The sequence below is a fragment of the Trachypithecus francoisi genome, unplaced genomic scaffold (genome assembly GCF_009764315.1).
Source record: "Trachypithecus francoisi isolate TF-2019V2 unplaced genomic scaffold, Tfra_2.0 Lachesis_group4, whole genome shotgun sequence".
NCBI lineage: Eukaryota > Metazoa > Chordata > Mammalia > Primates > Cercopithecidae > Trachypithecus > Trachypithecus francoisi.
The window spans coordinates 110382524-110522517 of record NW_022681469.1 but is presented as its reverse complement, the minus strand read 5'-3'; the positions used below and the strand labels follow the sequence as shown (position 1 = coordinate 110522517).

Here is a 139994-nt window from a genome sequence, read left to right as displayed (position 1 = left end):
AACCTGAGGGTGGTCTTGGAGACCCCTACCCTTGTAACTGGTGCAGAACTGACGACAGTTTGTGGATGACGGTTCCCTCTATCCCTGCAACGATGCTGACTATAAGTACATTAAAGTATTTGTCAGTAACTGGAAAACTATGTGCAAAATGTAGGAAGTGGATGCCTCTGGGCTGTAGGATCACGCACAGGAGTGTATTTTTGTGCTTTTTAATTTATTTTGTGCAAGACACTGTGATTACAAACAGTGGGAGCTCCCTCAACCAACCTCTGCTCCCACAACTCACATAATCTTGGTCAAAATGGGCTGGATGACTCAGTGAGCCCCAGGGGGGCGAGGAGGCTGCTCTCTGCTGTCATGGATTTCGTCACTGGAGATGTGACCGACCAGAAGACCCTCAGGTTTGCTCCAAACCTGTTGATGCCACCTGTGAGCCTTACTAGCGTCAGAGGCATTTGAACCAGAGCGACTCCATCTTGAACAGGGGCTGGGGGAAATGAGGCTGAGACCTGTGGGCTGTGCATCTCCGGGAAGTGAAGCATTCTTAGTCACAGGATGAGCAGGAGGTTGGCACGAGATATAGGTCACAAAGACCCTGCTGATAAAACAGAATATGGTAACGAAGCTGGCTGAAACCAAGATGGTGATGAAAGTGTCCTCTGAGGCCGGGTGCGGTGGCTCAAGCCTGTAATCCCAGCGCTTTGGGAGGCCGAGACGGGTGGATCACGAGATCAGGAGATCGAGACCATCCTGGCTAACACGGTGAAGCCCCGTCTCTACTAAAAACTACAAAAAACTAGCCGGGCGACGTGGCAGCGCCTGTAGTCCCAGCTACTCGGGAGGCTGAGGCAGGAGAACGGCGTGAACCCGGGAGGCGGAGCTTGCAGTGAGCTGAGATCCGGCCACAGCACTCCAGCCTGGGTGACAGAGCGAGACTCCATCTCAAAAAAAAAAAAAAAAGAAAGTGTCCTCTGGTCACCCTCACTCCTCATTATACACTAATTATAACGCATGAGCATGGCAGTGTCAGGAAGCTACCCTATGTGGTCTGAAAAGGGGAGCAACCCTCAGTTACAGGACTTACCCACCACTTTCCCAGCAAACTCATGAATGACCCACCCCTTGTTATCAAAAAATATCATCAAGAAATAATTGTAGGTGTATTTGGTCGAGCAGCCCACACCACTGCTTTGCCTATGGAGTAGCCATTCTTTCATTCCTTTACTTTCTTCATGAACTTGCTTTCGCTTTGTGGACTTGCCCCAAATTCTTTCTTGCCTGAGGTTTAAGAACCCTCTCTCGGGGTCTGGATCGGGACCCTGTTCCAGTAACACTATGAAACTTAATTCAACATTATGTAACCTTTGACACATCAATGCAAAATGAAAGTTGTTTCTACATAAACCTGGATAAATGATTTGGGAAACTGAGATCCAGGCAAGCTGAGGCTGCTTTAAAATTTGCTTTTGAATTAGGTGTAGACTAGATGACTCTTAAACGTTTGGAGAAATTCTGGTCTTCGATTGTTTTAAAATGTGCCCAACTTCTTGGTCCACTTTAAAAAATATGAAATTGAGTGGCTAGGAAGGAGAGTGAAGACTGGGGTTTATTCTAAAAAAGAAGAACTTCAATCAGCAGACCAATGCTAAATACAGCTTGTCCCTATATGGAAATATCTAGATTCATGAATGGAGCCAGAAGTGGCCAGATGGTGAGGACCAGAGGGAGGTCTGGAGGCCCGGGACTGGGGCGTTGGCTAGGAAGGGGTGGGAATATTCAAGAATGGAGCCAGAAGTGGCAGATGGTGACGACCAGAGGGAGGCTGGAGGCCGGGACTGGGGCGTTGGCTAGGAAGGGGTGGGAATATTCATGAATGGAGCCAGAAGTGGCCAGATGGTGACGACCAGAGGGAGGTCTGGAGGCCCGGGACTGGGGCGTTGGCTAGGAAGGGGTGGAAATATTCATGAATGGAGCCAGAAGTGGCCAGATGGTGATGACCAGAGGGAGGGTTGGAGGCCCGGGACTGGGGAGCTGGCTAGGAAGGGGTGGGAGGGCCTCTCTGGAGTCATGGAAGCCTCACGCATCTTGGCCAGGACGGTGGCTGCACAGCTTACATTGGTCACAACTCGTCAACATGTATGATTGAAAACTGAACATTACATTGAATTGGACTAAAAGGCAAGGCTTGAGGCAAAATTCATGTACGGAGGGAGTCTGGTTGAAGCTTGAGGATTGCCATCCGGAAACAATCAGCAGCTGTTACAGGTGGGTTTTTCAAGGGAAAGAAGAGCCGGTTCCCAGTTGCTGACCAAGAGTTTATGTTAAAATAACATAATCTGTCAACTGGCTCTGCATGGTTAAGCCACAGGGTGTGAGCTGCAGGGTCTGCAGGAGGTAACCTGAGGCAACAGCAAGCGGTTCCGGAGACCACAACGCAGCTCCCAGGCGGGGAGTGGGAAGTCACGGCCGCCCCAACTGAGCGCCTCTCTGGGCCCGATGGTTTAAAACGACTCGCATTCCTCAGCACAACTGATTTCCTCTTCTCAAGTGTATGAAAATTACACCTCAATAAGCTTACTTCAGAAATTAATGAGTAGATGCGTATAAGTTTTCAAGTTAAAAATATATGTAAACTATGTTTGCTCCCTTTTTAACCTATTTTCATCAGTTTAAAAAATTAACTCACAAACCATGTCGTCTTTGGAAAAGTGTTCTTCCATTTGTTACTGTCATAATGAAAGAAGAAATGTATTTTAAATAACATTTAAATTTAATTTTGTCATTATCCTCCGGGAAGCCCCAGCTCTGTATGAAAGGAAAACAACGTCCACTTTACAGTAAAAACTTGCTGATGGAAAAAGCAGATTCCGTAAAACGTTTTGAAGAGGTTATTTCTGAGCCAATAGCAGCCACCACAGCCTGGGAGAGAAGGTCCAAGGGATCCATTTTTTGAGACGGAGTCTCGCTCTGTCGTCCAGGCTGGAGTGCAGTGGCGCGATCTCGGCTCACTGCAACCGCTGCCTCCCGGGTTCAAGTCATTCTCCTGCCCCAGCCTCCCGAGTAGCTGGGACTACAGGCGCCTGCCACCACGCCCGGCTAATTTTTTGTATTTTTAGTAGAGACGGGGTTTCACCGTGTTAGCCAGGATGGTCTCGATCTCCTGACCTCGTGATCCGCCCGCCTCGGCCTCCCGAAGTGCTGGGATGAGGGGTGTGAGCTGCCGCACCCGGTCGCAGTTTGGTTTTAACATTTCAGGGAGGCAAGAGTGACAGGCAAAGACCTACAGCCGGGCTCAGAAGGTCGACCTTGGTTTGACCTGAAAGGGTGGGACATGTCAAAGAGGGGGCTTCCAGGATTCAGAGATTCTTTAATTTGCGTTTGGTTGGAGGAAGGTTCTGTCTAAAACTTGGATGCTGGGTAGCAAGACTGATGACCTGCAGGTGTGACTTAACGCTTGCCTGCATGAATCCTGTGTCTAATGTGGTGTCTTATTGCCACAAAGGGTCCGTCTGTCAGCCTCAAGATCTCTATGAACTTTAACGCTGGTCCGTGGCTGCATCTAAACTACAAAAGGGAAGGGGTGTAAGGAAGCCTGGCGGACCTCCCTTCCCATCAAGGCTGGGAACGCAGCTTTTTAGGCTTCTCTGGGACCTCTTTCGGTCGTTTAGGGGCTTAGGATTTTGTTTAGCTTACCAACTTTCCCTATTAGAAATTTAGCTGAAGTTAGGGTCACACAAATCTTCTGGCGCTTTCCCTAACTTACAGAAAATACCCCGCCCTTTAGAATCTAACAGGACAGAGAAAGCAGAGGCGAGGAGCCCACCCTCTCCAACTCCTGCTCTTATCGGGGCCCCAGGACCCCAGGGGAGGGGCCTGCCTGGGCCTGGAGAGGGCACCCAGCCTGTGCTCCCTGGAAGAGTGGGTTACTCCAGGCAGGCCCCTCCTGTTGGCATGGCGGTGGTTCAATTTCAGCCCTGCACCTGCACCTGCCTGGCTGCAGCCTGTCTGCAGGGTTTCTCTTTGTTCCCCCTTATCTTCCTCCCACCTTCTGTTCCCAAGCCTCCCAGGGGGGCTCCCAGGCCTCCCAAGGGGGAGGGGAGGCCCGATTTGCATTTCCTTTTCTGTGATAAAGCCTGCTAATGGGTGATTGCAGCTTTCTCTCACTGAGGACTGCCAGGGAGGAACTGGGGCAGGCTCCACGCAGCCAGAGGCAGGACTGTGTTTCCGTGGGTTTCCCTGGGAGCCCTCCAAGTTCCAGCGTGAGTGCTGTTGAGATTCTGGGCGTCCAGTGCACACACGGGAGACGGCCACTGCCTCCGCTCCAGCCCCAGCTGCGGTGCACAGGGCAAGGCTGTCTGGGTGAAGGCTGTCTGTGAGTGAGGCAGCGGGATGAGGTGCAGTTGGCTGCTGCTCTGGAGGCCAGGGTGGCCTTGGTGTCTGGGAGCCTCAGCCAGGACGCTGGCCGGCCAGGCCCTCATGGCCCTGGCTGATCTTGACTTACCGCAGCTAGTGTGAAGTCTCCCACGGGTCTTCCATCCTGCAGGGATTCGGGCATGACTGGGGGTCAGGGGAATCTGACGGACAGCCCTGTTGCATGAGTTGAGGCTGCAGCACTCCTGCAGGAGATTGAGAGCCCAGCCCTGTCCATAAGGAGGGGGAGTCTGACCACTCGCTGTGGCTGTGCCCCCTACTCAGCTGCAGCCTGGAGGGAGTGCACAGACCCTGGGAAGGCAGAAAGCCCTTCACAAACCCTGGCGCTACGGCCGCCTGGTGGGCTGACGGGCAGCCCTGTCCCCATCCCTCCGCGCCTCTAGGGCAAGGCCTGTGTGGGTCTCCTCTGCAGGTGCCCCACACCCTGCCATGCATGCCTGGCCGTCTCCTAGAGAAAGGCCAAGGCCCCCACCCGCCCCGTGCAGCTCATCGAGGCTCCTCCTGCCCTCCTTCTCTTTAGTGCTGAGCATGGGAGGCAGGCAGGGGTGCAAAGGTCTGAGCCTTTCGGAAGCACCCATCATTGTCTGCTTTTTAAGTCAACTCTGATTTTCACGTCCCTGGTGATTACTTCATTTTAAAACGTAACCTCCTGTTTTGGAGGGTGAACTAAAATTAGAACCCTGAATCTCCCCCCCACACCGACTGAACGGCCCCTTCTTGGTCAAGGAGACCCAGAGAAACCGGAAAAGCTGAGTTCCAGGCCCTGACAGGAAGGGGGGTCAGACATGCCTCGTCACACTCCCTCCCTTTCGGAGTTCAGACACAACTGACCAGCAGGAATGTTAAAACAGAGATCTTAAGATGGACAAAGCAGACTCTTGGTGGCGATAAGGTACCAAATTATAACAGGACCTGAGGCCACACAAGGCAGGGGTGACTCCCACCTGCAGGCTGACCAGGACCTGAGGCCGCACCTGTAGGCTACGGATCCTGCTAGACAACACCCTTATCTTAACCTAAAGTGCCAAGTTTCAGACAGAGCCTTGTTCCTCTCATCAACGGGAACTCAGTCTCTGGATCCATCTACATCCTGTAAGCACCCTTCAAGACGTCCCACCTCCACAGGCCAAGCCAGCCTGGACCTGCCATGCATGGCTGTATGTCTTTGCCTGTGACTCCTGCCTCCCTGAGACGTCAAAACCGAACTGCAATCCCATCTCCTCGGGCGCACGAAAACCAAACTGCAATCCCGTCTCCTCGGGCGCACGTTCTCAGGATTCGCTGGGACTGTCTGTCCGGCTGTGTCACTCATTGGCTCAGAAGAAACCTCTTCAAAATATTTTAGGGTTTGGTTTTTCCATCAATAGTGAAAAGACTTGGAATATGCAGGGAAGACTTGATGTATGTATTTCAGGTCATGGGCAGAATGCTTGTCACAGACGCACCCACTGCAAGTCTGCGCAGCTGCGTGGAAGGAGCTGGTGCCTGACGCTGGTTGTGACCCAACCCCGAAGGGCCACTCAGGCAGCACAGGCTGGTTATTGCGGCATCACACCACCGCCCCCAAAGCAAAAGGGATGTCTGCAGAACTGTGGTGCTTTTTGTCTCAGTATTCATCAGCCTGGAAATAGAAATGTGTTCCTGTCGGGGGGGGGGAGCCCTCCCCATTGGAAGTGGGTTTCTGGGGTTTGCTGTGGGAAGCAGAGCTTGCGTCCATGCTCACAGCAGCACCGGCCATGATCAGTCACTGAGGCCTGTGCTGGGGGTGGAGATGACAGTGGGGCCACATGTTCCTCAATCTGGACTAGAGGTTTGTCTGTGATGAGCAGACACTGGCCTGCCAAGAGCCAAGGGCGCTGTGTTTGCATGTGCAGCAGGGCTCCGGTACGGTGCTGGGGCAGACGCCAGCCAGGCGGGGCAGGCAGGCTCTGCGGCTTCCTGCATGGGTCAGAGTCCACGGCATGGGGCCTGGTCCCTGGGCAGGCCCGACAGACATCTGTGAACCAGGAATGGTCATTCCAGGAGGTCTGGCGCAAAGCAAAGGCACTGTAGATTTTGGCAGCTGCATTTGTTCCAGATAACACTTTTTCTTAGTACCTAAGGCCTCAGAATTTAAAATGAATGTTGTAAAGTTCGAAGCCAAAACAAAACGCAGACAGGCTGTGCCAGCAATTCCTGACTCTGCAGTCTGGGTCTAATTCAAATACTCATCTCCATGGCCAAAACCCTCCCACCGGAGCTAACCCTGTGGTCCAGTGCTCGGCACCATTCACACCTGCATTCGGGGACAGAAGCCACTCTGGGGACTAGGAAGAAAACATTTAAAGGAACTGAGCTGAAAATAAACAGAAATTGGGTGTATTTCACACCCACTAGCAACATGCCTTTGGAAAGCGAGAGGCTGGCAACAGCACGTTGGGAAGGACGCGGAGGGGCTGGAACTCCCGTTTCCCGCAGCTGGGAGTGCAAAACGGAACAGCCACTCCCCCGACTGTGCCCAGCGACCACGCTCCTGGGTGTTTCTCTAAGAGAAATAAAAATCGTGTCTGCAAAAGAATGTTTATCAGCCTTATTTACAATATCTCCGAACCCCAATTGCATCAAATGTCTAACGGCAGAAGGATGGACGAGAACTCGTGGCCCTTCATAGGACAGGCTAATTCTCAGCATGTGGGAGCGCTCGTGTGTGGAAGGAGGCCAGGCGTGTGACACGTGTGAGCGTAGCATGGGCAGGATGCATGTGTGGGCGGTGACTGCTTCAAGGACAAATCCTAGGGACTGGGTGGGTCCTTGGAGCAACAGGCCTGGGTGAGCCTTAGTGGAATCCGCTGTGGCCTGTAGAGGGGTCTCTGCCCTCACCACACCCAAGGAGACCAGGAGACCACACGGGTGCAGGTTTTCCTGAGTTCTCTAGTGCAGGACTTCAGATTGAAAAGAAACTCTCAGCCTGGCAGCCTCACAGTACTGAGGAGGCCACAGGCCCGGGAAGGGCCTCACCGTGGGGCCCCACGTGGCAGGCTCCTGGTGACCTGCGTCCCAGTACCTGGTCTGGTTTATTTTCCCAGACTCTGAAAGGTCCCTGTTGTCTGCAGGGGGGCCCAGTCCTGCCAGGGGAAACCCCCAAATCCGAAGGCAAAGGAACAGCCAGGAGAGGGAACCTGCTGTTCACGCTGCAGAAAGGCCCACGGTTATCCCGTCTTCACAAGATGCCTGACCACGGCTGCGTCACCTGAACTCTTTCCAAAGCACCCTCAGCACACGAGGGCACTTCTCCCTGTATTTCGGTATCAACCCACTTCCCCGACCCTGCCTCAGTCCGATTGCTTCTTTGTGAGCTTTGCTTAGAGAATCTCCTCCTGAAGTCTGTCGAGGAACCTGGAGTGCCCTGTGTTCACACTGTGTTCACACTGTGTTCACACTGTACATGCAGACACATGCAGCCCCTCGGCCGCCCAGGCAGGCCCAGCAAGTCGGAGGCCTGAGGGGAGAACCAGAGACACTCTTGCTGGCCAGAGTTGCCTGAGTGCTGTGGTCAGGCCACACACAGAGACCGGTGCTGCAGCCTCCGGAGGGGAGGCTTCAATCTTCACCCAAAGGAGCTGCGAAGTGGGACTCACCAGGGCGGGCCTGACCCGGCACAAAACTAGTGTCAAAGAAACGCAGAAACTCAAAAGAAACCTACAATGAACTAAAACCAAAATGGAGAACAAGTGGAAATATTAACTACTCGGTATGTAAAATTGGTTTTCACACTTTTTAATGTTTCACACATGGCACTGCCTATTACCCAGGCCCCTACTCGGCCCCTCCCTGGCCTGCTGTCTGCGTCATTCCCTCCCCTCAGCCTGCTTTTCCTCCGAAGCTCTAGCTAACACCTGAAATGACAGCATGGATTTGCTTATTGATTTATTGGGCTACCCCTCGTACATACCAGCTGTGAGAGGGCAGGGTCGAAGCCTGTCTTGTCACAGGGCCCCTGGCAGAGCTGAACAAGTCATACCCTACTTTGCTCACCAGCCGCCTGGAGGGGCACACGTTTCCCACCCCATTCACCCAGGGCAGGCCTTTCTCCGTTGTGTGCAGAGGTTCTGTGTGAGCTGGAGGCGGTCACGGGCCAGTCACACAGATGCTGGCTCATGGTGGGTGCTCATCCCTTCACATTCAGGAGAGACGGACTGCCCGTGAGACATTCTCGCAGGTGCTCTGGCACACACGCCATGGCTGGACCTGGCTGCAAGTGGCTCATCATGCTTCAAGGGATACAAATTGGATACACAAATAACTCTAATTCAAAATAAAGCCCGAGCGCAGGAAGTTTGGAATATCATCATATTTGTTTCTAGAGTTATTTTAGAAAAGCTCATATTGTGGGATTTGGAGGAAAAGTCATCATTATATTCTTCATAGACCGATTTGGGGGGCAAACTGGAGTCCTTTTGTAACACTGGTTTGGATAAGGGAATTTGAATTTGAAGAATAAGCAACAGTTCTGATTTTCGTTCCATTTAGCTACAGGAAAAGCATGGAAGTAGAAAGTCCCTTCTCCCAAACCCTGCATGATTCACACGGCAGAGTTCTGCAACTGTCGTACAAGGGAGATTTCACGATGATCTCAGTAACGGATCAGAGAATCAACGACTGACTTCACTGAGGCACGGTGATGAAAAGGTCAGGGTGGTCTGGTCTGGGTGAAGTCACAGCGAGAACCCTTGTCCAGGGCCATTCTCATTGGGGACAGCCCCTTCCCTGGATGGTTCCCATGTACTGCACTTTCCTGCCTTGGTTCTTGCTGAAGCCATTATTTCTTAATTCCCCAGGAGATATGCAGAGCAGACATCCCAAAGAAGCTAGAAAAATTGACGAGCAGGGAACAGATCAAATCCTCTCCATCAGAGGAAGGCAATTCACGAGGAAAGAAGGCAAGACCATGGGGTAATTTTTTTGAGACTTGACAATGTTTGCCAAGTAAATAAATCTGCCATTTAACACTACGATAAAAGCTGTCATCCCCAGGATATCAGTGACTACTTGAGGTTTGAGGACATGAAGACACAGTAAGATAAATATCCTTACTATCCAGAAAAGAAACGGAATCAGAAGACAGCCCTTCTTACTATCCAGAAAAGAAACGGAACCAGAAGACAGCCCTTCTTACTATCAAGAAAATAAATGGAACCGCAAGACAGCCCTTCTTACTTTTCTCCATCTTCATGGTGAAGAAGAATTTTTAAAAAGTTGCTTTTAAAGTATATTCATTAAAATCAAATTCTATTATAATACACACAAAATGTTTACATGAAACCGGCTGCAAAAGAATGATGAGGAACGCTACTGATCTGTCCATTCTGGGTGATAAGAACACACGTTCTTACTCTCGTTAAAAGAAAACTTCAGCTGAATTAAATGTAAAGGTGTTTAACTGAGCAATGAATGATTTGCAAATTGGGCAGCCCCCAGAATTACAGCAGATTCAGCGAGACTCCAGTGCAGCCACGTGGTGGAAGATTTATAGACAAAGAAAGGGAAATGAGGTACAGAAGCACCTGGATCAGTTACAGGTTGGTATTTGCCTCATTTAAACACAGTTTGAACATTCAGCAGTGTGTGAGTGATGGCTGCTGGGACTGGCCAAGACTCAGTGACAGTGACAGGCGTGTACTCCTAATTTAGGTTTTCAATCTTGTCTGCTTTTTTTTTTTTTTTGAGACGGAGTCTCGCTCTGTCGCCCAGGCTGGAGTGCGGTGACGCGATCTCAGCTCACTGCAAGCTCCGCCTCCCGGGTTCACGCCATTCTCCTGCCTCAGCCTCCCGAGTAGCTGGGACTACAGGCGCCTGCCACCTTGCCCGGCTAGTTTTTTGTATTTTTTTTTTAGTAGAGACGGGGTTTCATCGCGTTAGCCAGGATGGTCTTGATCTCCTGACCTCGTGATCCGCCGGTCTCAGCCTCCCAAAGTGCTGGGATTACAGGCTTGAGCCACCGCGCCCAGCTTATCTGCCTTTTAAGTTACCCTCAGTTTGTCCACAAGGACTCCAATACAGAAGTACAGAGTCCTTCTCGGGCCATATTTAGTTCGCTTTAGCAATTCCCCCTTTTTGGTCATTTTCTCAGGTTTGAGAGATTGACCATAACGTGAGTTACTGATGTCACTATCACCATTGGTCTTGAAACCCACTAGGAAGCAGTAGAACAGCGAGTTTTGCAAAGGTAGGAACAAGGACTGAGTTGAGGATATACCACCTTATGCTGGGGAGTCCTGTTTGCAAGAGAAAAACAAAACCTGGTCTGTTCTAGGACCCACGTGTTTCCTTAAAGTCTTAATTAAATTACGTCATATTTAGCACGAATGACACCATTTTGGTTTGGTTTGGTCTGTTGGGACCTAGTGCTCAGTCTGAAACAATGGCCTCCCACCATTTTGTTTAAAAAAATCCCCCTTTTGGCCAGGCGCGGTGGCTCAAGCCTGTAATCCCAGAACTTTGGGAGGTCGAGACGGGTGGATCACGAGGTCAGGAGATCGAGACCATCCTGGCTAACACGGTGAAACCCTGTCTCCACTAAAAAATACAAAAAAAAAAAAAAAACTAGCCAGGCGAGGTGGCGGGCGCCTGTAGTCCCAGCTACTCTGGAGGCTGAGGCAGGAGAATGGCGTAAACCCGGGAGGCGGAGCTTGCAGTGAGCTGAGATCCGGCCACTGCACTCCAGCCTGGGCGACAGAGCGAAACTCTGTCTCAAAAAAAAAAAAAAAAAATTACCCCTTTTGGTCAGGTTCTCACTTAGGCAAGAGAGTGACCAAAACTTAGGGCGTTAGTGCCACTCTCCGTTACTATCATTTTGGGTTTCCGGTCTCAGCATGTCACTCACAGGTTACGGTGTCCTGGTGGTCACACATTTCTTTCAGCTCCTGTCATTCCAGTGGAAGAGACACCATTTGACATTCTAAAGATGGCTTCACGCAAACATTTAAAACCTTTGAGAGAATCCAGTGCACCAGGGAGACCATTATTATGACTACTGAGAGGGCAACACCAAGGATTTGGAGGATGCTCCTTACCCAGGGTCCCCGTAAACCAAACCACCTCAACTCAAATAGACCAACGAATGAGCTAGATAAAGCTCATTCTTTGACTTAACTCAGTGGTCTCTTCGTTAATTCCCTACAACAGAATCTCTCTAATACCTGATGTTTTCTCCACAGGCCCTAAGTGCCAGCAGCTGCACAGATACGTTCCTGTTTAGCCAATTCTATTATTTAGCGTAACTTTCCCAAGAGAATTGAACATCTGTTGTGTAGCCGTTGCAGTAGGATCTGCTACAGAGCCTATCTTGAGGGATACGTTTCTAGTCATTGCCTTTTGTATTCCAAACCATAGACGAAGGACCTAGCAAATGATGCCCTTGTAGAAGAGGGAAGGCCTCCCGGCAATGTTCTCTTTAACCCATGGTGTGGGTTAAGAGGAGTGGACCAATGTTCTGTTTCTGAATGATTATGAGGCACCGTATGTACCATTTAAGTTTCTCACCTATGACACACTGGGCCTTCATCTTTTATCTATCAAGTTATAAGACTGTCCATGTATAAAGCTGGCTGCAAAATCCTTCACAAATAAAAGCATAACCCATAAGTGCACACAACAGACCCCCTTCTCACTTCTATTGTTCTCATGATAGTAAGAAGTCTTGATCCATGACCTTCAGAAACAGCTGCTCACATCAAGGATGCCATCTTCTTCTGGGGAGAAACTTCCCTGGTTAGCTTTACCTTAATGGTTTCGATGGATGTACAGTTCCAAGAGTGTGGAGTGACCCTGCTCAGTTGTGAGATTATGACCCCAAGTTTCAAGATCCTGAGGTTTTGCTGCAGTGTGGATGCCAAGGGCAGTTTTTCCCTGATGTTCTCAGAAGATCCCATCTTTGGGTTCAGCAAAGCGGCTGATTGTCCTCAGTGAACCATAAAAAGCTCTTTATGATGGGCGCAGTGGCTCACACCTGTAATCCCAGCACTTTGGGAGGCCGAGGCGGGTGGATCACGAGGTCAGGAGCTGGAGAGTAACCTGGCTAACACGGTGAAACCCCATCTCTACTAAAGTTACAAAAAAATTAGCTGGGCGTGGTGGCGGGCACCTGTAGTCCCAGCCACTCAGGAGGCTGAGGCAGGAGAATGGTGTGAAACTGGGAGGCAAAGCTTGCAGTGAGCTGAGATCGTGCCACTGCACTCCAGCCTGGGCAAGAGAGCGAGACTCTGTCTCAAAAAAAAAAAAAGCTCTTCACCTGGTGAAATACACTGAAGCATGGGAAAGCTTTTACACAACCAGAACACAGACACTGAAAATGACAACTGAATGAAATCTCTTTATAAATGTTTAAATGGCTCACCAGGTAGCCAAATGTACGTGAAGCTTTGATTGTCTTCCCAGGAATACGGGTTTGACAAACTAAACATTGGTTATAAACTATTTTAACAATTTATAAGTCACCACACCAATACATTTAATTTGGATCATTTTCTCTTTTCCGGGAGGAGTCATGGAATGCATAACTTTTAATAACAAAAGCTTTAAGGACCCAGGAAGGACAAGGCGGCCGTCCTGGTTCTCCATGAGTCCATGATTAACATCGGACTTATGTGCTCTTGGGTGCCAGTTGTTTCTCCAAATTGGGTGCGTACCATGGATAACGGATGGGTTACCACAGGTAATTTGACTTAGACCATGGAGTTCACTCAAATTGTATATCTAAACAACTTCAGTATTGGCTGATTTAGCATGCAAACCTGAAGTATTTACACGGTATTCAATTAATTTTTATTCTATTTGGGTTAGCAGTTGTATAAGCCAGTCTTTTCATTAAGTTTCAGCAATTCTCACCCAGTCCAAATGATGGGATTCTGAAGTTATTAGAAATCTGTATTTAACAGTGCTTTTCAGGGTCCTTCCCGTCCTTTCATGAATCTCCTAAAAGACACCATGTTCTAGGATTTTGTGTGCTTGTCAAGTTTTCAGAAACTACATCAGCATGAAACAATTAACTGCGGAAATCACTGTAAATACTCATAAAGACACAATTGACAAGAAAATTTGGTTATTTCTGTGGTTCACAATAACAACTTAATAACCATAATTATGACTGGTAGCATATACTCAAATTAGAATTTTAGAAATCCCATACAACTTTGAACATGTATTAATATCATTCATTAAAATATAAGCTGAAGAAAGTTAAACTTTTTTTTTCTTTTTGACACTATTCTGTTTCGAAAAGTGCAAAATGTTTCTTTAAAAGCAACTAAAAAAACACTGGAGTAAAGGACACTTCCTGTGCAGGGGATGGAAAATCTCAAAAAAAAAACGAGCACAGAAGGGCGTGGCCAGGAGGGAGAACGGGGCGACACGACGGCACCTGCCCGAAGGAGACCCGCAGGCCCAGCCCAGGAGACGTGGGGGGAGGAGCGCAGGGGGGCCCAGGAGACGCGGGGGAGGAGCGCAGGGCGGCCCAGGAGACGCGGGGGAGGAGCGCAGGGCGGCCCAGGAGACGCGGGGCAGGAGCGCAGGGCGGCCCGTGAGACGCGGGGGAGGAGCGCAGGGCTGCCCGTGAGACGCGGGGGAGGAGCGCAGGGCGGCCCGTGAGACGCGGGGGAGGACCGCAGGGCGGCCCTAGAGACCCGGCGGCCATTGCCCCGCCTGCGTCTGCACCTGCGCCGGCGCCACCTCCGCACCGCGCTTGCGCCGAGTCCGGCCGCCTCCACATTGCGCCTGCGCCGATGACAACCCGCCTCTGCAGGACGCCTACCCAACGCCCCAGTCAGCTTGTCTGCTCCGTGCACATGCAAGTCTCTCGCTGGTCGACCACGTGTTCCTGTCGGCTCACAGAGGCTCCCCCAGTGTCTTCCTCACACCCTCCGCTGTTCCTGGCGCTTACTCCGCGCGTGCGCAGGAGTCGCTCGCGCCTCTCCTCTTTGCGCCTGCGCAGAGGCCCCCTCCTGCCCCGTCCAGCCCCCCCGTTGGCGCCGTCTTGGGCCTCGCGCCGACACCCTTCTGTTGGCGCATGCGCAGGAGCCGCCCTGCGCGGGTGCGGGGCTGAGCGCTGGTGGGCTCAGGTTTAAAGGCGCGCGCGCCACGCACGCAGGCGCAAGGGCTCCTAGTGGTTTTATTTTTAGCGTAAGCTTTTCTCTTTAGCAAGTTAAGAAAAAAAAGCAAGTTGTGAAATAAATACTAACCGTCCTTATATGTACCCGAGAACGTCCGTCCTTTAGGTTTTCTCCCGGAGCGTGGGCGCCGCCGGTCATCTCGGGGCTCCCTGCCTGGCCTCGGCGGGGACGCGGGACTGGGGCCCCGGACCGGGCCTGACCGCCCTGGCCGGTCCCCACTGGCGGTCCTGACCGTCCTGAAGGCAGCGACCGGGCTGGACTCGGATTGTGCAGGGGGAGGGAGCAGGGCGGGGGCGCCCGGAGAGCGGCCTGGAGAGCGCGGGCACCCTGGCCCCTGCAGATGGGGACGCAGGCCCTGGGGGCCGTGGAGGGGAGAAAGGGGCAGGGACGCTGGGGCAGAGGCGGCTGAGTGAGTGTGAACTTGGTCCCCTTTGCTCCTCCCTGGGCCCTCGGGCTCCACGGGGCAGCCTCCCAGGCCCACGTGCACACTCCGTGACCCACAGTCCAGACACAGGCAGGCCGGGGACTAGGAGAGGCCAGGTGTGGGTGCATGGAGAGGCAAGGTGTTGGCCTGGGGGTGCTAAGTGGAGCCCCAAGGTGGCGGAGACAGCAGGGCAACAGCAAAACGAGTTATTCGGTCCAGGGTGGGGGCCCAGAATCCTCCCCAGGGATGGGATACAGAGAAGCCCTTGTCCAGGCTCTACTCACCCGCAAAGTGCTCCCGGGCTGCTGTGCTCCCACCAGCAGTCCTGGCCCCGGTGACACCCACGCCTGTCACCCGCTGGCTTTCTTGAGGTCTGAGGACTGTGGCTGAGGGTGCATGGGCGCTGGGATGGAGGGGGATGTCCTGTCCCAGTCTGCGCTTGTTAAAGAGGGCAAGGCCGCTTTTATTCAAGGGGGGCTGCTAAAGCGAGATGTTGGGTTAGGGGAGGCAGATCCAGCTCAACTCCAAATAGGAAAAGTGGGACTTGACAGCTCAGGCGTAGGGTCGGGGGTGGAGAGAAAATTACTAAGAGGAAGGATCAGAGGCAAGGCAGGTTCTGGCTGCATAGACGGGATTTTTGCTGAAGGCAGGCAACGTGGTCACAGACTGAGGGTGGGAGTTGAGGACTTTGATCAGGGACCAAGGGTAGGGGATTTTCACTAAACCAACTCAGCAGGATTCTTGCTAAATCGGCCTGAACCAGGCAAGGTCAGGGACTGGTCACAGGGAGGGCTCAGAGGAGCCTGACTTGAGTGTGTCAAAGGAGAGGGTCTTTGTCATCTTTTAAGAGGCGAGAGTGACGTATTAGTGCGAAACAGTGAAGGGATCATGTCCAGGCCAGCAGCCCCGAGTTTCAGATGAGAACAGACTGGGTCCAGGAGGGGCTGCAGGAATAGGGGGCACCTGGGCCTGCAGAAAGGTGGGAGCCCGGCACCCAGAGCAGGACCCCCTGGGCAGACTTCAGTGTGTCCTGCCCTGTGGGAGTGGCAAGGTCAGACCAAGCTGGATGTGAACCAGTCCCAGAACACCACCTAGAATTTGGATTGTAATTTGTTATAGATGATATTTAATTTGTTATAGATGATATTGCTTCTTGGTCTCTCTCCTTGTCTTCCTCCTCGCACCCCCCCCCCCACCACCCCGGCCCAAGATGGAGTCTGGCTCTGTCACCCAGGCTGGAGTACCTTGGCGCGATCTTGGCTCACTGCAACCTCCACCTCCCGGGTTCAAACAATTCTCCTGCCTCAGCCTCCCAAATAGCTAGGATTGCAGGTGTGTGCCACCACACCCAGCTAATTTTTGTATTTTTGATAGAGACGGGGTTTCATCATGTTTGCCAGGCCAGTCTCAAACTCCTGACTTCGTGATCTGCCCACCTCGGCCTCCCAAAATGCTGGGATTACAGGCGTGAGCCGCTGCGCCCAGCCTCTACAGCATGGCTATTGTGGCTACATCAGTCCCGGCTAATAGAGATTTTAGTGCACTCAGATTCTGTTGGCTAATAAGAGTCAATTATAATTCTGGGGTATTTAACGATGTTGTTACGCAGTTTTCATTGTTGTCGATGGAGAATGAAATCGGGTGCATGTGACAGTAACGTGACCTGTTTATGCTCCCTCACTTAAACAGAGTTAAGTAACATGGCCCTGGGCAGGAAGACCCGGTCACTGGGGCTCCTTCCCCACTTTTGTCCGCAAGCTCCTTACTCGATTCTGGGGAGCGGAAAGGCTTTCAGCGGTCAAGGGGAATAACAACAGCCAGAAATGAGATACCTCCCAGAGCCCTTTGGTGTTGCCCTTTTCGGATCCATCAGCCACGGCGTCCACCCCAGGTAGCTGGGTCCTGAGTTCCCCATCTCAGGACACCGTTCGACCTGGTTTGTCTGAATTATTATTATCATTGATCATTGAGACAGAGTCTCAGTCCATTGCCAAGACTGGAGTGCAGTGGTGTGATCATGGCTCACTCGACCTCCCAGGCTCAGGCGATCCTCCCACCTCAGCCTCCTGCGTAGCTGGGACCACAGGCAGGCGCCACCATGCCTGGCTAAATTTTTTGTGTTTTTTGTAGAGACCAGGTTTCACTGTGTTGTCCAGGTTGGTCTTAAACTGCTGCCTCAGCCTCCCAGGGTGCTGGGATTACAGGCATGAGCCACCAAGCTCAGCAATCTGAATTATTTATGCAGAACTTTTTTTCTCTACCTGGAAGACCTGTTTATAGGCACGTTTCTTTGGGGGCAACTCTTTCCCATTGTCACAGATTTTCTTTTTCCAAGCCATTCCCAGGGGGATTCCTGGGAAGCACGTGGAAGAGGCGTGAGGAAGTGACCTTCACCCTGAGACAGGTCCTGGCGCGCCCTCTGGTCCCGCTACTCAAGTGAGGTGAGGGGAAACTGGTGTGTTTTCAGATGAAGTTTCCTTGGGAAATAGTTTCTATTTCATATTTTATCAATAATCCTTTGGCTAATGTTTTAAACCAATATTTATAAGACTGCCCAAGAGCTTTGGAATAAACAGATTTCCACAGAGAAAAGCTGTTTTAAAGTGTTACGTTGTAAGAGGGGCTTGGCAAACAAGAAGGGATGGAGGAAAGACCACCAAGTGAGAGGCACAGGTGTCAGGACAAGCAGTCGGAAAACGAGGCAGAGGTGAGCGGGGACCAGCAGCACAGGGGCACTGACACGCCAGGGACTCGGGCTCTGCTGGCCTCCTCCCTTGCAGCCAGCAGTGGCAGTGGTGGGAGTAGGCCTGGCTTGTCTGTGGTAGTAGGCCTGGCTTGTCTGTGGTTGCCTTTGTTGCTTTAGATGAATGTACTCTAGGCCATTTCTTGTTGCATTGTTTCTGACAGTGGCCGATGGTCACTACCCTGTAATACCAGGAGGTTCCAACCCCACCCTTCCCTCCGCACTCCCTCTTTCATCTCCCAGATCCTGTCAGAGGATTGCTTTTATAGCTGATGAAGTATGCATTTAGCCCTGTGACCATAACTGAATTTCCCCTGGTGCACGTCTGTGTGAAGGGTGTGCACCAGGGCTGAGCCGTCTGCTGGGATGTACCTCCCTGAGGCCCAGGACCATGACCCCTGAGTCACTCAAAGAAATCGTTCCCAGCCTTAAGGTCAGATGTGCTTTTTCCTTGTACTCCATTATTTCTTTAAAATCTTGCCACATTTAAATTTATTTGTATTTAAACTAAGATCTTTCATTTCTTAAACTTCTAATTGCTGTTCTTTTATTCTTTTTGGTAGAAGTTTGTCTGGCCTCTGTAACTGAATGGGAAGCTTAAAATAACAAACATTCATCTCTCACATTTCTGGTGACTGGGAAGTCCAAGACCAAGGTGCCATCTGGGGAGGGCCCATGCCTCACAGCGCCCTCCAGCTTGGGCCCCATTTATAAGGGCACTCATCCCATCGTGAGGACTCGACTTACTCACCTCAGAAAGCCCCCACCCCCTAAGACCATCACCTTGTGGGTGAGGATTTCAACACAGGAATTTGGGGGCTGCAAACATTCACACCGTGGCAAAGCATGAGGTGCCTTCCCCCACACGCTCGGGCTGATCCGGCGTCTCACGCTAGCAGCTACGTGGAATTGTTATTTTTTCTGAAGAACTCTGTCTGGGACCCCTCTGATGTCTTGGAGCACCTGAACGGGCCGTTTACTGTGCGCGCTGTGAGGCTGTCCTCTGGGGAGTTCTGCTGTTCTCTGGGCTCTGTCTGTGTCGGTGTCCCAGCGGGAACGCAGGGCACATTGGCATCATCCCCAGAGGGCTTCGTAAGGGGACTGTTTGCAGAGACATAGGCAGAGCGCTGGAAAACTACCAGAAAAGTGCAGTGTTCTGGGCCTAATAATAGCAGAGCTCTTCTCACCCTGGTCTGAAGGGATGAGGGAGGAGCAGTTAATGGATTCTGGAAGTCAGGTGGCACAAAGTCACCTCGAAAGATGCCGTGACCTTCACCGAGGGCCAGAGAGAGACTAAGACGAACCCATAGGAGAATAAGACCTGGACCTCATCCTCCTGCCTCCTGCCAGTCCCTCCCAGGGATCGCCTATGACAAAGCAGGACTGGAAGCCAGAGGCCATGGAAGCCCACGGATGAAGTCCACAGGCCAGCCTCCCCGAGAGCAGCCTGGACGGTTCACAGGAGACATCTCCTTTCTTAGGCGTCCCAGGCCACCTGCTCCTGTTCAGCCCTGCCAAGGTGGAAGCTGGGAGTGGGTCACGGTGGGTGCATTGATGCTGCAGACGTCAGCAAGTGCTGCAAACCAGAGCTGGCCTTTAACTCAGAGTGGTGGAGAAGACATTAATGATGCAGATGAGACTTGAAAGTGTTGAAGTCATTACACTGTGAGAGCGAAAAAATTAAGGAAATCTTCTGGCATTTAAAAACAATGACTTAATTCAGCAGAGAAGTTGCTGACAAACGAGTTCACACTGACTGCTTTGTTGTTCTGGTTTGTCTTATTAATGCAAATGAGAACATTCACCAACATTTGAGTAGGGCCTGCCCTCCCTGGTCAAATACGGCTATAGGCTCCCTGCCGATACAAGTTTGCCAGACATGAACAGACGTTTTCTGCAAGAATCAATTGGTCATATACAATTTACAAAAATGAGTACCGTATACTACATTTGTAAACTGTATGCTGCAGATGCTGCATATATATAAATCAATATATATAATAATAAACATATAATATACTTATCCGTGTATACACATGCACGTGTTTTTGTTCCTGAGATCCAGCTGTGAAATGTTTACCAGCACATGCTTCTTTTTACCCACTAGGTAAAATCTTCACTGATTACATCAAATTCTTGCAGTTTGTGTATCGCGATTATACAGATACTATTGCAGTATTACTGCACTTATACAGATACCGCAGTTTCAAATATTGGCCATCATGTTCAGCTGCTTTCTAAGGAGGTTTACTTACTTCATGGTACACCTGGTTTGTGTAGTTGGATTCTAGTTAACTCTTAGGCTAATTGTGGGAAATCACTGATTTATTCGACAGATGCTCCCGTGGTCTTCCCTGACCACGTCCTGGCCGAGGACGCTGCCCTCAGGAGCTCTGAGAAGTCCTGTGAGGAGCACATCAGTATTTTCAAATACTTCTAGAAAGGCCAGAGGGACTGACCCAGAATTACCAATTTAAGCTTGACCCTAAGATAACCACGCCATTTTATGTTTGCAGATGTAAAACCAATGCAAGAGGTTGATGACTCCAGATCCCTCATACGAGCCAATACAAAGTAGTTTCATGTTTTATTTCATTTTAAAAAGTGTACCATTAACCCAAAGCCTGCCTGTAAAACCGGTTTGTTTCTGAAGCCTTAGCGGAAAGCTCACCTGCCTTTGGTGAGACGTTCCTCACACGTGGCTGCCCTGGCTGGGAGCTCTGAGCTCTGGGAGCCACTGGAACTGCTAATCCCACCAGTGCTGTCTGATTCCCTTTGCTCTGATGGAAGTCCTTTGCCGGTGTATCAAGTGGCATTTTCTGGGCTTGGGAGTCAGTAATTCCCAGTGATCAAATGTCTCTGCTCTGCAAATGCCTTTCTTTGTGATACGAAGCTGTCAGTCATGGAGACCGACGTTTTCATAAGTCAGTGAATTTTCTTTCCCCGAGTCATTTTAGAGAGTGAATCTGAACTCTCCAGTCCATCCTAAGAAGACATTAATTGGAGCAGGCGTGGAACCTTCAGCTCTCCCGTCACCTGCCGGGTTAGTTGGCTTAACCTGGGAATTCACCAGTGGCCGTTGAAATGGGAAGAACAGGAGGCTGCAGTGTGAGGCTGATTTGCTGTCTTTGTTACGTGAGAAAATGACAGCAAAGCGTGTCTAGGCTTCTCACGGCTGAGCACACGAAGACTAAGCCCTCTTTCCACCGTAGCCAGTGAGGGGAGGACCCCAGTTCCCAGGCCCCCTCAGGCGGTGGCTCCCGCTCACCGCCAGCTGGAGTTTCTAGGGCTTGCCCTGGTGCAGAGCTGCTGCCTCAGGTGTGAGGGTGACTGCCCAGCCCCCGTGCCACAGGCCGTCCTCTCGCCCGGGCCTCAGGGCCAGTTGGTAGGTCCCAGGCTTCCAGCTGCAGGGGCATGGGGACGCTGGGCCCTGTGTCCGCAGAGGCCCTCCTGGCTCCTGTTGGAGGTCTCTCCTGTCAGGACAGGTTCCGTGGTGTTGGAGGGACTCAGCCTGTTTCTCTGCCATCCCCCTTTGACGGCCCAGAAACTTCAGTGACTGAGAGTAAAATACGGTCGATGTCACAGTTTCTTTCTCCTCAGCATTCTCTGGGGGCTGGTCCTCAACCGTGGCCGCCGGCCCCGGTCTGTCATCATCCTGATAATTTTCCAGAACTCCACCTGCAGCCGCCATCGGGGCGGCCCTGGCCCGTCTGTACCCTCTGCCCTGCCCTTGTCCCAGACCTGCTCCGCTCCACACTGCGCTCCGCCAGACCTGAGAGGTTTCTGCAGCAGGAGCTGGACAGTGTGGAACAGGCTTCCGGCCTGCACCTCGGTGGGGCGCTTTTCTTCATGGGACGTGTGGGGTTGTCTGGGCTGGAGGACACGGATTTGGGGCACTCCTGAAGGTGGCAGAAGGTTGGCCCTACACAGGACCCAGTGGTCACCTCTGCAAATGCCTGGGCTGGGCTGTTCCCTGCCTCAGAGGCCTCCCTGCACCAGAGCAGAGGTGGAGAAATCAGCCTGGAGAGCCTCATGGCGCAGGAGGGTTTTGCCGAAGCTGCCTCTGAATAGAGCCCCTGCAAACCCAGGAGCTGTTTTACGGGAGTGGATTTGGCTTGCAGGGTCCTGGAACACCTGGAGACATCAGAGGGGGAGACCGCAGATGAAGACCTCCCGGAAGGTAGGGCAACCAAGCCGTCCCACAAGCCAAGGGGCCGTGGCCAGCCTCCTTTCGGGACACAGTCAGGCCTGGAGGGAGGGAGGGGACAGGGGGCCTTTCTGATTCTTCCTTTTCCTTTTCCCTTGGAATGAGAAAACAGCCTCTACGGGCTCCCATTCACGTCCATCAGCAGCTGAAGGAGCTCTTCGCCTCTTCCCCACTGACTCTGCACCCTCCACAGGGACGCAATGAAAGAAAGAAACATTACCGGAGACATTACCAAGACCTGTCACTTGCTGCCCTTTCTCAAGCCATAAACACAACAGAAGATTCATCGTTAGATTATGACGAGCAATGGACCAGCTTATGCATTTCAGTGAAAGCGAGGCTATCACCGAGATCGCCGGCTTGATGCTTTCTAAGCCAACTGCTTAATTGTTGTGGCACGAATGGTCTGGAAAGATTGCCTGGCCTCTTCCAGTAAATGTTAGCCCAAGAGCATGGATTTTCTGGGCAGTGCTTCGTTTCTTTTTCCTTCATGTATGTGGCCAGGGCTCAGGGCCTGTGGACCTGCCTTCTGTGCAGGGCGTCTTGTCTTTGGGGGCCATGGCTGCTTCTGCAGGAGCCATGGCAGGTGCCAGCCTGGGGCTGAGGTCTCCCCACGTGGAGCTCAGGGCCCCAGAGGCCAATGGCACATCCCTCCGAGGGCCTGGAAATGGAAGGCCCGGCTGGGTTTACAGCACACCTGGGCCGGGCTGTAGTGGCCCATGGTCACAGCCTGTCCACACCGAGTAACGCTCCGGAGAACAGGCAGAGGCTTAGGCTCAGGCAGACACGAATTCATGTCCGACGGGCAGAGCACCTGCTGGGTGACCATGGCAGGCTGCCTCCTTTTTATCTGCAAAGCTGGGGCGAGGATGCCCACCTCCAATGGCTCCTGTGAGGCACCTGTGAGACCCTGCACGGGAAGAGCCTCTTGCAAACCCGGCCAGATGGCAGCTGCACCATCCCTCTGCCAGGTGTCCCTGGAGATGCCTGCCTACCCGGCTCTGTTTCTGTTCACATCTCAGTGTGACAAGCAGCCTGGAAGGGCCATGCTCGAAAGGCTTGGGCCAGGAGCTCTTACGTGGCGAGCACAGACTGCAGCTTCCCAGACACCAGCAGGGGAGGGACAGATGTGGTGCCATGCTATGCGATTGACTTGTCTGCAACTGATAACGATGGGAATAATATTCCACTTCAGTTCACAGGGTTGGGGGCAACAGTGACAAGCCAGGGAATGTTGAGAGACCAAAGACACCTGTTGTGGATTTACTGGACCATGAGAGCTGCCTCTTGGGCATGCGGGGCCGACGTCGTCAGCCACTCTCTCCTGAAACAGCGGCCTGGAGACCGGCAGCCACGGTGAACCCCGGGACATCATAGAGGGAGCTGACGTGGGCCGTGAGACGCTGCACTGTGGGAGCTGCTGTGTAATCACTGCACTCGGCAGTGGTGTGCGGCGTATTCTCTGTGATTACGTTCAGCTGCCTCAACAGAAACCCAAATCTCGGTGGGTAAAGCGAGATGGAGCGCGTCTTCTTCCATGCACGGGAAGCATGGCGGCTGGCACTTGCAGCCAGCGTGAAGCTCACAGGGCTCCAGGGCCAGGAGCTCTTCCGCTTCTGGGCTGCACATCCCTGCTCACAGCTTCCATGCTCCCTGCCAGCGTGGCCGCTGGAGCTTCAGCCTTCTTGTCACCTCGCATGCGGGGAGGCTCCCAGGAGCTCGGGGTCGGTATTCCCGCGTGCATGTCACGGACCCTAACGCGCTTACCCACGTGCACCGAGCAAAGCTGGAGCGGGTGGAGAAGGGCCTGGCAGTGCAGAGGCCCCAGGATTTACAGACAGGGCAGCTGTGGCCACGGCAGGGAGATGCAGTGCTGGCGGGAGGTAGTTGATGGCTGTTGCCTTTTGCCACTTCTGAGCCCAGCCACGAAATTGGTCCATATCTCTTAGAAAATTCTGTGACACTGCGGATTCATTGACATTCCCGGTCATAACGGCTTCCCTTCTCCCACTAGACCACCTTCCCTCGCCAGGCCCCTTTTGGTAACGTAAATACAGCTGCTGTGTGTATCGGATCCAGCAGGCGTGAATCCAGTTAAACCTGCATTGTTTGTTTCACTTTTCTTCAGAAAGAGCCTATGAAATAGGAGTTTTGGTGTGAAGGTTTTAATCATCAGTGCCGTTCCCTTCCAGCAGACCTTTCGGTCTCAGCAGCAGCCCTTCTTTCTGGGGCGGGAACTGAGCAGGTCTCTTGGGTGCCCCGCCTCGTTCCAGATGAGTCCGTCCCCGGGAGAAAGGCACATGATGTGAAGCAAAGCTGCACAAACCTGCGGGAATCCGAGTGAGGGAAGTGGAGGTAGACGAACCGTGCGGCCTGAGGCAGCAGCTACAGAATGAAGTCAGTTAGTTCCCGTCCAAGCACCAGCGTGGGCCACACGTTTGCCGGTAGCTTCTAGAGACCAGCGCAACATGGCGACTGAGGTCTGTGATGTCCCAGAGTGAACATGACACAGTGTAGAGGACACTTGGGCCTCAGCCCCCTGCCACCAAAGAAGAGGACCTTGAGGAAGGCATGGGTGCCACCGGTCCACGGCACACACCTCCCTTCTACAAACACTGACCCTCAGGGGGCTGGGCAGGGCTCAAACACCGGTTCCAACACTGACCCTCCTGGGCCCAGCAGGTCCTGAACACCGACCCTAACACTGACCCTCCCGGGCCCGGCGGGTCACAAACACCGATCCTAACACTGATCCTCCTGGGCCTGGCGGGTCCCGAACACCAATCCTAACACTGACCCTCTTGGGCCCGGCGGGTCCCGAACACCGACTCCAACACTGACCCTCAAGGGCTGAGTGGGGCTCAGACACTGAGGCTGACACACTGCCCTGTGCACACCTGCCTGGAGCCAGTGGAGAGACCCAGGGAGGGACAGCGTCTTCTCCAGCATCTCCCCAGCTCCTCTGTGGTCAGTGGAGAGTCCATGGGAATAGTCGAAGCTTTGATCCTTGGCAAGACACCTTTTTTTTTTTTTTTTTGAGACGGAGTCTCGCTCTGTTGCCCAGGCTGGAGTGCAGTGGCGCGATCTCGGCTCACTGCAAGCTCCGCCTCCCAGGTTCACGCCATTCTCCTGCCTCAGCCTCCCGAGTAGCTGAGACTACAGGCGCCGCCACCTCGCCTGGCTAGTTTTTTGTATTTTTAGTAGAGACGGGGTTTCACTGTGTTAGCCAGGATGGTCTTGATCTCCTGACCTCGTGATCCACCCGCCTCGGCCTCCCAAAGTGCTGGGATTACAGGCGTGAGCCACGGGCCCCGGCCAGCAAGAATCCTGAGTGCAGATGTTAAACCCAGCGGCCAGATGCAGCCAGCCTCACACAGTGGATTTGGCTTCAGTAAGATGTGGGCTGCCTCAGAACTACCAGGAACATTCAATAAAAATGGAGGTTCCTGGAACCTGCCCTAACCTATTGAACAGTATACTTGCTGGTGGGGGCCCCGCAGTCTGCATTTGTCAAGCTGGCATCACGAGTCCCACGCTGGTTCGAGCCTGAGTCACACATATGATCAGGAATTAGGATCACTGGGGCTCACAAGGCCGCATCTGCTCCTGGCTGGGTGTGCTCGGTCACTTTGCCCGTCTACGCCTGGAACTTCCCTGGTGTAAACTGGAATGATGACTCCTTTACATGGCATAGAACTAAAGATTCTTTGGGTTCCAGGTAATAAAAACCAACGCCAGACGAAATCAGACAAAATGACATTTAAAACATAAGAAAGACCGGATTGCAGCTGACGGTGGATCTAGAGATCCACACAGTTCACTGGGCCCCCACCCCGCCCATCGCTCAGAAGTCTCCCCTCTGTCTGGCTTCACTCAGAGGCAGCTCCTCTGCTCGGGGCAGCAGGGCGGCCGCCGTCAGCTCGGCTCCTCTGCCCTCAGAGCTGATGGTCCTGGGTAAACAGCGCTCTCTCTGTTCCTCAGACTTGACTTCACAGCCTTCCAGAGGTGGCTCCAAGGCCGGGCGGTGTGCTCGCCCAGGGCAGTCACACCTCTGAGGGACCAGGCGCTCTGAGGAGGTGCCCCAGGTCACACGGTGAGGGGCACATCCCCGGGCTTCAGACCAACGCAGCCACGTCCTCTGCACAAGATGAGTTCGAGGAGTTTGTGCACATGGGAACGCAGCCGGCGTTTCTGAGAACGGGGGCTTCTCAGGGCCCCTCCCTCTAGGCCCTCCAGGCCCCAGGGACAGGTCCTGGTGTCACATTCATAGAACTGTGCGGCCCTGGCTACTTCCAGGACCCAGAGACCTGGACAGGTGCTGGAGCAGAAGCATTCCCATCCACACCTGGTTCCACCAGCTCCTCAGGGACTTCCGTCCCAGCGGGGGCGGGCGGTGGACACCTGAGCCGTGAGGCAGGGACGTCCCACGAGGTGGTGCGTGGCCCCTCCCTGCAGCCCACGGGCGACTGCGCGGGAAGCGGCTGGAGAGCGGCCACCGGGCGACGTGTTTTCTGTGAAATAGAACTAAAAGGCTCCTGGTCTCTGTTTACCAGGTAGATAAAGAAATCATAGTCATCAAAAGTAGCAAAGTGCTCATTAAACTTGACACAAAGTGTATATTTAGGTGTCTGACTGTTTTCTGATGGAAGCATTTTCAAGGGCTTTTCACTCAGCTAGTGTTTTGCTTGACTTCTTGTGTGAGAACGGAACGTGACATGAAGGAAGGTCCAGAGGTGAACGTCCCCTGCGGAGGCCGGAGAAGCACTCCGTGGGCGTGCGGAGCTGTGCGGCGGTGGCCCAGCTCTCCGCTACCCCTGCAGGAAGGTCCCGACGCCATCCCAAGAAGCGGCACCCGTGGGCCACCACGCTTGCTTAGAGCCTGGACTGAGGCTGCCTGGGCAGGGCCCCTCACCCGGCCCGAGTTAGGGGTGCCGCTGCCACCCCGCCGTGGACCTGCTCCAGGTTGCTGAGCCCTTGTTCATTTGCATCCATCTCGGTGTTTAGGAAGGCAGGTTTCTCAGAACCTCGGAAAAGTAACTTCATAGTGATCGGGCCATCCCCAGAGTAACACGTTCCAACAGTCACCAGCGTGGACTTCTCATGAAGCCTGGGACCATCTGCGAGGACTCCTGGGGGTGTGTGTCTGTGTGTGTGTCTGTGTGTGTGTGTGTGTCTGTGTGTCCTCTGAGCAGACACCACTGTGAATGGAGACTCAGGGGTTTCTTGGCGAACGTGTGTCCTCCCCGATGCGGCTGAGGATTCTTTCTGGACTCAAATGCAAGTGCCGGGGACCCGAGTCTCCGGGGAGAGCTGGGTGCAGGCGTGGTTCTTTGATCAGTCGGTTGAATAACTAGTTCTTAATTATCTGTCTGAATATAATCATCAGCTTGAATGTAGGTTTCTTTGGAGGAAACTGTGCTTCCCCATCCTGGTAAGCGGCGATGATGGGTTTCTGGGCGTGAGGTTAATTTGTGGAGGAATTCTCACCTCCTGGAGCCTGGCAGACGGCAGTCATGTGGCACATTGGCCAATTACCAGAAAAGCTTCCTGTGCCCAGACGGAATCTGCTTCCAGGAGCTGGGGGAGAAGAGGCTGGACATGGCTTCTGGTCACTGCCAGCGCCTTCTGTGTCCTCTGACCCACCCTCCTATGGGAGGGAAGGTCCTCGCTGGGGAAGACGACCGTGTGGGCTCATCTCCAGCCACTGTGGTGACTGTTGTCGTCCCCTTCACCCCAGAGGCCAGCAGGGCATAATAAAAACCAAAGCCAGACTGAATCAGACAAAATGGCATTTAAAACATAATAAAGGGCTGGGCGCAGTGGCTCAAGCCTGTAATCCCAGCACTTTGGGAGGCCGAGACGGGTGGATCACGAGGTCAGGAGATCGAGACCATCCTGGCTAACCCAGTGAAACCCCGTCTCTACTAAAAAAAAATACAAAAAACTAGCCAGGCGAGGTGGTGGACGCCTGTAGTCCCAGCTACTCGGGAGGCTGAGGCAGGAGAATGGCGTAAACCTGGGAGGCGGAGCTTGCAGTGAGCTGAGATCCGGCCACTGCACTCCAGCCGGGCAACAGAGCGAGACTCCATCTCAAAAAAAAAAAAAAAAAAATAATAATAATAATAAAGACTGGATTGCCACTGACAGTGGATCTAGAGATCCACACAGTTCACTGGGCCCTCCACCCCGTCTTTCCCCCGTGACGGATGCCAGCAGGGTTTGTCCCCAGGACCCTGCAGGAGATGCCCTTGTCATCATCCTGGGAGTGTGATGTGGTCTCTGCTAAGCAAAGATCCTTCCCTGCAGCAGATGGATCCCAGCTCAGAGGACACGGACGGCAGTTTTCCAACTGTCGTGCTCAGAACAAACTTTCACATCCAAAAAATGTTGCAGACATCCTAGAAAGGATAAAGCAAACCCACAGGCCCTCGGGCCCCCGTACGCCCCTGTGCTGCCTTGGCACAGAAATATTGACAGCAGAGTTCCCGTGTCATCCTGCAACACAGCAGCCGTTTTTGATAACAGTTCTCCAAAGTCTCTCTTCTTGAAAGCGGAGCAAGTCACACCCCGGTCTCCCAATCACAGCGGCCACCAGTTTCCCACAGTCTGCTTGGTTCGGAGGTGCTGTCTTCAGAGCTGGCTGTGGCCACAAACTCCTCACAGCTTGCACCTCCATCAGTCTCAGCACATGCCACACGGGAGGGGTTCCACCACGTCTCTGAGCTTAGGGTGGCCACTGGTGCCCAGGGAGGGGAAGCCCGTGGCAGGTGTGGGGCGGTTTGCTGAGTGACTCTAACCAGCCCTTATGGAAGGAGCATCACCTCGCCATCGGGCTTGTCCTTGCCATCCTGGGGCCACACGTGTGACTCCAAGGTCCCTCTGGCAAACCTCCTTTCCCTTTGGGGCTGGTGGAGGACTCTAGGTGGCCAGTCTGGAGACCAGGGCCCTGCTGTGTGGTCAGCAGACCACTGAGGGGTCAGTGCTCTGCTGTGGCCGCCAGGACTCCTCTTCCTCTCAAGACAGCAGGGTCTGGGGACCACCCAAAGCTCTGCATGGACAAGCAGCACGGGATCACAGAATTCCACGCTTCCTGCTAAATCGGGGTCTCCTTTTCATCCGTCACATCCCCCTTCCCTACTGCACCATCAACATCAGTGCCTCGTCCCCGCAGCCACCAAGGGCAGCTCAGCTCGAGCGCTAGGACTGGCCACCCCTCTTCCTGGACTGTGGTGGTGGAGAGAGGCCCAAGTCCCAGGCGACCACGAGGACGGTGCCTGTCCAGCCACACAAAGCAAGGTCCCCACAGGAGAAGCGAGCCTCCCCCACTCTAGATGCCTCGCGTGCGGCCGTACACCCCACCCGGCCGACCTGCACGTGCCTCCCCCACTCTTGATGCCTTGCGTGCGGCCGTACACCCCACCCAGGTGACCTGCACATGGGAGCTGTTCATTTGTTTTTCAGCTCAGCAGCTGCACAACCTGGGGGTGGTTCCCGAGCTGCTGGCTGGAAGCTGAGGTCGGACTCAGACAGGCAGGAGGCACGCAGGCCCTGGAGTGACGCGCCACCGTGGCTCAGGGCAGAGAACGCTGGTCTGAGGAGGGAACGTCTAAACCGAGGCTTGGAGGGTGGGTGGTTGGGGGCGAGGGAGGAGTGTGCCCCAGCCTCCTCTCTGACCTCAACGTGCCCGTTTCCGTGTTGGCAGGTGTCGAGGCAGTGGGTGCTGCCAGGCGGTTCCACGGCCTCGGCCCCCAGTGAGCACAAGAGAGTCTCTCGCTCGTGGTTCTGAGTGTCGGGTGGGGGTCCAGGCTGCGGCTCGGGTCGGGTCTGCTCTGCGTACCCCTCACTCTGCTGAGCTCCAGGCATGTTCTTCCTGAAGCCGATTCCCTGGAACACATGGCAGGGCCTGCGGACATCCACCAGCGCCCACATGGCCAAAGCCCACCTTAGGGGGGCGGAGAAAAACGTCCCTTCCGTGGCCTTCAGGGGAGCAGAGCTGGCCATCACGGGCAGGGCTCACGTCTGCCCGATCTCTGCCAACGAGTCTCCTCTCAGTGCAGGCCCTGACCACGTGCACAGAGCCACAGCAGTACTCATGGGCACAGACCCTGTGTGGGCACTCCCTTTCCCCCGATTGGTCTCTAAGATTAAATCCAGGTGCCTTGAGCCCCTCCCCATGTTCCCCTCAAACCCCTATTCCTCCCCACAGAGACATGTGGCTCCAACTCCACACTGTGCACCTGCTGTTTAGGGTGTGTGCTGACTGGATGCTGTTTCTCCTTCCCTCTCCACCTGCCAATGTTCTGCTGACCCTCAGGCCCGTTTGAAGACCAGCACAGCCCATGCGGGCAGGGCACGGGGCCCCCTCCTGAGTGGCTGGCCTGTCCGGGAGAGGAAGTTCCACCCCACACCCACCCCCCGCCACAGGACGTGCCCAGAAGGCGGGGGGACTGGCCACCGTGGGGGCTCCCGTGTCCAGGCCGGGGCTCCTCAGCATAATGTCTGCTGATAGCAGCCCCAGCGCACCACTGCCTCGGAGGACACGGCTTCTCCAAACCTGGGAAGAAGGCAGCCTCGCCCTGGGGAGGGAACAGGCGGAGGCGGGCGCCAGGACCAGCCAGGACTTCCTCCCAAATATTTAGAAACTTGATTGCAATGGAAAGATAGCATCACTGAATTAAATACATCGTTTATTATGGAGCTAGGATTTGGCTCGCCCGGCAGTTTAACACAATGTCACTCACAGCCTGTGGCACCGCGGGACGGGGAGGTGTCTACGCAATGTTTACTTAAGAACATACCTTCCTTTAAAATAACTAACGTTTTACTTAGATAAACGTATTTACACGGGAGACTTTCTGCCACAGGTTCGATGTTTTGTGATCATTTCTCTTCGTATACATTGAAAGTTAATTATTGTCAGAAAAAGTTATCTGAAACCTGCAACGAAGCCCCTAAAATGGGCAGGGTTGGGGGGCAGTTCCTGAGGCCTATGCTGGGGGGGACTTAGTTCAAAGGTTCCAGGCTCAGAGACGTCCCCCGTTACCTGGATTTTAGCCCAAGGCAGACGCAGTGATCTCTGTCCAGGGAGACAGATAATCCGCAGATTGAAGGCCGGTCGGACACTAACCAGCCCATAACCCAGAGGTCTTGTCTCCGCCTTTCTTGTCAGACTGCGTGTCAGCAGCTCGCTTGTGAAGTGCGCTCGGCAGCCAGTCGCAGCCTCTGCCATCACGTCGCCCCACGTTTGTCAATGGATTAAATGAAATCTTCGACATGTGCCCATTTTCCCTTTGCTGGAGAATCGCGATTTTACCCCTTTGTTAGCAACCGTAAACGGTTCTGAGTACATACAGGTAGCAGCTAAAGATCCCCCTGTGGGCTAAAGGCTGGGCCGTCCTGTTAGGGCTGTGATGAGGGCAGGTGGCTGGTTTGTGGAGGAACTTCCCCTCCTTCCCTTCCCCCTTCCTTCTTTCCTTCCTTCTCTTCTTCCCCCTTCCCTCCCTCCTTCCTTCCTTCTTTCCTTCCTTGTCTTTTTCCTTCTCTCCCTCCCTCCTTCCCTCCCTCCCTGCTTCCCTTCCTCTCTCCTTCCCTCCCTCTCTTTCTCCTTCCTTCCCTCTCTCCCTCCTTCCCTCCCTCCCTGCTTCCCCCCTTCCCTCCCTTCCTCTTTCCCTCCCTCTCCCTCCTTTCTTCCCTCCCTCTTTCCTTATTTCCATCCTCCCTCCTTCTCTCCCTCCTTCCCTCCCTCCCTGCTTCCCTCCTTCCCTGCTTCCCTCCTTCTTCCTTCCCTCCCTTCTTCCTTCCTTCTCTCTGTCCCTCCTTCCTTCCCTCCCTCTCTCCCTCCTTTCTTTCTTCCCTTCCTCCCATTTCTCTGTCCCTCCCTTCTTCTCTCCTTCCTTGTGTATTGCATCCTCACATGTGAGAGTCTCACCCCAGCCTCAGGGGACACAGCAGGACGCAGGCAGTGGGTGTGGGGCCACCGGGTGCCCGGAGAGGTCTGCTCAGAGGAAGTAGCTGTGAGTGGTTGGGGAGTGAAAGGCCTTTAATGAGTGGAGACGGGGAAGGAGCAAATGCTTGTGTGTTTCCCAAGGAAACGGTGGGAGGAAGGCCCAGGAGTGGCCGGAGGCACAGGGACAGCTGGGGACAGGGCACGCGTGGCCAGACAAGGAGGTCTGCTAGGGAGTCAGCGCCCTCACTCTCTGCACAGACCTCGTGCTGGGGCTCGACGGAGACCGAGAGTCTGACCTTCTGGTGGGGGGTGTCTGAAAGCCCTGTAGGGCCCTGATACCTGTGGTTTGGTGTTGACAACACCTGCTTTTCCCTGGGGGATCTGCGGGCCTCCCTGTGTGGGGCATGTGGCAGGGCCCTGTGGCTCCGGCAAAGGCCTGGCCACCATGGGGGCTGTGGGGTGGGTTCAGTGTGCCCATGTCCATGCCAGGCCACCGCTGGCCCCCGGCTCATGACAGGATGACGAGTCCTCCACACAGGTGGGGTGCTGGGCTCACGACAGGATGGCAAGTGCTCCACACAGGTGGGGTGCCCTAGTTCTGTTCAGATCCACGTCCGAATGTGGCGTCTGAATCAAGTCCCTGCATCAACCTCACAATGGAGATATCTGTGTAGACACAGCCCCTTGCTCCCAGCCCTACCAGGGACCCGAAAGGAGCCGTGTTCCTCACGGCTATAAAATTAACCCTCCAGCTGGCTGCTTACCCCACAGTGTCTCTGGTGAGCCCACAAGGCCCAGCCCCTCCCAGCCATCTGGGCCCCGACCCCGGAGCTGGCTGTGGGAAGGCGTGGGCTTGGAAGGAAGTGGGGTGTGGGGCTCACAGCCCCTTCCTGAGGCTGCGGCTGCCCTGGGGAGGCCCCTGTGCTGAGACGTCTTGGAGTGAGGGCGTCCCTGAGAAGGAGGCTTAGCTGAGGCCCCTGGGTGGAGGTTCCTGGTGTTCACCAACCCTGCCTTCCTCCCGAGACCTGGCCCCTGGCGTCCCCTTTGGTGCCGGCTGGAGGCTCTGCCCGCAGGCTAGGCTCCTCCCCAGTGGGAGTTGGTGCTCCCGGCATCCCATCAGCTTCCCCTTCCTCTTTTTGTGGAGGCAGGACCCTCAGGCCAGCCTCAGAGCCCTTTTCTTCTCCCAGCTGCCCCCGAAGTTGCTCCCTAACCTTCCCTTCCAAGGACACTTCCCTTCTTTTCCACTCAAGACAGCGCAAGGCCAGCCCTCCTGTCAGAGCCCCCGAGGCCCCCAAGGCAGACACGAAGCTCATCACAGGGGACACCTTGCGGGGGCTGCGGTAGCTGAGGCGAGCGCCAGATCTGCTGGTTACACGTTGGGGTGGGCCCAGCGGCAGATGCTGCGTCGTGACCACGCACGTCATAAGGTCCAAGTCAGCACCTGTGTGAGGAACAGGCTCTCTGTTCGGTCGCTGTCCCGTCTCACGACATGGGGAATGGGCTTCCTATGACGCTGGGAGCTTCCTCACCAGCCGTGCACTTCCGTGCAATCGGCAGCCAGACGCTTCACAGTGTCGCCACTAGGACGGTGAGCACCAGGACCCCACCTCTCGATTGTACTGTGTCCAGGTCTACGGCGACTCCAGGACAGCCCCTGAGAAAGGAGAACACAAGCCAACAGAAAGGGAGCATCGGCTCTGCCCCCCACCGAGAGCCTCATCTAAGTCTGAGGGTGGTGCTGCCTCTGATGTATGGCGTCTCCTTCATCTATGACCAGACCTACGGGGCACGCGGAGACACACAGAGGCCTGCGATGGGAACAAACGCAGGCTCAGGAGCCGCTGGTGGCCTCGGGGCGGCACGTCACTGTGTCCAGCGGGTGGGGGGGCTCCAGGCTGCCGGCAGCAGGCCGTCCTACACGTCAGGCTGGAGGAGCGTCCGTGGCTTCTCTGGCTGGGCCTGAGGTGGGAGTGATGCAGGGAGGGTGGTGGTCACAAACCAGAGACACTGGCGGTGTGGACCAAGTCCTGACCTCGGGGCAGCTGCTGCACAGGCCCTGGCCAGAGGCTGGGCCATCCTCAGTCCGGCTGGGGTTGGGGTGTCGCTGGCGGGTCCGTCTCCTGGAGGGTCGGTGTCCCTGGCAGGTCCATCTCCTGAAGTGTCAGTGTCTCTGGCAGGTGCGTGTCTCTGGCAGGTCCGTCTCCTGGAGGGTCGGTGTCCCTGGAGGGTCGGCGTCCCTGGCAGGTGTGTGTCTCTGGCAGGTCCGTCTCTGAAGCCACACGCTGCTCTTCACCATGCAAGGAGGTGCTGGTGCCAAGTCGCCCTCCCCAGGTGAGCGTCCACTTTGAGGAGACGCCTGTGTGGGTCCCCTCGTTGGCTGGTGTCTCTGTCTAAAGGGAGAGCGGGAACTCCCCACAGTCCAAGGTCTCACCAGGGCCCCTCAGATCCCACACAGCTGCAGGGATGTCCCTGCTGCCCGAGGTCTGGTGAGAGGCTTGATGGAGGATTCTGCCAACCCCCACCTCAAAACTCGCACAGCAGTCACATTTTGAGGTTTTGTTCCATTTTATTTGCAGATCCTCAAAATGAAAAATATATGGTGGGGGCCCATCCTGTCATCCCAGCAGTTTGGGAGATCGAGGTGGGCAGATTGCTGATGCCAGGTCTTTACGGCCAGCCTGGGCAACACGGCGAGACCTCATCGCTACAAAAAGTAAAAGGTGGCGAGGCGCCGCGGCAGGACCGCTTGTGCCCAGGAAGTCGAGGCCGCGGTGAGACGTGATCGCCCCACCGCACTCCAGCCTGGGTGATGGTGAGTCCGTTTCTCTCTCTCTCTATCTACTTGTATGATCCAGTGAATCTAAAACGCTTCCACGGTAAAATTCACCAGGATCATTTCAAAGGAAAAATGGACCTGAGCAACGCTCGGCCTCAGCTGAAGACCCTGCTGGGGAAATGGTTAAGTGGAGCCTTTGCTGGAAACAGCACCGTGAGGTCGGCCTGTGCCCCGCGCGCGCCCGGGGAACACAGACATGCCCCTCCGCGCCGCTCCCCTCCCGCCCCTCCACTCCCCTCCCAGAGGGCCTGGCCCAGGCGCTAGAGACCAGTGCATTAGGCAGAGGCCTCGGTCCTGCCCGGATCTGCCACCTCCTCGTTGTGTGGGTTCCAGCCTTACTTTAATAGCTCCCACACCATTACCAGGAAATGGATCCACTTACTCTATGGGGATGAGAATTCCATTAACGTTCGCTCTGACCTTTGCTAATTCCAGCGTCATTAGCAGTACCTACGTCTCCAAATCTCCTTAATGCCAAAGGCAGTAATGGGTGTCTGCTGTGCCTGCCTAATGAGCTGTAAAACGAACCAGTGGGTGATTTGTTTCTTGCCATCAAGACCCTGGTTAAGTAACAGCCAGGATGGCGGAAGGAAGGCCAGGCGTCCTGTCCCCCGGACAGCACTCCAGACATCAGGCTCTCTGATCACAATCGATTCAAAGGTAAAACTATGTTTGTGCACACAGCACACCTGGCTTTCCATTCTCTTAACATTTTTTTTTCTCCATAATTAGTTTCTCCATCATCATCTTGGGAGAATGTTGACGTCACCGATCTTTGCTTCTCGTGTGGTGATGAATCAGGGCAGGGGGCTGGAGCGGAGCCTGCCAGCCGCTTCTCAGCCTGGGCGCCCGGCCTCGGCTCCCTCCAGCCCTGGACTCTCTGTTTTCCTCCCAGACGGGGCTCTGCCGCCCTGCACCACGGTCTGCCTGGATCCTGCACACCCGGCCCCGCGGCTCCTGCCCACTTGGCGGGGCCCTGATGCCCTACGTCTCCTCTACGGGCAAAAGCTCTCTTGTGAAAGAGACTTGCGGAAGCCACACACCCACTGTCTGTTACTTTGACACGTTCTTTTTATTTCACACAGATCTACACTCCCTTGAAGTGCTCACGGGGCCGCGTCCTGCGTGGTTTCTGTCTTAGTGCACGTGGAATGTCGGCACTGTCTTCTCGAGATCTGTCTTCTGAAAACGTCATTGCCGATAATTGTACATATTGCGACGATTTCCTAAGTCACGAGTCACCGTCCATCCTTTGAATGCTGGAAACGCTGTCTTGTTTCCCAGTTTAAATACTTTGACAGGCAATACCACAAATGTCTTCAGAAATGGAAGTTTGTCATCTTCTTCTTTTTATTTTTGTCACTTGTTTCTTCTATCGAATAACAGCCTTGTGGGGTTGGTGAGAGTGAATCACTTCTGGGTCTTGATTTCCAAAGATGCAGAGCAGATTTGCAAGGCCACAAGCACCTGCTTCAGGCGAGACGTTTGGGGTCTCTCAGGAGGGCCAGAGACAGAGCGGGTGACTCGCTGGGCGCCGACGGGACCCCCAAGAGTTAGCTCTCAGGAGGGCGAGAGACAGAGCGGGTGACTCTGCCGTAGGATTTTCTATAAACGGAACGTGGACAGGTCCTGTAGGTGGGTCTTCCCTTTGGTCTCAGCATCATGGCTGAGACGAGTCCAGTCATAGCTACGTCAGAGTGGCAGGGTCCTCACTTCTCACTGCTGTCCAGGTTCTCCTATGCATACCCCACAGGCTGTGCACCCGCCCTGCCATCAGTGGGCATCTGGGGCACATGATAGACCATGTGCAGGTCAGCCCGCATGAGCTTATGTCCTGGTGTCTGCCCCGTGCAGCCCGTCCCTGGGGTGGCCTGAGGCTACCTTGCCTCCCCTGGGCTGAGGCTGGAACAACTGTGGCCTCTCTTACCCTCCTGCTGGCATCCTCTGGGGAGCATCCAGAAGTGAGGGATGGAGGGGCGCACGCAGCAGGAACCCCGGGGAGTGCCCGGCAGCCCCAGGAGATAATCCCACCAGCAGCCACGTGAGTGAGCTTGGAGACCACGCAGCCGGGAGAGGCCGCCCGGCACAGAAAACACGGAGGCAAGTCGTCCTGTTGTTCAGGACACCAGGCCAGGGTCATCTGCTGAGCAGCAACAGACGAGGAGTGCTGGCTGCTACTGGCACCTCTGCCGTCTTGCAATTTACATCAAGTCTGAGCTCTGTGCGTGCGACACAGCAGCGTCTAAAGCTGTCCCCAGCAAGGGCCCATGTAACCACCTCGTTCCCAGTCAGGCGTTGGCTGTCCTGAGGCTGCCGGAAGCTGAAGTGGAGCCATGTCGACTCCAGACCCCCCTCCCAGCTCCCCTTGTCTGGGAAGCCGCTATCTCCAGCGCAGCCACTCAACACGGCTGGTCTCAGAGCAGCAGCGCACGCCCACCTGTGGCCACCCCGGCCTCCTCCCGACACCCCCACGGAAGGCTGTGTCTCCGCCCCGCCTAGGGTGCCAGGAGTGCCTGTGTGTGGAGACAAGCCCAGGGCCATGGCACTGCAGGGCAGCCCTTTTCTCACTAAAAGCCTGCACCCTTCTCTCACTGCTTTCCAGGAGGGGCTCCCTCAGGTGCGGGGGGTGTTGGCCAGAGCCCCGTGGCTCACACCTCCTCTTCTGTCTCTGGCTTCCTGTCTTCAGGTGGATATTTCAAATTCCAAGAAAGCACTTAGTAACTTCTTTGAGTGATATTATGTTGAGAAATGATCATTTTACTTTCAGGTGATTTTTAAAAATTACATTCACAGAAATTTTAAAAATCTCAATATGCAGCCATCTGCTTTTTTGGCTGGGGCATGCTTCAGTCCTGTACTGGACACTGTGGAGAGAGAGAGCCAGGCACAGCACCCACACGTGCAGATGGGCGGAGGGCCCCTGGAGGGCTCAGCTCCCTCGTGAGGGTCCAGCCTGGATGCAAGGTTGAGACGCACGTGGGGACAAGCGGGAGGTATCGGGCAGGGTGCAGGGGCTGGGAGGCCAGGGCTTTGCTCCTGGAATTCCATACCGGCCTGCAAACCCTGCTCAGTGGAACACCACACCAGACACAGCTCTGGGGCTTGAGGAGCCGTGGCCGCCCCGGGACCCCCACCATCCTGGCATCAAGGGCCTTGGACTCTGCTCTCTGCAAGCTCCCTCCGGGGGTAGCAAAGCCGGCGAGATTTGGAGGCCAGAGGGTGCCTGGGCCCTTCCTGGAGAGTGAGGGGCACCTGATGTTCACAGGAACATCCCTCTGCCATGAGGGTCTCCGGGGCAAGCTGGAGGTATGTGCAGAGAAGGGGGGCAGCTCCTCTCAGGCGGCCCACCCCAGCCCGTCGGTGACACTGGCTACTCGAGAGGAGTGAGGAGAGGGATGCGGGCCGTCGGGAAACCACGAAGCCTGAAAAATACCTGTTGACAAGAGCGGGTCAGAGGAGCTGGGGAGAGGGCCCAGGCCAGCCCCGTCCAACTGGGGCTCTCGGAGGACGGGGGCCGCCCCAGGCTGCCAGTGCTGAAGTTTGGGTTCTCTGAGGACTGTGAGGGGGTCTCAGCGCCATGTCCACAGATGGGGCAGGGACCTCCCCAGGGAACCTTCTCTCGGCGGGGCCAGCCCACCCCAGGGGCCGTAGACGAGGGAGTTAATGGACACAGGATGAGCAGAGCCGCCTGGTTCACCAGCAGCGGGGTGAGGAAGGGAGTGGGGGGTCTGCCGTGAGTGGAGAGAGGACAGCCTGAGGCCTCAGGAATGCTGGCTGCCTGCCTGCAATGGGAGCTAACTGGGGGTCTGTCGGGAAAGGGCCTGGCCGCGGATTTAGGGGCAGTTTGGACACACTGGTCCTGTGACCTTGATTTCGGATTCCGGATGCTGGTTTCTGAGTGCAGCTGTGGACTCTCCAGGACCCATCACTGGGGAGCAGGAGCATCTCCAGGGACCCTGGGGCCCGGGGCTCTGAGGGAGGCTCCGCAGTCCTGGCACGAGGTCACCGCGGGGCCAGACCAGGGCCCAGGCACAGTAGCCACCAAGAGGAGGCCGGCCGGTGTGGAAGCCTTGCAGAGGGTGAATTCCAAAGAGAGCCCCTCCTGCTCCGAGACCCTCGCTCCCGAGCCACACTCAGCAGGTGACACGCAACGAGACCCTCGGGATCAGGGTCAGGGTCAGGGTCAGGGTCAGAGCCAGGGTCAGGGTGAGGGTCAGGGTTAGGGTCAGGGTCAGGGTCAGAGTCAGGGTCAGGGTGAGGGTGAGGGTGAGGGTTAGGGTTATGGTCAGGGTCAAGGTGAGGGTTAAGGTCAGGGTCAGGGTCAGGGTTAGGGTCAGGGTGAGGGTGAGGGTGAGGGTTAGAGTTATGGTCAGGGTCAGGGTGAGGGTTAAGGTCAGGGTCAGGGTTAGGGTCAGGGTCAGGGTTAGGGACAGGGTCAGGGTGAGGGTCAGGGTCAGGGTCAGAGTCAGGTGAGGGGAGGTGAGGGGAGGGTTTAGGGTTATGGTCAGGGTCAAGGTGAGGGTTAAGGTCAGGGTCAGGGTTAGGGTCAGGGTCAGGGTGAGGGTGAGGGTTAGAGTTATGGTCAGGGTCTGGGTGAGGGTTAAGGTCAGGGTCAGGGTTAGGGTCAGGGTCAGGGTTAGGGACAGGGTCAGGGTGAGGGTCAGGGTCAGGGTCAGAGTCAGGGTGAGGGTGAGGGTGAGGGTGAGGGTTAGGGTTATGGTCAGGGTCAAGGTGAGGGTTAAGGTCGGTTCAGGTTAGGGTCAGGGTCAGGGTGAGGTGAGGTTAGAGTTATGGTCAGGGTCTGGGTGAGGGTTAAGGTCAGGGTCAGGGTTAGGGTCAGGGTCAGGGATAGGGTCAGGGTCAGGGTGAGGGTCAGGGATAGGGTGAGGGTTAAATTCAGGGTCAGGGTCAGGGTTAGGGTCAGTGTCAGGGTCAGGGTTAGGGTCAGGGTCAGGGTGAGGGTGAGGGTCAGGATCAGGGTTAGGGTCAGTGTCAGGGTCAGGGTTAGGGTCAGGGTCAGGGTTAGGGTCAGTGTCAGGGTCAGGGTTAGGGTCAGGGTCAGGGTGAGGGTTAAGGTCAGGGTCACGGTGAGGGTCAGGGTCAGGGTTCGGGTCAGAGTCAGGGTCAGTGTCAGGGTGAGGTTCAGGGTGAGGGTTAGGGTCAGGGTTAGGGTCAGAGTTAGGGTCAGGGAGCCCAGACTCCATGCGTGCCAGGGAGAGGCCGCGGCAGCCAAGGGCGTTCTGGTGCCTGGCAGTCAAGGAACGAATTTTGGCTGTTACCCTCTCTGAGTGACTCCAGTGTAGAGAGGCAGGGCCTGGGTCCCAGGGTTGTCTCAGTCTCAGTGCAGCCCCTCAAAATGGGGGTCCCATGCCCAGCACCCTGGGTGGGGAAGAGCAGGCAGCTAGCTGGAGCCTCTGGCCATTTTAAAAGAGGCCCCATTCCCTGGGCCTCGAGGGGGTGGCTGTGCACATGCAGACAGGCGCTAACCCAGGTACGCACACACATACACGCACATGTGTACGCACACTCACACATGGATGTTTGTACATACACGCACATGTACACGTACACACATGCCTGTGCACACAGGGATGCATGAAGGAGGCTCCACTTTCTGCACCCCTACGCTGCCTTCCAAAGGGACAGGTCCTCATTTCCCTGTGGTGGGACCCCGAGCGTGCCTGGCTTCTGCGGGGCCAGGTGATGCACACCAACTCAGGGTCTGCTTAGGCAGGTGCACAGCAGAGAAGTGGGATGCCTAGTGGCAGGGACTCTGCCCTCACAGCTCCTCTGCCAGGCAGGGACCAGGTCCCACTGTCAACCAAGGGAAGCCAGGCCTGGCCACCCGGCCCTGCATTTCAGAGGGGCCAGCAGCCAGTGCTCTGGGATTTTAGTCACTGAATGAGCCTGGGCACCTGCCTTCCCTCTCTGGCCTCAGTTTACCCCAGTACTGCTGGGCGGCGGATCAGGGCATAGCGAAGGACCATTTCAGCTCTGCCGGTGCCACCTTGCTGAAGTCCTGGCTGCTTTTTCCTGCATCCCGGGGTTTTCTGACAAAAGAGGAGCATGTTAGTGCTTGAAATGGCCTTACCTCTTGCTATTTTTGCAGGAGGCCTGAACGCAATTGTTAAAAATAGAAATAATGAGGGAAAGCAGCAGCTTCTGCCCTTGAGTCCTGAGGCCAGGACAGGGCTCCCAGGATCCTCTCTGGGCTCGTGATGATAAATGATCAGTGGGCTGCATTTGTCCTTAGCTAATTTATCCTTGGCCTAGAGAGAAAGTTTCTGCCTTCGTTTTTTTTTAAGAGGAAAGCTGGAAAGGTGCTTCAGGCCTAATATCTTTGCTTAGTCTCTTTTTTGGGCACTGGACCCTGCATTTTCCACCTGACAATGCCATGTGGGGCTTGTTCCAGGCGCTCTATGGGCCTCGTGCCGCCTGTGCTGGCCGGAGCCAGCGTGGCAACCAAATGTCTGGGTGTGCCCCGCACGACCCCACCTCACTGCTCCCCTGAGCTGTCCTCCCCCTGCAGAGGGGCCAAGGAGCACCCCTGGGAGGCCGTGTCAGCAAGAAAGGCACGGCAGGGCGGGGCCAGGGCAGGGTGAACAGGACCCTGGCGCGTGGTGGCCACGACTCCCAGCTCTTGGAGGAACAGGCCTTGAAGAAGCAGAGAGGTTGGCCTGGCAAAAGCCTCGGCATCTCTGTTTATTTTTACCTTACATGCACCGCCACCGCTGCTTCCTGCGGTAGCCCCTCCCCACCCAAGAGGCATTCCCAGCCCGCAGGACCACAGAGAGGGGCAGGGGTCTTCAGTGTGGCTAAGGGCCACCGCCTGCAGCACCTGGGAAGGAGCTGCCAACTCCCCCATCCTCAGAGCTGAAGTCTCCTCGCATTTGGGCCTTAACTTTTTTAATGCGAGATACAGCTCAAGGCTTGCGGTCGCATTTCTGTCTTCGGGTACTAAAACTGCATTTTCTTCTTGAGTTCCATGTTTCAGGGAGAAAATCATGAAGAAACAGAATAAAGGACTTTGTGGCAAGCTACGGTCATAGAGAAGGACATGTGGGTGAGGCTGGGAGCCCGGGGAGCCTGGTGTCAGCTCCAATCTGAGCAGCGGAGCCAGCGGGAAGACCCGGCCTCTGTGAGTGTGTGGGGTGCTTTGGAGATGGGGGTGTGTTTAGACTTTGTCTCTTACATGTTATTCCCATGGCAGGCTCTGCACCAGTCTCGGCACTGCCTGTGGCATCTGATTCTGCCAGGGCTGCCCACTTAGCTTTTGGGTACATGGAAGGTCTGCATCATGGTTCCTGCTGAAGAAGGGAGTGTGTGGCTGTGTATGTGTGTGTGCACAGGCATATGCACACGCCTATGTTTACATGAACACATATGAGCAAGTGCATGTGTATATGCACGAACATGTGTGTGCCCTGAGGTACATGCATGTGCGCATTTGCCTACATGGACCTGTGCGTGTGTGCATGTGGTACACATGTGCGATTGGCAAACATGTTCACACATATGTATATGGGCACATGTATGTGCAGGCATGTATGCATGTTTGGGCACATATATGTACAGGCATGCATGCACGTGTGGGTGTGCATGTATATTGTATGAACACACATGTGCATGCATTTACAGGCATGTGTGCATGTATGTGTGTTTGGCATGTGCATATGTATTACATGTATATGGCCACACACGGATACAGGTATGTGTACACATGTGCATGCACGCTTGCCCAGACACACACCTGCACACCTCCCTGCCCTCCACCCCGCCTTTGGGGTCTCCATCACCGCTGCTTGCTGATAGGTCTTGAAAAAGCCCAGGCTGGTGGGCATGTCCTGCTGCCCAGGTGGGCAGGAGTGGGAACAGCCTATCTGGGCCTTCTCCAGGTTTCCTCTGTCAGCCCGGAGGAGGGCAATCATGATGCAATTTCTTACAATAATGATACCTCACATTGCATAATCGTTCATGTCATTCAAAATATTGAAAATTGTAGCACAGAAAGGTTGGAGGATTCCACAGCAACTCAGCACCACGAAGTCGGCCACGGCCCTACACGTCGACGGGTCAGTTGGGTGACCTGGCCGGCCCCGGGGAGGATGCCTCTTTCTGCTGAAGCTCATCCACATCCAGGTCCAGAGCTTCTCGGTGTCCAGGAGATGCTGCCAGCTCCCAGCCCCAGGACGGGTGTGAGGCTGTGGCCCTGGGCTAGGTCCCGCCAGGGTCTGAAACGGTACCCTGAGGTGGAGGGAGGTTGAGGGCAGTGAATCCTGCTTTGAGAACTGCTGTCAGCTGTTCGGGATGGATGGGGTGTGGGCTCGGGGCTGCGTCTGACATGTAGGTTGGCTCCAACTATCACCCCAGATTGGGTCTGTCTGCAACAGCAGTGGGATGAGTGCTGGGTTGAGGGCCCAGCATGTGGGCTGAGCAGTTTGTTGGCCACATCCAAGCTCTACTGGGGAAAGGAGTCCACTGGTGCCTGTGGTAGGAAACCAGTCCCTCACCCTGGGGCCGGATCAGGGGGTCTGAGGGGTGGGAAGTGCTGCCCCCGGCTTGGCTGCTCTCCGTGAGCTGGATAATCGAACCCAAATGCACATGTGTGTGAGCTCACGGTGAGCAGAGCCTCCTGCTTCGGCAGAGGTCTGTGACCGCCTCTGGAGCGCCTTCCCTCCAGGACACCGCTGAGGCCTGGCGGACGTCACGAGTGTCCTGCCCGAGGCCCTGTGGTTACTGGACTCCCTCAACCTGCTGCCTCCGACTCTTCCTCACTTTCTAAACCTTCTCTCCGCTTCCCGGGGAGCTCCTCCTGCACTAAGTGTCCTGGCTCCTGCCCTGCCACACCGACCATGTCCCTCTTTCAGCCGGTCCCCGATACTGAGCATCTTAGAGGCAGCCACTCTTCACACACCTGGTTGCCCATCTTCCACAATTTGCATCTCCTCCTGTGCACAGAGGAGGAAACCAAGGCTTCCAGCCCCGGAGCTGGCAAACGCAGAGACCCCAGGCTCCCTGTGGCCCGGACCACTGGCTTTCCCTCTGCTGCCTGGGGCGTCCTGCAGGACCGGGCTCAGGCGTGGAACCCGCACGTGGAGCCAGGACAAGCAGGCCACACGGAGGGAATGCCGACCACGTCCCTGAGGCTGCAGTGGTGAGGAGGGGACTGACTTCAGTGTGAGTTCAGGAAGGCAGCGTCCTGCTCGGATTTTAGAAACGGGTAGAAACCCCCACGTGGTGTCTCCTTGGTTTAACCCAGAGATGCTGAGGCCTGGTGTCCACTGCCCTCCTCCCAAAGGCCAGACTCAAGAGGAGGCAGTGCAGGAGGATGGCACAGCTGGGCCTGTCCCCTCGCGGCTCGGAGGCGGCATCGGCCACAGTGTGGTCTCTGCATGCAGGCGGGTGGGCTCTGCAAGGCCTCGTCGGGGAGGGGGCGGGCTCTGGGGCCGCATCGCACCCGATTCGTGTTCTCCAGCCTGTTTCCTCGCCTTACGTGGGACACGGTCACCCACCTGCGGGGAGTCTTGCTGCTGCACGACAGTGAGTAGAGGTGCCCGGCACGGGCACACGGCAGGCACTCAGCCAGCGCTCACTCCTGAGTCCCTGTGTGCCTGAGAACCACTAGGCTTCAGGCCTCCGGGAGGCGTCTTGCAGGGGCAGTCTCTCTGACCACGCCTCTGCCCGCTGTGTCTGGATCGTGTGGGGGCCCCCAGACCAGAGGCAGCCGGGAGGTGGAGTCCGGACGCGGAGGGAGAGACAGGATCTCCCAATTTGGTGATTATGGGTGGGAAGCGGCAGCCGGAATTACACACCAGTCCCACAGCGGGGGTTTTAAGCACTAATATTTTACAGGTGAAAAGCTACATCTCCCACGGCAGATAGCCACCATCACGGCTGTCAGATTCTTGCAGACCGGAAGATGCATCTAAAGGAAAACGGACCCAGGCAGGAAGACCAGCGGCCGCCCGAGTGTTGGCAGAAGCAGGCCTGTTGCTGAATCGTGACGTTTGCAGAAATCGCTGTTTTAGCTGCTGTTGGCTCCTCTCAAACTCCTGACCGATCCCAAGAGCTGCCGGGAAGCACCTTCCCCTGCGACTCCTCGGGGACACGGGCTCCGGCTGCAGCCTCAAGTGACCCCTTTGCCGGAGTCCAAGAAAAGAGAAGCTGCTTCCGTGGACTTGTGTCCTAGATGAAGCCGCAGTGGCAGGAAGTGGTAGCTGGCTGCTCCCAGGGTTTATTTGGCTGGGACAAGAGGTCCCAAAGCTGTCCCCGGGAAGGAGCTTAGGCGGTGCTGAGCTGGTGTTCAGGGGGCGGAGGGAGAGACAGGGAAGGAGCTTAGGCGGTGCTGAGCTGGTGTTTGGCGGGGCAGAGGGAGAGACAGGGCCAGAGACACGGGGAACACGGTCCAGATGCAGCGGGGAGCAGTGGGAGGGAGAGCCAGGCCCTCTGCGACGCCGGCTGTGGGCTGGGACAACAGGGGAGGGTGAGGCAGTCCCAGCTCTCAAGGCCTCTGGCCCAGGATGGGGTGTGAGATGGCCAAGCTGCCGTGGGGCCGCCCAGGAGGAGGAGAAGCAAGCCCACTGGGGAGGGCTCATGGGCGTGGTGGTATCGGAAGAGGCTCCTGAAGGGTGTGTGAGAGTTTTCCAGGAAGGGTGCTTGGAGGGAGCGCTGGGCGAGTGGCCGGCACCAACAAAGGCCTCGGGTCCCCAGAGCCCTGCGTGGGTCGGAGCTGGGTCTTCCCAGGTTAGGGTTAGGGTTCGGGTTGTGTCTCTTTTCCACAGCCCTTGAGAGCAGCAAGATTTCAGCAAATGTAACTTGTACAGTTTCTGATGGTCAGAAATAATCCACGTGTTAGGCTTTCTTTAATCCTGTACTTCAAAATTGGCATCACAGACCAGTGCCCCTGCAGAGAGCAGCCTGGGCCCCTAAATGGAGGGGCCTGCTGGGGAATGAGCTGTCTGGAGGGTCCACACTGGAGGAGGGGGCGGAGCCACGCCCGGGCTGGAGAGCCTCTGTGCAGAGTGGGCCCCGGAATCCCAGGTCCCTGGTGCAGGGGGTGGAGGTCAGGCAGGCCCTGGGCAGCCAATTGCTGCCCGAAGCCCACCCTGAGGAGGGAGGGAGGCAAACTCACTTCCCCAGACCCAGCAGTGCCCATATCTGGGGAACCCCAGGAAGGGCCGGCACTGCGTGGACACCCCTCCGGCCCGGCCCTTGGTTCCAAGTTCACACCAGCTCCCTGTGGAACGGTCTGATGGAGAGGAGTCTGACCTGGAGAATCCATGCCTCTCACACATGGAGCTGGGCAACAGCTGGTACCTGCCCTGCTCACAGCTGGGGAGGGAGGGGGAGATGAGCCAGAACTGGCCCCTTTGGCAGTGGGGGTGGCGGGGTACAGGGAGTCAATGGCCCCAGCCCCAGCGATAGCACAGCCGCCCCCTGGGGGGAAGGGGAGGCTGAATAGGACAGAGAACCCCACGTCCTCCACACCTGAGGCCATAGCCCAAGGCTTTCACTCCAGACCCAGACATGTCCGGGCTCTGATAAGAAGTTCCCTGTAATTTATTTTCCCTTGAGTCTCAAATTTGCTTCTAAATATCCAATCTTGTTTGTCTGATATATCCGTTTTCATCTCGAATCACCAAGCCTGTAGATTACACTCATGCATGAAATATTTGGTGAATACCTTTTAATTTTACAAAATGCCTCCTTCTGAAATTACTCCTCCGTACCCGGGGAAACACAGAATGATGTCACGGCCAGCTTGGAGGTACAAGTATTTCGCAAATCTTTTTTTTTTTTTTGAGACGAAGTGTCGCTCTGTCGCCCAGGCTGGAGTGCAGTGGTGCAATCTCAGCTCACTGTAAGCTCCACCTCCCGGGTTCACGCCATTCTCCTGCCTCAGCCTCCCGAGTAGCTGGGATTACAGGTGCCTGTCACCACGCTCGGCTAATTTTTTAAATATTTTTAGTAAAGACGGGGTTTCACCGTGTTAGCCAGGATGGTCCCGATCTCCTGACCTCGTGATCCGCTCGTCTTGGCCTCCCAAAGTGCTGGGATTACAGGGTGAGCCACCGCGCCCGGCTGCAAATCTTAACAACGTTGGCTTTCTACAAGCAAGTGAGCGAGTGTTGATGGACAGAGTCACACTCTACCTGTTGGAGGAAGGGGACGATTTAATTGACGACATCTTCAGTTCCCGTCCCCATCCTCCCTGGGCCCCTCTGTACCGGGGGGCTGTGGCCTCGCGGTGATCTAGGCCGACAGAGCAGTACCCCAAGTCCTCTTCAGATTCCTTTCAACTCGGTGCTGTGACGTCTGTGTCTTCATGAGAAAGGACGCGCTTCCAAGCGGCCGCTGAGAGCGACAGCCAGGCCGACCGGCAAACGGCCCACAGCCAGCACCGGGAGCCACAGAAGCCACAGCGCCCACACCAGGGTCTCTGTCCCCTCCATGGAGGTGCTCTCTGCCTATCCACTGGGCCCGCCCACAGGGCCCCTCCGCAGACACTGCCCGGCCTCCCTCACCTCCCTGAGGCATCCCTCCGTCAGGTGCTGAGAACCTGCGTCTCTCACCTGCTTTTCCCAAGGCTGGAGCTTCCCCAGGACGAGAGCGGGGCCTGGGCTCCCAGCGCCAGTTTCTAGCACAGGACCTGGCCCCTGGCTTGTGAGAGGACTGAAGTGGCTGTGTCTCCACACAGCTGACAGCTTCACGAGACAGAAGGGGAGGTCAGGGCCAAGCCCCAGTGACGAGAGGACTCAGAGCCCCATGACCCGGCCACAGACAGCAGCTGGCTTAGTCCTCATGACAAGGTGAGAGCCAATAGCTCCCTCCCACCGTGGGAAACCAGCTCTGAGACATTCCCCAACATGACATGCCCAGGGCCGTCTGGCTGGCGAGGGACAAGCCAGACCTAACCCCTGTGTGCTGGCTCCAAGCCCACCCTCAGCCCGTCCGTCCCCCAGCGCTGGCCTGTCCCTCCCACACCCCTCCTGCTGCCTCCAGCACAGGGAGCCCCAGGGAAGGGCAGGAGCCCGGGAAGCAGATGTGGGCATCTTGTTCCTAAGTGTCCAGAATTCCAAGACGGCTTAGGGCTGAGTGGGTGAGGCTGGTGAAAAGGTCAAGTTTCTTGGTAAAAATAGTGACCACAGTAACAGCAACATATGCTTTGTAGCAAAGACTCCCTGTGTGCAAACCCCTGAGGCTGGCCCTGCCCTTCCCTCCCCTCTCCTCCCCTCCCTCCCCTCCCCTCCCTTCCTCCCCTCCCTCCCCTCCTTCCCCTCCCTTCCCTCCCCTCCCTTCCCTCCCCTCCCTTCCCCTCCCTTCCCTTCCCTTCCCTTCCCTCCCCTCCCCTCCCTTCCCCTCCCTTCCCTCCCCTCCCTTCCCTCCCCTCCCTTCCCCTCCCTTCCCTTCCCTTCCCTTCCTTTCCCCTCCCCTCCCTTCCCTTCCCTTTGAGGCAGAGTCTCACACTGTCGCCCAGGCTGGAGTGAGGTGGTGCGATCTCGGCTTGCTGCGACCTCCACCTCCTGGGCTCAAACAATTCTCCTGCCTCAACCTCCTGAGTCGCTGGGACTACAGGCGCCTGCCGCCATGCCCAGCTAATTTTTGTATATTTAGTCGAGACGGGGTTTCACCATGTGGGCCGGGCTGTTCTCAAGCTCCTGACCTCAGGTGATAAACCTGCCTCAGCCTCCCGAAGTGCTGGGATTCCAGGCGTGAGCCACCGAGAAGTGCTGGGATTCCAGGTGTGAGCCACGGTGCTGGCCTCACGGATGTTCAGTCATTATCATTTTCTAATGAACGTGGTTGCCGTTCCTCCGAGCGCCGCGCGGGCGTCCTGCGGATTTCGGCAGGTGCTGTTCCCATCCGTGTTCGCTTAACACAGACTGTGATGCCCCTTTTGCTCCTTCAAAACCCAGAAATTACATATGAGTGTTTTTCTTTGTGATATTAATTTCCAGGTAGACTTTTTTTTTTTTTTGAGATGGAGTCTCGCTCTTGTCGCCCAGGCTGGAGTGCAGTGGCCGGATCTCAGCTCACCGCAACCTCCGCCTCCCAGGTTCAAGTGATTCTCCTGCCTCAGCCTCCCGAGTAGCTGGGATTACAGCTGCCTGTCACCACGCTCAGCTAATTTTTTGAAATTTTAGTAGAGATGGGGTTTCACCATGTTGGTCAGGCTGGTCTCAGACTCCTGACCTTGTGATCCACCACCGCGCCTGGCCCAGGTAGAAATATTTTTAAAGTCAGTTTTTGTTTCCTTATACCACACTGTGTCTACGAACAAGCTGTAGACTGTGCATGTGTGCCTGCGCACAAGTGCGTGTGTGTGTAGACGCCCTGACAGACTAGATTGTCTGCCTTTTGGAATTTCTTGATATTTTTATGACGAGCAAAATGTGGTCAGTTTTTGTGGATACTCCGTATATAATAGAATGTGAATCCTGTATGTGAGGGATACAAAATAAAGTCAAGATTTACATTGTTTTATTCTTGTGTTTTCAGCTTCTTGATCTGTTGCTTTTAATGAAAACAAATGAATTATCTTTTCAGAGACCCTCAGACTGTGGATGGGGAATGGAGAGCCCAGGAGTCCAGCGTCGGGGTGGACTGGCCGGTCGGCCAGTGACAGCAGCCAGAGGGACCAGCGCCACCCTCCCCAGCCACCCCGCGTCCCTCAAACCCAGCCCAGCAGATGCAGAGCTCACATTTATCCTGCTAGTGTCTCTCCTGGCTCCCCTGTGAGCCCCGATAGCCAGGCCCATTCCCTGTCAGCACCTGCAGCCAAGCGGGAGGCCTGGGGACGGAGGAATATTGTCCTGCTCTGGCTTCGCCAGGCCAGGATTAGAATTGCATGTAGTGCAGCATCTGACGCTCACTGGACGCTCAGTAAGGACAAGACGGCCCTTCTCCTCCTGCCACCCAGAGCCCCAGCCTCCTCCCAGCCCCCCCAGGCTCCCAGAATAGCCTGCGGCCAGAGCTGGCCTGTGGTAAACAGCTCCAGAGCCTCTGGGTAGGTCCTGGATGAGTGATTCTTAGCAAAACATCGTGGGATCCAGAAAGGTGCAGGTGCCAGGCCTGAGCTGTGAGGGCCCCTCCAGCGCCCCCACCCAGACCCTCCGCTGGGCCACTCCAGGCCAGGCGTGAGTAGAGGCACAGGTGGTGCTCCCCTCTGTCCCATCCCAGGAGGGCATCCAGGAGGCTGGGACGTCCCCCATCCACGTGGGAAGGAAAACCCGCCATCCTGTTGCTGATGGAGCCTCAGGGAGTCATGGGGGGCCCCTGGTAGGAGGTGGGAGGCACATAAAACTCCATCTGCTGGTGGGCTGCACACCCCTCTGGGCACAGCCCCCAGGAGGCTTTCTCCTCCACGCCATCACACACCCCAAACTTTATGGCCCAGCATCTCTGTCTCCCACCCTCGTCCATACATTGTGGTGCACCCTTCACAGACGAGCACTGCGTGAGTTCCTTCAGTTCTCTTCTAATATCCCCTGCACAGCCATTCAGACAGGCTTCCTTCTTTCCCCTTCGTACACCAGCAGCACGGCTCTGTGCTTCCTCTCACATCTCACTACTTACGCACAGCGGCCTCCTCCTGGGTCAGCCAGGCCAGCTGGCAGCTCAGGGCTCAGGCGCTGGCTCCTCTGAGGAGTCCTGGGCTCCAACCAGCTGCTGGGCAACACGGGGACGACAGCCTCTCCTGTCTTAAAGGGCAGGAGGTACTGCGGCTTCTTCCCCTGCCACAGCCCCAGGGACCTGACGGGGACACTCGGAGACTCTGCCTCTGCCTCCTGTGCGGGGTCATGCTCTGCCTGGAAAGCTCCTCCTTCCTTCCTGGCCCATTGGGAAATCGCCGTGTGTCCTCTGGCCAGTCCCAGCACCCCCGGGTGGGATCACAGCAACCCCGCACCTCCCATTGCAGCCCTGTCTCCCTCCTCCTTGCAGGGCAGCTGCCAAGCCTCGCCCAGTCCAGGTCTCCCCAGGCAGGATCCCTTGGGGGAAACCTGAGGAGGCAGCTGTTTCCCCCACTCCCCGCGTGTCCTCAGAGAACCCCTTCCAGACCCCAAAGTCCAGAGCTCAGCCTCAGGTTCCCTCACTCAGGTCTGGGAACTGGAAGTCGGTCCTGCTCCCCTCCCCAGCCTCTGCCCCATTTTTCTGTTCGCTTCCACGTAGAGCAGACCAGAATATGCCACCCCAAAATATGCCTCTTTGACATAAGCATTATTTTGAGCGGCTTATTTTGAGAAACTGCAGCCACAGGAGAAACTCTGCAAGCAAGAGTGGAAGCTGCTCTTCTGTGAGAGAAAGTCGCACCCGTACAGGAATCTGCACTCACCAGGGGTGCCTCCCTCCCTGAGCCAGAAGGCCGGCTGGAAGTCACCAGAGACGCCCATCCACGAGAAGGCCTGACCCCAGTTTGGGGTAATTTCTTTTTTTTTTTTTTTTTTTTGAGACGGAGTCTTGCTCTGCCACCCAGGCTGGAGTGCAGTGGCCGGCTCTCAGCTCACTGCAAGCTCCGCCTCCCGGGTTCACGCCATTCTCCTGTCTCAGCCTCCCGAGTAGTTGGGACTACAGGCGCCCGCCTCGTCGCCCGGCTAGTTTTTTGTATTTTTTAGTAGAGACGGGGTTTCACCGTATTAGCCAGGATGGTCTCGATCTCCTGACCTCGTGATCCGCCCGTCTCGGCCTCCCAAAGTGCTGGGATTACAGGCTTGAGCCACCGCGCCCGGCCTGGGGTAATTTCTTGGGCCCCTCCCCACACCCTTTCTCTTTGTTTCCGTCGAACGTGGTATTTAAGCCTGAGCTCCAAGCCACGTCTCTGAGACATAGTCTGTCCCCTGAGTACGTCCCGTGCAGACCAAGGTATACATGCTATTAAGCTTCTGTTTGTTTTTCTCCTCTTATCTGTCTTGCGTTACAGGGTCTGTGTCAACTGCAAGGCCTATGAAGGGTGCAGAGAGAATTGCTTTTCTACCTTGCAGCACGAAGCCTCCCCCAGGGATCCTCCACGCCTCCCAGCTGCACCAAGACTTTCAATTACGAGCACCAGTGCCCTCCTGGAGTCTGGTGGTGCGGGAGGGGCGGGCCTGGTCCTCAGCCCTTGGGTCTTCTGGCCCCCTCATTCCTGGGAAGCCCATCTGACCCCTCATCCCTGAGGACCCCATCTGTCCCCCCTTATTCCTGGGGACTCCATCTGTCCCCCTCATTTCTGGGAGACCCCATCTGTCCCCCTCATTCCTGGAGACCCCGTCTGTCCCCCTCATCCCTGGGGACCCCATCTGTCCCCCTCATTCCTGGGGACTCCGTCTGTCCCCCCTTATTCCTGGGGACTCCATCTGTCCCCCTCATTTCTGGGAGACCCCATCTGTCCCCCTCATTCCTGGAGACCCCGTCTGTCCCCCTCATCCCTGGGGACCCCATCTGTCCCCCTCATCCCTGAGGACCCCATCTGTCCCCCCTTATTCCTGGGGACTCCATCTGTCCCCGTCATTCCTGGGGACCCTGTCTGTCCCCCTCATCCCTGGGGACCTCGTCTGTCCCAGGGCTTTGCACACGGAGGCCTCAGAATCCACAAGCTTTTTCCTAATTCCCAACACATCCACAACAATAGCCCGTCCCGGGGCTCCGGGGCTCCGGCTGGACCTCCCTCTGTCCTCAACACACAGCTGCTCTGCCTGCCCCACCCTCAGCCCTCCTCAGACCCACCCACCCGGACCCTAAGTGAGCCTCTCCCGATCCAAGCCCCAGGGTCACCCCTCTGTCCCCAGCCCTCCCACAGCCCCCTCACTCAGGACACAACCCACAGCCTGGCCCCACCTGCGGACCTGACAGAGGCTACTTGGCCCCTCACCCAATGCCCACCTCACAGGCCTTCTCTGCCCGCAGAGGGTCAAACATGCGCCTACCCCAGCCTTGGCACTTCCAGCCCCACAGGCCTCCAAGGGGCTGAGCCCTCAGGTACAAGCTTCTGTGCAAAGCCATGCCTGGAGGCCTTCCCAGACCGTGTGGTCTAAGAGCAATCACCTCACACCCAGGGCAGGCGGCCCTCCCTGCCCGGGCCCAGTAGTATTTTCCTACGTCATTCCTGTCACCACCTGGCACTCACCTTGGCTAACTGGAGCTCCAGCCCCTTTGGAAGAAAAATGTCCCCAGAGCCACTCCCTGGTCTCTGACGGGGCCACGTGTCCTCCCCAGGTGCCCTCCCCGGCAGCCAGCCCCTCTGCCTCCGCACAAGGGAGGGCCCAGGGAGGCTCAGGACCTGTGTGGCTGTGCGTGTGTCTACGTGAGTATCTGTGTGTCTGTGTGTTTCTGTGTATCTATGTGTGTGTCTGAATGTGTGTGTATCTGTCCATGTATCTCTGTGTATATCTGTGTCTGCATGTGTCTGTGTGTATATCTGTGTCTGTGTGTATATATGTGTATATGTGTGTATATCTGTGTGTACCTGTGTCTTTGTAGGTTTATGTGCGTATTGGTGTGTGTCTGTGTCTGTCATGCATTGACATGTATGTGTCTATGTGTGCATCTATATATATCTGCGTGTATGTCTTTGTGTATCTATAGATCTGTGTCTATGTGTAGATTACCTGTGTCCATCTGCGTATTGTATGTCCATGTGTGTCTACATGTGTGTCTGTGTCTGTCCATGTGTGTCTATGTGTGTATCTGTGTCCGTGTGTGTGTCCATGTATCTGTGTCTATGCATGTATCATCTGTGTCTATGTGTGTATCTGTGTGTCTATGTGTATTGTGTGTCCATGCATATATCTGTATCTATGCGTATGTCTACGTGTGTGTCCATGTGTTTCTGTATCTATGTATCTGTGTGTGTCTACATATCTGTGTCTATGTATCATCTGTGTCCACATGTGTGTATCTGTGTTTCTGTGTGTGTCTATGTGTGTATCTGTGTGTCCATGTGTGTGTATCTGTGTTTCTGTATCTATGTGTGTATCTTAGTGTGTGTCTGTTTTCTCTTTGTTTTCACGGTGTCCACAGACGGGCGGACTGAACCACCAAATTCCTCCTAAGAGCCCAGTAAAGGCACCAGGCAGAAGGGTCTGGCCGAGGGGGGCCGCTGTCTCCTCACTCCTCCGTGGAGTCCTGTCTTCTGACTTTTGTCACGTGCTGCCGCAGCCTGTGGACGCCTGATCCCCACGTGGAGAGGGGCTTGTGGTCCCTCCTCTGAGCGCCTGCTTTGTGCCCGGCCTCGGGCCAAACTTTGAATGAGACTCCTGTCTTACTTGAGTGCTTATGTTTTGGGGAGATAAACAATAAAAAGGAACAGAAGAAAGTGTCTTCAGACCACGGCGGGTGCTGTTGGGAAAACAGTGGTGGGGCAGGGAGGGGTGCTTCTGAAGGATCTGGCGAGGTCGAGGCCACTGTTCTAAGGGGGCGACAGACGAGATGAACCAGGACCCTGTGCGAGGGAGGGAGGCGTCCAGTGGTACACACAGGTCCAGATAACAGCCGGGCTCCAGAAGAACCTGCTCTGGGGAGGGGTGGGGGGCAGGAGGCCAGTGGAAGTAAGTGCCCAGGGAATCTCCACAAGGCCCCACACTGGATAATGGTGTTCCATGGGGTCTGGTCACCCCCATGTCTGCCCCGAGCCACTAGCCAGAGCTCTGCGTTGAGGTCCTGCAAGCCACGGGAGAGATGGGGGGCAGGAGCCTACAGAACCCCAAGTCCAAGGGAGACCCTTGCTGGGCTGGGAGAACACAGGCCAAGACCTTCCTTCCTGCCACAGGCTTCTGTCCCCGCTGTCCACTCCCCCGGGACTCTCCCTGCACCCAGGATCTTCCCCCTCATCCTCCTTGGCCTCTCTCGGTGACCCTGTCTACACACAGATGTGCTGTCCATGTGAGTGGAAGGAAGGATGAAGGTCACTCACAGGGATGAGGCTGTGTCCCGGGGGGGCGGCCCACCTCCAGGTCACACCGCCCCACCCAACACAGCCTCCAGTCCAGCTCCAGGTGGGCCGCACCCAGCTCTTCACTCACTTTAGATGGCCTGAGAGACATGGATTCCACTGACCAGCCCCACTTCTCCCCTTATAAGTATCTAGTGGGTGCCCACCGAGTGCCAGGCATTGGGCCAGGCTTAGAGATGAGTGAGTCCTCAGGAACAATGGGCTCAATGCCCTGAATTCACATAAAGGAAACTGAGGCTCAGAGAGGGCAGGGAGGACCCAGGTAACACAGCCAGCGAGTGAAAGAAGGAAGGGGGGCCCAGGCCCTGCTCCCAGCCCACGGGCCTGGGCTTGCTGCAGAGGCTGCCGGCCCAGGCAATCTGGGCACTGGGGAAGCAGCTGGCTTGGGGGACAGGGGTGTGGCCTCCTCCCACACACTTACCTCCCTGACTAGGATCTTAGGCTGACATCCACATTAACTCATATTCCCTACTGGGGGCTGGGGGGCCAGAAGCTGCCAGTTGCAGAAGCCACGTTGTACAAGCACTGCTGCCCTGGGTGTGGGTGACAGATGAGATGCACTCGTGTGCACACACACACTCATGCACACACACACACACGCGCACACACACAAACACTCATGCACACACATACACAAACACACACACTCTCATGCACACACATACACAAACACACAAACACTCTCATGCACACACACGAACACACACAAACACACACTCATGCACACACACACGTACACAAACACACAAACACACACACTCATGCACATGCCTGCACTCACACACCCCGTCGGCCCCAAGCAGGAAGGCGCCCCCCGCACACCAGCCCCTCTCTGCGCCCCCAGCGGGCCCGGCGTCGGGAGGGTTAAGGCGGGCGCGTCCCGGGTGGGGCCGGTGCCGGGAGCTTCACTGCCCTGGCGTCCCCTGGGTCTGGGCCCAGTCGCTTCTCGGGTCTCCCGCGGGGCCGCCTCCGCCTCCTCCTCCTGAGACAGGCGTGGGGCACGGGGTCGCCGCCCGGCGGGGAGCTCATCCGGCGGCGCAGACGCCCCGCGGCTCCGGGGAGGGACTTGGCCCGGGCCCCGGCCCCGGGCTCCTCCAGGGAGGAGCCGAGAGGCTGCAGCTGGCGGCGGCGGCGGCCCTGGGCGGGCGGGGGTCCCGGGAAGCGGCCAGGCCGGAGCCCCCCACTGCGCCGCAGCTGCTGGCCTGGCCGGAACCGAGCGCGCCCTCCCAGCCTCCGCCGCTTCCCTCTGCAAACCGCGGGCCGGAGGCGCCCTCCCTGAGCGGGCCCGGAGCCGCAGAGGCGTCGCGGGGCGCGGCCGAGGGGAGGAGGAAGGAGAGCGGAGCGCAGCCGGCCCGGGCCCAGCCGTGACTCGCGGGGCGGCGGCTCCGCCAATCTGCGGGCGCTGACGCGGGGGGCGGCTCCGCGGCGCTCGATATCTGCCCGCCCGGGGCGCGGGGCGCCGAGAGGCTGGGCCAGGCAGGAGCTGCGCTTGGGGCGGCCGCTGCACCTGCCCGGGACCCCGCCGGCCGCTCCCGCGCCCACCCCTCCGCCCTTCGCCCTCCCAGCCCCGGGCTCCCGGGCGCACGGTGAGAGCAGAGCCCGGCCCGGAGGAGCCGCCCCTTCCCGGCCCGCCGCCTGGAGGGGACCGCGCTGAGGATCGGGTCGCCTGCGGCCGCCGCCACCGCCCGGGCCCGTCGCGCCCCGGCCGGGATGGACCCGCGCGCCCGATGAGCCCAGCGCCGGCCGCTGCGAGCGCCGAGCCTCCCCCTGCTGCGGCCCCCGCCGCCCCCAGCGCGCCCGGCTCCGCGGACCAGGACCCTTGCGCTCCCCGGCTGAGGACGCGGCCGCTCCGGAGAGGCCGAGCGGGGACAGCCCCGAGATGGCGCGGGGACCCAGCGCTTTGGCGGCGGGCGCCCAGCACGCGGTCCGGGCCGGGGCACAGCCCCGGAGCTGGTAGCCGCCCGGCGCCGATGGACCTTGACCCGCGAGGCGGCGCCGCGCTCGTGCCCAGCCGCAGCTAGAGGGGCGCCAGGGGGACGCGCTCCAGGCCCGGGCCCGCCGCGCGGCCATGAAGATGATCCTGGTGCGCCGGTTCCGCGTGCTCATCCTCATGGTCTTCCTGGTGGCCTGCGCGCTGCACATCGCCCTGGACCTGCTGCCCCGGCTGGAGCGGCGCGGCGCGCGGCCCTCGGGGGAGCCCGGCTGTTCGTGCGCGCAGCCCGCCGCCGAGGTGGCCGCTCCCGGCTGGGCCCAGGTTCGGGGCCGCCCCGGGGAGCCCCCGGCCGCCTCCTCCGCCGCCGCCGACGCGGGCTGGCCCAACAAGCACACGCTCCGCATCCTGCAGGACTTCAGCTCCGACCCCTCCTCCAACCTCTCGTCCCACTCGCTGGAGAAACTGCCGCCCGCGGCGGAGCCGGCCGAGCGCGCCCTGCGGGGGCGGGACCCCGGCGCCCGGAGACCCCACGACCCCGCGCACCGGCCGCTGCTGCGAGACCCCGGCCCGCGTCAGTCCGAGCCGCCGCCCGGCCCCGGCGGAGACGCCTCGCTCCTGGCCAGGCTGTTCGAGCACCCGCTTTACCGGGTGGCGGTTCCGCAGCTCACGGAGGACGACGTCCTGTTCAATGTGAACAGCGACAGCAGGCTCAGCCCCAAAGCGGTGGAAAGCCCGGACTGGTGAGTGGGGGCTGGCAGGTGCCCATCACCACGGGAGCCGTGAGCCCAAGGCACGGTGCAGCGAGGTTCAGGGGCCCCGAAAGGCCGTTCCCCAAGGAAGAGGCCGGGCAGGGAGTGTGGTATGGGAGGAGGCAGCGGCCCAGCTCAGGGCACTGCCTTTGTCTCCAGAATCACCTCCTCCTTGGGAGGGGCTGCCGGGTGGTCGTAGCCGTGCCCCTGTGGCTGCTGGTGAGGAAGCCAGACCCTGCGCCCTTTAGAAGCGAGTCCTGGCCATCAGCTTGGGAAATGGGGTCAGGCAATGAATGAATGGGTTGGTGAGGGAAGGACAGTGGCCTTTCCCCGGGGAAGGGGCCAGGCTGCCGCTGGGCTTTCAGACACTTGGCAAGGGTGCTCTGGGTGGGCACCTTGGAGAAGGTCAGGATGTGCCTATTGAGTCTTTTAAACCCAGTGGCTGGAGCAGAATTATCAGAGGGGTTTGCTGGCAGCCATGAGGTGCAACAAAGGGTCCCACCCAGCAGGGGCGGTGGGTGTGCTGGCTGCAAAGAGATGACGGCTGGATAAAGGGCAAGAAGCCATGCAGGGAACATCTCTTTAAACTGTCCTGGCAAAGCCCTTTCCCCACCCTCCGGCCCTTCCCTCCACCACACAGATCAAAACAAGCAGATACTACAACCCGAAGCAGTGGAACATTAACCACAGCAAGGCCGGAATAAGTAGCTCCCTGCAGAAGGTTACCCCAGCAGCAGACGGGAGACCAGCCTTCCAAAAGATCTCGCTGAAAGTCCCTTCTCCCCTGAAGTGTGACCAGGCCCAGTGTCTTCTGTCTAAACACACTGCCTGTTTGAAAGCCTCTGAGCCTTGCCTGCTGGTCAGGTTCAAGGAAATGCTCGGAAATTTGAGAACCAGAGCAGCGGCCTAGGGAGAGACGGCCACCCAGAGCAGTGAGTGGCCAGGAAGTGGATCCTAGCCCCCCTCCCACGTCCACCGCAGGAACCTCCTCAGCTTTAGGTGAATTCGAGCTAGGACAAGTTCCACATTTCCCTCCAGCCCAGCAGGCAGGCAGAGGGCCTGTCCTTCCTCCAGAACTGTCCCTTGACCCCAGAGATGTGAGGACAGGCTGCGTGGGCGGCGGGTCCTCCATGGGAGCCTGGGCTGGAGAGAGTGCTGCCTCTTTCCTCTCTCCCCACCCAAGCTGCTCTCATTAAAATCAAATTTAGCCTCTTGCATCATTCTGCCCCTGGTTGTTGGAACAAAAGCAGAGAGCAGGGGAAGGTTCCTGACAGACTGGGCGTGTCTGTGATTTTCATGCAGTCTGTGGTCAATGGTATGTTCTCCCCTCTACTCCAAGGGAGAGCCAGCAGCCCCTGGCACCCCCAGCTGACATCACGGTGGGGCCATTTCGGTGACCCCGGGACAGATGTGGCAGGGACGGCAGGGCAGTGCTGACGTCCTGGGATTAGTCTTGCTGTAGTTATAGCTGTCTGTGGCAGCTCCAGAGGGTGAATAAGAATTACAGGCCTTTCACCGTGTTATTAACTGGCAGCAGAGCAGCCACAGAAGAAAGTGCAGACATTGCAGGGCCCTCTTTAAGCAGAGGCACCTTCAGTAGCATCTGCACTGACTTGAACCCAGAGTTAAAAACCTTGGCGTCGGTGGCCTCTCCCCCATCATCTGGCTCACGGGCCCGTTCTTTCCATGCTGATGTTCATCCTCGCTGCTCCCTGCAGGCTGCGTGTGGGTGCTGAAGGTGCAGAATTCCTCTCCACCGGGGAGGCAGCCCCGGACTCCTATCCCAACTGGCTCAAGTTCCACATTGGCATCAACCGGTACGAGCTGTACTCCAGACACAACCCAGCCATCGAGGCCCTGCTGCAGGACCTCAGCTCCCAGAGGATCACCAGCGTGGGTAGGTGCCCTTGGGTGCACTTGAGGGCCATCTGGGTGCCGGCTGGGGCTGCCGTCAGGGCTGCCGGGGCAGGCTGTGCGTTAGAGAGGTCTGGGAGGCCGTTGTTCATTACTGCAGCTTTAACCTCCTGCAGCGATCTGCACGGGCAGCGCGGAGGGACAGAAGGCTCGCGTCCCGTGTGCACTCGCACTGGATGTGCCCCTGATCTGCTGCACGATGAGCTGGGGAATGCCTGGACAGCCCGTCCACTGTGCTCTGCCTCCTTACCTGGGTGGTCCTTGGGGTGCCAACTGGACGACAGCGTCCTTCCCTCCTGGGATAGAGGACTAGAGGGGCATCCTTGGCGGCGGTGACCCCTCCACCGAGACCGTGTGCATGGGACTCTCCTGCTTCTCTGCACGCGACCCTGGCTGGAGGGGGAGATAGCCATGAGCCTGCTTCTTGTGGTTTTGTAGTCGTCCTTCGTCAGAGCTCAGCAAGGCGCTATGCGGCTTCATACTGAGGAGACGTAGGCAGAGCTCAGGATGGAGGCCTGGGCCTCCCGGATGGAGGAGTTTGAAGGCAATGTCTCCAGGTCCTTTGGGATCTGCTGAATTGGACAAAAAAGGGCATCCAGTTGCTGATTTCAGGAAAATGTGCCACTGCAGCTTCTGAGCGTGGAGGTTTGGTGCCGTTGTTCTCAGCTCGTAGGCAATTGTTTGTGAAGCTCCCATTTGTCACCAGTGCTTGGAGAGGCAGTGAGGGCAGGGCTGAGGCCCTTTGGTGGGAGCGGCTGCTCCCCGGGGATTGCAGGGAGTGGGCCTGGGTGCACACAGTGGGCAGGTGCAGAGGCTGGGAGAGCCTGAAGGCAGGGTTTTCTTTGCGCTGCGTGATGAGGCCAGCCGTCCCATGCATTAGCTGCGTGTGTGTCTCAGAAGCAGCCCGGGGGCTGAGAGGGTCCCGGCAGCCTGGGGTTCTGTCCAGTTGCTGACACAGGACTTAGGTGTCCCCTTTCAGGCCGGCAGGTAGGTTTTCCAGAGCCCTGCAGGGCTGTTCCTGGCTGTCTCTGCCAGGTGCCGAGTTGTTTGCTGGGTACTCACCTGGTCATGGGAAGAGAGAACTTGCAGCTTTCTCCTCACTCCGTGATCAGCTCACCTCATAAGAGAGATCAGCTGGACAAGCTGGGGGTCCTCTTCCCTCAGTGCTGCCTGGGAGGAACCTGAACACCTCCCCCTCCCTCGAGGCCCCCCTCCATGAAAGCTCTGCCTTTCTCCTGCCCCTGCAGGGGTCTGAGGGCTTCGAGCTGTGCTGGGGAGCAGTCCTGCAGCCAGCCACAGCCTGAACGTCCCTTCTGCCCCTGAAAGTGAGCGTGGCCATTAAGGAAATACTGATGCATTGATCAATGTGTCGGTCCAGTCAGCAGATTTTTACCGGCACCTCCTGCCTGTCAGGCCCTGTTTCTGGGTGGTGGGGAGTTGAGGATGAGTTCAGCCTCAAGGAGATCCGCTGCCTCTGTGGACCCGACAGTCTCCAGAAGAGGCACACACGCAGTGCCCGGTCCTGAGGAGGAATGAGCACTTCAGAGCCACGCACGCCAGGCAGGGCGTGTGGAGAGGAGGGGGCTCCACTGGGAGGGGTTGAGGACCTTCCACGGGGTCCGTCGGGCTGCTCACCTTCCAGGTGGGGTCCGTCGTGGCAGGGAGAGGAATGCAAGAGCATTGCACACCAGCCAGGGCGTTCGGGAGGCGCAGCACTCACGTTTGGTGAACCTCCCATGCCGCTGTCCGTGTGAGCTTCTCTCCAGCTCATTTTCCGCGTCCGTCCAGCGGGGTCTCCCCACGTAGGATCAATGCAAGGATAGGATGAGATGGTGCACGTGAGCAAGCTTGTAAAATATTAACTAGTACTTCGTGCGTGGCCTTCCACAACAGCTCCCTTGTGTGCACAGGCAGGGTCTGGGCAGAGGGAGCGTTTTGTGGATTCCAAAGGCCACCAGGCCCTTGGCAGGCACTGCAGCTCACCACATCCCTCAGGGACCAGTCAGCTTTCCAACACCAGCACTGCAGAGGTGCGGGAGTTCTGTGCCCAGGAGCTCCTAGAGCAGCTTCAGGGAGAGTGTGGGGCCTCCTGGGACCTGGGGCAGCTTTGCCCACCTTAGGAGCCCTTTGTCTATCTGGACAGGCTAGCCCTGGGTCACTGCCACCCCCGTCTGGTCCAGCTGTCCCAGGGCAGTGGTGCCCAGGCTGCCTGACATTGCGGTGGTGTGGATGGAGCCTTTGCCAGGGAATCCCTGCCCCAGGGTTCTGGTGTGGCCTCCGCCTGGGTGTGCCCTGGTTAAGTCCTGTGCCTACCGAAGGGCTGCCCGAGCTGATCTCGCTCACCCGCCTCCTAGACCACGTTGGCCACATTGGTTCTAATCCTGTCTTCTTGGGTGGGGGCCCATCCGAGGACAGGCTTGGTGCCCACAATCATTCTGCAGGGCCAAGCAGGGCCTGCGAGGAAGGTGAGCGGACACAGCCCCGTCACCCAGGCGGGACAGCAAGCTCTGGCCCAGGAGATCTGGGCATGAATCCTGGCTCTGCCGGCCACTAGCCAGAGCAGAACTGGGCAAATGGATGAACCCCTCCAGCACCTGGCTTCTCGCTGAGAACATAGAGACAGTTATAATCCGGACCCCGTAACCTCTGACTTACAAATCTGAATGCCAAACAAAACCCATTCGTTAGCCAAACCTGACTCAAGCTGAATGGATTTGGGGGCAGAACGCCGAGGCTAGTTAAAAATCTTTATTTTTCTCTCTCACAGTGAATATTCACGTGTCCCTCTGAGAAACAGGAGTGTGTTTGATTGTGGGGTTCTGCCCCCGAGCCGTGTGGGCATGCCACGAGCGGCAGCCACGTACCACGTGTGCTTTCATCATCGAAATACTCACAGTCCCCAAATACTTCTGCCCCCAAAGATGTTGAAGAAGAGCCTGGACCTGTGGTGCCGGCTTCACGAGGTTGTTCAGGCTTAAATGTGCAAATACGAGTAAAGACGTGAGAGCAGAGCCTGACAGCTCGCCTGCGGGGTGGGGTCTGTGTGGCAGCAGCATTTCGGGGCAGCTCACCTGCTGGGTGGATATTTGTGGCAGCAGCATTTTGGGGCAGCTCACCTGCTGGGTGGGTATTTGGAGGCAGTAGTATTTGGGGGTGGCTCTCCTGCTGGGTGGGGTCTCCACTGCAGTTGTATTTGGGGGCAGCTCGCCTGCTGGGTGGGTATTTGGAGGCAGTAGTATTTGGGGGCAGCTCACCTGCTGGGTGGGGTCTTTGTATGGCGGCAGCATTTCAAGGCGGGCTGATCCTTCTTATCCGGGGAAGCTAGAGCTGGGCAGGTGCCTGAGCCTCGTGAGGGTCTCGGACTGGATGCTGGGCCCTGTACTCCCTGCTGCCTTGGGCTTGGAGATGCTCACAGGTGAGTTCTCATTTGTGAAGAGTTCTGTCTTCCTGAGGAAGCAGAGAACCCTCAGCCGGGAACCAACCGTGCCGCCAGAGTTGCTCCATGCCCAGGCCCAGGTCTCCTGGTCTGCAGGGGACGGCACAAGGGGGCTGGCCTGGGCCAGGCCAAGTGTCCCTGGAGGATGTGCTCTGTCCTAGAAGGGGCCTGACCTGCTTGCTGACCCTGCTTGCTGCTGCCTGGCTGACCTGACTCAGCCACGGCTGTTCTGAGGGCCCTTCTGAGTATGAACTCCCAGTTGGAGGTTCTGGGTGAAGACCCAGCTGCTTGAGAAAGCAGCCTCTGGCTGGGCCCTTGGCATCGCCAAGCCAATCAGGCAGGTGTAGAGCCTGGTGCCCCTAGACAGGTCCTGCAGCCAAGAACAGGGGTAGCCTTCAAAGGCCAGCCCTGCCTTCCAACCGCCGCTGCACAATGAGGGAAACTCAGGCTCTAAAAGCAGGTTTGTCCAAGATTAGCACCTGCGTGCTCCAGGCTCCGAGTTCTGTCCCCTCAGCTGTCTGGCCCCTGGGTGCTCGCTTTAATCTCAAGTCATTCATCTTACTATTAAACATGAGCCCAGAAATATTGCTGTAATGGAGAACGAGGCCTGGGAGTCCCTCAGAATGGCTGCATTAAATCCCCCCTGCTCAGAACCACCCAATCCAATTCATGGAGCTCCACGTGGCCTGCAGGACGGCTGGTTAGGGCCAGCAGAGGTTTATTTATAGCCAGGCTCCTGGCTGCCTGGTAACGGGCCACTGCCACCTTTAAAGAATCTTGGGGCTGGGCGCAGTGGCTCAAGCCTGTAATCCCAGCACTTTGGGAGGCCGAGGCAGGCGGATCACGAGGTCAGGAGATCGAGACCATCCTGGCTAACACCGTGAAACCCTGTCTCTATAAAAGACACAAAAAACTAGCCAGGTGTAGTGGCGGGCACCTGTAGTCCCAGCTACTCAGGAGACTGAGGCAGGAGAATGGCGTGAACCCGGTGGGGCGGAGCTTGCAGTGAGCCGAGATCGTGCCACCGCACTCCAGCCTGGGGCACAGAGCAAGACTCCGTCTCAAAAAAAAAAAAAAAAAAAAAAATAGAATCTTGGGATATTATCTATCTCTATTCAGCTTGAAATCAGGTATGCAGTGCCTTCGGCTGGCGCTGGTGATAATTAAACTGCCATCATGCACAATTATAGATGCAAATAATAAATGACATAATTAACGACTCTGTACTTGGAATTACTTTTTTAAAAAGTCATCCCTCTGGCGTGTGAGGATTTGGGCAGTTTCTGGACTGAAATACAGAATTGTTCCATCCAGATTGGGTCAAAGCCTGTGGTTGGGAGAACATGCCTGCACAAGGAAAAATGACCCCATAGGACGAAAGTCCTTGACACGAATGGATCTGCCACAAGGGAAAGAATGAGTCTAGCTAGAAGCCAGGACTAACCGGCCGGTGAGCTTCGAGGAACAAAGGGCCTTCCGCTGCTGGGTCAGCCCACGAGAGGGAGCTGCCTGCAGGTACCCGGGAGGGCACGGCCACCCTATCTGTCCGTTGGGAGCAGAACTCCTTGGAAGGCAGCACCAGCTCCAGAAAGGTCACCATCCCCCACTCCTGCCCACCCCAGGTAGCAACTGCCCCTGCAGGTCACAGTCCCAGAGCCTGGCTCAGCTGACCTAGAGAGAGAAATGGGAAGATGCCCGATTAGCTGGAGGCCCATGGCCCCCAGGGCTGGGGACCGTGGGTCATCCTGAAAGAAGGACAGTGACCGCCTGGAAAGGACGATTTCGGGTGGAGCCTGGAGGAGGCGGCACATAGCTCGGTCCGCACTCAACTCCCTTCCCAGCCGTCTGATGGAAGGCAAGGAGCGAAGCTCATGCTGCTGAGACCTGGGGTCACCCAGGCACCGGCCTCCGCATGCCCAGCAGAGACAGCAGCCCCCTAACTGCAGGGGTGTGCCCCGATGCGCTCCTGCCGACTTTCCTTCTAATTGCAGACGTGGTCCCCACTGGGGCAAGGCTGCAGTTTTCTTTTAAAAAACAGATCTTTCAAAATAAAAGGGGCCTTGAAGAAAATCGTGAAATAAATAACAGTCTGGGCTGGAGACAGTTCTGGCGAAAGTGTCCCGAGGGTGGTGTGTGATGGACGGGACTTTGGGCAGGGCTGGCGTGGCCTTGCCTGTCACTTGAAGCCTCCAGGAGAGTCGAGGACTGGCAGACCCAGGCCCGGAGCAGGTGCGGACTCTCAGCTCTTCCAGCCCCTTACCTTGCAGTAGGGGCTCACAGTTCTAGCCTCCTTGATGCCAGCCCCAGAGTGCTCACTGCTGGCCAACTATGTCCTTTTCCTCCTTTTCCTCAGAACCGGGTCCTTCGGTGCCCACAGTGAGTGGGTATATGAGGCTGTGTGTGGGCACCTAGGGTCTGGGACACCCAGCAGACCTCTCTGGCTTGGAGATGTGTGGGGTGGGAAGAACAGGGTGACCTGAGCCCCCCTGGTGTCACATTCTTCACATCTGAGCCCTCCTTGGGTGAGGCCCTACTTCCAGCACACACAGCTGAACCCGTTCGTCTTCAGGAATAACTGCTTCACTCTGACCCTTGAGGCCAGACGGTGGCTGTGAACAGCAGGGGGAACCACCTGGCTGTGACCCCCAAGGACGACGCTGGCCCTCTTCACAGACGAGATGACCAGGGCCAAGGGCGGCAGCATGGTGGCCCACACTGACGGCAGCATCTCACACCTGGATGTGTCTGTGTGGTCCACAGGCCTGTAGGAGGTGGAACTGGTTAATTTAGTCAGGTTGGGGTTCTTGTTAGAAAGGGTTCCTGCTCCCACACGAAACCAAGGCTGAGTGGTGGTTGTACCCAGTCTCCATTCCCGTGAGCACCGGGCGGGGTGTTGGGACCCCCAGCCCCAGGCCACACACCTCTTTCCTTCGGGGCTGTCTCTCCCTCTCTCTCGTCAGAGCTGCTTCCTCACAGAACTTCCCAGTGGGTTGCTGGAGCCGTCTGGGGTTACGTGGCTTGCCCAGGGCCACACTGACTGGGGCCAGGCACGGAAGTCCATTAGTATTTCTGTGACAGCAGCCATCTTTCTATATATTTCTTATTTCATAGTAGATGCCAGAATCTCCTGGAGTCCTTCTGAGGAGGCGACTGCATACTGACATCGCCTCTGTCCTGTGCCATCACCTGGGGAGAGGCTGTGGGCAAAACCCAGTGGTGTCCGAGGGTCTGTGTGGCCCTGAGCTCTTAGTGCTGACAGCAAGTTGAAATAATGAAAGCATAGGGCACTCTGTTAGTGGTTGTTAACTTGTGTAACTAGTGGATGTTAATCCACATTAACTAGCCATGTTACCTAGTGATGTAGGTTAATATGATTAATCAATATGAATGAATCATGTACACTGACGGATATCTGGGTGACAGGATTCTTCAGGGAGGCCGGGGAAGAAGCAGACTGTCACCTTTGGTCTAAAGGTGGTGAGTTCAGTGGTGGGAGGTGCTCAGGGCAGGTGGGTCGGAAGAGGAGAGTGTTCCAGATGGGAAGAAACGATTCGAAAGGCAGCGGACATCTTCCTGTGTGCACAGAGAGGATGGGTGGCTGCTGGGTGAGATTGTACTGGGGAATGGGGGGGCCGGTGGAAATCTTCCCGTGTGCACAGAGAGGACAGGTGGCTGCTGAGTGGGAATTGGGAGAACTGGGTGGGGGGGGCCCTGTGGACATCTTCCCGTGTGCATAGAGAGGACAGGTGGCCACTGGGTGGGATTGTACTGGGGAGTGGGGGAGCTGGTGGAAATCTTCCCATGCGCGTAGAGAGGACAGGTGGCCACTGGGTGGGAATTGGGAGAACTGGGTGGGAATTGGGAGAACTGAGTGGGGGGGCCCTGTGGACATCTTCCGTGTGCATAGAGAGGACAGGTGGCCACTGGGTGGGATTGTACTGGGGAGTGGGGGAGCTGGTGGAAATCTTCCCATGCGCGTAGAGAGGACAGGTGGCCACTGGGTGGGAATTGGGAGAACTGGGTGGGAATTGGGAGAACTGAGTGGGGGGGCCCTGTGGACATCTTCCCGTGTGCATAGAGAGGACAGGTGGCTGCTGAGTGGGAATTAGAGGAATGGGCCCTGTGGACATCTTCCCATGTGCATAGAGAGGACGGGTGGCCATTGGAGCAGGGCAGACGGGACCTGCTTCCAGAAGAAGGACTGAACTGACCAGATTTTCATGTTTTTATTGCCCTGGGAATTGGGGCTTGGAGGCCTTTCCGGGGTCCAGTTGTGCAGTTGGTTTGATGACGGCCTGTATTTGGGGGGGGGGGTGGCTACAGAGGGAGATGGAGGGAAGGTGGTAGGTGGGAGAGGGCTTAACAGCTGAGTCTCTGAGACTTGTCCACGGTGTGGGGTGACTTTGGGGTCTGTGCCAGGACGCCCCCATCTCAGCCAGCTTCATGGGCATCAGAGGGATCAGCTCTCAGTGGGCCCTTCCCCAGGCTGGGGCTGGGCAGGCTCTGACCGACCCCTGTCCACCGGGGGCACAGGAGGCTGCATCAGGGAAGGCGTCTCCGTCAGTCCCGTCCCCGGGGCCTGTGCCCATGCGCCTGGGCTTCTCCCACTAATGAGGCGAGATTTCCAAGCGTCGTGAACTTTGGTCTGTCTTTAAGAAAACCCAAAATGGCACCTTTTTGTCGAGGCCTGCCCTGTGTCCTGGCTCTGCCACCTGCTGGCCCCTTCCTGGGTGGGAGGGCAGGATGACCAGTTCAGTGACAGGAGGGTGGACGTCTGCACCTCCCAGCCATCGCGATGAGTGCCGAAGGCCTGAGACGCCGGGCGGCTCGTGTGCTGGTCTTTGCAGGGAGATCATATCTGATTTTAGAGCAGGATTCCAAACGTCTGCCAGCAGAAGACCCACTTGGTAGACTGAATGGTGGGCTCAGGTGGGCGGCACGGCCCATGGTCCACGGGAAGCGGAGTCCTCAGTCGCTGTGAGATCTTCATGCCCTTTAATTTCTAATCGTTTATTTGCTCCGTGGGGAGGAGCTGGCCTCACAGCTGAGCACAAGGGCCGGGGAGACCGGACCTGCTCCCAGAAGAAGGACTGAACCGGCCAGATTCGGATAATATGGTTTCTGTTTGTTTGCTTGTTTGTTCCTGAGACGGAGTCTCGCTCTGTCACCCAGGCTGGAGTGAGTGATGCGATCTCGGCTCACTGCAAGCTCCGCCTCCCGAGTTCACGCCATTCTCCTGCCTCAGCCTCCCAAGTCGCTGGGACTACAGGCGCCTGCCACCACGCCCAGCTAGTTTTTTTTTGTATTTTTAGTAGAGACGGGGTTTCACCATGTTAGCCGGGATGGTCTCGATCTCCTGACCTCGTGATCTGTAGGCCTCGGCCTCCCAGAGTGCTGGGGTTACAGGCGTGAACCACCGCGCCCGGCCAATATGTTGTTATTTTAAAAAGCAAGGTCACGAGCCCTGGAAGGAGCAGATACACCTGGTACAGGAAGGAACCCTTAAATCCTGTGACCCCAGTTACTAAATGGAAATGGGAACATCCAATGGAGCTTAATCCAGCCAATAATTTTTTAATCATCACTTCTTTTTTTCTTACTAAAAAATGTACTCCCTATTCATTGTGGAAATTAGAAACACCGTTAAGGAAAAAAATGGAAAACTAAAGTCAACCACAGTTTTACTTTTGGGAGAAAACTACCAAGCTTCATGTGCCCATCCAGGCATCCCAGTTTTAAAAATCCATGCACTGTATTCAGAAGAAAATGGTTATGGAGTCTAAGTTTTTAATGGGCTGCCCTGATTATTGGTAAAATCATACGCTGTTTGCTGTTATTGAAAACCCCCGTGCCCAGTAAGAAGCCGGAATGGAGCCCGTCCTGGTGTCGGGTGAGAAGCTGGGATGGAGCCCGTCCTGGTGCCCGGTGAGAAGCCGGATAGAGCCCATCCTGGTGCCTGGTGAGAAGCCGGGATGGAGCCCGTCCTGGTGCCCGGTGAGAAGCCGGATGGAGCCCGTCCTGGTGCCCGGTGAGAAGCCGGATAGAGCCCGTCCTGGTGCCCGGTGAGAAGCCGGGATGGAGCCCGTCCTAGTGCCCGGTGAGAAGCCGGATGGAGCCCGTCTACGGTGCCCGGTGAGAAGCCGGGATGGAGCCCGTCCTGGTGCCTGGTGAGAAGCCGGGATGGAGCCCGTCCTGGTGCCCGGTGAGAAGCCGGATGGAGCCCGTCCTGGTGCCCGGTGAGAAGCTGGGATGGAGCCCGTCCTGGTGCCCGGTGAGAAGCTGGATGGAGCCCGTCTACGGTGCTGGGTGAGAAGCCAGATGGAGCCCGTCTACGGTGCTGGGTGAGAAGCCGGATGGAGCCCGTCTACGATGCTGGGTGAGAAGCTGGATGGAGCCTGTCTACGGTGTCGGGTGAGAAGCTGGATGGAGCCCGTCTATGGTGCTGGGTGAGAAGCCGGGATGGAGCCCGTCCTGGTGCCGGGTGAGAAGCCAGATGGAGCCCATCTACGATGCTGGGTGAGAAGCTGGATGGAGCCCGTCTACGGTGTCGGGTGAGAAGCTGGATGGAGCCCGTCTATGGTGCTGGGTGAGAAGCTGGATGGAGCCCGTCTATGGTGCTGGGTGAGAAGCCGGGATGGAGCCCGTCTATGGTGCTGGGTGAGAAGCTGGATGGAGCCTGTCCTGGTGCCCAGTGAGAAGCCGGGATGGAGCCCGTCTGCAGAGCCTCGAGCTGCTGGCCTGCCTGAGGCTGGCATTCAGGTTCTGTGCAGTGTTTTGGAGAGAAATGAGATTTGTTGCTGCTTCCTTAACCTGAGGAGGGCACAGCCTCGGACAGTTTCATTGACAGACCAGACTGCACAGTGGTCCAGGGCGCTGACCCCAGCCCCAGTCTTGACCATGGCCTGTCAATCGTGGTTCCTGACAGGGCAGTGGCTGGAGCAGACGCTGCCTGGAAGGAAGGAGCACGTGGCCTGGCCAGGCTGGGGTGTGAGCTGTGAGCTCAGGGGCAGCAAGAGCATCAGAAATGGGGATGGCACATGGCACCTGAGTGGCCATTGCTGTGGCGAGCCCCCACTGCTGCTGTTCTCACACTTGGGGAAGAGATATGGCACTGGCACAACCTTTGCCATGGAGAGTGCCCATGTCATCGCTGTTTTTGGTGCTCAGGGAGGGGCCGTGGCACTCATGTGGCCTTTGCTATGGTGAGTCCCCACACTGCCACTGTTCTCAATGCTCAGGGAAGGGACGTGGCATCTCGTGGCCTTTGTCGTGGTGAGCACCCACACTGTCACTGTTCTTCGTGCTCAGGGAAGGGATGTGGCACTCATGGCCTTTGCCATGGTGAGCGCCTACACCGTTGCTGTTCTCCGTGCTCAGGGAGAGGATGTGGCACCTGTGTGGCCCTGGCCATGTTGAGTCCCCACACTGCCACTGTTGTCAGTGCTCGGGAAGGGCATGTGGCTCTCGTGGCCTTTGCCGTGGTGAGCACCCACGCCATTGCTGTTCTCTGTGCTGTGGTGGGGGGGAACATGGCACCTGTGTGGCCCTGGCTGTGGTGAGTCCCCACACTGCCACTGTTGTCAGTGCTCAGGAAGGGCACGTGGCACTCGTGGCCTTTGCCGTGGTGAGCACCCACACTGTTGCTGTTCTCTGTGCTGTGGGGGGGGGGGATCATGGCACCTGTGTGGCCCTGGCTGTGGTGAGTCCCCACACTGCCACTGTTGTCAGTGCTCAGGGAGGGGCCGTGGCACTCGTGTGGCCTTCACTGTGGTGAGTCTCCGTGCATGCTCTTGCTATTCTCAGTTCTCGGGGAGGGGACGTGGCACTTGTGTGGCCCTCACCATGGTGAGTCCTCGTGCGGCTGCTCTTTTGACCACTCACGGCACTGTCCCCACGTAGTCCTAAGGGTGGTCCTGGATGAGGCATGTCATCCCCATTCTACAGGAGCAGCCGAGGTTCTGGCAGGTCACATGAGGCACCAGCCAACTCACCAGGACCCTGGAAAGGAGGTGGGACAGGTGTCCGTGTCCTGAGCCCCATTGTTTTGTAGAAACAGGGTCTCTGTTGCCCAGGCTGATCTTGAGCCCCTAGCCTCAATCTTCCCACGTCAGCCTCCCGCGTAGCTGGGACAGACACATACCCCCACGTCAGCCTCCCGCGTAGCTGGGACAGACACACACCACCACGCCAGTTAATTTTTAAAGTTTTTGGTAGAGATGGGGTCTTGCTATATTGCCCAGGCTGGTCTCAAACTCTCAGCCTCAAGCAAGCCTCCTGCCTTGGCCTCCCAAAGTGCTGGGATTTCAGGCGTGAGCTGCCACACTCGGGCACTGGGCCCCATTTAACAGGAGGGAAAACTGAGGAGAGGGAAGTGCAGACCCCTGGGAGACGCCTGGCCGCAAGAAGCCGAGCACTGCCCTGAGGGCGCATTGGAGGCCATTGACTGTTTCTGTGCCTGTGCCGGCCTCGGGCTCTGTCTCCCTCCTGCCTGGGGTGGGTGCCAGCTCCTCCCTTGTGCCCAAAGTGACGTCCCGTGGATGGTGGGGGACTCTGCTTTCTAGTCTGCGCTCCCTGCCATGCTCCTGGCCTTCCTGGAGGACTCAGTGTCCTCGGGAAGCATCCACGGCACCCCAGGCCCTCCCCGAAGCCTACTGTCCTCACGCTGACCCTCCCTCCCAGCCAGCCACCACCTGAGACCTCGGTTCCTCTGGGGCAGTTCTTCCTGTCTGAAGGGAGTGTCTTGAGCTTTCTTCTATCAAAGCTACAAACCTATCTGCAGGCGGCTCCTCCATCCCACCATCCCCTGCAGGGCTAGGCCCTCCCCGAGTTCCACACCCTCAGCACACGCATGTGCCCTCCAGCCACGTGGAGGAACCGTGAGGTCCCTGGAGTGTCTCCGTCGTCCCGGGCTGGCTGGGTTCAGTCTTCCGTCCACGCCATTCCTTCTCTGGTCAGCCCCCTGCTCCATATCCCATGTCACTCCGCCAAATACCTTTCAGATCCTCAGATATTTCTTGGATTTTTCCATTTTTCCATCTTTATCTTCAACCAAACTGCCACCTTCTCCTGCAGCTGCCACAGCCCCAGCCTCCCCCACCTCCAGCGTCCACCATTGGTTCCGGGGCAGCAACAGCAGCCAGGGTCAGCATCTGCACGAGCCCCTCAGCCCTGCTGCCCCGCGCTGGCCGCCCTTACCTTCCCCTGGGACTTCCTGAGACCTGCTGGCTCACTGGCCCCCATCCCACCTTTGCACCCTCCTGTCCGCTGTGATGTGTCAGTCGTGGGCCCCTCAGCCCTGCACACGTGCTTACTACCTCCTTCGGGACTGCGCTTGCTCTGCCTCTCCGGGGTTGTGCCGTCCCCTGTGGGGCCAGGACCAGCCCTGCCCCTCACTCCGAAGGCAGCTCAAATGTTAGCTCCCCAGGGAGGCTGATCCTGAACTACGCCCAGGGCCCCGTCCCACTTCCCTCTTCACCTTTGCACGTGAGTGCTCACATGCCACCCCACCACGTTCCGTTTACATCTGTCCCAGCAGGGACGCCCGGCTCTCGTTCATGCCCGTGATGTGAGCGTGTGGCCAGTGCCTGGTGTGGCCCCGTGAGGCCCCTCACACTGGACAATCCCCTGTGTGGCCAGAACCTGACCAGTCCACACTGTGTGATGACCCCCGTCTTGGGCAGCCTGGAGGCCCTCGCTGTGGCCAACTTAGCTCCCGGGACGCCCCAGGCCGAGGCCAGCTCCTTCCCTGCTGTGGAAAGCCCCCAGCAGCCTCCTTCCTTCTCCAGCAGCAAAAAGAAAATCCCAAAGTGGTTGAAGGAGGGTCTTATTGGGAGTTCTTGAGCCTCCTGGACTGATGAGGTGGCCAAAGCTGGAGGAGGCTTCCAGAGGCTTCCACACCCCCACCGAGTCCTTGCAGAGCTGCAGGAGCTGCCTCCAGTGAGACAGGTGCTTTCAACCCCAGGTCTCCCCAAAGTTATCCTGCTGGGGTTCCTTGTAGCTCCCCAGAAACACAGGCGGGAGGCGCCACTCCCTGTTCTTAGGCAGGTGCGGGGGATGCAGGGTGTGTGTGGGTGTCTGCGGGGGTGTGAGTGGCTGTGTGTGGTTGTGCAGGTGTATGTAGGGGTGTGTGTGGGGTGTCTGTGGGTGTGTGAAAGTATGTCGGTGCTTGGTGTGCAGGTGTGTGTAGGTGTGTGTTGATGTGAGCGGGTGTGTGAGGCGTTACAGGCAGGTAAGCACACCCGGCTGTCCCTTCTGGGGTCAGGCCCTGTGTCTGTGGGTGTGTACGTGTGTGTGGTGTGTGGGGGTATGTACATGGCTGTGTGCGGGGGTGTGTACGTGTGTGTGTATGTGTGTGTCCAGGTAAGCACACCCGGCCGTCCCTTCTGGGGTCAGGCCCTGTGTCTGTGGGTGTGTACGTGTGTGTGGTGTGTGTGGTGTGTGGGGGTATGTACATGGCTGTGTGGGGGGGTGTGTACGTGTGTGTGTACGTGTGTGTCCAGGTAAGCACACCCGGCCGTCCCTTCTGGGGTCAGGCCCTGTGTCTGTGGTCAGCATGGAGAGATCTGCCCCAGTGCTTAACCCCGAATATCAGGCAGGGAATCCATCAGCCAGGTGAGAGCTTCACTGCAGAAACTCAAACTTCCCAGGCAGAATGGGACGCCTGGACCATGCCCAGAGGACCTGGCTGGCCTGTGTGTGTGGACTGCAGCCAAGAGCCCTCATCCGCCCAGGAGAAGGGACATGAGGCCAGAGAGTGACCCTGTTTCTCTCCCTCCTTCCTGCAGCCATGAAGTCGGGGGGCACGCAGCTGAAGCTCATCATGACCTTCCAGAATTACGGGCAAGCGCTGTTCAAGCCCATGAAGTAAGTGCCGAGGCCTGTGGGCCGGGCTCCTGCTGGGGGGGGCCGTGTCTTCTCCCAGGGTGTTTTGGGGAGACTGTGGGTGACCACTCTCCACTCTCCACATCGTGGCAAACGAGCAACAGAGGTGGCCTCATTTTCTCTGCTCTCCCACGGCCTCCCCACCTCATCCCTTTTTATAGGACTGAAAACCTACTGCTGGTTATTCTTACCCTGTGAGAATAAGCATTTGTATTTTAAACAAGTAACCTGGAATGTGAACACCAAAGAATGCCTCTCTGAACAGGGTGACGTCCGCACCTTCCCAGCACGCCTCCGCAGCCCGCACACCTTTCCTACAAAGGGCTGGACGCAGCTATTTCAGGCTTTGCAGGTGCACGGTCTCTCCCCAGTATTCAGCGGGTGTTCCTAGCCCCAGAGCAGCCAGACGCAGTCCGTGGCGATGGGGGAGGCCGAGTTCTAATAAGTCTTCATTTATGCAACAAAATGGGCTGGATGTGGTCCAGTGAACAGTTCGCCCTATTCTGGATAAAATAGAAACCGTGTCACCAAAACCAGGACCACAGCGCTCCTTGGCATGTGACAGCTCGTGGTGAGGGGTGTTTGGACCTCTGGCCACCCCAGCAGGTTCAGCGAAGTGGCTACGGTGTGGGTCTTGGGCTTGCTACCTCCGGTGGGCCAAGGTTGTCCTGCGATCTTCTGTTAGTCCCAAACAAGGCCATTTATGCACTGGCAAGAGAGATTTGCTGTGTTTCAGGCACAAATGCCCTGAGGGACAGGCAGGTCATGCCAGGGAGGCTGCTGAGCTGGGCGGGGCCTGTGGCAGGCCGAGGGGTGTGCGTCCCGCAGGAAGGGGTCAGCGGCCTGTCGGCTCACGAGACCTTGGCCATCTGGCCTGATTTCTAACTTTCCAGATAAGCTAGAAATATGGATTTCTTTTTATTGTTTCATCTTGGTAGTAACTAATTCAGAAGCTCATAATACACTTTGCAGGTCAAACAAAATATAGCTGCCTGCTTGCAAGTTGTGGCTGGAGGCAGATGTTGGCTGTTGGGCTTGGTTTCTGGGCCCCTCATTTCTCTGGACAGAGGTTCTGGACTTGACAGAGGGAGGTGGCCCAGCTCCGGGCTTCCCCCAGGACCCACAAGTCTGGCCTCAGACCCGGGGCCGCCTGGAGCTGGTGGGTGAGTCACAGTCCTGTGCCCGAGCCCGGGGCCAAGGGCATCCCCGCTCACCCAGGGCCGAGGAGCAGCCGTTCACCAAAATTACACAGAGGCCGTCAGAGCTCAGGGCCTGAAGCTAAGGGCTGCTGCCAGGGGTGGGATGAACACGTGGGAACTGACCTGCTGCCCCCACGGGTCTCATGGCCAGCCCTGCGTGGGGCCTGAGATCACAGGCGCTTCCTTCGCCGTTTCTGTGCGTGGATGTGAAACAGCCTCCTTGGGCCTCTCGTGGCCTCTGACCCCGTTGAGGAGGCTCAGCTGGGAGAGACGGCATCTCCCAGAGACCTGAGGGTCTCCTGGGTTACGCGAAGGAGCTGTTTGAAGACCCCTCCTTTCAGGGTGCTGTGGTGTGGAGCGGGGGGTGGGCAGGAGACAACTGAGCCTGGGCAGCTGGTGCTGAGTGGACCCTCCCCTGGCGGTAACGGGAGCGGAATAGCCGCCGAATGGCGGCGTCTGGCGTCTTCATCTTCCTTGAGCTGGCTCGAGCCGCAGGCATGACTCCCACCCATGGGTGCGTTTTCCAGCCTAGCAGATGTTTCCAGGTTCATTCAGAAGTGTCCCCTGGAGGGGTGGCCCCGTCACCCCGAGCTATGGGACCTCGGGGTGCTGTGCTCCGGCCACAGAGAAGAGTGTTCCTGGGCGCTGTCTTGTCCGGCCCCTATTTCATGGTCTGTGTGAATCCCTGAGGCCCCATTTCTCATCTCTGAGGAGGTGGAAAGTCCAGCTGTGGCTGGCAGCAAAACAGTGACATTTGCGGGGCCGCTGCTCTGCGCCAGGCCCCGCAGTAACCAGCGTCTCGGACACTCGGCAGCTGTGGGCCCGGCCTGTGCTTGGGGCTTATATACAGAAGCCTTTATGTTCGTCCACCCTCACGTGGACCTGTGGGTTGTAGGACGTGGCGTTTACGGCCATTCCCATAACTGAGGGAACTCGGGTTTGGAGAAGGAAAGTAGAAACCAGGATCCAGTGTCCCCTTAAGCCCAGGGTGACTGACCTACCCTCCACCTCCCCAGCCTTCTCCCTTCCTCCTCCCCCGTCAGCCTCCCTGGGGCCTCCTCCCAGGCTCCCCCCAGCCACTCCCAACCTCCCCCAGCCTCCTCCAACCTCCCCCATCCTCCCCTCGGACTTTCCCATGCCTCCTCCCAGCCTCCCCCAGCCTCCCCCAACCTCCCCCAGCCTCCCCCAACCTCCCCCAGCCTCCCCCAACCTCCCCCAGCCTCCCCCAGCCTCCCCCAACCTCCCCCAGCCTCCCCCAACCTCCCCCAGCCTCCCCCAGCCTCCCCCAGCCTCCCCCAACCTCCCCCAGCCTCCCCCAGCCTCCCCCAACCTCCCCCAGCCTCCCCCAACCTCCCCCAACCTCCCCCAGCCTCCCCCAACCTCCCCCAGCCTCCCCCAACCTCCCCCAGCCTCCCCCAGCCTCCCCCAACCTCCCCCACCTCCCCAGCCTCCCCCAACCTCCCCCAGCCTCCCCCAACCTCCCCCAACCTCCCCCAGCCTCCCCCAACCTCCCCCAGCCTCCCCCAACCTCCCCCAACCTCCCCCACCTCCCCCACCTCCCCAGCCTCCCCCAGCCTCCCCCGCCTCCCCCCAGCCTCCCCCAACCTCCCCCAACCTCCCCCAGCCTCCCCCAACCTCCCCCAGCCTCCCCCAACCTCCCCCAACCTCCCCCAGCCTCCCCCAACCTCCCCCAGCCTCCCCCAACCTCCCCCAACCTCCCCCACCTCCCCAGCCTCCCCCAGCCTCCCCCAACCTCCCCCAGCCTCCCCCAACCTCCCCCAGCCTTCCCCAGCCTCCCCCAGCCCCCCTGAACCTCCCCTTGGACATCTCCCTGCCTCCTACCACCGTCCCTGCAACCTCCCGGAGCCTTCCCCAGACCTGCCCCAGCCTCTTCCAACCTCCCGGCTGCCCCGAACCTTCCATCTCACCTCCCCCACCTCTTCCTCCCCAGGCCTCCCTAAACCTCCCCAGCCCCCCACCATGGTGGGCACCCACATCCCCATTGTGGCCACATGTGGGCTGACTGTAGAGGTCAGGAGACCTCCCGTGGTCCTGCAGCGGGCAGAGGTGGTGCCAGGCTCCAGAGCCGCCTCCCCAGGACTCTCGGCCCCCAGCCCGTTTGTCGGGGCCCTGCCATCCCAGCTTGCCTGAAGGCCAAGGCCACTGACAGATGGGCTGGGCAGGGCTGTGCTGTCACCTGGGGAGGCCAATGTGACGCGTGGGCTGAGTGGGGAGGTGGGGGCCGGGTTAGAGCATAGCCAGGAAACAGGCCTGGGAAGCCTGCTGCAGTTGGGGAAACTGAGGCCCAGAAAGGGAAAGGATGTGTCCAAGGCTGTGGCGTCCAGAGGCTGGTCTGGGACTCGGTCTTCCCACTGGGCACGTGGTGGGCGGAGGCAGGGACCCCACACCGCGGGCGGGCGGGCGTGTGTGAACCTTTCACAAACCTCCCGGCTCGGTCCTCTCACCGCCACCCCCAGGTCAGGTCAGGGCGTTGCCTGGTGCCCGACCTCCTTTGCCGACCAGGGCCTGGGTCTGTCCTTGATCAAGGTCCGGTAGCCAGTGGCGCCCCTGATGGCCTATGGGGGCTGTGCCCAGGGCCTGGGGGATGCACTGACCACAGCATTAATGAATTAAGATCCATGATTAATAGGTCTCTTTAAAGGCCGGGCACAGCGGCTCGCAGCTGTCATCCCAGCACTTTGGGAGGCCGAGGCGGGTGGATCACTTGAGTCCAGGAGTTCCAGGCCAGCCTGGCCAACATGGTGAAACCCTGTCTCTACTAAAAATATAAAAATTAGCCAGGTGTGGTGGTTTGTGCCTGTAATTCCAGCTACTCAGGAGGCTGAAGCAGGAGAATCGCTTGAACCTGGGAGGTGGAGGTTGCAGTGAGCCAAGATCACGCCACTGCACTCCAGCCTGGGGGACAGAATGAGACTCCGTCTCAAAAAAAAAAAATAGTTTTCTTTAATAAAGGACTTGGCTCTATGCGCTTATCATGGCTTGGTGAGTTCTCAGTACATCTGAATTAGTTAGATGGGCACAGTGTTGCTCCTCTGGGCTGCTAGACATAAGGTGAGAGGGTGTAGACCAGGGGCCGGCGGTGAGGGCGGGGCCAGGCCTGGGGTGCTGCACAGTGCACGTGGGGTGGGGTAACCAGTGGAAGTTTCAGGGTCTCCGTTTCTGATAGACGCTGGAAAGCACACGCGGCCGGCACATTAGCCCAAGAGTTCCTGGGTGCGTTTGCTTTAGGGTTACATGAAGATATTTAAGTTCTTTGTTTAAAGTCAGCTTTGCTGAGATACAATTCACATGCCAGGCAGTTCTTAAAGTCTGCAGCCCAGTGGCTTTGAGCTCAGAATTGTGCATATTCATCCCCACAGTCGATTTTAGCCCGTTTTCCGTGACTCCACAAAGAAATCCTTCACCCTTCTGTCATCGCTCCTCAGCCCCCTTGTCCCCCTCCAGTCCCTGTCAATCACTAGCCTCCTTTCTGCTGCTTGATATTAGTAAGTTATTTATTATGGATTTTCATACAAATGGAATCACGCATTGCGTATTCCTTTGTGAGTGACACGTTTCCAAGGCTCTGGAATACTGCAGTGTGTGTTCCCTTGTGACTGACATGGGGGGCTCTGGAGTCGTGCACTGTGTAGTATTTTGTGAGTGACACGTTTCCAAGGCTCCTGGGTCGGTGGCTGTGCAGTCCTTTGTGAGTGACACGTGGTTCCGTCGCCCATCGGTGCTGCCGCATGGGTAGGTGCCTTGCTGTTTTTCACGGCTGAGTAATATTCCACAGTGTGGCTGTTCATTTGTTCCTCTGTTGACGGGCATTTGGGTTGTTTCTGCTTTTTGACACTCGAAGATAATGTTGCTTTGGACAACTGTGTGTGAGTTTCCACGAGGGCAGGTGTTTTCCGCTCTTTTGGATATATTCCTGGGAGCAGCTGCCGGCTCACGTGATAACTGCGTTTAGCGGTTTGAGGAACTGGCTGTCTGTTTTCCATAGCGGCTGCACTGTCTTGTAACCCTGCAGGGAGCTCGTTCCTGGGTTCCAGTTTCTCCACCTCCTCGTCAGTGTGTGCTGTTGTCTGTCTTTTGGATGACCCGTCCTGGTGGGGGTGGAGAGGTGTTTCGTGGTGGTTTTGACTCGCACTTCGCAGTGACTAACTCTGGAGCATCTTTCCATGTGGGCACGGGCCATTTATGTGTCTTCTTTAAAGAAATGTCTATTCAAAGCTTTTGCCATTTTGTTCAGTTAGGTTGTCTTTTTGTTATTAAGTTTTAAGACATCTGGGCCAGGCATGGTGGCTCACGCCTGTAATCCCAGCACTTTGGGAGGCCGAGGCAGGTGGATCATCTGAGGTCGGGAGTTTGAGACCAGCCTGACCCACACGGTGAAAACCTGTCTCTACTAAAAATACAAAATTAGCCGGGCGTGGTGGTGCACGCCTGTAGTCCCAGCTACTCAGGAGGCTGAGGCAGGAGAATCGCTTGAACTGGGGAGGCGGAGGTTGCCGTGAGCCAAGATCGCGCCACTGCACTCCAGCCTGGGCAACAAGAGTGAAATGCAGTCTCAAAAAAAAAAAGAAAAGAAAAGAAAAGAAAAAGACATCTTTATATGTTCTGAATACAAGACCCTTACCACATACGCGGTATCCTTTGAAGGACAAGCTTAATTTTAGGATGTCCCATGTAGCTACTTTTGTTGTTGCTGGTGCTTTTGGTGTAATGATGTTTGAATGTTGAAGACAGGTATGTTGGGTAAAGAGGGATGTAGGAGGTGACACCTGGACCTGGCACAGTCCGCGGGACAGGTGCGGCTTTAGGAAATGCCGTGTCGCCACAGAGCGATGGGCCTGCCATCGCCACTGTTGCTGTCTGACCTGGCCAAGCGCCCTCCCCTCCTGGGACTCGGCGTACCCGTCCGTCAACAAGGGCGTTGGAAGAAGAGGTCTCAGATGCTTGCAGGGCTGAACCCTTTTGACCTGGCCTAGGAGACCAGGCACCGACTTTCCGGCTTGGAGAAGCGGGGGACTGAGCATGGGTTTGAGTCCACTGGACACACCAAGCAAGCTGTTGGCTGCAAATTCCATCTTGCGTCCCGGAAAGAACCTTCCAGGTGTGCGGCGGCTGCCCATGACGCTGGCTGTGACCACCTCCAGGTAGAAATATTCATTTCGTCATCCCACAAACACGGAGTGCCTGGGCCTGGCCTCCCGCCAAGCCCTGGGAACACAGACATGACTCAGACTCAATGCCTGCAGGGGGTCTGACCTCTGGAGGTGGGGAGGCCCCGGCCACAGGTGCTGCCCAAACACTCCTCGTCACTCTGCCCTCCTAGGCCCCGGGGCAGACAGGCAGCTACATGTGTCCATGTGTCCAGCCTCCCAGCGTGGCCCAGGAGGACAGGACGTTGTTAACAGTGGGAGCCCTGTGCCGAGTGAAAGGAGAAATGTGCAAAAGAGGTGGAGTGAGCGAGTGAGCACCGTGCCGTGTAGTTCAGAGGCTCCAGCTGGGAGGGGGGACCAGGGCCCGTGGTGGTGTGGAGAGGATGGGCTGGGAGGGGAGCAGGGCCCGTGGTGGTGTGGAGAGGATGGGCTGGGAGGGGAGCAGGGCCCGTGGTGGTGTGGAGAGGATGGGCTGGGTGGGGGGACCAGGGCCCACAGTGGTGTGGAGAGGATGGAGATGAGTAGGAAGAGCATGAGTGACTGGGTAGTTAGGTGGCTGTGAGCCTTTGGGGGCTGTCGGCGGCTGGGTGACTGTGGGTCGTTGGATGGCTGTGAGCGGTTGAGTGGCTGTGGGTAGCCGGGTGAATGTGGATGGTTGGGGGCCGTGGCGGTTGGGGGGCTGCGGGCAGTTGGGTGGCTCTGAGCAGTTTGGGGACTGGATAATTGGGTGGTGGTGGGCAGTCGAGGAGCTGTGGGTAGCCGGGTGGCTGTGGGCAGGGGACAGAGCTCGCCAGCACCCCTTTGTCATTGACCTTTAGGGGCATTCAGGTGGAGTCGTGGTTTTATTTTTAAGTCCCATTCACAGAGGAGGAAACTGAGGCCCAGGAAGTTTTAACACAGTGAGCCGGTGGCGGGCCCGGGCGTGAGTCCAGGTCCTGACTGTAGATTCTCAGCCTGTGGGGTGACATCTCTCTGAGGAAAGGCCGGCTGGGAGCCCTGGTCCTTGATGCTGGCCCGGGAGCCTTTTCTCCGGAGACTCCTGCCCTCCCTGCTCTTTCCAGCTGGGGAGTTTCTGGCCGTCGCCGCCTGGTGATGGGGCTTAGCCATGCAGATGTGTCTCGCACTTGCCAGGCTGGGTTTACAGCGTCGGGGGCGAGGTTCCTGCCCATGGCATCCATTTCCCTTCATGTCCCAGCCCTGCAGTCCGTGCCGGGGCTCAGCGTCGGGGGACGAGGCTCCGTGGTGGATCTCAGGGCCTGCAGCCCTTCTCTGTTACAGCCTGCTTGTCTTTCCTTTTGCAAAGAACAGAAACATGTATGCGTGTGTGTGAGTGTGTGTGCGTCTACGTCTCCCAAAGAAACTGTCTGCAAACAGCTGTCCCCAGGCCCAGGAATTCCTCCCAGCCAAGATATAGGAACAGAAGCAGTTGCAGAAAGGCTTGTGGGCTGACACTTCAGCCCTCCTTCCGGCCTCTGACAACACATGGCCCGCCAGGGCCTGTCTCCGGGCAGCAAAGCGTGAGCAGTGAAGAATTAAAGGCAGGAGGGGGGGGCCCACTCTGAATGGCCCCATCCCACGCAGTATCCTGCTGGTGTGAAGAGGCCCCGTGTCCTGTCTGACTGGCTTCCCGTGACCCAGATGCAGCTCCAGGGCCAAAGCCAGTTGCCTCTTTTAGCGAGCAATGGGACCCCCAGGGGTGAGCCGGTGCGGCTCGGACAAGCCTTTCCCAGCTGTCCCGGGGCTGCCGACCACCCGAGGCCTGTGGGGGAGGCGGACACAGCCTTGGCCTCGGCCTTGCACCTGCGTGGGGCATTCTGCGTGACCCGTGTCCAGTGCGGGTATTACTGGGGTCAGAGAGTTGCCCAGGCCCCTCCTGGGGTCGTCGTCCCTATCTCCTGTCACCTCCTCTAGGTTGGGACGTGGTGGTCACAGACTGGCTGTGGGTGAACTCCAGCCCCTCCCGGTGCCCCCATTTAGGGCAGAGCTGCGTCTGGCTTTTTGTGTATCAAGCAGGTAACGTGCACCTGGACCCAGGGGAGTTTCGGGGCCGTCCTGGGAGGCGCTGCTGAGATGGTGGCCTTGGGTTCGGCTTGAGGTTAAGTGTGTCCAGGTCCTGACTGTAGATTGGGTGGCAGACAGCGGCCTGGCACAGGGCAGCCCTGTAGAGGTGTTGGCTTCCCCTGAAGCTGCTCCCGGGGCCTCCCTCTTGCAGCGGTGCCTCAGGGCCAGGCAGAGGTGCCCTCAGGCTTCTCCACAGTCCCACGTGGCCACGTCCAGGGAGGGCAACACAGATGCAATTTTAATAAGAAAGACGGCAGAACAGTGACCCGGGGCCCGTGCGTCCCTGCAAAGCGTGTGCAGGCTCCTTCTACTCTCCATTTGTACGAGGAGGGGACTGAGAGGTTCGATGAGCACGGAGCTGGGGACGGCCGCAGTGGCCACCCTCAGAGGAAGAGGGGCCTGGCTGACGGTCCTCGGTCCTCGTCGGCGGGGCGAGGGGAGGCAGCTGCTCTTTAATTGACGCTCTGTCGATGTTCCTGTTCGATAAGCCACCTGGGGTCCTGTACAGCGGACCGAGGGCTGCCTATCCCCGTCGGCCCCGGGATGCTGCTTTGGGAGGACGTGTGAGGCCAGGAGCAGTGGGGTAGGGGTTGGACGCTCAGGCCTGCCACCTGTGGGCTGGCTCTCAAACTTCCCCGGGCCTCTGCCTCCTCATCTGTGAAATGGGGTCACACGAGCTGCCAGGCAGGCCACAGCGTTTGCTGGGTAGCTCAAGCCCAGCCACAAAACCACACTGGCTGCTTTTGTCAATGAAGCATGGTGTCCACCATGTGGCTGGGGCCTTTCCAGCAGCTCCTCACCCCGCAGGCCTGGGCTCAGCACTTGCCGGCGGCTGGGGCCCTTTTCCGGTGCTCCCGTCCTGGAAGGCTCCTTCCGTGTGCCCTGCGGGGCCTCCGTGCAGTGCCGGGCCGCGTGCTGCCACCTCAGTTCACCCGCACTGACCCCCGGGTGTGGCCCCTCTGACGCAAGTGCATGACCTGCTCAACGTCCTGGTAAGCTCGTGGCCAACCCGGAGCCGAAGGGAGGCCAGGACGCCAAGCTCCGAGCCTGGTCAGAGGGAGGGCAGGGCAGGGTCTGAGTGATGAATGTGGGGGCGTCATTGTGTGGCCTCTCCGCCGCGCTCTGACCCTTCCTGGCTCTCTGGACAAGACCCGTGTCCACCGCGTGGCCCAGCCGAGGGACAGGGCTGGTCACTCCTCCATCCCACGGCTCACTTAGCCAATGTTTATTAATTGGTATAGATTGGGAAACCGAGGTGGGAGAGGTGACGGGAGCTGACATGGGCCCAGGACAGACAGATCACTCCAGTCCAGCCCAAACCCAGTGGCATGGACGGGACTCACTCAGAACCTCTTAGCGGCTCAGACAGGACATACAGTGAGGGTTCCCCAGTGCTCCCCACCGCATAGAGGCTGCAGAGGACAAGGCACCCCGCCTCTGGGCACCATGGGTGGTCGTGGCATTTGGAGGCACGGCTGCCTCTCTGCAGTTCTTGTCCTTTCTCCGTGATGCACATCCACGGCGGGGTTCGTGCAGTGACCCCAGCCCCTCCCCCGATTCTCCACCTGTTCACCTGCCCAGCCCTGGACAACGAAGTCACACATTCCCCTCAAACCTCGCCCCAGGTGGAGCCTGGTTTCCTGCGTCATGGCTGAGCGCCGGGTGCCGCAGGGGAGAGGGGGCTGAGTGCCGGGCGGCGCAGGGGAGAGAGGGCCGAGCACCAGGCGGCGCAGGGGAGAGGGAGCCGAGTGCCAGGTGCCACCCAGCAGCCTTTGCTGGCCCTCCCTCCCTGATATGTGGGTGTCCAGCCTAGGTGTGGAAGGGCTGAGGATAGGCAGCGCGGGAACCCTTGGCTCCTGCAGGGCTGTCCGAGGAGCTGGGTGTGGAGCACAAGGTGGCCAGCGTCAGGCCCTGCTCCACACTGGCCAGTCCCCGTCAGAAGGACCGGAGTGGACATAGATGGCACGGATCAGGGGTCAGAGCCTGTGCAGAGTCCAGCCTGGCGTGGCCCAGATCCCCAAACACCACGACCTCTGGCAGAGATGCAGGATGGCGCCTGTGAATAGCCGGAGGCCCCTGGGAGGCCTCTGGGCAGCTGGCGTCTCTCCTCCCTGGGCTTCAGTGGGGTCTGGAGACGTAGCGGGACAAAGAGGTCTGTATTTCCACAAGGCCTCCTGCTCCGAGTGCATCCAGGGCAGCGGAGAACGCTGAGAAATTGCACAGCCTGCCAGAGCCACAAAGAATAAATCCTCCTGGCAGGGGACAAAGCTGGCCACGGACTTGGAAACAGAGGTGGGGACTGACAGGAGCCTCGCCGTTATCTGTGGGCTTTGCTGTCCTGGACCAGGTGCAAACCTAGAGAGCATTGGTGGGCGCTGACGGAGCATGGCCGAGACCCGCCGGCATGGAGCCCCTTGGTGGCCCACAAGGGCCCCAGAGAAATCAAAGCCGAGACCCTGAGGGTGAGAGTGGGGAGTGTGAATGAGCCCTTGGGGTCGGGGGGACTCCTGGAGACCGATCTTGCCAGGGGATGGTCCCCTGATTGTCAGGAGAACCTGGGGATGGTGCCTGCTCTGTGCTCACTGGGCTGGGCCCTCAGGGTTGGGCAGACATAGCCCTGAGAGTGAGAGCTCAGGCTGATGGGTCTGCAACCCCTGCAGACATCAGGACCCTTTGCTGAGGGCTGTGCAAGGCAGTGGGAAGAATGGAAGGGGGTCTCTGCTCCTGAGCAAACTCTGGGGAAGACCTTTGAGTGTCTGCGGGGTGGACGGGAGACCCTCAGGTGTCTGCGGGGTGGACGGGAGACCCTCGGGTGTCTGCGGGGTGGATGGGAGGCCCTCGGGTATCTGTCGGGTGGACAGGAGACCCTCGGGTGTCTGTGGGGTGGACGGGAGACCCTCGGGTGTCTGTGGGGTGGACGGGAGACCCTCGGGTGTCTGCGGGGTGGACAGGAGTTCTCCAGGGACAGCCATCTTGGGAAACCTTCCAGGCACATGCCCCCCACAAACTAAGGCTTGGGGAAACAAAATGGTCTTGAGGATCAGTGAGGGATCGGTCTGCAATTTCGAAGGATTTTCTGTTCTGGTGGTAAAAATTCATGTTTCTCTCCACTGTGGCCTCGCCGGCTCCAAAGGCAAACAGATTGCCCAATGGGCTGTGTGGGTGTGGACCCAGCAGAGGCCTGGACCTGACCAGACCTGGACAAGGACCCCTTTGTGTCCACGCTCGGTGTGGGCCGGCCTCCAAGCCTGCTCCTCACCCTGGGTCTGGCCGGGCAGAGCTGCCTGGCACTCAGATACCCCTGCTGGCTCCCTGCGGGAAGCTAAGCCAGGGTCCCTTGCAGGAATGTTGATCGACTTCGTCAGAAGCTGCTGGGACCCCCACATGCCGTCCTCACTGCTGTGCCCAGGGGGTCCCTGTGCTCAGAGCTGCTGGCTCCTGGCGTGCAAGTGGCCTCCTGGGTCCTGCCTGAGAGGCTGCCCCTTATAAATCTCCGGCAGTTAGGCCCTCGAGCAGAGGCCAAGTCCCTTCTCCTCTCACCCCTGCCCTGCCCAGCAGGGCCACTGGGCCACCACTGGGCACCTGCTGCGGCTGGGAGATGCTGTTCACGCAGGACCCCACCTCGAGTGGAGCCTAAATTCCCAGGGGCGTGGGCAACGCACATGTGAACAGATACGCAGGAACGTTTCAGAGAGGGGTGACGCGTGGAGGGACTGAAACGAAGGAGTGTGGCAGAGACAGGCTTGGGCATCCTTCCACTGACCTTCTGAGGTCTCTCCCACAGATTGAGTTAAGCATGGCCTCTGTGTAGGCACCGCCTGGGGAAGTCCTGGGGGCGACGTTGGAGCTGAGATCTGAACAGCTAGGTCGGCGGCATGGGGAGGTCTGGAGCGGAACATTCCTGCGTGGGCCTGCGCTGGCCGCCTGTGCAGGGGGGAGAGGCCGGAGGGAGGGCGGGACACCTGCGCACAGGAAGCTCCATGTGGTGTGCAGGTCATCTGGTGCTGGAGCGTAGGAGGCCGGGGTGGTCGGCTGCATTTTTCCTGGGCACCCAACCGTCATGCCCTGGGGAGCAAGGACAGGAGGCCTCCCATGCCTGGGAAGTGAGAGCCCAGAGGGTGGGCCCGGGGCACAGGGCGGAGCCTCGTCTCTAGCAGGGCAGGGAGCTGCATGAGCGGTTCTTAGCATCCGGGTGCCGGGGAGGGAGGGGCCTGCGCAGGGCTGGAGCTGCACAAGTCAGGAGACAGGGCAGGGCCGGGGCCACGCAGGGGTGTCAGGAGGTCCCGGGCAGCTGCTCTGTTGTGTTTTGTTTCTTAGAAAGCGTGTGTTTGAGTGTGCACACACTCGTGTAGGAGGTGGGCGTGCAGGCGAGCATGCGTGTGTGTGTTTGAGTGTGCACACGCTCGTGTGGTGGGTGGGCATGCAGGCGGGCATGCCTGTGTGTGTGTGTGCCTGTTAAGGGTTGGTGGGCACGAATGTGTGTGAGCATGGGGGTGTGTTCCTGTGCGGTGGAAGTGCACATGTATGTACATGTTTGTGTGCACGTGTAGGACTGCAAATGTGCTCATATATTCGTGTGTGTGGTGGGTGAGTGTACGTATGTATCCATGTGTGCTTGTGCGGGTCCATGTTTGGATGTGCATGTGTGGGCATGTGTACACACGTGTGTATGAGTGTGTAAGAGTGTGTATGTGTATGCACGCCTGTGCTTGTGTGGACGTGCATGTGTGGGCATGTGTACACACGTGTGCATGTGTGTAAGGGTATGTGTGTGCATGCCTGTGCTTGTGTGGGTGCACGTTTGGGTGGGCATGTGTCCATGTGTACACACGTGTAAGGGTGTGTGTGCATGCTTGTGCTTGTGGGTGCACGTTTGGGCGTGCATGTGTGGCATGTGTACATGTGTACATGCGTGCGTAAGGGTTTGCATGTGTGTGCATGCATGTACTTTTGTGGGTGCATTGTGGGCATGTGTACACACGTGTGTATGTGTGTAGGGGTGTGTGTGTGCATGCCTGTGCTTGTGTGGTGCACGTTTGGGTGGGCATGTGTCCATGTGTACACACGTGTAAGGGTGTGTGTGCATGCTTGTGCTTGTGGGTGCACGTTTGGGCGTGCATGTGTGGCATGTGTACATGTGTACATGCGTGCGTAAGGGTTTGCATGTGTGTGCATGCATGTACTTTTGTGGGTGCATTGTGGGCATGTGTACACACGTGTGTATGTGTGTAGGGGTGTGTGTGTGCATGCCTGTGCTTGTGTGGGTGCACGTTTGGGCGTGCATGTGTGGCATGTGTACATGTGTACATGCGTGCATAAGGGTTTGCATGTGTGTGCATGCATGTGCTTTTGTGGGTGCATTGTGGGCATGTGCACACACGTGTGTATGTGTGTAGGGGGGTGTGTGTGCATGCCTGTGCTTGTGTGGGTGCACGTTTGGGCGTGCATGTGTGGCATGTGTACATGTGTACACACGTGTGTAAGGGTTTGCATGTGTGTGCATACATGTTCTTTTGTGGGTGCATGTGTAGGCATGGGTACATGTGTGTGCCTGTGCGTGTGTATGTGAGGGCGTGTGCATAGTTTGCACACCCATGCACGTGTAGGCTTATGTGGATGTGGGGGAGTATGCACATGTGTATGGATGAACCCGGTGTTCCTATGAAGTGCAGTTAGGACCAGGGCAGGTCCCCAGTTTTCAGGGGGAGGGCCTGGGGCAGGCTCCCTTTTGTCTGAAGCCTGAAGTGTGGGTGTGTAAACTTGTCTCAGCCTCACAGGGATGGGGACTTGGGGATTTGTGTTGTCGGATCGTCCACGGAGCGGCAGGCTCCACGGGGGGTGGGTGCTGAGTCTTCACTTAGCTCGTCGTTGTGTCCCCGGCACAGGCCACACGGCAGGTGCTCAGTGTGTGGTTCTGAGCAAGCGAATGAGCACAGAGCCTGCGGGGTGGAGGCCGAGGAGCCTGTCTCGTCCTCTAGGGCTGTCCTCGCGGCCATGGGCCCAGCAGAGGCAGCAGCTGCAGGTGATGAGGGAGGAGAAGAGGACAGGCGGGTGCACGTGGGGCAGGTGCCGTGGGGGCGGATGTGTCCCTGCAAGTGACGTCTGCAGCCGGCTTGTCTATGTGGGGGGGGTCCCAGCTGCTGCCCGGAGCCCCGTGGGGACGGCACCTGGTACCTGCAGCGCGGTCACCCTCAGCCCCTGTGCAGGGAGGGGCCTTCTGAGGACGCGGCAGGTGATCCTGGCAGTGGCCTTGCCGGCCCCAGGTAGAGGACATTTGCGTTGCTTCCAGTTTCATGGCTTATTTTTATAGTCAGAAGAAAAATGAACTTTTTTCATTTGAAGAACAATCCTGAAGTGAGCTTTTGAGAGACTTTGGTGCCCCTCCCCGCCAGGCATCTCAGAAGCATGGAAGGATAAGGAAGCTAGCTGAATGGGGGCTGCCCCTGACGGGCACCTGGGACCCCTGAGCCTGCCCGGCCCTCCACCCCAGGATCATCCTGCATCTGCCCCGGGCTCCTGGCCCACCGGGACCGTCACGGGGTCGCACGGCGGCTGTCTGCCTGAGCCTTCTCATTGCGCAGAACATCCTGGGTTTCACCGAGCTCCGTGAGACGGGATGGGAGGAGAAGCAGGGGTGATCTTGGGGGCAGACGCAGGGGCTCACCTGAGTTGCCAGGATCTGTGGCCTGGTGTGCGATGGAGGCCTTTGGAGAAGGAGCTTAACCTCCCAAACCCGCTGGGTGCAGCCTGGGCCCACTGCAGGCCGCCCCCTTGGTGTCCACGTGGCCCCTGTCCCTTCCTCTGCCTTGTGACCGGCTGAGCTTTCTGAGTCCCCGGAGAAGGCCGGCTAGGAGGGGCCCTGAAGGATCACAGTGCGGGGAGTGGAAAGTTTGAAAACAAAACCAACGTGAACGGCGTGTCTCCTGCATGGGCTGACTCAGAGGGGCGTGCCACAGGCCTCAGCACCCTCACAAGAACTCCAGCACTGACCAGCCAAGGACCAGGGCCCAAGGCTCAGGGAGGAGGGAGTCACTGTCCCACAGCCACAGGGCCACCCGGCTGGGCCTCTCAGGTGACCCCGTGTGCCTCCTGGTCATGGCCCTGACACCCGGTGGTGACTCCACCCTCTCGCAGGTCTGTGGGGACAGGCACAGGCGGCCGCTCCACCCCACTGCCCACCACAGGCCCAAGTCCTCCAGGGCTGGAGCCTCCGGCCGCTGAGGTCACTCTGGCTTGTCCAGACTCCCCGGTGATTTACTGGTGGCCAAAGTTACATCACCTGAGGCTGGCCACAGAAGGTGGCTGTATTCTGCCCTCACTTGGCAGCTGGACATTTCTTTGCTTAATAAGTAAAAGGAAATTATTAACAATCAGGTAACCGTTGTGGAGAATCTGACGGGGAAATAAATAAATGGTAAAAACAGCAAAACCCTCAGAGAGTGCGGTTCTGGGCCCTGCACCCACTTGACAGATGGGGAAGCTGAGGCCTGTCCCTCCAGCCGTCCAAGCCCGCACTGGCTCCCTCCCCTCGGCTGTTCCGATTAGACCTTCTCAACCTCCCCAGGCCGTCCGACTCTGGCCGACTGAGGGCACGTTTCCGTGGGGGCTCCTGGAAAAGATGATCCCCTTTGTTGAAAATCAAAGAAAGTCATTTTTTCCCCCAAAACATTCCCCTGAACGGTAATATCGAGGGTCTTTTTGTATTTTCTCAGTTATGACGGTCGCTGGGGTGCCGCGAGTGTGCGGGCTGTCGTTCTAATGGTCACGAAAGGGAGGGAAGATGAAAAGGACGGGAAAGAAAATACGGCCTTCATTTTCCCTGTACTGGGGATGAAAATGGAAGCCAGGGGATTTCATTCAAAAGCAGTTTGATCAGGTCTGGTTGTTTTTAATGCCCCAAAAGGAAACTCCAGATTTAAGACCTCCTTAAACATGCAGAGAACGGGCTCAAACACAAGCCCCTAACTATGGATTTAGTTTTTTGGTTTTTTTTTTTTACGGATTTTTTTTTAAACATTGAGGGCTCCATGGAGGAAAAACAAGATTATAACAGTAACCTTGGTGCTCAATATTTAATCCTGGTTGAGTAGTTAGGAGCAACTTACCCTTTTATTACTTTGAAATGAAAGGAACATCACAGGGGCTTCTGTAAGAAACACATGTGCACCTGTGTTTTCAGGGCTCCCGGGGAGCCCGCGTTCCTTTCCACTCTAATCCTGCTCCCCTGAGTCCTATCCATGAATGCTGGAGGAGCCGACAGAAGCGTATTTAAAAATACAGGAGGGCTGAAACTTTCCAGCAGTTCTTCTTCCCTGTTGGCTTTTGAAATAAAGTCTAAACCATCACGATTATTTTTAAGTGGAAATGACTTTAGACTTTCTTCACAGTTACAAATCGCTGAATCACTTTGAAATGGATTTTCATTAAGTTGACCGCTTAAGAGGTTGAAGCGCCTCTTCTGAGATGATTTTCCAGCCAAAGAAATGATTTTTCTCCCTCTTCTGTGTCTCACGTTGAAGAGCTGGTACAGAGGTTTCCTGCAGACCCGGGAGGGGTACGTGGGGCCAGTTAGGAGGGTCCTGGGGTTCACCTGAGTGGTTCGGAAGCCCTCGCCGTGCCACGCTGACCCGTCAGAGCTGGGGGGGTCGCCAGGCACGGCCAGGTGCACAGGCCTTAACGAAACACCAGGAGGAACACCCATCCACCTGGCACGGCTGTGATGAGGTCCGTGGCCAATCAGAGAGATTCTGAGAAAATAAAAGATAGGTCAGTAGGCGGCCCCTGACCTGGGCAGGGTCTTGGCTCGGTGCTGCCTGCCCCCATGGGTTCTGAAGAAGGCGGGTTCGTTGGAAAGGCTCGGAAATCTCTATAGATCACGGGCCCTCGCCGGTGTGGCTGTCTCAGACTGTGAGGACTCGGGCCCTCAAGCCCCTCTGCTGGGTTGCGGAGACCTCCAGAGACTGGCCACCCAGGGGGCTGGTGTCACGGCTCAGTGTGGGGTCAACAAGCCAGGTCCGGGTCCCTGCCCCTCCCCGTGAGAGGCTGACACCGCCATGGAGGCCGTGGAGGGTGGAAGGGGAGACACCCGCTGCCTTCACCCCCAGCTCTCCTCTAAGGCCGGCATCTCCACCGAGCCGGTGGGAGCCAGGGAATGAGGTGTCCCAACAAGCAGCTCAGGTTTGGACGACGGGTGCTTGGAGCTGAGGTCCTTAGCATCTCAGCACAGCCGCCAGCCTCCGAGGCACCTGTGGGTCCATCCCACGTCCTCCACCAAGAATGACCTCACTGAACGGCCGCCACAACTCACGGCTCTCGCTGACGGCACGAGCGGGGTCCCGGGCAGCCTCATCAACGTGACTGTTGTCCTGACCTGGAACAACTGCAGGCTGGTGCGAGGGTCCCACGCTGGGGGGGTCCTCCTCCTAAAACTCGGCACTGGGAGCCACTTCCAAGGCTGCCCACCAGGCATCTCGTTCATGGATGGGGATCACAGCCAGGACCCAGGGTCAGGCCACACCGTGCCCCACCCAGCACCCCACCACCCCCACCTCCAAGATGCCTCCCTGTCAGCCCCACGGAGGCCACTCTAGGACCAGAAGCTGGGAAACGTCCCACCCAGGAGGGGCCCTTCACATCCGGACGAGGTCTCGGCACAACCTTCAGCACCTCCAGGTTCGTGTGAAACAGGAGGACTTGTCAGGGCTCCGACGAGTGGGGAGTGAGTTTGCCTCCACGTGTACAGGAGGCTGCCCCTTTGCTGTGAGGAATGCGTTTTCTGGGACGTTTCCTGCAATGTGTTCTGGCTGGTGTGTAAATAATTCCGCACATCGCCGCCCACTGGTCCTTTCTGGGCCCTGTGCCCTTCCCATTCCCAGTTCTCCTGACTCGTACACGGCAGCCGAAAAAGAACCCCTGTGTTGAGTGGGATGCCCTTGGCTGCAGCTGGTCCAGGTCACGGCCGAGCCCAGCCGTGCCCCTCCTGCCCGCGGCCCTGTCGCTGGAGAGCTTGCTGTCCTCATGCAAACAGTCCAGACCACAGCGGTGGTGCGTCGTGAGAATGACAGATGGGGGATGAGCAGGTGCCAGGGGTTTTAAATAAGACGGCCATGTTTTGCCAAACGTCTCCCCCACGGGGCTGGAACAAGTGACGCCGAAATGGGCAGGAAGTGTGGACCGCAAACTCTGGGACCGAAAGGTCAGGCTGGAGTCACTGCCAGGGAGAACCCCTCGCCTTCCAGAGCTCTGCCGGCTGAAAGCCTGGCATTAAACAGCTTAATATATCTCGTTCATGACAGGTGGTGGTTTTCTGCTGTGTGAGTGATGAGATGATTACCCAGGATAGAAAGGCTAATTTTTGCCTCCGTGCCTTCATTTAGTAAGTCAGGAATCTATTGTGTGTTTGCAGGAGTAAGAAAGTGTCTGTCTTATCTAGTTGTTGGCCTCCATGAGTTTGGCCCTGGAGAAGGGAATACAAGAGAAATGGGATAGAAAGATGGGGCAGGGGGGTGGGGAAGGACCGGCTTGCAGCTTCCATGACTCTCTGGAAGGTGCCCTGAGCATCTCAGGCCCTAGCCGTGGAACCTGCAAACGCCACCTTCTTTGGAAAAGGGGTCTTTGGAGATGTGATTAAATTAAAGACTTCAAGATGAGGACTTTCCCTGGGCCCAAAATGCATTCCCCTGTCCTTATAAGAGGGAGGTGGAGGGAGATTGAACGCAGAGGAGGAGGCCAAGGGAAGCGGTTGCAGGGATGTGGCCACAGCCAGGAGCTCCTGGAGCCCCCGAGCTGGGGGAGGCAGGAAGGATCCGCCCTGCGGTCTCCACAGGGAGCTCGGCCCTGCCCACACCTCAGCCTTGGATTTCTGGTCCCCAGGAGGGGGGGAGAACAGATCCCCGTGGCTTCAAGTGCCCCTGTCTGTGGTTATTTATTACAGTGGAGCCTTGTGGCCTCTGTGTCCCGGCATTCAGAACACCAGGAGCCCTTCACGAGGCTCACTGGGGCCGTGGGTGGATGGAGGGTGGCCGGTCCGTCTGGTCCGCATGCCTCACCCTGGCCGGCGACCTCAGACAGGTCCCTGGTGTCTCCCCGATTCAGTGCTCCTGTCTGTAGAATGGGTGGAAAAACACCTGCCCTGTAAAGCTTGGTATCCAATGAGTCGCGATGTAGGAAGCTCTGAGGACAGAGCCTGGCACGTGGAAAGTCCTGTATGTTTACTGCTCTTGGTAATATACTGAATAAAACCCATTGGTGAATAAAGGGAAAAGCCGCATATCCACCTGGCTTCCGTGTGGACCCGCTGCCACACCCCGGTGGGTCCTGTAGCCCCAGCTGCTCGGGAGGCTGAGGTGGGAGGTTCGCTTGAGCCCAGGAAGTTGAGGCTGCAGTGAGCGATGAAAGGAAAGACGACCAGGGAGATGATGCTGGAGGACACAGGCCAGGGTGGTCCCGGCCAGGGCAGCCAGGGCAGAGGCAGGAGCAGCAGCCCCAGCAGGACCCTCCCATCCGAGCAGCAGGACGTGGCCGACCCCAACCGTCACGAGACGGGAGACAGGGGTGGGTGCGCTGGGGGGTCTGTTCCGGGGCAGCGAGGACCCCTGGAGGGCAGAGCAGCAGCAAGTCCCGGGAGCCCGGGGTGGCCGGGGCTGGAGATGGCGCCTGACACAAGGGTGGTGGTGGATGACACGTATCGGCAGGGCCCCGTGGGAGGAGGGTCCCGGCATCAGTTGGGCCCCGTGGGAGGAGGGTCCCAGCATCAGTGAGGCCCCGTGGGAGGAGGGTCCCAGCTGAGGTCATCCAGCAGCTGCACCGTGTGGCCTGGGCTGGAAATGGTGCTCTTGGTAAGCCCAAGCGTGGTCAGGAGGCTGCCTGCCTGTTTCCAGAAGGGTGAGCAGGAGGCCTCAGGCACAGAGGAGCACCGGTGAGGTGCGCATGCATCTGGCTGAGTGGGCACCTGGCAGTGTGTGCAGGCTTCCCGGCTCTTGTGGACTCTCAGGCACTGGGGCTCTTTCTGCCTGTCTGGCAGGGTTTGGGAGGCGGTGGTTTTCCATAATGCATGAGAGGTTGGTGTTTGGCCCACCCCTCTTTGGGCCTCAGTTTCCCATCTCTGCCCAGGGGCCTGGGGTGGTCCTCGGTGCTGAACAGGACACCCAAGGACTCCACCCTCCGGCCCCAGCAGCCGCCGCCGCCCAGCGTTCTGCCTCAGGCTTTGCTGTCGATCTCTGCCACGGACCCGGCATCCGTTCCATCGGCCTCGTCGGGCTGTCCCTGCTTTATGGAACACGCTGACCCGGGGAAGGGATCTGGCTCTCCCATCAGACCGGACGCCCCTTTCCCTGCTCGGCGGCCGGCCTGGCTGGGTAGCAGCGGGAGCAAGGAAGGACAGCGGCTCTTCACTCTACGGAAGGTGACACCCTGAGCTGCCTCCTCTGCCATGCTTCTTGGAGAAACCCCGGGGCACACCCCACTCCCCATCCACCTGGAGAGGGTGGGAGTCGGGGGCCCTGCGCGAGCAGACCTTCCCTGCCCGTCTGTTCTCCCACGTGTCCAGTGGAGAGAAGGCAGCCCAGCCCCCCACCTCTCAGACCCCGTCCAGGGACATCCCGTGGCTCCACAGAGCCGTCTCTCCCTGGACAGAGCAACCCTCAAGCCTCACACGTGGCCACGGTGCTCCCGGGTCACCACCTGCACTGACTGTCTCCGTGACTGCAGAGAAGAATGTCCCGAAGGTTTTGCGAATCAACTCACTCAAACTGCTTAGCACAGCGCTCAGCGCAGAGTGAGAGTCACCTAACTGTTGGCTTCTCGTCCCTCCCAGGCCTTGGTAATAAGCTGCCAGTTTCCTCTATTTTTAACCAAAGCAAACGTTTTCTATTTTCCCACACACTGAAGAGCATTGAAATGTTTGTTAGCGGCAACAGTGGGAACCGTTCTGTGAGGAAGTGACACGTGGTCCTGACGGCGGTTGGAGGGGCAGCTCCGGGAAGGCCAGCGCCGCGGCTGAGCTGCCCCTCGGCCGTGCGCGTTGCAGGACGGGGCACCCGGGCTGATGTCCCTCTCGCTGAAGCCACAGTTGTTAAGGAGCCCTGGATTTTGGAGACACAACAAATCCTCTTGGAGCCAGGACCTCTCCAGGGATGGGTCGTGGAGCCAGCTCTGGGCCTGCAGCCCCAGCCTTCCTGGGCCCGAGGAGGCCAGTGCTCAGAGGGGCCCAGATCCAGGAGGAAACACGGACGTTCGGAACGGCAGGAGCCTGCGTGTGATTTCTGGAGGGCCCTGAAGAAAAGAGCACAGGCCTGAGTCAGAGACTCCTGGTTCCCGTCCAGGCTGTGCCGTGTTCTAGCCATGCGGTTCTGTAGACGCCTCAATGGGGGCGGCCGTGAGAGCCGTGGGGGCTCCTGTGAGGACGCGTTGCCCGGCCCAGGGATGCACGTGTGGTGTTTGTCACCCTCTCTCTGGCTCCTTCGTGAACAGCAGTGCCTTCTCGATCATTCGTGTCGTTTCCTAAGTGTTGTGAGCCTTAGCAACTATGGCCTGACCGGATTTGGAGGAAACAGGTCAGAGTTTTATAACCTTTCCAGCTGAGGCTAAATCACCGTGTCCATCTGCCCTGCCTTCGTGTGGCCGGGAATCCTGTATTCCCCTCCTTGGCTGCTGGAACAAATCACCGCAAACCCAGTGTCTTCAGACAACACAAGCGCCCTCTTCCCAGCCCGAGTGCAGGGGTCCGAAAGGACGTGCAGGCTGAGCTCCCCCGGGAGGCCCAGGGAGGAGCCGTGTCCTGGCCCTTCCAGCTCCTGGAGGCTCCTGCATTCGCAACTGGGGTCCTTCCTCCACCCTGAGAGCCGGCCACACAGCGTCTTCCTCAGTCGGGTCTTCCTCGGCCCCTCCTGCGGGGACCCCGTGGTCTCTCCTTCCCCAGAGCCTCAGTCACATCTGCACAGTGCCTCCCACCACGCGAGGCAGCAGTCACAGGTCCTGGGGTTCGGACACGGACAACTTTGGGGGACCATTACTCTGTCCGCCGCAGAAGGCCTGGGAGAGGTCAGTTCAGTCTTCATTCTCACTTTAGTGTGAATAACCACAATTAGTACACCTCCTGTGGTTTTTATCAGAGCTGAGGAAAGCCTTGTCACGGGTGCTGTGTCCCCCTGGGAGCTGCCTTCCTGCGCCTGCCTTTCCGGCTCACTTTGAGGCCCAGGGAGGCCGTCCCGGCAGGTGGAGAGGTGACCTCTGTGGGGCCTTCCTTAGTGAGGAGGAGCGCACGAGAGCCTTCCTGGGTTCGGCTGCCAGAATTTCACCCAGTTCTCCTCGTGCCCTCGTTGGAACGGTGACCTCAGAGCTGCGGCCTGGGCCTCTTTCCTCAGCTGGGCTTTTACAAGGGTGACAAGCCCAGTCGGAGGTTTTGAAGTCAGCTTTTAAAACTTGTCACTGCTGCCCAGGACTGAGGCTGGGTGTGGCCAGGTGCAGCTTGATCTGGCCTCACAGCCCGTGGTGGGGGTCCCAGGCCCTGACCCTCACTCCCTGTATTGGGGGTGGCGGGCCGAGGGCAGGGCTGGCGTGGCAAGACTGGGACTCCTCCTGACCCCTGGTCTTCTGGGGCCGCAGGCTGTGGGTGTCTCTCGTGTTTGATGCAGGGGGCTTTGCTGAGAAGGTACTTGGGGAGGAGGAGCTGCTGCATGGGGTCTGCGGCCCCCGGCACCATCGGGGCATCCCTGGGCCCAGTGTCTGCCCTCATCATGTGGCTCCTTCGTGCACAGTTCAGTAAGTGACTTAGGAAGAACAGAAAGGCGAGTGTTGAAAATCTGCCCTGTCCTTCCCGCTCTGAGGCTGTCCTGGCAGAGTCATGTGGAAGGTCTGGGACGGACGGCCTGGCCCAGGCCCTCCCTCTGTGGGCCAGCGAGCTCCCGTCCCTGCTGTTTCTCCAAGATGAGTCCCAAGAAGCCCACGACGCTGGATGTCTCATGGGGACCTCGGCACCCGCTTCCCAGGAGCCCCCAGACCAGCACCCCTCTCAGGTGCAATGCAATGTGGCAGCTAGGCAGGCAGGGTGGGGCGAGCCAGGGAATGGGCCATGCTCATGCCAGGGATGGGCCACGGACCACTTGCTTCTCGGAAGTTCCCTGTGTGTTGAAAATGAGAGAAATGTCACATCACGTTAGCCCAGGCTGTGGCATTTTCAAACTGTTTACACTGAGCCCAGCCTGTGCCATTTTCAACTGTTTATACTGAGCATGCTGGTGTCTTCTGTCCGCACGGTCCAGGGTATCCGGCGCCTTCTCAAATGCCAGATGCACACGGACTGCCGATCTGTGAGCTCAACCCTGCGGCTAGCCCGGTGAGCCCGTGACATGAGTGTGGGTTGTGGTAACCGGACCTACGTCCACGTGAGGGGCAGCGGGTGTGAGTCTCAGGACGGCCGGGCGGGGGTGTTCTGTTCCACCCTGCACACAGTCGGCCTGTCTGTTTTTACTGATTTCCTTCTTCCAATGATGGTTTTTTATTTTTTTAATCATCTCATAAAAAGCAAAACCAGACGCCCTCCCTGAGCCCTGCTGAGGAGGCCCTGGGTAGCTGGCCCTTCCCTGAGAGCAGCGCTGTCTCCTTCCGCTCGGGTGGGGCCGGTGGCATTGGAGTTGCTGGAGTGGCCGGTCAGCTCAGCTTGCTGCTGGGAGGGACACTTTGTCTGGCCTGAGTTACGTGGAGGGTCAGTGGCGGATGGAGCTGCCCACCTGTCCCACTCGCTGGCAGTTTCCTGGCACGCTGACTAAGCTGGTGAGGACCGTGACTTCTGGGCCTGGGCCCAGAGCTCCCGGCATGCTTTGGACTGACCATTCCTGTTCCAGGAAGCATTCGGGCGACTGCCCTGTCTCTCCCCCAGCCATGGCACGCTCTGCTGCTCGGCCAACCCCGCTGGATCTGATAACATCTTTCCACATTTCAAACCCCGACTCCTGGACAAGGAGACCATGCCTGTCACCTGCCCTCCTCACCTGGTACACCTTCTGTCAGGGCACCCAGGAGGAAGGAGAGGCTGCCAGGTGACCGCTTCGGCCGAGTTCGTCCCCTTCCGTGCAGTGGGTTCAGTACTTTTCCAAAACCTTGTTCCTGGGGGCTGTATCAGCAGCACCCCCTCCTGATCTCTGTGCGGAAGGGAGCCTGAGCGTCTCCTGGCCGAGGTGAGAGGCTGAGCGCCTCCTGGCCGAGGTGAGAGCCAGCCTGCTGGTCTCTGCCGAGGCTGCCCCTCTCCTCTCAACCTTGCAGGTGCGGAGAGAAAAATCCCAGTCTTCCCGGATTGCCTGGCACTGCTGGCTTCTGGCAACCCTTGAGGTGTCCTTTGCAGCCCCTGTGAGCCACCTGGCTCTGAGAAGCCTGCATGGCTAGGCCAGGGGATTGAAGCCACAGATGCCTCCTGCTGTCACCAGTAGACCTGATCTCAGGCGTTTATTGGCTGCCAAAACGTCCCCCCTTCCCCTCTCCCTCACCTGGGGACCCCCTGGGATCATCTTGCTCCCACTTCTTACTCTGCAGAAAGGGAAACTGAGGCCTAGGGCCACCCAGCAAGCACTCTTTCTGCTCCCCTCATGAGTCAGGGGATGTCTCACCAGGGCACAGCAGAGCACTTGATGGTGGTGATGATGATACGGATGGTTGATGGTCGGGGTTTCATGTGGAGGTGAGGCAGGGTGCCCAGGAGTCTGCAGACCCAGTGGCTGTCGGGCTCATCTGGATGCGTGGTCAGAGGGCAGAAGACTCCAGGAGCGTTTCAGAGCCTCTTCCAGGAGTGGAGCCTGGACAGAAAGCGTGCAATCACCACTTCCCTGAACTTCCTGGACTGTTCTAGGAAAAGGGGCATTCAGAAGCCAGGGACAGCCCGGAGGTGGCCCGTGGGGCAGATTGTCTTGTCCTGCATGTCAAAGCTGTGAGGATCCCGGAGCTGGCTGCCTCGGGGCTGGGAACAGAGCTGCTTGTTCTGTGAACAGCCAGGGTCATTGGGAACCCCCAGGTATGAAATGTAGGGATCAGGAACCGTGCTAGAACCAGATTGGCCTCAAGGCAGGGCCTGGTCCCTTCTCAGTGCAGCAGGGCTTGGAGCCACCTGGATTCCATGTGCGTGAACTGCTCAGAGGAGTAGGCAGGGGCAAGGAGAGAGGGACAAAGGCCAAATCATTGGCAGAGAGAGAAGCTCACATTTTAGCATCACATCCGTTGTCACCGTACCTCAGGTGATAACAGCTCAGGGTGCACTCACAGCAGCAGTGGTGGAGATGCTGGCGATGATAGTGCTGATGGTGATTGTGATGATGTTGACAGTGATGATGGAGATAATGTTGATGGTGTAATGAAAATGATGACGGTTATGATGGTGGTGGTGACCATGGTAGAAGTGATGGTGATAGTGATGATGGTGATGGAGGTAATGGTGACGGTGATGATGATGGTGGAGGTGATGGTGGTGGAGGTGATGATGGTGATGATGGTGGAGGTGATGGTGATGATGATGGTGGAGGTGATGGTGTTGGTGGTGGAGGTGATGGTGGTGATGATGGTGGAGATGATGGTGATGATGGTGGAGGTGATGGTGATGGTGATAGTGATGATAGCCATGGCAGGGGTAATGGTGATAGTGATGATGATGGTGATGATGATGATAAGGATGGTAATGATGGTGGAGGTGACGATGGTGGTGATGGTGATGATAATAATGATGGTGGTGATGATGATGAAGATGATGATAAGGATGATAATGATGGTGGAGGTGATGTTCATGGTAGAGGTAATAGTAATAGTGATGATGATGGAAGTGATGTTCATGGTAGAGGTAATAGTGATAGTGATGATGATGGAGGTGATGACCATGGTGGTGATGATGATGATAGAGGAGATGGTGGAGGTGATGATGACGTGGAGGTGGTTGTGATAATGATGGTGGTAGAAGTGATGGTGATGATGATACGGGTGGTGATAATAAGGATGGCAATAATGGTGGAGGTTATGATGGTGGTGACGGTGGTGATGACCATGGTAGTGGTAATGGTGATGATGATGGTGGAGGTGATGGTGATGGTGGTGGAGGTGATGGTGATGGCGGAGGTCATGGTGGTGATGATGGAGGTGATGGTGATGATGGTGATAGTGATGATGGTGATGATGGTGGAGGTGATGGTGATGATGGTGATGGTGGTAGAGGTGACACTGATAGAAATAGAAGGAATGAGATGACAAGAGCTTGAGGCTGCAGATAGATCTAGACTTCTCTGGACAATTCTTTGACTGAGCCCTCATTCATTCATTTGTTTATGAAACGCCTGTTCGGAAACAAGCACTTGGCCAGGCATGTGATCCAGAAAACAGAACACTCTTGCCCTGGGGCCCTCCCCCTTGGGTCCAGCGAACAATGCCATCCAGTGTAGCCAGGGCCAAGCACTCCTTAGGGAAGAGCCACCTTCTGCCTCAGGCTCCAGGAAAACCCCACGGAGGGTCTGAGACAGACCATGGCAGGGCTGGCAGGGGGCACGTGCGAAGGCAGTGGGTGGGGGGGCTGCAAGCTTGAGTCTGGCTTCCTGAGCACATCCTCCCTGAGCAGGGGGCGGAGGGGAAGTAGAGGAGGGGCAGGTGCTGGAGAGCCGACTCGTATTCTAGAGGGAACTGGTGGGGTTTATTCACTGACTGGAAAGCCCCAAGTGGGGCCAGGGCTTATGGGTGGGGTGAGCTTCAGGGGTGAATTGTCCTGAAGGGGTGGTTTGTTGGAAGCTGCTTCCTCCCTTATGCCTGGGGCTGCTCCCTCCCTGCTTCCTCCTGCTGGGGGCACCTGGGTCTGGCCCCTTCCCTGGGACTTTCAGCCCAGCTGTGGCCTCGGGAGCGGAGCCCAGAGTAGAATTCACTGCCCGCTGCCCTCTGCCCGGGAGCAGAATGCAGGGTCAGGTGGGAGCCTCCAGATGGGATGTGCTCTAATGACCGGATTTGTGCAGGTGACTCAAGTCGGCAAGTCATTCGTCTTCTGCATGAACTTTGTCTCTTTGCAGTGAGGAGATCAGACTCCACCTTTTCAGGGCCACTAAATGCGCTTTCCCAGCCCCTCTGCAAGGCTGTGCCAGGGACAGATCGATGGAGCCGGGTCCTAATCCCCGTCTCGCCAAGAGGCCTCCGACAGCGCTGTTCTGTGGGGGTTGTGTGTGTGTGCACTCCTGTGAGTGTGCATATCTGTGAACGCACACATGTGCACTTGTGAGTGTGTAAGCCTATGGATGCACGTGTGCATGAATGTGTGTACGCACATGTATCTGCAAGTACATATGTGTGTGCACACGTGTTAATGTGCATCCATCATGAGTGCCCGTGTGTGCATTTGTGAGTGTGCAGGTGTGTGTGTGTGTGTGTGCATGTGTGCGCATACTGCAGTGGGTGGTCAGAACTAAACCACCCAGCATCCAGGCCCAGCCCCATGCCGATGCTCACTGGACACTGCCTGGGCCTGCCCCTCCCTGGGCCTCAGTTTCCCCAGACGCCCCCTGAGCTCTGGCCGGCCTGGAGAGCTCTGTGTGGACGTCCCATTATGCTTCACCTGCTACTGAGACGTCCACATCACCACACGGTGAGCTCCTACAGTGTACCAGGCCCTGTGTGTGCCTGTCCCACAACAGCCCTGGCAGGCAGCTGCTCTTATTCTCCCTCTGGGGTTTGGAATCCGGACTGGCGAGAGTCGGTGACAGCAGCAAGAGGAACCACCAGACCTGGAGATGTGCCGTCTGTGGGCCTGGGGACGCAGATCTGACAAACACCCTTCTGCAAGGCCTCGTGTGTACGGGATAAGGGGCATCTGCAGGACCGAACGATTCCAGAGGGTCTTCCTGGAGGCGACAGCCAGGACAGCCCTGGCTGAGGAAGCAGAAGGAGGAGGGTGGAAAGGGAGGGCAGGCGGGGCCGTGGGCCAGGGAGGCAGTGCTGTTCAGTGCACTGGGGGCAGGGCCGGTGTGCTGGGGGAGGGGGTGGACTCGGCTCCCTCCATCCTGGCCAGGGTGCGGGACAGACAATGAGCAGACACCAGAGGCCTCAGAAGGCCCCATTTTCAGAGCCCCACTGCGCACCGCTAGCCAGGTGTGCCCATTAGATTTAAGATAAAATCAGATTTAAAACTTAGATCCTGGAGGCTCTGGTCACATTTCAAGTGTCCCACAGCCACGTGTGGCCAGTGGCTGCCGAGTTGGACAGCACGGAAGGTCACGTCCATCACTGAGGAAGCACCAGTGGACAGGCCGGCTGGGGGTGAGAAGGTGACCCCAGGCGCCCACACCAAGGGGCAGGCTCAGAGGGACATGGAGTGGCTGTGTGTCCAGGGGACCTGGCCTGGGTGAGAACAGCTGCCTCCGCAAGACAGTACCTAAAAGAAACCTGTGCCAGCTGGGAGACCTGGGCCCCAAGAGACCTATGCCACCCGGGAGACCTGTGCCAGCCGGGAGACCTGGGCCCCAAGAGACCTGTGCCAGCCGGGAGACCTGTGCCAGCCAGGAGACCTGTGCCACCTGGGAGACCTGTGCCAGTCGGGAGACCTGGGCCCCAAGAGACCTGTGCCAGCCAGGAGACCTGTGCCAGCCAGGAGACCTGTGCCACCTGGGAGACCTGTGCCAGTCAGGAGACCTGGGCCCCAAGAGACCTGTGCCAGCTGGGAGACCTGGGCCCCAAGAGACCTGTGCTACCCAGGAGACCTGTGCCACCTGAGAGACTTGTGCCACCCGGGAGGCCTGTGCCAGCTGGGAGACTTGTGCCAGCCGGGAGACCTGTGCCACCCGGGAGACCTGTGCCAGCCTGGAGACCTGTGCCACCTGGGAGACCTGTGCCAGCCAGGAGACCTGGACCCCAAGAGACCTGTGCCAGCCGGGAGACCTGTGCCACCCGGGAGACCTGGGCCAGCTGGGAGACCTGGGCCCCAAGAGACCTGTGCCAGCCGGGAGACCTGTGCCAGCTGGGAGACCTGGGCCCCAAGAGACTTGTGCCAGCCGGGAGACCTGGACACTGCCTCTGCAGTGGATGTTCTAGGAGCTCACAGTTTTCTGACTGCTTTATCAGGCACTGTGTGGTGCAGGGCTTTGCCCCAGGCGCCTGCAGTGAATTCTGACTGCCAACTAATAAGTCGCTGAGGATTTTCTAAAGAAAATAAAAATAATAATAATGATTATGATTTTTTGGAGACAGGGTCTCACTGTGTCATCCCGGCTGGATTGCAGTGGTCACTGCAGCCTTGACCTCCTGGGCTCAAGTGATCCTCCCATCTCAGCCTCCTGTGTAGCTGGGACCACAGGTCCACCATGCCCAGCTAATTTTTTATTTTCTGTAGAGATGGGGTCTCACTATGTTTCCCAGGCTGGCCGTGAACTCCTGGACTCATGCTGGGCCGTTCCGGGGAGTCTCTGTGCAGACGTATGGCCCGAAGTTTACAGAAAAGAAATCTCGCCTCCATCTGGATTTCTCTTTTTCCAGCTAAAAGTTACTAAAATCTAGTAGAACTCGTGTTCTGTGGAACGAGTTTTGCTCAAAGCCAATCCTTCCAAGTTGAATACGACGACGGCCTTTTAACCTCAAAAATACCCAACACTCCAGCAGCTACCACCCCTGGAACTGCGGGCTGACTGCAGCAGACCGTTTGGTCTGACTTTTAGTGGTTTAGAAAAATGAAATCCATTTGTCAGCACCTAAAAACCCGGGAGATTCCTCAAGGTCTAGACTCTTTCTCTTGAACCTCAGGATCCCGGCCAGCCTGGGCCTCGGCTCTGCAGGGCGACCCTGTGGGCAGCGCGTTCAGTTTGCCGCCGCACCTGCCCCCGCCCTGCCCCGCAGGCCGACCCTCCTTTGCTGCTGGTGTGCACAGAGACAGCAACAACCGCAGACCCGCGGGGTCATGAAGGAAATGTGTCCTTCAGGCACCAACCCACCATCTGCATTTTATGTTTAAGTAGCTCCTGGAATCCCCATCTGGCCTCGCGCCTACTCGGGGCCCTGTCAAGGCAAATGTTATGTGGGATCGTGAAAAGTGGTCTGTTCCGTTTCTAGCAGCCCAGAAAGTTCTTAGAAAGGCCGTGCGTGGTACAAATCCTTAACCCCCAGCAAGAAATGTTCAGGGAACGCGGAGCATTGTGGCCACAGCTGTCTGAGAACAGTGTGGGAGGAAGAGAGCCCCGGGCTGGTGTGTCATTGACAGCCTATGACCTGGACGTGGTCTCTACCAAGGGATGTGGACGTCCCACTCGGGTCCTGAGCCCTGCCCTGCTGTTCGTGCAGTGACAATGTGGGCCCGTGGCAGGGCCAGGATGCTCCCAGGAGTTGGGCGGACCTCCGCTGCGTATATGTAAGGAAGGACCCGGCCGGAGAAGCCAAGGGTTAGGAAGGTTACGGCAGCGTCTGGAGTCTGCGTTGCTGGAGTGCTGGAGCCCGGAAGGAACGCCGTCAGCCCTGAGTGGGAGGTGTGGGCCGCAGGGTGTGCGAGCTGGGGATTCCCGCCAGCTCTGGTCCCAGCACCTGGAAAGGTCACCAGCCTTTGACTCTGGTAAATTATTCCTGGGTCGGGGGCTGAGTTCCCTCCCTGGGCCTGGCCTGGGAGGACGCCCTGGGATGGGCTCTCCCTCCGGTGGAGGCGGGGGCCAGCCTTGGTGGAGGAAGCATGCTTCCCCTCAGACATGATCTTGACAATCGGTCAACATTACCACCATGACCACATCAGTCAAATGCTTGCAGGGACAGGCACCGCACAGGGCCCTGTGGCTCGGCCCCCCTTCCCCTGGAGTGTTGGCCTGAGACACAGGAGCCCTGTGGTGTTTACGGAACGGCACGAACCTTTCGTAAGAAGCCCCACCTGTGGCCTCGTGCCCCTTGGCCAGGGTGGTGGAACAGGGCGGTGCCCGCATTGTCCTTCTTGGCCTCCTACTGTGGAAGGCGTTGATGGCAGAGCCAAGGGGTCCTGGAGGCCGTGGGGGAGACTCGGAAACGGGGGGGTGGGAGGTGCCAGGGTGCACACAGCCAACCGGGGCTGAGCCCGGCCTGGGACCCTGAGCCCAGCCTCTCCCCCGCGGTGTGACTGTGGGTCCAGGGTGGGTGTGCCGGGGCCCCCCAGCCAGTGCAGGAGAGGCCTTTGAGCTGCTTACCTGAGAAGGAGCCACTGCGGCCCCCACTTTTCAGATGAGGAAACTGCAACAGACGGTGTTTGCGTCGCTGTAGGGGACGGGGGACGCACACGGGGTCTCGGGTCGCGGCAGTAGGTTGAAGAGCAGCCTGTGAATCTGAGTAAGACCCAAGTAAGAGTGCGCCTAGGGTTGACTGGACCCAAATCCGTAGGTGGGTGCGTGAGTGTCCTGAGGCACTTGGTGAGGAAACGCGCCCTGAGCCTGCGTCTCCTGGCCTTGTTTCCTGATTAAAAACTGGTGTCGTGCTCCCTGGGTGCTGGGCCGGCTGCCGCCCCGCTCACCCTCATAGACAGCCACAGGCCCACCCGACACCCCCAGCCTGCGTCCTGCTATGCTCTGGAGCCTCTGCCCTGCATCTCCGAGGGGCCGAGCAGGGCTGGGCGGTGGTCAGGGGCCTGGCTCCAGGCTTGGTCTCAGGTGTCCTGGCTCCCCCAGCCCCAGGCTCCCACCACGTGCAGAGCTGAGCCCCTGGCACTGGGACAGGAAAGGGGAGTTTGTGGAGCCCAGGTGGCTCTTTCGACCCGGGCTGTTCACATGGAGAGTGGACCTCCTGCCCCCGGCCCAGGCCCCCTCTCTCCCCAAGGCCAGGACAGTGCTTGTGTGTGCTAAGCATGCTCGCTCTGCTGCATGAATGAATGAATGAATGAACAAGCAAATGGATGGGACCCAGGAGCCCTGGGCTGAGCCACCGATGCTGGCCCCTAAGGAAGTCACCCACTCTCTGGCCTCCGTGTGCCCATCTGTAAGTGTGTGAGCGTGTGACCTCCAGGTCTCCCTCGTCACGGGACAGCCCCATGGATTGCAGGCCTGGGTGACAGCAGCAAGGGAGTCCACTGAGCAGCAGCCAGGTCCCGTGGGCAGCCAGCACCCCCGAGAGCAGCTAACGGGGTCCCTGTTCCCTGCAGGGCATCTGCCTGCCCCTCGCCTTAGGGACCCAGACCCAGGCCTCGTGCTGCTGGGAGGGCCCCTGACAACCCCAACGTCCACTGGGTCCTGGAGAAGCCAGGCTGGGAGCTGGGTGGACCTGGTGCTGGGCCATCCAGGCGTTCTTTACCCCACCCTGCTCCTTCACCCCACCCTGCTTTAGGGGCAGGCTCAAAGCAGCCTGTCCTGGGCCTGGGGCACCCAGGCAGCATTAAATCCCCGTGGTCGGCATCACCAGCCCCTCAATTTCCATGTAGAGAAACGGGGACAGCGAGGGGGCAGCTGCTGACCAGCGTCCACTGCGGGCGAGGTGGCCGGCAGCCGCTGGTGGCCCAGCTGGGGCTTTGCATTGGATGTCACAGGTGGGCACCCGAAGTTCCAGCAGTGTTCGCCTCTGCTTACTGGGCTGGGGGGCTTGCAGAGGGCAGAGGCTCCTCCTTGCTGCGGCATCTGGGAAGGTTTTGTGGAGTTTGCCTTTGAGCCGGGCCTTGAAAATGACTTGCATTTGAAGCTTCAGCCAACAGACCTCAAAATTACAGGGTGTGGGAACATGCTGTGCACACACAGTCTGTGTAGGGCTGGAAGCCGTGCGTCCAACAGCCTGTCTACAGGCCTTGTCAGAGCCTTTATGACGCGCGTGTGGACGGGGAAGACCTGGCGGGGCGGTCGGGAGGAACTACTGCCCGAACTCCAGCCTTCTCTGACCGATGACTTCTTGAGTGCTGAGAAGTTGGGGCCCGGCCGTCTGTAAGACACTCATTAGGAAATGCTAACAGCCATCTGGAGATGTGAAGGGAAGGTCGTCCCAGGAGGGCGGAACAGCGTGCACAAAGACAGGAGTGTGGAGGGCCAGGAGACAAGCATGGGAAGCCGCTGGCAGCCATGACCCCAGCTTGAGAGACGGGAAGCAGCTCAGTGGGAACTGAGGCCGACCGGCGGGTCCTGCAGGCCGGGGTGCCCTGCTGGGCGGGAGGAGGGAGGCCTTGGAAAATGGATCAGGTCACCTCTTCTAGGTTTCAGAAAGAGGACCCATGGGCAGCCCCCAGAAAGCCCCCAGCCTCCCTCACGTCCCTTCCAGGGAGCTGGCGGGCAGGGAGGCAGGTGTGGGGGGCAGCTGGTCCGACCTGACCCTGGCCTCCGGGCCCACACCTGGGGAGGTCCGTCTCGTTTGTTGAGGGGCCTCCTCTTGCACCAGGGCCTGCCCCCTCCCCATGTGTGGGCCCTCGCGCCCCACGCTCTGCCTGAATCTCTGGGCTCCAGGCAAGAGCGGCTTCTCGGGAGAATCCGTTTGGCTGGTGGCGTGGACCTGGGTGGGCTGTAAATACTTAATAACCAGCTCCCCGGGCGGAAGAAGCCTGATCTGCAGTTTGCCCGTTTCCGTGGTGTGAGAACTGCCCCCCGGGCTGATTTCGAGGTCACCAGCGTGGAGTTGGGAGCACCTGGGGTGTTGCTGCTAGAGGTGACTTTGGCTCTTGGCTGCAAGAGACAGAAACCCCTAATCAGGAAGGGACGAGACCCTGGTGTCTGTCGCTTCTGAAAGGAATGTATTTAACATAAGTTGATATCATTTAATTTTTAATGATGATTGTGTTTCTTGACAGCAACACCCTTGGAAAGAGAACAGTGAGCTCTGGAGGGCCGGACCCGGCACGTCCCGCCTCCTCCGGCACCTGGAGGCTTTCTCAGTGACAAACCGTTTCCGTTTCTGTCCTGTTTTCGCAGACAAACGAGGGAGCAGGAGACGCCCCCTGACTTTTTTTATTTCTCTGACTACGAGAGGCACAATGCGGAGATTGCAGCCTTCCACCTGGACAGGTGAGCCCTTCCTCCGTCCACGCTCCCGGGCACTCAGACCCACCGGTGAGCTGGGCTGTCCTGTGCTGGACACAGCAGGACGGCATCGTCACCTTGGTCACCATCAGGCAGCGCCGGTGCCTGCTCTCCCCCTACCCCGAGTGCTGCCCTGACCAGGCCCTGTGCGTTCCCGTAGCCCACACAACACGTGGTAGGGAGACCCTTTCGTATCCCCCTCTTACAGACGAGAAACGGAGGCAGTGAGAGGCCATTTGCCCAGATCCCCATACTCCTAACCGTCCCTCTCTCACGCAGGGAGAGGGTGCCTGCCCTCAGGGCACCTTAATCCGGGTGGGCCCCTCCGGCACCCCCACCGTTAGGGCAGACGGGAGGCACAGAAGCTGCTTGCGGTCTGTAATAGAGGAAAAGGAACGAGGGAAGGAGGCAGGGAGGGAAGGGGGGTTATTTAGTGCCGCGAATCTTAACACGGAGTCACAGTGCATGGATGTCTCTAGGAGACCAAAGCAGGCTTCCCGAGGAGGAGGAAGCCATGTTCGCAATGAGGGGGCCTGGGAGGCCCCGCGGTCGCCTGCCTCCGCTGCCCTAGCCCAGCAGAAAGTGAACCCGTCATGAGGGTCAGCTTGGCCCTGCTGCTGGGAAGTTGGGGGTCCGTGTTCAGTACCCTCCAGGGGCAGTTCACCGGCCTGGCCCTGGGTCCAGAGGGGGCCCGTGGATTGAGGGACCTTGCCCTGGTGCAGTGGAGGAAGGAGGCACCACCCTCGGCCTCCTAGAGCCTCCCTGCCTGCCCCTCAGGGCCCTGACACGTCCCAGCCCGGGGTGCGGCCCCAGGGCCAGCAGCACTGGCATTGGCCTGGGCCAGTTGGAATACAGAGTCCTGGGCTCCACCCAGACCTGGGACCAGAATCTGAATTTCCACAAGGTCCCTAGTGACGTGGGCGCACGTTAGAATTTAAAGGGTTTTTTTTTTTTTTTTTTTTGAGACGGAGTCTCGCTCTGTCGCCCGGGCTGGAGTGCAGTGGCCGGATCTCAGCTCACTGCAAGCTCCGCCTCCCGGGTTTACGCCATTCTCCTGCCTCAGCCTCCCGAGTAGCTGGGACTACAGGTACTGCCACCTCACCTGGCTAGTTTTTTGTATTTTTTAGTACAGACGGGGTTTCACCATGTTCTCCAGGATGGTCTTGATCTCCTGACCTCGTGATCCGCCCGCCTCGGCCTCCCAGAGTGCTGGGACTACAGGCTTGAGCCACCGCGCCCGGCCGAAAGGGCTTTTTTAAAGATCAAAGTCTTCTGTGGCGACTACAGAAATCGCCAGAAGCCCGATTTTCAGCCATTTCAGCTATATCTAGAACAGCCTGAACCCATAAAAGGGCTTTTCTATGAAAAGAGAGACAGTGGCCACCAAGCCAGGGAGGGTCACTCGTTAGGAAACAGCCCCACTTGGATCAATGTGTTCATAAAGCAGGACACAGAGCCCGGTGCCCAGGCGAGCCGTCTGACAGGTGGAGGGGGCAGGTGCTCCACACAGAGGCACGGTCACGCCCCGGGTCGGCCCTGGCAGATGGCCCACGTTCCTCCACACCTGGTCATCTCGCCTCGCAGGATAATCACCACGTCCTCCGTCAGCAAGAAGAGCTCTCGCCCTGTGTTCTCCACTTAATTAAGCGAGTGGGAGCCTGTGGTGTGGTTCAGAGAGAGTTCCATTAAAAGTGGTGCCTTTAATTTAATTTTGTTTTAAATTTAGCCCTGGAATGAGGGCAGGCTTTAGCTATGTGGGCAGTTGGCGATATGTGCCCATTAGCGAGGCGACGCCAGCCCCGGTCCCTCAGGGGCCTCTCCCGCCCCCATCACTGCAGGGCCAGGCAGAGCCACTGGGCCTAGGGCTGGGTTTATTCGGAGGCAGGACAGAGGCCCGCTCAGCTGCACAGAGCGCAGAGCCTCCCACGCCCCCTTCTTGCCAGGATCCTGGACTTCCGCCGGGTTCCTCCCGTGGCCGGCAGGATGGTCAACATGACCAAGGAGATCCGGGACGTCACACGGGACAAGAAGCTCTGGAGGACCTTCTTCATCTCTCCAGGTAGCCTGGCACGGGGGGCCCACATTCATCTCTCCAGGTAGCCTGGCACGGGGAGCGCACATTCATCTCTCCAGGTAGCCTGGCACGGGGAGCGCACATTCATCTCTCCAGGTAGCCTGGCACGGGGGGCGCACATTCATCTCTCCAGGTAGCCTGGCACGGGGGGCGCACATTCATCTCTCCAGGTAGCCTGGCACGGGGGGCCCACATTCATCTCTCCAGCTAGCCTGGCACGAGGGGCCCACATTCATCTCTCCAGGTAGCCTGGCATGGGGGGCCCACATTCATCTCTCCAGGTAGCCTGGCACGGGGGGCCTGCACTGAACCCACAGTGACGGGGCTTGAGTACCTCTAACTAAAAGAAACCACGTGCAGTGCTGTTCCCAACCCACCTCCCACGTAGGGTGCCCTGTGCCCCCTTCCACACCAGGTGCCAACCCACAGACAGCTTCAAGGTGGCACCATCACCATTTAACCGATGTCCTACCATGCACAGAGAGGCTGTTTCTTCCATTTGTTTGTTTATTTTAACTGGTGAAACGATTCACTTGCAGGAGGTCCTAGCCTCTCCAGGGAGCCTTCTCCAGGTGGCCCAGCCAGCAGACCTGCCTGGGACCTGCCCACCCAGATTTAAACACACCCAGCAGGACCCCTGTCGTATAGCAACAGGGTGGGCGGCCTCCCCGGCCTTGGTGAAGCGGCTGGACTGTGAGCGGGGCTCGCCCCGGTCCCCAGACCCTGGTGCCCTTGAGGGGATACAGGATGGCCTGAATGTTAGGTGGGAATAGATGTCTCTGTTGGTGCTGAGGTTTATAAAACCTTCAAGACTCTATGTGATAAGTACCGTGCACACATAAACACACTATTTTCTACTTAATTATCTACCTAGGTTGCTTTAACCCTGACATTTGGGCTGGGTGTGGTGGCTCATGCCTGTAATCTCAGCATTTGGGGAAGCCAAGAGGGGGAGGGTCACTTGATTTCAGGAGTTTGAGACCAGACTGGGCAACATGGCCAGACCCCTGTCTACAGGAAATCAATAAATTAGCAGCCGTGGTGGTGCTTGTCTGTGGTCACAGCTACTCAGGAGGCTGAGGCAGGAGGATTGCTTGAGCCCAGGAGTGGAGGCTGTCGTGAGTAGGGATCGTGCCAGAGCCCTCCAGCCTGGGCAACAGAGTGAGACCCTGTCTCAAAAAAAAAAAAAAAGAAAGAAAGAAACTGGCATTAGTGGCTCCCCCGAGGGCTCAGTCCTCCCCTCCGAGCGCCTCCCTTGTGCCAGGCCCCTGCCACACAGCCTGTTCCCATTTCCGCCGCGCATCTGCCGAGCTCTGGGACACTCCCCTGCCTGTCCTGAACTCGGTCCCCTGCTTTTCCATCTTGAAGGTCAAGAGTGGTCCCAGCGGTGGTGGGTGCTGCAGAATGAAGGCACCCAGTGGTCACCCCAGGATACCCCGCAGAGCAAGGACCCCACTGGAGAGGGCCCCCCGGATTGGAGGCTCTCGCCGTCGGGGGCCTCAGCCGCTCTCCTGGCCCGTCTGTTTAATTCATGCAGATAAAATCCAATTAGGGCCCCTGATTAGCTGCGTCTTCGGATTTGCTGGCGCATAAAACCTTGACCTGAAAGCTCATTTCCTGCAGATGTTTCGGATCGATGTGCGGACTCTGCACTTTCTCTTAACTGCATTCATGAATTTGTCAGAACCAGGCCTCTGAATCCATGATTTAATTAAGTTTCGTTCCGTCAGCTGGGGCTCACCGAGATCCTCATTTGTTTTCTTCCTCTCAAAGCCCATTAATAAGAGAAAAATAGGACAGAAAGCTCCACAGAGGCAGGAAGAAGGGCTCCCTTCCCTGGCCCAGTGGTGCCTGGCCCCACACACCAGGAATCGGGGCAGAGGCAGAGCCTGAGTGTGGGGGTCTTTGAGGGCTCCCCAGTCCGCTGTGCTTGAGCCAGGCACACCCCCAGTGACGGGGAACGCATTGGCTCACAGATAATTCAGTCCCTGTTTGGATGGCTTGAGCTGTCCATCTTTTCTAAGGGGCTGAAACTCACCTCCCCACCCTGGGAGTCCAGGGCTTCCTAAGCACAACTGAGCTCTGGCCGCTGTCAGCTGTTGGGTGGACCCTGACTGCACCATCCGGGCACTGCCTCCTGCCCCACCGTTCACAGGACTGACCGCCCTGCAACCCGCTATGCACACCCTGGTGCCCGCTGAGGCTGGGCTCCACCCCGGTGATGCCTGGATGCCTGACTGCTTCTTATCCACGTCATTTTACAATTTTTATTGCAACTTTTACAGTGATATATTTCAAAGGTTCCAAAGACTGACATTCTCCATCCTCAGGTGCCAGCACCTCGTGCAGCGATGGCGGGAATTCCTCCAGCTTAGGCTCGATTCTCTGCATTGCAGACCAGGCTGTCAGTTCAGGACCGACTGAAAGAGACGGTCACAGGGTCGTGCAGGGAGGGGGCAAAGACGCCCATTGATGCTGAGAACGTGCCCTGCCTGGCCCTGCTCCGAGCAGCATCTCCGGAACTCCTCACTTCATCGTAAAACGAGCCTGTCGGGGCAGGTCGCTTCCTCCCCATTTTTAAGGTCTTACTGAGTGACTGGGCACAGAGGCTCACGCCTGTAATCCCAGCACTGGGAGGATCACTTGAGCCCAGGAGTTCAAGCTCAGCCTGGACAACAGAGCGAGACCCCGTCTCTACAAAAAATGAAACAATCAGCCAGGTCTGGTGGCGTGCACCTGCGAGTCCAGCAACTCGAGAGGCTGAGGCAGGAGGATGGCTTGAGCCCAGGAGGTCAAGGCTGCAGTGAGCTATGATCGCACACCACTGCTCTGCAGCCTGGGTGACAGAGTGAGACCCCGTCTCAAGAAAAAAGAAGACTGAGTTGATTATCAGTCCAAGCAGGTGTATTAAGTCACTTCTACGTCCCGTGTTGGCTGATGCTTGGAATCCCCAGGTCCTCAGCAGGCCGGGGACGGTGGTCACCGGGGCACCCCTGAGCTCTGCACTGCAAGCCGGCCATCGACCACCTTTGCTGCCATTGCTGGAATCCCTTCTCACGTCTCCCTGGAGCCACCACTTTGATTACGCGTTCTGGCAGCTTCCCTGGCCACTCCTGGTTTCTGGATATTAGTTGCGTTTTCCAGGGCAACACAAGTTTCTCCCCTGAGATCCCAAGATGTCCTCGGCCGCCGGAGGCCCCAACAGTTCCGTCTCCCTGCCCGGACAGATGAGTCCTTGAATCTCCCAGAGCAGCCAGGCCCAGCATTGCCGGACACCTTGGAACGCAGCCCCTGGGACCCCACTGCTACCACTCCGGCCACTGTGCCCTGTCAGTGCGATTTCTTCCAGAAGCCTCTATGAGCACTTGGCTTTCTCTAAAGCAGCAGGGAGGGGCGCAGGAGCCAGCCTGGATTCCTCTTCTAGAGAACAAAATCTGTTCCGATTCGTTTGCTCCACTTTGCTTTGCGTACATCTCCCGACCGCGGATACCAGGTGACCTCAGAGGCTCTGCAGGAGCCCAGGGCACGTCAGAGGGCTGAGCCCACTGCAGACACCCCCTCGGCCTCCCGTGGCCTGAATGACCATCCCATGGGGTCAGTCAGAAAAGGGAAAAACCCATCAGCCAGGGCAAAGTGAGGGAACAAGAGGCAGCCCGGACCAGTGCTTGGGGAAGGTGGGCTCTGGGAGGGGGAAGCAGGAGGGTGAGCCCTAAGCAGCCCCCTGCCCCGCGTAGGGATTATGGAGCTCAGGTTCGGAGAGGGCAGTTAGGATCCCAGCACCACACGGCTGTGTAGGTGCCGGGCCGCAGCCAGAGCCCACCTCTCCTAAGCCCCAAACGCTCACAGAACTCACTCCCCCACTTCTCATGTAAGTTACCGTCTGCACGCCGCACACATCCCAGAGGTGCACAGGTCGTCCACGCACAGCTTTGCGTTTCTGCAAGGTGAGCGCCCCCAGGCCCAGGCCCAGGTGCCCGGCAGCTCCAGAAGCCACTCAGCCCAACACAGCCTGGACAGAAGGGTTTGCCATCATTCGCTTCGAACCTTTTTTCCTGCCACGGCGGCCTGGGCTTGGCAGAGTGGTCATCAGGACTCTCTCCAGTGCTGTGTCCAGCTTAAACGCACGTGGAAGGAGGCAGGTTTCCAGCTATGGACCCACTTCGCGCAGCCAGAGCCACTGCCCTAAATAATAGTGTTCGCTGGGCCCACAGCTGTCCAGGGTGGCAGGTGGCAGACATCCGCCTTGCAAAACTCTCCGCCTGCAGGGTCAGCCCACTGACACAGTCAGAGAAAGGAATGGTCAGAGATGCTCCAGCCGCAGGGTGAAGGGGCCATCCTGGTCCTTGTCAGGAGCCACACTCTTGCCCGGCTGTGCCCTCCAGAAGGCCAACTGTGACACCATTTTTGGGCGACTGGAGGAGGCAGGATCTCTCCTGGGTGTGTCTGGGACCCTGGCTTTCTCCTTGCTGTTTGTGTCTTTTATCACTAAATGGAAACTAAATTTCACTAAAATGGAAAAGGACTCACACTCGTTCCTCCCAGAAAGCCCAGCCCTCCAAGTTCAGGGCAGACTGCGTTACCTTGACAGCTGCCTTCCCGCGGCTTCCTTGTGTGATTCCCAGCCCGGGATGCAGGCGTTGCTGGGACCCCCGCTTCCTGGGCGAGGGGCTGGGCACAGAGCAGGGAGGCACTCGCCCGAGGTCACACAGCTCAGGCCCTTCTAACTCCACCCGGGAGGCCCCTGTAATACCCGACTTGGATCTGCAAAGAGGGATGGCCGGGGGCCCGAGAAATGCCTTTCTCTTTTAACCCGATACCATCTGAAACCGGCTTAGCCGAGGACGGCAGACGAATTTTAAGCCTCCAGCCAATGAGTGCTCAGATGAAGATTTTGCTCCTGAAATGGAGCTCCTGCCCCGGGGGGGCTGCCTCTTCCGACCGTGGGCTGCTGATTAATCTGTATCAACATGCGACAGGATTGCAGCTGGTCTTTCTTTGATCGTTCTTACAGTAATTACCCAGCGTTGGCACTGGGGAGAGGGGGCGCGGGAAGGAGGGGGCAGGCAGGTGATCGGGGCGTTGGGGCCAGACCAGCCGGGACCTGCTGGATGCGTGGGATGTGGTGGGAGTCACCCCATTTCCTCTCAGAACCTCAACTTATTCAGCTAAGAAAGGGTAGCCCATACCGGCCGCCCTCCTGTTCACTCCGCTGGGAAGTGCCCTGCCAAACCTGTCTTCAGATACCACGGGGAGGCTGCCCTGCAGCCTGGAGGCTTCAGGAACACCCCAAGAGACCCTTGGAATCACTCAGCCCAGCTGCATGGCTCAAGGAGGGACCCCTTTGGCTGAGACGTCAGCCGTGTGCTCAAATAGCAGAAATGCTGGGCCTGGGGGTGCTGTGGTGAGGTTCGCGGCTCTGGCCCCAACAAAATGACGTCCTCACCAGTTCTACAGCCCCAGACTTTCCAGAGTTTCTCCACAAATAAAGCATGAAAAACGATTCAGTCAGCAAATAAAGTCAGGAATAGCGCCCTCGGCCGGGCCTCCAGCATCAGGGCAGTGAACCCCCTACTGCTAGTGGGCCTGGACAGCTCTTGCATTTTTCTCATTATTTTTTATTTATTAAGGTATAATTCGTGTACCACAAAATTTACCACTTAAAAGCGTACAGTTCCATGGCTTTTAGTATATTCACAATGGTGTGCTGCCATCACCACCGTCTAAATCCAGAACTTCTTCCCGACCCCAAAAAGGAACCCCGTTCCTGTGAACAGACCGTCACCGTTCTTCGCCCCGCAGCCCTCGGCGGCCAGTCCCTCCCCCAGTCTGACTGGATTTGCCTATTCCGGGCGTTCTGTATCAAGAGGGTCGTAGGACGTGTGGCCTCCTCTGTCTGGCCTCCTTCGTGGAGCACAGAGTCCTCGGGTTTAGTGAGGGCTTCATTCCTTTTCTCGTTTCATTTCGTTTCATTTCATCATGCAGAGGGACCACGTTCACCCGGCCTGTCCACTCCGCTCTTGATGGACATTTGGGTGGATTCTCTCTTTTTCGGCTGTGGTGGGCAGTGCTGCTGTGAGCATTCGTGTCCGAGTTTTTGTGTGGAAATGTGTTTTCTTCTCTTAGGGTTTTACGTGGGCGGGGAGTTCCCGAGTCACACAGGGACGCTGCATTGAATCAGTCAGGGGCTGCAGACCATTTCCGCCGTGACTGCACCGTTTGCGTCCCCCCTGCCAGCAGCACACAGGGTGGCAGTTCCCCGTCCCAGCCAGCAGCTGCTGTACTCTGCTCTTTTGATGGAAGCCATCCCAGCAGACAGGAGGTGGTGCCTCACTGTGGTTTTGATTTGCATCTCCCTGGTGACTCACGATTGCGCCGTCTCTTCTCCTGCTTGTCGGCCATCAGCGTCGTCTTTGGAGAATCATCTGTTCAAGCCCTCTGCCCGTTTATTAGTTGGCGTTTCGTCTTTTGTGATTGAGTGATGAGAGTCCTTCATACCCCCTTGATGCTAGATCCTCAGATGTGTGGTTTGCAAACATTCTGTCCCATTCTGGGCATTGCATCTTCACTTCCTTGACAATACGAATGCATTTTTAAGCAACTAAACGTCGGCCCTAGGATTTCCATAGACCAGCCCTTGATGTTCGAGAGGTCAGGCCGGGTTCTGCCTCTGGGGAGCTGTGTGGCCTCGGAAAGTCAGCTCTGTGGGTTCACTTTTCCATACCGTGGAGTGGAGGTGTTTGCTGGGATTGATGGGGGAGCTGTGGGTGAATCTTGCCCGTGAGAAGCACCAGGCAGAGCCCGGCCCGGCCTTGGGGGCCGTGAGACCACAGGTGAGGACATGGCCCCGTGTGGCCCGGGTAACCTGCAGCTTGTCCCTCCCCAGCCAACAACATCTGCTTCTATGGCGAGTGCTCCTACTACTGCTCCACGGAGCACGCCCTGTGCGGGAAGCCGGACCAGATCGAGGGCTCGCTGGCAGCCTTCCTGCCTGACCTGTCCCTGGCCAAGAGGAAGACCTGGCGGAACCCTTGGCGGCGCTCCTACCACAAGCGCAAGAAGGCCGAGTGAGTGTGGGGCGGGGGGACTGGCCCGCCTGGGCGGGCGTGGGATGGTTGGCGGCCACAGGGGTGGCAGAGATGGGTGCAGAGCCTGCTGTGCGATGCTGGCCTGTGTGAGACGACCGCTTCCTGACAAGACAGTGACAAAGGGCTTCCTTACTCCAGTAATTCCATGCACTTCCCTGACCCGGCCCGGTCTGCCCATCAGGTCCCTCAAATTGGGGCCTCTCAGCGTTTGAGCTCTGCTCTCCCCGCTGCCCCTCTCCTCCCTCCTGCGGGAGAAATGGCCCGTTCTTTCTGCCCCGTGTCGTCCTCGTGAGTGTGGTTTTCAGGTCCTGTTACCCCACAAAGACCTTCAAAAAACACGGGGCCCAGAGCTGAAGGCAGCTCCAGGTGGGGTCACCCCGGGGCAGGGCAGAGCGACCCCATCCCCTCCCACACCCATGCTCCCGCTGATGCAGCCTCAGCACTGCAGCCAAGGCAGGTCCATCTGCAGACGCCAGGATCCCTGCTGCAGTGTTTCTCCTGTGCTCCTCATGGCGCACCGGGCTCCCTGTCTGCACAGCAGAGCCCGGCCGTCTCACGCTGGCTCCCTGCAGGTGGGAGGTGGACCCTGACTACTGTGAGGAGGTGAAGCAGACACCGCCCTACGACAGCAGCCACCGCATCCTGGACGTCATGGACATGACAATCTTTGACTTCCTCATGGGTATGTCCCGCAGGGGAATGGGGTCCCCATGTCACCTGCCCTGCATGGAGCAGATGCACCCAGGGCTCTGCAGGGCACGGTCCGTGGTGTGGCCCAGCTGTGGTCCCATGGCCTGGGGAGGGGCCAGATTGCTTAGAGGTCACGCTGGGAGGAGGAGACGCCGCTCTGCAGGGCACAGAGGCCTCTGAGCTCTGCAGCCCGGCTTCCCACAAGCTGTGATGGTTTCTGCTTCTTTCCACAGGAAACATGGACCGTCACCACTATGAGACATTTGAGAAGTTTGGGAACGAAACATTCATCATCCACTTAGACAATGGAAGAGGGTGAGCCTGTCCTTGCCCTGCACACCCGGGGAAGGGCCAGCCGCCTCCTGGCCCAGCTACCTGCCGCCCCGCCGAGACCCCGGGAAGTGGGGGAACAGACCCTCCAGTGGAGGGATGGGAATACCACAGAGGCCCATCTTGGAGCCAGATGCAGGGGGTAGCCCCAGGCCCCAACCAGGATGGAGGGCCGCCCCAGGAGCGGGACCTCCGAGGCACAGGAACGCTGCAAACCAAGTCCTAGCAGACCTGGTGTTACCCGGGAAACAGGCTGGGAGAGGCTGCTGGTAGGAAGAGCAGGACCGTGCAGAATAGACGGGCCTCTGCCCGCACGCGGGACCCGGAGCCAGCCTACCAGGGATAGACGGCCTCTGCGTCCCACCTGCGGCTGCTGCTGGCCTGCCATGGGTGGTCTTGGGTGGCACGATGAGACCCTGGTGACCAGGGAGGGTGACCCCTAATAAACAAAGCACGAGGCGAGTAATTCGGGCAGGAGGACGTCCGTTCCCAGGCTTGGAGGCCTCAGAGAGATGGGCGTTGGGCCCCAATAGCTTGTGTGTGTGGCTGCAAAGACGGCTCCGCGGCTCAGCTGTGGGCTGACGCTCCCTGGAGCCATCTCAACTTGGCTGCCCAGGACCCCTCCCCAGGCCAGAGACCAGGACCCCACATACAGGGCTGGGGACAGGCGGGGGTGGAACCACCACCTGGGGTGCTAGAGACGAGCGGAATGGACCCACTGCCTGGGGTGCTGGAGACAGGCGGGGTGGACCCACTGCCTTGGGTGTTGGGGACGGCCAGGGTAGACCCCTGTCCCGGCTCCCAGCCCAGCAGCCTGTTAGGAGCCTTGTACAGAGGCCCTTGACAATTTTGCTTTTCTTCTGGAAGGTTTGGGAAGTATTCGCATGATGAACTGTCCATCCTGGTGCCGCTACAGCAATGCTGCAGGTACAGCCCCTGCCGGAGCCGGCTCCAGCTCCACCCTCCTCCCCCGTACGCAGGAGACAGAGGAGGCCACAGCCTTCCCCACCGCACCCCGGCCATCACACTGGGAGAGGAGAGAAAGGCCTTGAATTCAACCACAGCCCCGAATTCAGCCCACACCCTCCCTCTGCTGCCTGGAGGCGCAGACCTCACCTGCCCACCCCCACAGGCCCATCCAGCACGAGCCCTCTCGGGCCTCCACTCTGTGTCCATCCTGCCACCTCAGTTACAGAGAGAACTCGAGGCCAGGGCAGACTCTGACTGAGACACAGAGACCCTGCTCCCCCGCGCAGCTGCCGGACTCTGCCATTGCCACTGCCACCTTCTACTGGGGTTCAGATCCCCTGTCCCCCCTTTCATGGCTGGGGACGCAGGCCTACAGGGCAAACACTTTGTACTTCTCTAATGAGGCATCAAAGCACCCGTGTTGGGCAAATGTGCCGAGTTGGGGTCAGTCTCCTGGGTGAGCAGGCCATCCTCCTCACTCCCCATCCTCCTGCCAGACCCCTCTGGGAAGTACGCCGGCCACCACACCCTGCCAGGGCACCCTCATCCTCGTGCAGGTGAGAGGCCGCAGATCGCCCTGGAGCAGATCACACAGTCCAGTGACTGACGAGGCGTCAGATCGCAGTCCCCTCTCTCGCGGTCTCTCTCATCTCTGCTGTCTCTGTCTCTGTCTGTCTCTGTCAATCTCTCTGTCTCAGTCTGCCTGTCTCTGTGTCTCTTTCTGTCTGTCTGTCTCTGTCTCTCTCCCTTTCTCTCTCTGTCTCTTTCTCTCTGTGTCTCTCTTTCTCTGTGTACGTCTCTTTCTCTCCGTCTCTGTCCCCCTCTTTCTCGCTCTGTCTCTTCCCACCCACTCTCTTGATCTCCCTCTCACTGTCTCTCGCTGTCCCATGGCCAAGCCTCTCCCCTGTCCCGTGCCAGGCCTGACGCCTCTCTCCTCCCCAGGATCCGGAAGTCCACCTACCTGCGTCTGCAGCTCCTGGCCAAGGAGGAGTACAAGCTGAGCCTGCTGATGGCCGAGTCTCTGCGGGGGGACCAGGTGGCACCTGTGCTGTACCAGCCGCACCTGGAGGCCCTGGACCGGCGGCTCCGTGTCGTGCTGCAGGCCGTCCGGGACTGCGTGGAGAGGGACGGGCTCCGCAGCGTGGTGGAGGACGACCTGGACACTGAGCACAGAGCCGCCTCGGCGAGGTAGTGTCCACCGGCCGCCGCGCTGCCCAGGACGGAGCCAGAGGGGCCGGGCCTCCCAAAAAGCGCACGTGCCCGTGCCCGTCGTGAATTCAGTGAATTCATAGGCAGGACGAGATCAGCGGAGTAGGGAGCTGCTGCCTCGGGAGGCCAGGCTCCCCAGGTCTAATAGGACACATTTTGTCAGGATTCCACCAGAAAAGGTTGGGAAGGAAGCGCTGTCTGTGCTCACGGACAGAGGCGGCCGGCGCCCGAGGCAATCCATCCTTTCTGTAGGGAAAGGAGCCTTTATTTACTATTTTGTATTTATATATGATGAATAAGTATATAAACAGAAACGTGTACACAGACTCCGATCACCTACCAAACCAAACACGAGGGCCGCCCTCCCCGGTTCTGGGGGCCCCTCAAGGCCACGTTCAACCCTCAAGTGCTCTCACACTCGGGACCTATTTCAAGTCAAAACTCTTTCTCCTTCCTGGGGCCTCGGCTCCTGGAGGGCTGGAGGGTCTCATCTGAGGATGGGAGGAGGCTCTCGCTGGACGTCTGGCCTGTGCGCTGGTGGACGGATGCCCACGTGGTTTTGGAGGACCTGATGGCCAGGCGTCCTGCGAGTTCGCCCGCTGGCCCACGGTGCCCATCTCGGACTTGGCTGCGGACGGTTGGTGCAAGTGTGTCCTGCGGGGCTGGCTGTGCGCAGCCGTGGGTTGACCTTTGCAGAGTTTTGTGGAATCGTTTGCAATGTGATAAAAGTGCAATAAAGGTACAGCAGATGTGTGTCGGCCTCACGGGGCGGGTCCCTCACACCCTGGTGCGTGGCTGCCTGTCCACCCCCTCTCCAAAAAGCCAGTCCTGGAACCAGGCACGGCCGAGAGTCGGCATTCAAGGTGGCCTGGACCCAAGGCCTGCTGGAGACGGAGGGGGCTGCCTGCCAAGCCCTGGTGCAAACAGGCCAGGTGAGGCCCCGCCTCCAAGGCAGGTTGGTCAGTCCTGGACTGCTCTCAGAGGATGGGGCCGCCACCCAAAGCTGCGGCGGCTCCGAGGGCGCCCCCTGTCGATAGCCCTGGCAAGGTTCGGCTCCTGGTGTTCCAGCAGGACTGCGCAGCCATGGCTGGGCACAGCGGGGCAGCTGCTTCGGGGCTGTGGCGAGCGAGGGGCGACGTGAAGGGTGCCAGCTCCTTCCCACTGCAGGCCTCTGGCCTGGGAGCCCCTGGGAGGCCCCTGGGGAGACTCTGGGCTCCTTCCAACAAGCCCCAGGAAGGCCCAGCCCCGGAGGGAGCAAGGAGAGCTTGTGGGCCAAGGTCGCCGAGAGTCCCGGAGGTGAGAGTGTGGGAGTCACAGCTCCTGGGGGCAGGCCCCCCGCTCCTGAGCCGTTTCCTCACGGTCACTCCCGAGCCGCTTCTGCGCGGCCACTCCTCACCCTGTGGCAACTGTTCTCTGTGCTGCACGCCCACCAAGCCATCAAGGTCAATCGTTACTTGTCTCTGAAGCAAAACCACAAGATTGGTTTTATTTTTCTGGTTTTACAGATGGAGAAACTAAGGCTCAGAGAGGGACGGTCTCTCAGTCCCTACATCAATTTAGGTTTCTGGAACAGTCCACCCAGTGCTTGAAACCCCGTGAGATGGGAAGAGGTACAGAGGCCCCACCTGGACCCCCAAGTGCCCCGGGGCTGAGTTGAGGGTAGGGCAGGCTCCTCCGACGGCCAGACTCGCAGAGGACTGCAGACTCCTCAAAGGAAACAAGCGGACGACGTGAGGAAGCCCTCCAGCGGGCTCCCTGGCCTCCCTGCCTCAGTGCAGGGCCCAGCCCTCCCTGGGGCTCGGTCGTCCTTCCATAGCCATCCCACACGTCGCCTGGCCCTGGCTTCACAGCTGCACTTGCCACACACTCAGCTCTGGCCTCTCGCCGTTTTCTCCCAGCTGAGGGACTCAGCCAAACCTCGCCTCTTCTTCTCCCTGCCCTGAGGACCCCCAGAAGCTGAGAGGAGTAAGGTGGGGGCTGCAGAGATGGGGCTGGGCTCCCGGGTCAGAGTCTCCCTTGCTGGCACTGTGTGAGGGGCAGAGGCAGGAGCCACCATCCTGGCTGCCACCTGCCCAGGGTCACATGGCCCAGGAGCCCCAAGAAATCAGCTGTGGGGCCGGTCACTGTGGCCCCCTCTTCTAAGAGTCTCTGCATACACTCACCTGTCCATTCCACAAAGTCCCTGACACCCATTGAAGCTGTGCCAGGCAGGGTGCAGCACGGCCTGAGAGACTCGACTCTATCCTCATCACCACCACCTTGCAGAGCAGTGGGAGATGCACAGTAAATGCACTGATGGGTCACGAACAGGACCCTGCACACAGCAAGGAAGGCGGTGATGATCACACAGAGGATGAGCCGGGCAGACACCGTGTGTGGGGCAGCCAGGGAGGCGCTGTGGCCCCATCATTCAGTGGCTGGAGGCGGCCCCACCATGTCTCTGCTTGGGACTGAACCAAAAGAGGTGATTAAGTGGCATGAGGGTTTGGGTGGCCCCAGTCCAATCTGACGAGGGCCCTTATGAGGAGACCAGGACACACACAGAGGGATGGCCCCGTGAGGACATGGAGAGGATGACGTCCATGAGCTATGGAGAGGCCTGGAGGAACCAGCCCTGCCACGCAGTGACCTCAGACTCCAGCCTCTGGGACCGTCTGTGGTTGAAGCTGCCCCGTCCATGGTGCTGTCACGGCATCCTGAGTGGAGTCACGCAGACAGCCTCCAGGGGGGGCTTCAAGGGGCCTGAAAGAAGGGAGGCAGTGATGCCAGGATCAGGGCCGGGGGCATGGGTGGAGAAACGCAGCAGCCACGCCCACCCTGCCATGTGGGGCTGGCCCAGAAATGCCAATGTCGGGACCCACGGCCATGATAGAATTAAGTTAGTGTTTAAACAGACATGCCTCAGAGTCTGGACTGATAGAGGGGAGTGCTCCATGCAGAAGCAGCTGTCACCATCATCTGGCCACCACCACCAGGGTAGTAACTGCAGGGGAGGGAAAGTGCGCAGATTCCAGGGCCTGGGAGAGACCAGCAGGACCTGCTACGGGACTGGAGGCAGAGGAAGAGAAGGAGAAAGTGTGACCTCCAGGATCTGACTTCAGTCAGGGCATGGGGCACCCTTCACTGTGGGGTGTCAGGGGAAGACCCAGAGGGGCAGAGGAGAGGTGTGCGGAGTCCCCACAGGCACCAGATGACAGCAGGGCTGGGTATAAAATGTGGTGCTGCCAGCACAGAGCCAGAACACTGAGGAGGGCGGCATGAGGCCCATGACAGCTCATGCACAGCTGGAGTCTGGGTAAGTGGAGGTACAGCAAGGGTGGAGCTGATGGTCCAGACAGAGCAGATGGCCCTTGCTGTCCACTATGGAAAGACACACAAGAACCATCACACATGTGAGAGCCTTTGGCATGAGAGACACAAAACCACAGGGAAACACGTGGCGTGGAGACTGTGCTGAGAGCAGAGATATGGAGACAGCAGAGATGAGGAGATAGCAGAGAGTGGACGAACGAGGAGGGCGTGGGGCGGCTGGGGACAGCATGAGGTCCAGGGAACAGGAGGGGCTCTCATGCACCAGCATGGGTGGAGAAATGAAACAGGATGAAGCCTCAACAGAAGGAACAGGAGACGAGACTGAGGAAGGTACCAGAGAGTAGCAAGGGAGACCGGTGGCTGGAAAATGAGAAAAAAATCCACTGAGCCCCGGCAGCAGCCCCAGTGCTGACCAGCAGGGGGCACACGGCGGAGACATGGAAGCCGCAGCAGCCCCAGTGCTGACCAGCAGGGGGCACACGGCAGAGAAGAGGAAGTGAGGAAACGGAAAAAGAGGGTTGACCTAAGCTGCAGGACATGAACTTCCAGATGAAATAGTCCCAGGGCTGGGCATGGTGGCTCAGGCCTGTAATCCCAGCACTTTGGGAGGCTGAGGCAGGAGGATTCCTTGAGTTCAGGAGTTCGAGACCAGCCTGGGCAACCCAGTGAGACTCCCCCATCTGTGCAAAAGACATAAAAATTAGCCAGACACAGTGGCTCACACCTGTAATCCCAGCTGCCCCAGAGGCTAAAGCAGAAGGATCACTTGAGTGCAGGAGGTCAAGGCTGCCGTGAGCTACGATTGCACCACTGCACTCCAGCCTGGGCGACAGAGTGAGACTGTGTCTCAGAAAAAGAAGTCAATTGAATTAAAGTGATTGAAAAAGAAGTGACTGAATTAAAGTCAATGAATGAAGAAATAAATACTTTAAATTAATAATTAAAAGTAAATAAATAATCCTGGTTTCTAACAGAATAAAAGGAAGGTCAGCAGAAAGGCCAGGACGGCCTGAAGGAACTTCAGTGCTCTGGCGTGGGAGGTTCCCAGGTGAAGAGAGCCTAGTTCCAGCTCTGGAACCACAGCACCTCTGCCTCCCCCATGAGAGGGCTGGGGCTGCGAGGTGGAGCCATCACTTCCGGACGCCGGGGGAACGGACCTCCCCGCAGAAGCACAGAGGTGAGGGCATGAAGTCACATTCCACACACAGGATCTAGACACGGCTCGAGGCCCACGCACTGGAAACCAGGATGTGCGTCAGGGAGGAGGAGGAATGGGGCACAGTAGGGGGGCAGAGGCCCCGTGTCGCTGACGAGAGGACCCCCGAGGGGAACATGGAGACAGGAGCAAGAGGACCCTGCAGAGAGGGGTGGGCACCCACCCAGAAAAACAAGCCAGGGGAAGAGGTGAGGATCCTGGTACAGCTGGGACGCCGTGGCTCAGCCATGAGTGCGGCCACAGAGGCATCATAACAGGAGCACCCAACGTCATTTTTCCATAAAGAAGAAGGTGATATCACCGTATTGGGGGAGGGAGTGTTTGAGTGGGGAGATTTTGAGCTGTGACATAAGCCTGTTATTTGGAAACACGGAGGTAAATACAAAAATCAAACACACCCAGCAACACAAAGAAGGTGATTTTCTCTGGGTCCTTGCCAGGAGCAGGAGGGGCAGGGCCTGCTGCGTTTCATGATTGCGGTGCCATTTCAGACTTTTTAAACACTATCCACTGGTGTGGTGCTATTTCAGACTTTTTAAGCACTATTCACTGGTTTGATACAAGGTCAGAATGCAGTTTGACACCCACCAGCTGGGTCAGAGCTGATGGTCTCCCGGGGAGGGGTCAGCCCAGCCCCACAGCAGCCCCGGTGCATGCCCATAGTGAGGCCTGAGTTCATCTTACCTGCTTTGCTCCTCACAGTTACTCAGGGGTAGGTAGGAATCGTGGCCCTGTGTGCCCACGTCACAGCTGTGTAAACTGGGGCTCAGACGGTGGGACAACTTTCTGGAGCTCAATACAAACAGGCCTGCGTGTGGACTCTGCCCTGACAGCCCTCCTCTTCCCACCTACCCGTAACACCCATGCCACACACAGAGCCACCCACCCGCAGAATCAGGTGGTACAGAGAGGGGACGGGGGCATGAGACTGAGGGCTGAGGAACAAAATGAAGAAAAAGGGCTTTCAATTAAGTTCTTTCCCTTGGTGCGGGCTGCTTCCCACGGAGCACTAAGCTGCCGCTTTGTCTGCAAGTAGGACATTGTCTTTCCAGAGGGGTCAACGAGAAGCGTGGGGGTTGAAATTCAAACATGATTTTTTACAAACCCAGGGGAAAATCTGGGATTTCACTCCATAGAATTGAAGGTCAGAATGGGGGTGGCTCACAAGGGGGCTTCTGCCTGGCGCTGGGATCCCCGCCCCGAGCCGTTGGGGCCACGCACCTGGCAGAGACCACGGGGCTCAAGGTGGGCACCACTTTTCTCTGAATTAAAGTCAATGAATGAAGAAATAAATAAATACATGAATGGAGGCTCGTGTGTGGCCCGGCCCTCGAGGGCCACAGGACAACACCTGAAGAATACGCTGCCGGGGAATGCGGGTGGTGGGCACAGCCCAGCCCGGATGCAGAAGCCTGCTCTGAACACAGAGGACATTACCCACCCCAGCCCACAGCCCACAGCCCAGCCCAGCTGCAAAAGCCGTTGTAGACACAGAGGACACCACCCACCCCAGCCCACAGCCCAGTCTGGTTGCAGAAGCCTGCTCTGGACACAGAGGACACCGCCTGGCCTGAGGCCACCTCACGGAAGGGCAGGGTTCTCGGCCTTCCCAGGAAGCTCCCTGGAGGCACCTGCACCATCCTCACCTGGGAGTGAGTTCCGTATGCAGATTCCGGGCCAGGTCCCCAAGCCCAGATGCAGAGGTCAAGGGCAGAGGCCTTCAGCCAGCTACCCAGGGGGCCTGGACGCAGGGGCTCCCAGGCTGTCCTTTCTGGACTCACTGTTCAGTCCTTCCCCAGCCCCTGGGGGGTCCTCCCGGGAGTAGCCCCTGACTGCACAGACACCCTCGGCACACCTGGCCTGCAGCCAGTCTGTTCCACAGAATCCCCACGCCACTGTCCCCCAGGAGGGCCTTCACCAGGGCAGATGATGAGAGAAGGCTCCAGAAGCCTCTGCCTGCCCAGGTGGGCCTGAGAGGGGCGAGGAAGATGAATCAGCCCAGACCAGCCGTTGTCTGAGGAGCAGAGTTCCAGCTTCCAGTGTATAGAGGATGCGGACATCTTCCTGTGCACAGAGGGCTCTGCTGACCCTTTCAGTGGGCAGGGGGGAAGGTCGCCTGCATTTGGAAGAAGGGGTTTGTGGCTGGCAGCCTGCTGGGAGGGCGTCCTCCAGAAGGGGAGACATTTGCTCCCGCCCTTGCAGCTTGTCCTGAAGTAGCCCCTGGGAAGAGTGGGAGATGAATTAGGAGAGCCCCAGAGCTGCTGCTGTGTGGGGTCTGGGCGTGACGGTGCCTGCTGGGCCCATATCAGCCATACCCCTAGCCCAGGTTGCCCAGGTCGGGGACCCAGCTAGGCTTCTGTAGGGGGCTCCAGCCAGCCAGCCCCTTCCCAGAGTGCCTGCCCCGCTCGTCTCTGTGGGTCCCAGGGCTCGGCCGTCCTGTGAGCTGGAGGGACCCGCAGGTCCGCAGGTGAATTCAGGCTCCCGGGACACCTGCTCATGTCTGGTCCGCGTGCTCCATCTAGAGGACAGCCGGGGAAAAGCAAGAACCAGCGTCCGTGTGAGGGGCGGCCCCAGCTGAGAAGCAGGTGTCTTATCCTTAGCGCCCAGGGTCCGCGTGGCTCCACCGCCTCCTTCAGCCCAGCCCAGAGCCCAGACCGCAACAAGCCTGTGCGTCGCCTGCTCCCGCCTCCCCAGGACCCAGCTCAGTCCTGGCAACTCCATAACTTCCTGCCAGGTAACCGGGTTCTTCTCCAGTACGTCCATTCTGACTGAGCATTGGGCAAGTTCAGTACCCTGCACACCAACACACCTACGACACCCTGTCTTAAACGTGGAACCGGAAGCCTGCAATTACCCTGGAGGGCAGCGGGAGCTGTTGCAGCCCCCCGGCCTTCCGGAGCCTCCGAAGCCCCCACATGCATGGAGCCTTGGGGCCTTGGCATGGCTGCCCACTGGAGCTCTGCCCCTGCCCAACCCCTTCACTTCATTAATTCCTATCCTGACACGGCTCAGACGTTTCATCTGGGAGGATGGGTCAGGTGCACACCACCACACCCAGCCAATTTTAAAATTTTTTATAGAGATGGGGTCTTTCTATGTTGCCCAGGTTGGTTGTCTCAAACTCCTGGCTTCAAGTGATCCTCCTGCCTCAGCCTCCCCAAAATGCTGGGATTCCAGGCATGAGTCATCGTGTCCAACCCCGTTTTCTAAACAAAATCACATTCTGAGGTTCTGGGAGGACATGAATGTCGGGGGTACCCATTTAACTCACTACTGCCTTCCAATCCAGATGAATTTTATCTCTTGTTCATAGCTCAGTCCATTTTGTTTTCAAGCGTGCTGTGAGTCTTAATGAGGATAGCAAATGCCACTCCCCATTCAGAGTAAACCATCATCTCATTTAGAAAAGACAGAGTACATTAGATACAAAAACTCAAAGATGTTTAGATGTGAATGTAGCAGAGACACAAATTAACTGCAAATCGCATCTGTCATCCAGGGCAGATTTCCCAAACAGACACTCCCTGTCTAAACGGTAAGAAACATGTATTAAAACTCATGGCTATGGTGACTTTCAGATTTGGGGGAAGTAAAAGGCCATGATTGGTGTCCCACCAGGCACAGAAATCCTTATTTCTGAGGAAAAGCTGCACATCAGCCAGGGCGGCTGAAAACCCTGCCCTGAAGAACAAATCCAACTTTCCCATCAGCTGCGCCTCAAAGAATATGAACATAAATAAAGCCTCACTCCCTACATCCCAGGCCAAAGGCCGCAGCTCAAACCTGCGTAGTCCTGAGTTCTGCCTGGCCCAATGTTTATGTATTGGCCACATGTGGAGATTCTGAGATGAATGAGAGACACATCTGTGTGTCTATAAACTCAACGTGTGTTTACTGAGTGCCTACTATGTTACAGGAAATGCCCTTGATGCTGGGACGGAATGCGGAGCAAGACAGGCTCTGTTCTCGGAGGCCGCCATCCTGGGACACGCCAGCAGGTCAGGGCAAGTGCATGAAGGCCGTGGGCTTTGGACTTTATCGGCGACAACCGGGACCACTGGAGGACATTCGGTAAGTCTCTGGAGTGCACACAATGGAGGTTCTCTTCCTGTCTCCTTTACACTTTCCTGGCCGCTGGAGGACGGCTCAGCGGGCCCCGAATCCCTGCAGTCAGGGCAGGTCATTGACTTTGGTGTCTCGGCCTCAATTCATGAGACTGCTGAGACCAAGACGTGACTCAAAGCTCTGCCCTTACCCCTGGACTCAGTCGCTCCCTCCCAAGGCTTAGGCTGCAGGGGGCTTCTCCACTCTGTCCTCCTTCCCTGTCCCCAGCTTTCTTCACTGGTGGGAAAGGCAGGGAGGGGGCTGGGGCACTGAGTAGAACCTTGAAGGTGCCTCCGTGGTCTGGTCCAGCAGTGCATGGCATGAAGACCCACCTCTCATTTGGGGTCATCTTCTCCTCTGTCTGGTCCTGGAGGGGTTTGGGGACTCTCCTTTCTCCTGCAGTCATCGCCTCCTCGGTCTGGTTCCGGAGGTTTCCGGAGACCCTCCTTTCTCCTGTGGTCATGTTCTAGCTCTTTGCACCTCTCCTCTGCCCAGGAGCTCACAGAGACCCCCTCCATTCCTGGTGGCCGTGGAAGCCCCGTCTTAGCCCAGGGGTCCCAGAGCTCACCCTTGGCCTCTCACTGCTGGCCACTCTCCTGGGCCTCTCCTGTCCTACCTCTCCTATACGGCATCCATGGGAAACACTGGCCCAGCAGCTGCCCGGGGAGCCTGCGAGGGGCAGCCGTGGCAAAACCACCCTCTCCTCGCCCACCTTTCTTTCTTTTTATTTACTTATTTATTTTTTGGGACAGAGTCTTCCCCTGCTGTCCAGGCTGGAGTCCAGTGGCACAATCTCGGCTCACTGCAACCTCCACCTCCCGGGTTCAAACAATTCTCCTGCCTCAGCCTCCCAAGTAGCTGGGATTACAGGCACCTGCTACCCCACCCGGATAATTTTTTGTATCTTTAGTACAGATGGAGTTTCACCATGCTGGTCAGACTGGTCTCGAACTCCTGACCTCATGATCCATTCGCCTCAGCCTCCCAGGGTGCTGGGATTACAGGCATGAGCCACTGCGCCCGGCCTCACCCACCTTTCTTAGCTGTAAGTCAGGGCTTCTGGGCCTGATCCCCACAAGGACCAGGGGTGAGCACGAGGACACCCACAGTGGTACCCGGGTCACTCGGATCCTCAAGGATATCTCTCAGACCTCCTGCCAGCTCCAGCTGGCCAAGGGGCCCAGAGTCATGGTCTGGTCTTCTAAACACCCTTTGTGAGTTCCTCATGGGGTGAGGCTGGGGCGTCTGCCTCCCAGGCACTCAGGAAGTTCCCACTGTGTAATTTGGGGCCTGTCAGAAGTTTCTGCAAGGAGGCAAGACCTCTGCCTTCCCCAAGGAGCTGGCAGAATGGACGAGGACATCTTCCCTCATCTCCAGCCTCCCCAACCCCAGCGGCCTCTCCTGCCCTCTGGCCCGGAGGCAGAACCTCCCACGGCCGCCCAGGCTGGCCAGCTGCCACTCTCATTCCCAGAGACCCGCACCACAATTCCTCAAGATCTGCTCAGCCCGGGCGAAATTCGTTCACTCTTTAATTCCCTTCAGTGAAAGTTTGAAAGTCTGCAAATTGAGTTTCCTCCTTAAAGAACAAAGAACAACAACAAAACACACACACACTAAGTTGGGGGCGTGTTTTAGATTAGAGGAGAACAAGTTGATGTAACAATCAGTGCAATATGTGATCTGTGAATACTTGAATCTAAAAATATATAATAACTTTCATAGGCAGGGCAGGAGGATCGCCTGAGACCAGGAGTTGGAGACCAGCCTGGGCGACATAGCAAGACCCCCATCTCCTCAAAAAATTAGAAAATTAGTCATGCATGGTGGTGCGCACCTGTGGTCCCAGCTACTGAGGAGGCTGAGGTGGGAGGAGCCCCTGAACCTGGGAGTTAGAGGCTGCTATGAGCTGTGATTGCACCACTGCACTCCAGCCTGGGGTGACCCCGTCCCAAAATATAAAAAAATAAAAATAAAAACAGAAGGCTATTTCAAAGGACATCTTGGAAACAATTGGACAGATTTGCCTGTGGGCTGTAGGTCAGTGATATGATTGTGTTGACGTCCCATTTCCTGGGCTTGGCCCTGTGTCCATGGAGGAGAGTGTGCTTGTCCTTGGGAGAGGCAGGCTGAGGTCTTCGGGATGAAATGTAACAGCATCTGCAACTCACTTTGAAATGTTTCAGCAAAAAATACTCACCAGGAGTTCAATAAGATGACTAAATTCAGCTCGGGGATGAAATTTCACCCACAGAGTATAATTAGAAAAAAAAAAATACATTTTATGCAAACTACGTTCTTCTGTCAAGTAAGTGAGTCAAGATGTTCAAGACTGGCGGATTTAGGAGCTGAAGCATTTGTGGGTGTTCACTGCCCTGTTCTTTACGCTTTTTGGTGGGTATAAGATAGTGTGCACCATCTTCATGAATTGTCTGGAGGAAAAGATGTGTTCGCACAACTCAGGACCCTGTTTAGGGACAGGAGTCAGCTCCTGCCCTCCCATTCTCCTCTCCTCCCAGGCAGAGGCTGAGGATGTGGAGGAGGGGCCGCATCTCAGGTCCCTGCAGGGAGGAGCGGGGAGGGAGCACTCCAGAAATACTTCCCAAGTCCATGTTCCTGCATCCCAGATTTCCTTTCGCGGGGATGGCTGCTGGACTTCCCAAATTCCACCGCACTCTTCCCCCACAAAAGATTCTCCCCACGCAGCCTTCCCTTGTCATCAATAATAACTCCCCCGACTCGTCTCCTCCCCCAGCACCCCTCATGCACTCAGCTCCACTTCTGGAGATGGAAGGACCGCACCGTCCCTCCCTCCACGCCCCTACCCTGCACGTTGCCAGACGCGGAAGTTGCCTCCTCGTTTTGAATCCCAGCGGCCTGCACAGTGACCCTCACAAGAGCGCCTCCTCAGCACGCAGTCCAAGGGATCTGTAAATGTGTAAGCAGATCACAGCCCCCTCTGCTTCAGGCACCATCCCCATCCCACACGAGGCGGAGTCCTCACAAAGGCCTTCAGGGTCCTCTGCAAGTGGCCTCAGTCCACTTGCTAAGATCATCCTGCATCTCTTCCTCTCACTGGTTCTCTTTCAGCCCCAGGCCTGGCTGCTTCTCGGTCAGTGGGCATTCCTCCACACAGCCCCTCTGCCCTGACGCCCCCCCCAGCCTCGCATGGCTGGTTCATCACCTCTTTTGGGTCTGTGCACAGATGTCATCTCACAGGGTAGCCTACTGTGGCCAGTCCATGACCACCCACACACCCATGCGTGCACACACACACCCAAGCACAGAGGGAGCCTACTGTGGCCAGCCCATGACCACACACGCACCCATGCATGCACACACACACCCAGGTACAGAGGGAGCCTACTGTGGCCAGTCCATGACCACACAGGCACCCATGCGTGCATACACACACCCAGGCACTCAGGGAGCCTACTGTGGCCAGCCCATGACCACACACACACCCATGTGTGCACACACCCAGGCACAGAGGGAGCCTACTGTGGCCAGCCCATGACCACACATGCACCCATGGGTGCACACACACACCCAGGCACACACACCCTGGACACTGATCCTGTTATATTTCTTTCCCCATAGTACTTTTCTCACCTAGATTATGATTTTAGTCACCTTTTGGTCAATAATTTTTCTCCTCCAATAGAACCTAAGCCCATGAAGATGAAGACAGGGCAGATTTTTTACTATCAGCATTTTTCGCTGGCATAGCCCAACCACATCAACCACATTGTAAGCTCTTGATAAAAAATAAAAATGACTCAACACGACAAAAAGAGCCACCATGTGGTAAGAAGGGACCAAATCACAGACCCACTCAGGTTGCGAGGCATTTCTCTTTCTGCTTTCAGGACTCGATGGCCTTTGAGAACTTCGTGAGGATCTCCGAGTTCACCTTCCTTGGAATTCACTGAGCTTCTTGGATGTGTAGAGTCATGTATTTCATCTCATTTGTGACTTTTTGGTCATTATTTCTTCAGATATCCTCTGTCCCTTCCTCACAATCCTCTCCTTCTGGGTCTCCTATTATGCACAGTTAGTGGCTTGTGGGGCCCACAGGTATCTCCAGCTTTGCTCATTTTTCTCTGTTCTTTTTTCTTTCTGATCCTCAAACTGGATAATCTCAATTGACCTGTCTTCAAGTCACTGATTCTCTTTTCCTGCCTGCTGAAATCTGCCATTGAACCTCTCTAGTGAAATTTTCATCTCGGTAATTTTAGTTTTCATCTCTAAAAGTTCTGTTTGGGTAATTTTCATAATTTCTGTCTCTTTATTGAAATTCTCTGTTTGTTCAAACATTATTCTCCAGGTTTTCTTTCTTTGCCCATGTTAAACCCAACTAAATATGGCCTGAGAAGGACTCTGTACTTCTATATTTGAGTCCTTGTGGACGAACTGCAACCTAGCTTAATAGGTAGACAAGACTGAAAACCTAACTTAGGAATCTGCACCTGTAACGATAGCTGAGTCTTGTCCAATCCCAGCAGCTATAGTTCAACTACTCATACACTGCTGAGTGTTCAAACTGTGTTCAAATAAGGCAAACACCGAGCTGTAACCAACCCAGCCGTTCTGTACCTCACTTCTGATTTCTGTACATCACTTTCCTTTTTTTTGTCTATAAATCTTCTTCCACCACATGGTTGCACTGGAGTCTCTTTGAGTCTGCGGTGATTCTGGGGGCTGCCTGATTCATGAATCTTTCATTGTTCAATTAAACTCTTTAAATTTAATTCAGCTGAAGTTTTTTTTTTTTTTTTTTAATCACCCACTGTTTCCTTTAGCTCCTAAACATACTTTAAATAGTTGATTAAAGTCTTTCTCTAGTAAGGCACATCAAAGTCTCTGCTTCTTCAGAGAGAGGTTCAGTTGATCTTTTTTTTTTTTTCACTTTACCATCTATGGGCCATATTTTCTTGTTTCTTTGCATGCCTTGTAATTTTTTGCTGAAAAGTAGACATTTGGAATATTATAATGTAGCAGCTATGAAAAGTTCCTCTCTCCCCAGATTTGGAGTAGGGAACTCCAAAATCCATCTGTTCACAAAAGCAATGAATAGACTGACAAAAACAATCAGAACCAACTCATTGCTGCTTATTTAGGTTTTTGTTTTGTTTTGTTTTAGTTTATTTTGTTGCTGCTTATTTTTAGTGTATGTCTGTTTATTTAGTAACTTTTCTGAGCTAATTTTATGAAGTTTGTGTTCTATGCTGTATGTGGTCAGTGAAGTTTCTGTTCTGTGAGTTCAGTCTCAGCTAATGATTCTACAGAGTGAGAACTAAGCTCTGGCTTTTTCTTATCTTGCCCATATTTCTATCTAAGGGGTCTGGGGAGTCATGCCCTAGGAACCATAAATTCTCATCAGATGGGTTTATTTAACCTTGTGTATTGTGACTTACTTTCCAATCTGTCTCTGGCATAACATTGCGTGACAAAGAAGAAAATAAAAATAGTTTTCCCGAAGACATGTTTCTTTGCCATATTGTGAAATGGCCCTGCAAAGCCATCCTTTGTGGGGAAAAACTTGCATCTGTAAAGAATCTCTAGTAACATAGCTAGATCTTTTTCTTCCAGGCCCTCCCAATCCTGAAGAGATTAACTGAGAGTCTAGCACCTTGTAAAGCTCTGAATAGGAAACATTTGTCATTGATTGTCTCTAAGGGCAGCCATTACGAGACTTCAAAAGAACCATGGTCTCCAAAATCTTTTATCTTAACCTGAATATTTCCTTTCTATTGATCCCAGGTCTTTAGACAATCTCAACCAACTGTCAACCAGAAAATGTTTAAATTTACCTATAGCCTGGAAGCCCCCAAGGCCCCCCTTTGAATTGTCCTGCCTTTCTGGCCAAACCAATGTATTTCTTAAATGTATTTAAGTATTGGTGTCTCCTGCCTCCCTAAAATGTATAAAACCAAGTGTTAGGGAATATTTGGGGTTTCAGCTTTCTTCCCAGAAACCCCTGTGGCTGGTGGCACCTTTGCTGAGGTCTTGTCCTGCATCCAGGAAGAATGAGGTATGCAGACAAGTGGAGGGTGAACAAAATGAAGAGGAGGTTTACTGAGTGTTACATCAGCTCAGAGGAGACCCTCAGTGGGTAGCTCCTGTCCATAGGCAGGTCATCCCCTCAAGTGCTCAGCTCTCATGACAGACGAGGCCCTGGAGAGGGTAGCTCCTATCTGTAGGCAGGTCATCCACTGAGTGTTCAGTTCTCAGCAGAGAGGGGGCCCTGGGGTAGTTTCTTTCTGCAACTGGTCACCCTGATGTCTGCAGCTCTCAGTGGAGAAGAGGCCCTGGAGAGGCTGGCTCCTCTCTGCCAGCAGATCATCTCTGTAGCTCTCAGGAGAAAGAGTAGCTCCTCTCTGCCAGCAGGTCTTCTCTGTAGCTCTCAGCAGAGGGAGTAGCTCTTCTCTGCATCTGGTTGTCCCACAGTCTCTCTGCCCTCTTTGTCCTCTGGTCATTCTCTGTCCTGCTCTGGCTGAACCCAGGGCTTTTGTGAACCTCAGAGGGGAGGGAGTGTATGCTGATTGGTCTATGGGTGGCCATGGGTGGGCCTGGAAGAAGCACTGCAGTCCGGGGGACACAGTCCAGCCTCCAGCCTTCAGGGTCTTCCTGGCTGAAGGTGGGGCCTTACTGGGGACCTGCCCCTTCCACCCAGGAATCAATCTGCCTCCTGCTGCCATTCGTGGCCCCTGGGGCTTAGCCTCAACCCCATTGTGAGATCAGAACAGGCACCCGGAGCAGAGAGAGGCCAGGCAGTGGAATCTGATCCTGGAGCCTGCAGGGACCATGACTGCAGACCTGGGCCTCCCACTCTACAGAGCAGGCAAGAGCCAGGGACAAGCAGGTCCTGCCGCTTCTGAGCAGGTGGGGCAAGAGCTCCCCAGGTGCAGCTGCGGCCACCCTCCAAGGCACAGGACCCAGGCATCTCTGCAGCCTGCACCCTCAGGAGCCCAAGAAGCTCCCTCCCTCCCACTGCACCCAGGCAGGTAGGTCCTGACTGCTCCTGGCCCTTCCAAGAGGACAGGGAGGCTCAGAATCACAGCTGCAGTTTGGGTGGGTTTAGCCCTGCCCAGGAGGGCAAGGCATCCACCAGCTACATGGGGCATGCAGCCCAGCTGTGCCTCCCTGCTGCAGCTGATGCAATGGAGCAGCCCACAGGGCATGCAGCCCAGCCATACCTCCCTGCTGTAGCTGGTGTGATGGAGGAGCCACTCACCTTGGGTACATGATCACCTTGGGTACATGTTCTCAGGACCTCCAGAGGGCTGTGTCATGGACCACGGTCACTTGTATTTGGCTCAGAATAAATGTCTTCAAATATTTTACAGAGGTTTCTGTAAAATTTCATTGACAAGAGGTTTCCTTAAACACTTGAAACATAGCACACAGGAGCAAAATACCTCCCAGTCTTTGCAGCGGGGGGCTCTGTGTGTGTTCAGGGGCATGCCCTCAAAATTGAGGCAATTTTCAACTCTGCCTTAGCCTTCATTTCCTGCTTGCACAGAAGCTGAAGGTCAGCCAGAGGTGAGCATGTAGAACCTTCTTAGGTCTTTTCTACATTTGTACACACTCCTGGGTATGCGCCTGGACTTCTAGATTCCAAAGAATATGCAGAAACCCTCAAAATCTGTATCTTCCAAAACATCTCAATCCCCAGTCTTTCCTCCCAAGCTTTATGGTTCATCTATTGTTTGCCCCAACTATTATCCCTGGCCCCAGGCAGCAGTGACTAATACACTTGACTTTAAATGTTTCAACAAATGCCTACAGGGAGACACCTAAGAGCTCCAAGTTCTGGGAAAGAAAGGCAAGCCCTTTGAGCCTGTCCATCCGGGGGCCACAACTGTCAGGGGCATTTGAGCCAGAGCAACTCCATCTTGAACAGGAGCTGGCTAAAATGAGGCTGAGACCTACTGGGCTGCATTCCTAGATGGTTAAGGCATTCTAAGTCACAGGGTGAGATGGGAGGTGGGCACAAGACACAGGTCATAAAGACCTTGGTGATAAAACAGGTTGCAGTGAAGGAGCCGGCCAAAACCCACCAAAACCAAGATGGCGATGAGACTGACCTCTGGTCGTCCTCACGGCTACACTCCCACCAGCACCATGACAGTTTACAAATGCCGTGGCAATGTCAGGAAGTTGCTCTAAGGAGTCCAAAATGGGGAGGCATGAATAATCCACCCTTTGTTCAGCATACCATCAAGAAATAACCATAAAAATGGGAAACCAGCGGCCCTCAGGGCTGCTCTGTCTATGGAGTAGCCATGATTTTCGTAATAAACTTTACTTTCCTAATAAACTTGCTTTCAGTTTACTCTACGGGCCTGCCCTGAATTTTTTCTTGCGTGAGATCCAAGAACCTTCTGTGGGGGTCTGGATCGGGACCCCTCTCCTGCCACACAGCCACAAGCTAAGGTCTGTCCCCTCCTCTGCCGGTGCCAGACTCCTGTGCTAGGAATGTGTGCTGTTATCTTTGAGGCCTCAAGCTGGTGAGTGGTGGATGGGTCCAGGGTAAGTGAAAAGGCCACAAAGCTTTCTTACTGAGATTTCTGATGACACACTCCCCTGGTGACTGCAAGCTTTGATTAGTGTGCAGAGTTCCAGGAAACTTGGTTCTGATCGTTTTTGCTGGTTTGTTCACTGCTTTTGTAGACAGATGGATTCAGGGTTCCCTACTCCAGCTTCTTCACTGATGTCTCCGTGGTTGGGTTTGGAAAGTTCTTTATGTGTTCTAGGTACAAGTCCCTTATCAGATATGTGCTCACAAAGATTTTCTCCCTGTTTGTGGCTTGTCTTTTCTTTCTTTTCACAGTGTCTTTTGAAAGCAGAAGTTTTAAATTTTAACAAAATGCAATTTATCAATGAATCGTTTTATGAGTGGTGTTCCTTCTCCTACCCCACTGCCCAAATTCTGTTATTTTATTTTACGTGTTGTGATTTTCTTTTCACCCCCAAATTAGATATTTGATTCATTTACTGGTTCTCTGGATTTTAAAAAGTATTAGTTTTTGCTCTGGCCTTTTTTTTCTTCCTTTCTGTTTTTCTAAAGATTGGTATTTGAATTATAAATAAAAACATGTGTATATGCATGTGCACTTATGTTAATTCAACGTTTAATTAATTCAATGTAATATTTTTATTTAATAATGAAAACATTTAAGAATCTTGATTGACCTTTGCTACACTTAGAATATTCGTTAAAAAGCCTAAAATTACATCTTAATTAGCTCCTTAATCCAACTGTTGTTTAGCCAAGGGCTTCTTGATTTCTAGTGGATGAGGCATTTTCACACCAAGTCTACTCTGATTGCACTCTACTTTTAAGAGGTAGAATGCGTGATGTTTGCATTTGAGACAACCGAGGTTTGCTTGGTTTTGGTCTTTTTGGTTATTTTAGCCTAGTACATCATTTAATATTATATAAGAAATGTGCTATTTATAGGTGACAAAGTTTTCTGTATACTTATTTATTCAAATGTTTTAATTATTCAAATAGTTCAACAATAGAGCCTACTTGTCTTAATTTAGTGCATCCCTGAAAGACTGAGAATGACATTAAGCTTTCTTCACCATAAATGCCTTCTGTTGATGTCTCCCTTTATTTCTAATCATTTTTGCTTTATATTTTTGAGAACTAAGTGCTTCAGAAAAAGTATGTGATGTTTTCACTGAAGAGTATCTATTTATGAATATAAAATGACTCCTTTATTTAATATTTTTACTTTAATTTTATACTGATGTTAAGATCAGCACTTTGATTTTTCTTTATTTACATTTGCCTGGTCATTCAGTCATTCTTTTGTACATGTGTATAACTTTTCTTTTCCTATTTTCGTGAGGAATCTAAAACACTTATATTTATTATCAAAACTGAGAGGTTTGGCTTTATATATATATATTGCTTTATAATTTCAGATTTTGTGTTTCTTTGTAGTTTTGTTTCTTTTTGTCTCTTTGCTTTACATAATAATTTCTATTTGCACTTATTTCCTGTACCAATTTGACAGGTAGCAATTCAGTTCTTCTATAGCTGTTGCTGTTGAATTTGTTCATTACGTCCTGACACAGTCCCGCCATTGTCAGAGTCAAGAACAGGCCCTCACCCAAGACCACACACCTTCTCCTCCAAATTCAGGATTGGAGCAATGGAATAAAGGAAATCTTCAAAAACCAAACCATTATGGAAGCCTCTTCCTTGTGAGACACGGGACGAGAATGCTCCCTTTCCCTCCTAAGGCAGGAGAACGTCCAGGGCCCTTGTCAGTTCTGAGCTGCTCAGAGGTGGGGCCTGGGTGGACATCCACTCACACCCCTGGGATGAGCCAGGAGGGCAGGGGTGGCCCAGCTTCGAAGAACTTGGGTTCCAGGATCACAAAGACCAGCCAGCAAGGCCTCAAGTCCTAACCGCTCCTATGTGCTCTGCAGACTTGGGCAAATTATTTCACTGCTCATGCCTCAGTTTCCCCAGTATAAGATGGGATGACAGTAGTTCCTCCTCATGGAGTCGCTGCAAAAATTAGATGAGATTGTGTCAGAAACGCCAGCAATTGTTATAATTTCTTGTTATTACTATACGCAAAGAGCTGGGGGGTCTTGGTGAGGATCTAGAAAATGGGCAGGGGTATGTTCCTGGGGGTGCGTCAGGCAGGGTTTTCAAGACGGCCCCAAAGACATCCACAGAACATGTCTGGCAACTTTATTTGCTCAGCCTTCCCCCTTCCCCACCGCCCAAAATGGCCAGTTCCTGTGGGATCCCGCACCACTCATTAAATATTGGAAGATTTTCCTCCGAGGAGGTGGGAATGCCGCTCACGTGACTTCCATTTGACATTGTACTGGTGCTCTAGCTATCCACTGCTGTGCTAATCCACCCCGCAAACCTAGTCCACTCCTGTGCTAAACCACCCCGCAAACCTAGTCCACTGCTGTGCTAAACCACCCCACAAACCTAGTCCACTGCTGTGCTAGACCACCCCGCAAACCTAGACAACTGCTGTGCTAAACCACCTAGTCCACTGCTGTGCTAAATCGCCCTGAAAACCTAGTCCACTGCTGTGCT

At 56.9% G+C, this 139994-nt stretch overlaps 1 protein-coding gene and 1 long non-coding RNA gene across 3 annotated transcripts in view; one reads left to right on the top strand and one right to left on the bottom strand.

Moving 5' to 3' along the window:
* Positions 1–14877, bottom strand: part of LOC117072902 — an 18822-nt gene extending 3945 nt beyond the window's left edge. The window contains exons 1-2 of one of the 2 annotated variants that reach the window (XR_004433000.1): positions 14646–14877; positions 8321–9278 (exon numbers count right to left, since the gene is read on the bottom strand). This is a non-coding gene — a long non-coding RNA (uncharacterized LOC117072902). Of the gene's footprint in view, positions 1–8320; positions 9279–14645 lie in introns of those variants that run through there. The other variant, XR_004433001.1, reaches the window with a different exon arrangement.
* Positions 14878–55454: 40577 nt separating this feature from the next.
* Positions 55455–121047, top strand: FAM20C (FAM20C golgi associated secretory pathway kinase). The gene is made up of 10 exons (XM_033192425.1): positions 55455–57332; positions 59060–59238; positions 73476–73554; positions 107818–107910; positions 109869–109984; positions 116883–117063; positions 117657–117766; positions 118008–118089; positions 118972–119031; positions 120016–121047. The coding sequence occupies exons 1-10, from the start codon at positions 56728–56730 to the stop codon at positions 120263–120265; spliced, it is 1755 nt and encodes a 584-aa protein (XP_033048316.1). The 5' UTR covers positions 55455–56727; the 3' UTR covers positions 120266–121047.
* The last annotated feature ends 18947 nt before the right edge of the window (positions 121048–139994 follow it).

What these genes read in the sequence shown, in the direction of transcription:
- FAM20C (XM_033192425.1), top strand. Translation starts at nt 56,728, where the DNA reads ATGAAGATGATCCTGGTGCGCCGGTTCCGCGTGCTCATCCTCATGGTC. An exon ending in GACCTTCTTCATCTCTCCAG is followed by an intron (nt 109,985 to 116,882) that starts GTAGCCTGGCAC and finishes GTCCCTCCCCAG; the next exon opens with CCAACAACATCTGCTTCTAT. An exon ending in CCGCTACAGCAATGCTGCAG is followed by an intron (nt 119,032 to 120,015) that starts GTACAGCCCCTG and finishes TCTCCTCCCCAG; the next exon opens with GATCCGGAAGTCCACCTACC.